The sequence below is a fragment of the Canis lupus genome, chromosome 17 (assembly GCF_003254725.2).
Source record: "Canis lupus dingo isolate Sandy chromosome 17, ASM325472v2, whole genome shotgun sequence".
Taxonomy (NCBI): domain Eukaryota; kingdom Metazoa; phylum Chordata; class Mammalia; order Carnivora; family Canidae; genus Canis; species Canis lupus.
This window is the reverse complement of record NC_064259.1, coordinates 30,419,251-30,553,001: the sequence shown is the minus strand read 5'-3', so window position 1 is coordinate 30,553,001 and position 133,751 is coordinate 30,419,251. Positions and strand designations below refer to the sequence as shown.

The following is a 133,751-nucleotide window of genomic DNA, read 5'->3' as shown; positions in this document are numbered from 1 at the left end:
TATCTCGCCTTCTTGGAGGGTGATCATAAATGTTTTCTAGGCTGATGAGGTGGCAGTGGCATTATCTTCTGACATCTCAGCTCGAACAAAAGAATGGTTGTGGGAAATAGAAGGAGCTTACATTCTGAGCACTTGTACTTGAGGACAGACCCTGAGAATATGAGGCAGGGGAGAAGGGGTGTGGGGCTTGGGGAGGCGTTTTGGGGAGGCATTTGAGGTAAGGTGCAGATCTGACTGTCAAAATAGAACCATGAAACTACCTAGTGGCAGTGAATGCAAGGATTAAATAGGTTATAACAAGGACAATCAATTCTAAGGGCATTGTCAAGGTGGAGTGTGCTGTCTGCTGACAAGCCAGTCAAATTTCGGGAGCTTGGAATTAAGCTTGGATGTGAGATAGAAAAGATTTGGCTGCTTTCCACTTACAAATAAAATATGTTGATTATAATAAAGCCAATATAGATACCGTCCTAATCTAAAAGAAGCTAAAATATGCAATTCCTTCTGAGAGGCCCAGATTTCCCACTGACTTCAAAGGTATTCCTGAAGGCTGGGGAGTTATGGGGAGGATGTTAGGTGTGTCTGGACAGGCTTGGGGAGGGAATCATTGACTCCCCTGTTCTCAGAGGAATTGAAAACACATGGCAGTATTTCCTTCAAGCCAGAAGCACATTTTCTGTATCATGATGGCGACAGCCACCTCCTTCTTATTATCTTTGAAAAAATGTGATAGAATCTGATAATAGTCCCTAAAGAGTTCCTGACAATGTCCTTTTCTTTTGTACACTGATCTTCATTTAAAAAGCAGTCTCTGTCTACTTTTCCAAATATTCTCAGGCAGATCTAGTACACGGATTTGGATTTTTTTGCTCCTACTGCTAAGCTATTTTAGTGACTGCAAGACACCTATGAATTCTATAGATGCTGGTCATTCAAGTAGATGCTTCTGTTGCATTTAGGAGAATGTCTGTCAGAGGGCTCATGTCCACCCTTGTCCTGGACTTTGAGAGGTATCTACCTCCACTCCAGCTACCTGAAACAGTCTCCTGAACAACCAGAAGCTGCTTCTAGCTACTTAATGGTCTGTATAAATGGCTTATGATTATAGAGTTTTCAGTGTCTAGCTTGAAGACTGGCATGTAATCTAGATATACCTGGTTAAGAACACAGGCTCTGGAAGCAAACAGTACTGCATTTAAACCTCAGCTCTTCAATTTACTAGTCACGTGAGCTTGAACAAATTATGTGACCTTTTATTATTTATTTATTTATTTATTTAAAAGATTTTATTTGTTTATTCATGAGAGACACACAGAGAGAAGCCGAGGGAGAATCAGGCTCCCAGAGGGGAACCTGATGCAGCACTAGATCTCAGGACTGCAGGATCATGACCTGAGCCACAGGTAGATGCTCAACCACTGAGCCACCCAGGCACCCTTGTGTGACCTTATTTATTTATTTATTTATTTATTTATTTATTTATTTATTTATTTTATTTGTTAAAGATTTTATTTATTTATTCATGAGAGGCACACACAGAGACAGAGGCAGAGATATAGGCAGAGAAAAGCAATCTCCATCCAGGGAGCCTGACGTGGGACTCAATACTGGAACCCCAGGATCACGCCCTGTGTCACGCCCTGGGCGGAAGGCAGGCACTCAGCCATTGAGCCACCCAGGTGTCCCTTTTATGACCTTTTATTTAAAAATTTTTTTTTAAAAAATATTTTATTTATTTATTCATGACAGACACAGAGAGAGAGAGAGAGAGAGGCAGAGACAGAAGCAGGCTCTGTGCAGAGAACCAGACGTGGGACTCAATCCCAGGTCTCCAGGATCAGGCCCCAGGTGGAAGGTGGCGCTAAGCCGCTAGGCTACTAGGGCTGCCCATTTTATGACATTTTATTTTTTTTTATTTTTTATTTTTTTAATTTTTTATTTATTTATGATAGTCACACAGAGAGAGAGAGAGAGAGGCAGAGACATAGGCAGAGGGAGAAGCAGTCTCCATGCACCGGGAGCCCGACGTGGGATTCGATCCTGGGTCTCCAGGATCGCGCCCTGGGCCAAAGGCAGGCGCCAAACCGCTGCGCCACCCAGGGATCCCCTTTTATGACATTTTAAACCTAGGTTTTGTCTTCTGTAAAAGGCTGATGATGCTGATAATACTTGCTTCATTGAGGTACTTTGTCAATTAAATGAAATTATGAATAGATATTATTATTATTATTATTATTAATTGTGTTTTTGCTTTTTAATCTCTGCTTAGACTCAAAAGAGCTGCTTCCATGGAGAAATAATCATGATGACTATCATTTATTACGATGTGCCTAAATGGGCTAAACATTCCATCTATATTATGTGCAATCCTCATGACAAACATGCTACGAAGAGATCTTTATGTTCTAAGCAGAGGAAACTGAGGGTCAGAGAGGTTAATTAACTTTCTCAAGGTGACAAATAGAAGGTGCAGAGCTGGGGTCTGATCTCCAAAGTCAGTGTTCTTTTCACAAAGCCACACTGATGTTAACATAGCTCAGTTTGTCATTCTCTCTTGGGATCAACATGGGCTGGAGAGGTCATTATTTCCCTCTTGCTCTAGAGAAAAAGTGGACATCTAAGATTAAGCAGCCCAGGTGGAAACTCATCTGCCCACAGTCTTCCATATGGAGTAACTGATTTTTTTTTAAAGATTTTATTTTTTCTTTTTATTTATTCATGAGAGGCACAGAGAGAGACAGAGAGAGAGAGACACAGAGAGAGAGAGAGGCAGAGACACAGGCAGAGGGAGAAGCAGGCTCCATGCAGGGAGCCCGATGTGGGACTCAATTCCGGGTCTCCAGGATCAGGCCCTGGGACTGAAGGCAGCGCTAAACCGCTGGGCTGCTGGGGCTGCCCAGCAACTAACTTTTTAAATGCTGGAGAAAAATGAGTGGGAAATATCAGGGAGGGAGACAGAACATGAGAGACTCCTAACTCTGGGAAACGAACTAGGGGGGGTGGAAGGGGAGGTGGGCGGGGGGTGGGGGTGACTGGGTGACGGGCACTGAGGGGGGCACTTGATGGAATGAGCACTGGGTGTTATTCTATATGTTGGCAAATTGAACACCAATAAAAAAAATTTATAAAAAATAAAAATAAAAAACCCCTGGAATAAATAAATAAATAAATAAATAAATAAATAAATAAACAAATAAATACTGATGATTCTCAATGGGAGACAAACACAGTTATGCTGGAGAAGCATGCACTCCTGTCCAGGCTCCTGCAAGTAATAGCCTCAAGTAACCTTGATGTTTTTGGTTTGATCTTCCTTAGAGAATATAACCAAATGACTCTGGCTCATCAGCTTTAAATATAAGTAAAATCTCCCTGCCAGTCAGTAACCCAGAGTCCCTATTCTGGTCTACATCTACTCTGGTTTCCCTCTTTTCCTGCAAAAAATGTCCTCTCTGCCCTCTCTCTCCCTCAGAATGTTTAATCTCAAAGAAAGCCTCATAGATAGCAAAGCAGTTTGCTAGCCACAGTCACTGCAACTTCGGAATTAACCAGTGGCCATTACCACTGAGCCTGCAGAGTTCACCTAGGGATGCTGGCCATTGGGTCAAGCTTCCTGGTTGCCAGTGCTCCTAACCCTGTCTGACCCCAGGCCGGTTCTCCAGCCTTGTTCTTCTTTTTGTCAACTGGGCCCTGAAGCAACTCTGCCTGTATGCAGAACTCTACATGGCCTCAGGGAAATGGCTCATTCATCTTCTGTCAGTGATTCATGCACAAAAAAGCACGTATCTTCGCATGAGGGAGCGGTAGTTTGTAAGCATGGTGTAGCTTAAACTATACTTCCAGAAAAAACAACACTGAAAACGTAACAAGGTCTCCAGAGATGCAATTTGCCCCTAACGTGGGCAACTTTTTTTATTCTCAGAGAATAAATCATCTCCTTTTAGCCTCAGCCATATCTAATACCTTTTCTATTGTAGTCACTACTTTATGTTTGCTTACCTGTTCTCTTACCCTTACCCTGCCCAGTTCATCTGATGCCCCCTAATCCAAGGGAGGAGTTCCCACTAGTGGATATCCAAATCTCTACTTCATATTGGGAAGAACATTCCTTCTATCTTACACCATCTCCATGGAGATTAAAAAGATCATAGGGTCTGTTCCAGCCATTTCTCATACTCTTGGTACCTTGTGCTTTCCTTCCATGGAAAACTCAGCAAGAATCCATGAAATAGGAGTGGGGAAGGTTTTCTTTAGGAATCACTGCCTTTTCTCTTTGAGAAGGTGTTTTTCTTTCTTCTTCTTCTTTTTTTTTTTAATAAGGATTTGGCCCATTTTGATTCAGGTAGAGTAACTGCAGACTGGGGAGGGGACAACATATACAGAACACCAAAAAGAGAAAAGTATATTAAGGAAAGGAAAGGAAAAAACATGGGAGACCAGACTGACAGTATTGGGGTCTTTAGAACTGAAGTGAGGGAAAACTAATGGCTCTGCTGTGTGATGTGTGAGTCTTCTGAAAGAACACACCTGCGCTAGGCAGTAGATAGTGAAGTGACTTCTCAGGCAAACTTAGAGGTCAGTAAGGACTTCGGTAGCTTTTTGGTTGATTCTATCAACTTCAGTTTAGCAAATGGTCTATGTTGTCCTGCTTATAAAGTGTTTATTTCTAGTGTCTTGGCAATTTTTTAGTGAGCAAATGACAATGTATAAATCTTTGTGGAATAATCCTTTTAGAGCTTTTTTCTTTTCTTTTTTTGTTTTCTTTTTTTTTTTTAAAGATTTTATGCATTTATTTGACAGAGAGAGAGAGAAAGAGAGAGAGAGAGAACAAGCAGGGGGAGTGATAGGCATAGGGGGAGGAAGAAGCAGACTCCCCATGAAGCAGAGAGCCCCATGTGGGGCTGGTTCCCAGAACTCTGGAATCATGATCTGAGCCCAAGGCAGACGCTTAATCGACTGAGCCATCCTGATGCCCCTTTTTGTCTTCTTCTTTTAAATACTATATTCTTCAGGCCAATAATAAAATAGATTATGTCCTTACAAAGCCAACTTTCTAAATTGCCTGTCACTCAGACATAAGGAGGATGCCACCAACAAGTTGATAAAGATCCTGCCATTAATATGAAAGCAGGGGAAAAGGTTATCATTCTTTGGATTGTGGTGGTGGGTCAGGTCCCAGAACTGGAATTAGAACCTTCAGACCACTTCAGTTACTCAAAGAATATTGCCAAGAACACGGAAATGCTTTTCCCCCTAGTTCACCCCCCCCCCCCAGTTTTGTATGACAACTGGGACGAACTCCTGATTCAGGTTAAATATGTATTTATTTATTTTAAAAAAATCATTTATTTATTTATTTATGATAGTCACACAGAGAGAGAGAGAGAGGCAGAGACATAGGCAGAGGGAGAAGCAGAGGGAGAAGCAGGCTCCATGCACCGGGAGCCCGACGTGGGATTCGATCCCAGGTCTCCAGGATCGCGCCCTGGGCCAAAGGCAGGCGCTAAACCGCTGCGCCACCCAGGGATCCCCAGGTTAAATATTTAGATTGAATCTGTAGCTTTTCTGTAAACTAGCTTTATTCTTCCTTTTTGACTTTTCAGAGAAATCAAGCAATTTCCAGAGGTCCTGTGAGAAGAAAGGAAAAGGGAGTAATTATTAAGAGGAGTAGAGGAAATGGGGAAGCAAGTTCTCCAATTCTACAAAGCATGGTGATAACATATTCACAACTAAACATCTGAATGTACGATTTCATACAGAATAGGTGATTATGTATGAAAGCAGAATCAGCTGGAAAATCCAGACTGTATGGTTGGAGAATATGCTGAGAGTTTTCCGTCTCTTCTAGACATATCGAACAAGCTGTGAAGGATATTGTGAGGCTTTTAGCAGTATTCTATATAAAAGGAACAAACTGTATATCAGAGATTTGAGAGACTTTGGGTCATTAGTTACCCTATTTAAAATTTTTCTATTATTGCTGACTTGTGCCAATATTTTCTAAGATTTCTTCCAAGAAGGAAGACATAGACATTAGAATGTCCAAGTTAATTCTTCCCCCCTAAAATCAAGGCCTCTTCTATCCTCTATCATAGGCATTTGTTAGAAGCCCAAATGAACCACTTGCAAAGTAATTTTTAAATATCTTATGGGCAGTGCAGCAGGACAACTGGCAATTTGTAAAATAGAGAACATAATCCCATATCATCCAACCAGTTTTTAACATATTTCCAGTTTTTTCTATGTCCACACATATCTTTACATAGTTGTAATCTACTTTTTCCTGCTTGACATAAAGATATTCTTCTACTAAGTTGTTAGTTGTGATTATTTTTAATAACTGCATAGTGATATATGAAGTGTAAATTTTGATCAATCTTTAATCAAAGAGATGATTTTTTTATCCTTTAAAAGAAACAATTTAAGATTTTTTAAACATTTTTAAAATTATAAAACCCAAACAAATCCATTTTGAAAATAATTTCAAAATTACAGAAAAGTTTCAAGAGCAAGAATAAACATTGATCATCTATATGTTCTGTATCCAGACTATTATTAACATTTTGCCCCATCTGTTTTATGGTTATTTTCTTCCTTTCTGTCTTCTCCTAATATTATCTAAACCATTCTAGAGAAAGTTTGATACATGCTGGCACTTTAAGATACTCCTGTATGTATTTTGTATAAATAACACTATGTTTTTATAAATTTAATACTGTAATATTTCTATCTACCAGCCATATTTTAATTTTGTCAGTTGACTCAAGGGTGTTAGAACATTTTTGCAGTCATTCTTTGTCTTTTGTGACACTGATAAATTAAGATCTCTTCAGAAAGGAACCTTTGATTCTAAATATGGAGAATATGAATGGGTCCATAAGCCCCGGGAAATGGATACAAGTAGAAGAAAATTCCATTTATAAAATACGGAAGGAATAGTATTGAATTGTGCTAAACAGGTCTACTTTGGATGTATGACATGACCCTTTTCAAAATGTCATTTACTGGTTCCATAAACCTTTTCATGTCTGGACCAAGTAACAAGTGCCATGAATTACCATTCACTGTTTATGTAGCACATACAAATAAAAGTCATTTTGGTAAGTTAAAAAAAATTGGAAGAATATTTGAAGAATATCTTTTAAAGAATATATCCCCTCTTCTATTTTTTTTTTCTTTCCTCTTTTAATAGAATGTTTTTTTTTGTTTTAGGCCTATCTTAGGTTCCCTCATGGTTAGGTTCATTCCAGACTGGCATACTGCATAAATGTTTCTCTCAGAGCATGATATCTGGAGGCACATGATGTCCATCTGCGTCCTCACTGGTGATGTTAACTTTTTTTTTAAAGTATGCTCTACACCTAATGTGGGGCTTAAACGACCCTGGATCAAGAGCCACATGCTTTACCAACTGAGCTAGTCAGACACCCCTGGTGATGCTAATTTTAATCACCTAGTCAAAGTATCAACTAATTTCAGTTTCTATTTTTCTCTTGCAATTAATAAGCAAATGTGAAGAGAAACTTTAAGACATGCAAATCTTCGACTCTTCATCAAATCTTTGCCCCTAGTTTTAGCATCCATTAATAATTCTTGTCTGACCTAGGCTTTGCTATCATGGTTGCAACGTGATGACTCATCAATTCTAGCACTGCCTTTACATTTACCAATTGACCCTCAGCATTTTACTGTAAACAAGAGTCCTCCCTTCATCTATCTATCTATCTATCTATCTATCTATCTATCTATCTATCATCTATTTACCTATCCAATCTATCATTGGTATAGACTTATAGATTCTTATTTTCCCTATTTTCTATAATTCATTGTTGTCCTTACTTGTTTTGGTGCTCAAATTGTTTCAAATGTGGCCAGTGGGAGCCTCTTCTGAGACTTTTTGTTTTGTTTTTTGAGTACCTCCTTCTTCTGCTACAAAAATGATGCTCATGGTTCATATTGTTCTCACCCTGCTCAAGTTCTAAAATCAGTGGTTTCTCCATGGACATCTGCTTCCTTTTAGTAGAGAATGGTACTAGAGGCCAAGATTGGGCACTAGGTATGATTGTTGCTACCTGGGTGTCTTTGTTTATAAGCCTTTTCTGTGGCTAAGAAATGGAAATATATGCATGTATATACATATATACATTGTATATACACACATGCACACATATTTACACTTGCAGACACCATATACATATATGCATGTTTTGTAAATCTTCAGTCCATATCAATAACTCCAATTTAGTTCATCCTATAGGATCCACCTTACTTTCCCCCTTTCATTATTTGTATGTCCCTTCTTCCCCACTGAGAACCCTAGCTCTCAGCTAGAACAACACATTTATTTATCTATAATTCATCTAAAATATATTTACTCATATCTAATATATACATGTATATACATGTACATTATATAAATTGATTACATATAATATATATCAATATTATATATAACATATATATATTTACTGATCCATAATACAGCTAAAATAGATTCAGAATTGCTTTGCCCATACCTATACAAGAATAAGCCTACTAGAAAATGTTCAGGATTTGTTTGTTGTTCTCCCCCTATCCCAACCAAGACTGAGAAATATTTATAGTCTGATTCTGTGTTTGTAAATTACTTGGATTTGTTGCCTTTTTTCCCCCTCTTCAGGGTGGCTGTTCATTTAGATATCGTTATAATATATCGTTATTTGGTTTGCTTTCAATTTTAGTAACTCTTTCCTGTCCTTGTTTATTTTTTTGATCATGTAGAACATGTTTTCAAAAGTCAACACTATATAAAACAGTATAATCAGAAGTGTCACTCCATTCTGTTTTTTTTTTTTTTTTTTATGATAGTCACACACAGAGAGAGAGAGAGGGGCAGACACAGGCAGAGGGAGAAGCAGGCTCCATGCGCTGGGAGCCCGACGTGGGAATCGATCCCAGGTCTCCAGGATCGTGCCCTGAGCCAAAGGCAGGTGCCAAACCGCTGCACCACCCAGGGATCCCTTCCATTTTGTATTCTTTCTTATTCCCTCCCCAAAACCCCACCCTCTTAGAGGCAACTATTGTTTTCTGTTTAACCTTTCTGAGTTTCTTTTTGGACAAATAAGTGGATATACGCATGTTTTCTTATTTCTCCCTCTTATTTCTACCCAAAAGGTAGCATACTATATATGCTCTTCTGCAGTTTGATTTTTCCACTTTAGAATATCTCTTGGGAGCTATTCCATACCAGTTCATAGAGATCTTTCTCTTCTCTCTTTATAGATACAAATTGCCCCATCATGAGTATTTATCATAATTTATTTTTCTGATTACCTACAGTTGGATATTTCATTTCCAATATTTTGCAACTGCAAATAATGCAGTGAATAACCTTGCTCAAATGTATTTTTTTGTATTATTGGAGTTGTACCTTCAGAGTTAATGTCCAGAAGTGGGACTGGTAGGTCAAAGTGTAATTGCATTTGAAGTTTGTTGGGCAATGCCAAATTCCTCTCCATAGAGGTTGCACCATTTTGTAGTCTCAGTGAGAAAGTAGTGTGTGAGTGCCTGTTTTCCCCCATGTCCTTGACAACAAAGTGTAATCATAAGCTTTTGAAGTTTTGCCAAACTGATGGGTGAGAAATGGTGTCTCAATGTTATTTTAATTTGTGTTTCTTTTATTATGAGTGAAGCTGAGTATTTTCTCATATGTTTAAGGTCCATCTTTACAACACTTTTTTTTTTTTTTTTGCAAATTGTGGACAACTTTTGCCCATTTGTTCATAGGATTTAAACATTTTACAGTTGTCTATTTGGAAGAAATAATTTTGGATACAATTTACACTAACTGAAGGCAGAATCCCAAAGTCCAAAGTACCTGCTGTGGATAAGCTCTGGTTTCTGTCCTCCAGGAATTCACAGTGTATATATATATTTTTTTTTTAAAATATATTTTTTAAAGATTTTATTTATTCATGAGATACACAGAGCGAGAGAGAGAGAGAGAGAGAGAGAGTGAGAGAGAGGCAGAGACACAGGCAGAGGGAGAAGCAGGCTCCATGCAGGGAGCCTGATGCGGGACTCGCCCCTGGGTCTCCAGGATCACACCCCGGGGCCAAAGGCAGCGCCCAGCTGCTGGGCCACCGGGGCTGCCCAGAACCACAGTTTTTAAAAAGTAATCTCCACACTCAACATGGGGCTTGAACTCAAGACCCCAAGATCAAGATTAACATGCTCTACCACTGAATCACCCAGGTGCCCATGAATAATTTAGATCCTTGAGCCCCTGAAACTCACTTTCTTGTGTTGGAGCGGTCTGTGTGGGCTGTAGAAAGAAACAAAACAAAACAACTAGGTAAACCAATTTTGACTGTCTTGTTCATTATTTGTGGTTTAGCACATACAACAGTGTCAAAATTCATTTGTTAAATTAAAAAAAAATGAAGAATAAGTGACAGAGTAGTGAAAAATGAAGCTCAATACATAGGTAGGGTCCAAATCATGAAAGGCCTTGTCAACTATTCTGAAGAGTTTGGACTTTATCCTGAGCAGAAAAATCACATCAACAGATCTGCATCTAAGAAAACTCAAGCCAGTGGCTGGGTGGAGGACCCATAGAAGGGCCCACAGTGACATTACCTCAGTGCAGTGGGAAATGATGGTGCTGAATCAAGAGGAAGGCTGAGTGGATGGATTGGAGGTGAGCTGGACAGAGATTCAGAAGTCAGAACTGACTCGTATACTTGCTTGGTGGAGAGGGGAAGCGCGAGGAGGGAGAAATCTGAAGTAACACTGAGGTTTCACTGTGATGAGAAACAAGAGGGATAGCTGACTGGTGAAAACGAAGAAAGGACTTTTCTTTTTTTAAGATTTTATTTATTTAATCATGAGAGACAGAGAGAGAGAGAGAGAGAGAGAGAGAGAGAGAGAGAGACAGGCAGAGACATAGGGAGAGGGAGAAGCAGGCTTCATGCAAGGAGCCCGATGCTGGACTCCATCCTGGCCCCCAGGATCAGGCCCTGAGCTGAAGGCAGACACTCAACTGCTGAGCCACCCAGGCGCCCCAAGGACTTTTCAACACACGCAGATTTGAGGTGACTGTGGGACAATGCTCAATCTCTTGACTGTATTTCCATTTGGCTTCTCCACGCTCCTTAAAGTCAGGAGTTGTGGGGACCTGTGCAGGGCACTGTAGTAGCAGTCCAGGATATACTTAGTGTCTAATAGTGGAAAGGAAAGCAGTTAGGCCAATAGACTAGGAGGAGTAGAGCTGTGAATCCTTGGGGGTCCATGATGGGAGGCGCTCAATACTAAGGTAACTGCTAATTCTAACTAAAGTTTATTCTTTGTCTGCAAAAATACTCATCTTTGTATCTTCTCTCATGCCCAAGACCATTTCTTGCATAAAACAGATCGTGGGCAACATTAAATAGTTGCTGCATGGGGAGATTATGAAAGGAAATCCGTCATTAAACCAGGCTTATGGCTGGGATCTTAGGGGCACTGAACCAGGATTCAGGGAGTTAGGAAGCCCAGGAGGAGGTCCAGCTCCCTTTCTATAAAGACAGAAAACAGATGAATAAACAAATAGCCCAATGAAAACCCTGCTAGGATGGCACTGTGCAAGCTCCTAGGACACCAATGCTTTTCTAGAGATCATGCAAGATGAAAGGCTGTGATTTTTAGACTTGTGAGAAGACCTGGACAAGACAGCAATTTGGACACCTGGACACCTGTCTTGACCAAAGAAAAAGAGTTTTGAATGCATTGGTGATGTGGTAAAAATCCAAAAGAAAAGAGACTGTGTTTCACAGAAGCTTCCAGAGGCTGGTCTGTCTGTCTGTCTGTGTTTATTGATTTAGTTGGTATTTATTTTAAAAGGTGACCTGAACTTTCTACAGGATATCACTGGATTCTCACAAGAAGGTTCATCATAGTTAGTAAAAGACCTCCTACAATTCATTTTCTGATGACAGTGCTTTCTGGCTTGTCCCTGCAGGTACTAGGGGCAGGAAAGGTTATGCACAGTCAAGAGGATGGGGGAGGGTCTCATGAGCAGATAGGAACTAATGCAAATAAACCATAGGATGGTCTCAGAGGGGAAGCAACATTAGGGACTTGGGCGAGCACAGATCAAGAGGAGAAGCAGGGCAGGGCAATAGCCTGGGAGGGGGGACAGTGAGAACAGCCGTGGAGGAGAAGGTGGGGGATAAAACAGAGAAAGGAAGGCGTTCGCGAAAGCAACCTCACGTGCAGAGCGCGAGTTAACGATAATCAAGAAGAGCCGCAAGAAGAATTGGGTTACTGAACTGGGAAGGAGGGACCTGGTTCTCTGGAGATCCCTTCTGCGTTCACACAGACCAGCGCGGCGCTAAGGGGGTGTGGTACTGAGCTCGGAGCTGTGCCGGGCGAGGCGAGGCGAGGCGATCGCGGTCACGGCGCCGCCCAATCCCTTCCAGAAGTGGGAGGCCAGGAAAACCCAGCGACCGGCGGGCGGGCGGGGAGGCTGGCAGGGCGGAGGCGGAGCGAGGGCGCCGGTGGGCGGGACGCGAGAGGGCGTGGGGAGGACACGGAGGCGCTGGCTGCTGGCGGCGCTAGGACCTGCGGGCGCCCCGCCGGCTCCCGGGAGGTTGATAAAGCGGCGGCGGCGTTTGACGTCAGTGGGGAGTTAATTTTAAATCGGTACAAGATGGCGGAGGGGGACGAGGCAGCGCGGAGGCAGCAGCCGCACCAGGGGTTGCGGCGCCGGCGCCGGACCAGCGACCCGAGTACCGGGGTTAACCACGTCTCGTCCACGACCTTCCTAGGTAAGCGCCGGCGGGGCGGAGGCGCAGGGCCTCGGTGCGGAGAGGGCGCGGGCCGCTCGGACCCGCGGGCAGCGGCCGCAGGCGGCGGGGTCGTCGTCCGTGGCTGGTTCAGCGCTCCTCCCGCCGCCGCGTCTGACGGCCGCCGGGCCTAGCCCCCGCCGCGCCCCGAGCTGTGGCGGCGCGCGGCCTGAGAGGGCGGCCCTGGGGCCGCGGCTCCCGCAGCTGTCGGGTGAACTGGCGGCGCGCGCGTCTGCGCCCGGCCCGGCCCCCTGCCCGCCCGCCCGCCGCGTGGCTGCCGCCGCGTCCGCCCCGACCTGAGGGGGCGGCCTTGAGCTGGGGCCGCAGACCTGGGGCGCTCGGAGGTCGGTGGCGCCGCGGCCGGGTGCTGGAGAGCTGCGGGCGCGGCAGGGCCATGTGTCTCCCGGCGGGCGCCGTCTGCCCTCTGCCTTTCTCTGGGAGACGGAGGAGACGGCCGGGGCGTTCTGGGCCCCGCGGAGGAGGAGGGCGCGGGGCGCGCGGCGGGCGCCGACCCCTCGCCGCCAGGTCGGGGAGCTCTCCAGACACCCTTCCAGGAGGGAACCGCAGTCCGCAGGCCAGGGCTGCGCCCCGGGGCCCGCCTGCTCGGACGCCTCGGCCCCGGAGCCTGTTCTCGCGGGTTGCGCGGGGCGAGGGTGCGAGTCCGGGGAGTTGCTAAACTAGGGTTGTGAGCCGAGCACGAGTCGCCCAGGCGGCGTAGTAGGGCCCGGGGAGACTGTGGTGCGTGTGGTGTGAGTCACCTGACCCGTCGCTCCCGGCTTTGGCTGAGTGTGAGCTGCTTCGTACGTGTACGAGGAGCGCCGCTGCCCCCTCCACGGCGCGTTCGCTGTGGCCGCGGGCCGTCGTGGGTCCCGCTCACAACACCCCTATTTTTAGGACGTTCGGCCTTTGAGCTTTTCGCTGCGGTGTGACTTGAACGCGTGAGGTCCTGATGGAGAATCTTGGTAGTACTTAAGGCGCAAAGTTTTTTTTTTTCAGAGGTTTATCAACAGTAAAAAGCGTACGGTTAGTTGAGTGCGTCCGTGGCACGCGTTGAGTTTATAAACTACTCCGAATGTGGACTTGGCGTTCTTGAGATTCCGCTTTTCTCCAACCTGATAAAGGTTTCGTGAGATGAAATGTAAAGCATTTTGATAAGATGTTATCCACGAAGGCCAGCTTCAGCAGGAAAGTTTATGTGAAACAGATTTCATCATTTTATAGTGACCTTTGAATGTGTTGAACATACGTCCGAGGTGGTGACAAACTGTCGAGTTTTGATACAGGGAAAAGAGCAGGAAATAAAGCGTATTTCATTATTGCCTGCCAACAAAAGCACTTGACAGAACTGTGTACCTGTAGAAAAGAAAAAACACAACCAAAGAGAGGTTTTGTTTTGCCTTAGTGCCCCCCTTCTGGTTAGAATTCTCAAGTAATTAGTTTGGGAATGCTGATTGATTGATTTAGATCTCTTGGACCCCAGGGGCGTGTCTGTGATGTGTGTATACGCTCTTGCACTTACTCGTATGTATTTTTAAGATAACCGTTTTAGATGTAGTTTCAGAGTGTTTTGTGTACTTGCCTTATTAAGAGAAGCATAACTTTGTGACTTAGTCATGATTATGAACATCGTTTTTATTTTATGGTCCATCGAGAAGAAATGTGCTTCTTAAGAGTTGATAAATAGGGCTCACCATTTATTAAACATGCTGTCTGCTTACAGGTTTTCCCTGCTCTTGGAGGTAGCCCTTCGCTTGATAACCATACCTATCAAATGGCTAAAACCTGCTGATTTGCTCTGTAGTCACTGTATGACATAAAAATCCAAATAAAACTTAAGATTTGTGTTTAAAGCGAGAGCAAACAGGCTGTGAATGAGTAGGGACTCAGCTGTTTTTGACTGTAGAAGAAACTCTTTGTCTCCCTCTGCTTTCTGGATAAGTAAACTTGAAGAATTGAGTTCAGGGGTGACTCAGGTGCCGCTCTACGCTCTAGTAGTTTAGTTTTAGGAAGAGAAATGCATACTCTCTTTAGGAATGCAGGATCTTTGTAAACATTTATGTACTCTTGTATTTTAATGACTTAACAGATGACAGGTTCTGTTCATGTGATTAAATATCTTGGAAATTATTTGGGGAAGAAGGAGATGTCTTATATACAGTAAAGAGGTATTTATTATAGGGAAAATAAACTGTGAGTTAAAATGAGATTCTGGCCTTAATGGGTACACCTATTTTGGGATTCAATTTTACTTTGCCACTCTTTTTAACTTTAGGACAAAGTTTTAAAGTATTCACAGATGAAAGCAACTTTCTTGAAATTATTAGACCATTTCCAAAATTATGCTTTTTCCACCTGTCTGATATTAAGCAGTTGTTAAAGAGTACAGAAGACTGTCACCTCATTCCATGCTGTAGTTCAAGGAATATTTTTATAGTTGGGAGACTTTTAACAAGAAGCATATTAAAAATTTGTTTATGTTCAAATAGGGCTCTCAACATTAAGAGACAAAAGAAATTTAAGGAATGGAAATGGAAGTTAAACTTTTTTTGTACTGGTGATTTACTGCTTTATAGGAGTTTTTTCTGGGTGGAGTGGCTGTAGGGAAATAGCTTTTTTTTTTTTTTTTTTTTTTTAGTGTAGTGCTATTCTGATTGTATTACTGTTTTATAGTTTTAAAATCCAAGTGTGTTACTTTCTTGGGCATTATTTAACTTAAGGAAAATGGATGTGAATATTGAGTCACTGAGCTTGATCCCCAAAGAATTCATTACTCATATAAGTTTCTTCCTATCCTTTACCGTTCCTCACCATCCCTCCTATAAGAATGGTTGAGTGCTTTCTCTATTGCTTTGAAAAAGAATTGCCAAAAACCTCCCACCAGTCTGAAAATATGATGGCAATAGAATAATCCTTGATATTTTATAAAGCGCTTTAAACATTTTGCTTTTTTTTTTATTTCTCCCTTAAAAATCTTCCTTTGAGGGAATCCCATTAGAGGGAGTGATTTTAACTTGTCTACAGTCACAGAAACTACTCAGAGGCACTCTTACTGCTGTGGACTTGGAGGAGAGTAGGGGCCCTTTTTCATTGAAAATTATTGCATACGTAATTAGAAATGTCTCAGTAAAACTGTTGAATGAATGACATCTGAAATCATACTAATGAGTAGTTGGAGCAGTTAATAGATAAGTAAAGATAGATCAAGTCACTAAGTGGAGTGGGAAATTTTGAAGTAGGAAGGGAAAAGGTAGATGTTGTAGAAAGAAGTAGAATTCATGAAATAGAACAATTTTGTTTGTTAAGGACATTGAGAAGTAGGAAGTGTTCAGAATTGCAAAGCCAAGATAACTGTTTTACAAATGATTTTTTCAGGTTATTGGTAACCGTATCTCTGTGTGTTTAGGTGTAACATATATGCTAATCTTAGGTAGATTTTTGTAAAATGTGTATTTAAGTACCCACCTTCACTATCTACCATGGGACGGGTGGCTGCAGATAGTTGGTTTTATGGACAGGATTTAGGGGATTCCTTGGTAATGTACCAGCTTAATGAAATTATTCATACAAATTATATTTCTGTGACTAGTGTCAAAATAACCAGTAACTAATAACTTATTGGTGAACTATGTAATTTATGAAAGATGCGTATCAAGGATCTATAGTACATTTCCTTTTTTTATTGCATGATACTCTGTGGAGGCAGTGTTTTTTTAAGTATAGAGAAGGAAGGTAGTGCAATGGGAAAGAATAAGGAATCAGAAGCTGAGTAACTTCACTTAAACTCAGCCTTGAAGCCCCTTACACACTGCAGTGATAATAATCCCAAAGGAGGGCTGTTGTGGGAAACAAATGAGATGATAGGTACAGGTGTTTTGTAATGGTAAAGCTGTTTATGTGTAGGAGACTGTAATGTTTATGTAGGAATGCACCAATTTGATTACTTACTCTATTGTATATACATGTATATATTTGCAATCAGTCTCTTCTAATTTTTTTTCCTGCAGTTTGGACAAAGGTTTAGTTTGGGCAAAGGTGGTAGGTGAATTTTTTATCTGTAAAATGCTGATAATGTGTTCATGATTAGGGATATTGCAGGTATTAAATGTGATAAAAGTGCTCAACCCAGTGGCAGACATTCTGTTGATGGTAGCTATTAGTATAATGTAGTTATTTTGGACTAAAAGTTAAGTTTCAAAATAGGTGACTTGAAAAACATTTGTTCTTCTAAGATAAAAACTTTGTTTTTATAAGATAAAATATATATTTATACTTCTCTGCTATCTTCAGTTTAATAAACTTGCACTTTAGAGAATCAGTCATATGGCAAAATAGTCTTCTGAATAGGATTCAATATGAAGTAACTTAGTTAAGGTCATGGCAGTTTTCAAGGAGAGTGCATTTACTTTTTAGATAGTAAATGTGCAGAATTTAATTCGGGTCTGTTTTGGACAAAAATGCCTAAAGAATGATTGACTTGGAAGTCCACATTTAGAGTCATGGATAGTGATTAGGACATATTTTAACTAAAGACTTAACTTTTGAATTCTATAAACTTCTTATGATCTCCTGAATGGATTTAGAATGGAGGCTTGGATTTTATCTTATTCTATTTTTTTATTTTTTTAAAGAGTTTATTTATTTATTCATGAGAGACACAGAGAGACAGAGACCTAGGCAGAAGGAGAAGCAGGCTCCCCACGGGGAGCCCATGGGGGACTATCCCAGGACCCCAGGTTCACACCCTGAGCTGAAAGCAGATGCTCAACCACTGAGTCACCCACCCAGGCATCCCGAGGCTTGGATTTTAATACTAGCTTTGTAATAGCATTTTTTCCTTCCTGGTAGGTAATATCTGCCTTAGCAAATTTACAGGTCTTTTTTTTTTTCTTTTTGGATTATTAAATAGATAATCTGTGAAGGCACTTTAGAAACTTTTAAGGCCTTCTCTAACTTTTTTTAAAAGGGGGGTGAAATGGGCATGCTAAATGAACTTCTCATTCCATATTTGAATGAATGGGTTTATGAGATATTAAAAGTTAGATTACGTTTGCTCTTATCAGAATGAGGATAGCTGATTTTTGAGGTAAATGGTAGGGAAACTTTGACACAAACTCACTCTTGTTCTTAGGTTTTTTTGGAACATAGTTATTAATCACATTTCCAGAAATCGCTCTTTTCATCAGCACTTTAATTTTAAAATAGATATGACAATATGATCTGTGGAGGGTTTTAGAGTTGAGAGGCTTTTTATTGCAGGAGAATGGCAGTTGCCTTGGGTATGGTTTCTCAGATTCTGTAGTGTAGGCTAGAAGTTCTCAGAAAGGTTGAACAAGATTGTTGATGCCAAAAGTCTTTTTTTTTTTTTTTCATGCCAAAAGTCTTACAATTAGATACTAAGATAGAAATTTACTGCCTTTAGGGGTGGCTGGGTGCCTCAGTTGGTTGGGTGTCTGCCTTCAGTTCAGGTTCTGATCCTGGAGTCCTAGGATCAAGCCCTACATCGGGCTCCCTGCTCCTGGGGATCCTACTTCTGCCTCTGGGTCTCTCTCTTTCTCTCTTTCTCTGTCTCATTAATAAATAAATACAATCTTAAAAAAAAAAAGGTATCTACTGCCTTTAAATTATAGCTAATCTTGTGATTGATCAGATCTTGTGATCATGGCTTTTAATCTAACATGGGTAATTTTATACCTTGTAAAAGTTTCATTTTTTTTTTAAATTTCAAAAGCAGTAAATCTTTGTAGACACTTGGGAAAATACACATAAAAAAGAAAAAAGTAAAAATCATACCACCTAGTGGTAAGCACTGTTAGCATTCTAGTATACATCTTTTAGTGTATATCCTTTTTTAATGTATAATTTAATTTTTTCTAAATTGGGATCTTTTGTGATTTTGTAATTTACTTTTTCATTTCATACTGTATTTCCCGGTGTGATCAAATAATCTCTATGACATGATTTTTAAAATGGCATAGTAGTACTAAACTAATCCTCCTGGATATGAGGTTATTTTTTGTGCATAATGATGGCTAACCATATTTGTAGATAAATCTTGACCTTTAGGATAAGGTTTTAAAAGTAGATTTCTGGATCAAACTACTTACTATACCTTTCAAGATTGAAGACACATCAGCAAATCCATTCAGAAAGTTTGTTCTGATTTATTCTGTGTTCATTTGGGTTAGGTTTTTTTGTACTTGTTTGCAAATACTTTTGTTCACAAGTGGGTATTATTTAAAAACAAATGCTAACACATAATAGGTAAAAAAGATCTTATTGTTGCATTTGTATTTCTTCAATTACAGTTAATTCTTAAATTTTAATACGGTAACTGAATTTGAATTCTTTTTATTGCATTTTCATATTCTTGGACCATCTCTCAGTGTTTATATTTGCTTTTTAATTTCGTGGGATTTGGGGAGGAATATTGTGTTTTTGAAAAAATATCTAAATGGTTCCATATGAGTGTTTTTCTTAAATAAATTGTCAACTTTTCAACTTCTTGGTGCTAATCTCTTCTGAATTTTTTAGGTATGCTACCAGAAGGGTTTTATTTTTATTTTTATTTTTTGAACTGTTTTGAATTCTTCCTGATACATTGTTTATTCCTGACTCTCTTAATGGCAGAGTATGGGCTTCTGCTTTGGTGCCCAGTAGCATGGTAGATTCGTTTCCTTAACTAAAAAAACATACTTTGGTAGTTTATAAAAGATAATGTCTTAAAAACACTTGGCATGTATTCAGTGTACAAAGAAAGTTACCACCCCTTCAGGGTAAAGAAGTTAGTTTTCTTTGGGAGTAAAGAGGTAGAGGAGGACAGGCCGATAGAAGACCATTTTTAGACAACTAGCTTTTTTTCCTCTTGATGTTATCTGTTGACATATTGAGCACCTACCTTACGAAAGGGCTCTTTGGTTGCTTGTAATGAGTACCTGTGTAGAAAAGTGTAGAACAGATCCCTTGTCTAAGCTTTCATGTAGTTGGGAGATCAGATAGACCTTATGCGTATTTGTGAGTAAAGTTTATCCTTAAGTTTATAATTTCACAGGTAAGAATTACTGTGTGCTGGTGTTACTGAGGAAGACTTCGTGGAGGAGGGTGGGCTTTATCAGGCCTTGAAGAATGAGTGGGTTTTAGGAAGCAGAGTGTAGGATATATCCCTTCTTTGAAGATAAAAAGGCAGTATTTGGTAAGGTTTTTTACAAAATAGTTTAAGCCCTTGTCTTTCCTAAGAATTTTTCCAGAAGGGATGTTTAAAAAGTATGTAAAAGCAATTAGGTAAAGGTAACTAGAGGATCAAATGGTGTTAGAGCATGTGTAATAAAAAGAGAATATGGGCAGTTTTTGTAGTCAAGTTGGGCAAAGAATTGATTTAAATAACTGGATGATTCCTAGAAAAACTGAATAGCCCCAAATGTGACTTCTTAAAAACTGTGAAGATGTGTTCCCGTACACCTGTTTTTGAGCATGTACATTTATCTACCATAAAGAATCCTGACATGTACTCTAAAAAAGTTGCCAAACTAGAGAAAGGGTAAAAGGAGAGTATAGTGAGAACCTCTGACTTTCTTATCCCTTTTGTTTTTTCAAAAAATCACATTTATCTATCTACTTGGAAGGATGTTTGTCTGTTTTGCACTATTTTTACAGCTGTTTTCTTAGTAGGAATTTTGCCTATTTTGAGCTGAGTTTGGGAGAGTATACTTTTTTTTTTTTTTTTCCAGTGCTGCTATAGAGGTATTTGGGTGGCTCAGTTGGTTAGGCATCTGACTTCAGCTCACATCATGATCACAGGGTCCTGGGATCGAGCCCAGCATCAGGCTTTCTGCTCAGTGGAGAGTTTGCTTGTCCCTCTCCCTGCATACACGTTCTCTCTCAGATAAATAAAATTAAAAAAAAAAAAAAGTGCTGCTATAATGAGTCATCCGAGGTAGAGAGTTGTGGCAAAATGGAATGTAGCATCTTATTTCTGGAGTCTTGGTAGATACCTATTTGAGATTTGTCATAAAAACCTTATTCTAAATTTAACCCTCTGTGTGTGTGTGTGTGTGTGTGTGTATTTTAACAACTCCTTTGCTAATTGGTTATCCCAAATTTCAGTAGCTTTTTAATGGATTTAATATTTTTTAACTTACTACTAAGTTAATTTTGGGGCCAAAAAGAGAATGATCCAATGTTTTGCCTGAGTCAAGGAAATCTAATCTGATTATGATGGATTCCCGATCTCTGTGTTAGAAAACCTTAGAGTAACTGTACCAAAATTACTGTTGGGAATGGAAATGTAGTACATTGCTGTTTTATAAAGGCTTATAAGAAAAGGATATGTTCCTTATAAAAATATGGAATAGTTTAGTGTTATCTGTTGCCTACTTCAGAGAAGGATGTTGAACTGGCTAGCTTTTGCATGCATTGCTTTCCCTTTTTGCTATCACCTTCTGTCTTTGGGCTTCTCATCTTATACTCAGGCTCTTCTAGTTACTTAATATCTGATTTCTCTGTTTTTAGATTCTCATTACACTTCTTATTCACTCATCACTTTTGGTTTATCTCTGCAGCTCAGCTTTGATCCTGTCACTCCTCTGCCTCAAAATTTTCCTTATCTTTCAGGATAATGCTTTCCTTGGCTCTCAGTATTCATAGCCTAAACTTTTAAGGTTAGCCTTAATCAGATTTTCAGGCCTCAGAGAGGTACAGCCTTCTCCAGGATGTCTTCATTGATAACATTAGCTAAATAATCTAACATAGCACTTTCTTTATACTGTTCTTTTTTACTTGTTTTTGTTGGCTCCTTGAGAGTAAGAACCATTATCATCAGCAAATTATATTTCTCTAGTATCTAGTATAATGCCTTGCTTTCTAATTACTACTAGTTGGAAATATAATTTTATTGCATCTCATATCTTAAAAGTCTGCACTTTAAAAGTGCTCTTCTAGAAAGCTTATGAAGATAAAAAGATTGTTTCCCCAATGTTGGAGGATGGTATAAGTGATTTGCTGACTGTATAAATGATTAAATTTTGACAAGGAAATGTTTGGAAAGAGGGAAAAATAATCATATGTCAAGATTTGTTATAAAGATGAGAAACCGGGGATCCCTGGGTGGCCCAGCGGTTTGGCGCCTGCCTTTGGCCCAGGGCACGATCCTGGAGACCCGGAATCAAATTCCACGTCGGGCTCCCGGTGCATGGAGCCTGCTTCTCCCTCTGCCTGTGTCTCTGCCTCTCTCTCTCTCTCTCTCTCTCTCTCTGTGTGTGTGTGACTATCATAAATTAAAAAAAAAAAAAAAAAAAAAAAGATGAGAAACCCCTCTTCCTTTTTTTTTTTTTTCCCTAAACAAATTGTGGTTAAGGTAACTTTTTTCAGCCTTTTAGAAATCTTGAGCATGTAAGAATTCAGCAAGTTTATTCAACAAACATGCTCATTTGGCATAGTTGGAAGATGATGGATTTGACAAGGACCTGAGTATGTGTCCAGATTTGAATACTTAGGAAATATATGTCCTTGCAAATTGCTTAATCTGATTCTCATTGTCCTCCTTTATACAGAAACTCATAGCTTACCCAACAAAGTGATTTTGGGGATTAAAGAGATAATTATGTAGTTATTAACTCAGAATAGGCACTGTTTTTCCCTCTTCTGTAGTAGAAGGTATACCTAAAATTATTTCATACATTAAAGTATTTTGAAGAGTGAAAAAGTTAATAATGTTTTCACCTCTCTTCCCAGATATCCACTTCTTTCAATTCTCTGCTCAAATGTTTCCTTATTAGAGAAGTGTTGCCTGATTATTCTTTTATGAAGTAGCAAGCCCCTGTTTCCATTTCCTTTAATCTGCTCTATTTTTCTTTGAAGTTTTAATACTAGTCAATGTCCTATATTTGTTTACTTGTTTTCTATTTCCTCATCTTTAGGATGTAATAAACTCCTAAGGGCAGGATTTTTTTTTTTTTTAATTTTGTTCACTAGTGAATTTTGCAATTCTTAGAATCATGTTGTAGGTGTTCAGTGAATGTTTGTTGAAGGAATAGAAATTTACGTGCTCCCACTTCTAGTCCTTTAACCTCGCTGCATCAGAATGACCTTGGTGGTGGTTAGTGGGGTGCTTGTTACACATGTAGATTCCTGGATCCTATTCCTGATCAGCTGAATCAACTCTGGAGGCGAGGTCCAAGAGTCTGTATTCCAAACAAGCCACCCAGGTGGTTCTTAAACTTTAGTGTACATGGGACTCATTGTTTTATGGTGTGGTTTTGGCTAATTAAATGTTGTCAGCATAACTCAGATCCATGTATAATTAAATTGCAGGTGGTATGACCATGCAATCGCAAAGTTGTGGGGTTTTTTTTTTTTTTTTCCTTTCAAGGAAAACTTATGTGTATCTGTAGTTTTGATTATTTTCGTTACTCTATTTTTTTTCTAGACTGCAGTTTAAATCCAGAGCTTTAAGGATCTAGAAATCTCAAATACTAGATGTTTATTAGTCCACCTCTCCCAACCAAACAAGATCAAACCCTTTAAGCCTACAGATAATCTGTACTTGTCTTTTTTACTCATAAGAATAGATGAACTGGTACCAGGGATCTGTTTTAAGTGATAAACATCCTTTCAAAAATAAGGACTGATTTGAGTCTCTTTTCTATGGCTATACCACTGGGGGAGCAATGATTTTTATAAGAATTACCCTGTAACGTAAAAAGTCTGGTATAAAGGAAGCAGGATGGACTTACTATAGAAAACTTGATGCATATATTTCTTTTTAGCTGTAGAATTTTGTAGAATTTCTTATTAAAAAACTTTGTCTACATTTCTTCTCTCTGAAATGGGGATAATTGCTAAGTTACAGGGCTGTTGAGAGGATTTCTGTCACGATGCCTGTCTTAAAGTCATAGTCACTCAAATAGTTCCTTTTTCTGTGGATGTAAATTCTTGAAGTAACTTAACATGCTTCATTAAAAACAATTGTAACATATTTCAAACTTATAAAAATGATAGAAAAATATTACAGATGTTCAAGTGCCCATTGTTGGATTTAATGCATACTATTTGCCCTAATTGTTTTGAATCATTTTTAAAGAGAAGCAAACACTGTACAAGTTGAAGGGTTCTCCCAACATCTTTTTCTTTTCTTCCCTCCCTCCACAGATACACGCTCATCTTGAAGTTGGTATTCATATTTCCTGTTTTTTTTAATACTCTTATAAAATATATGTTTGTTTGTTTTGAAGTAGGCCCAACACTCTCCCTTAATGTGAGGCTTGAACTCAAAACCCTGAGATCAAGACCTGAGCTGAGATCGAGTTGGATGCTTAACTGAGCCACCCAGTTGCCCCTGTATATGCATTTTAAAAATGCATGATATACAGTATTGTGCTGTATTTAAAAATTTTAAGTAAGCAGCTTAAGCAGCTTGTGGTTTGATTTGTTTTTTTCATTTGGCATTGGTTTTGAATTTTATCCATGTACACACACTTATATCTTATTCATTAATTTTGATTTTCTATTTCATGGTTTATTTATCCATGAATATTTGGATTGTCTTTTTTTTTTTTTTTTTTTTTTGGCGTTTCAAATAGTACTTCAGTGAACAAGGAACCTTGTTTTTCTCTTCCTTTGCGTATGCGTAAGTATTCCTCTAGCATATAAATGACTTTTCTAAAAATTAAATTTTTCAGTATTTTGGACTCTTAGTTCTTTAAAAACTGGGACCACAGAACAAAAATATATCATCTTCCCCTCTTCCTCCTTCCAAAAAAAGTACTTAGGGCAGATGCAAGACTCCTGGGTGACTTGGGTGAGATTTTTCACAAGACTTAACTTTAGAAGACAATCGGGAAAAACCTTAGTAAGGACTTAAACTGTATAGAACTTGAACCTATATAGAATTTTTCTGAATTTCTGTGTTGTAGTCCTCTGAGCCATTATTTTAGCATCTCTTAACTAGCTAACAAAATTGACTTCATAAACTGCATCCTCATTTAAAATATCTAGTTTAAATTAACTTTAGTTGAAAATTTTTTTCTTCTCTCAAATTACACTTGTATTTAAGTGTATGCTTTAAGAACTACTTAGTATTTGGTGATAAGCTTTGGGAAAAATACTTTGTGCTTATATATTTGTAGTCTATTTTACATTTTTCTTAATCTATTAAGGTAAATTCATAAAAACATTTTTATGCCTCAGTATTCTTTAAATGGGAACAGTAAAAATTCCATGACATCAGTGCTGGTTACTATGGAAACAGTAGTTTTCAAGTGGAAAATAATATATGAATCTTCTAAGAAAACAACTTTTGTGTATCTCCTGATTTGACAGTAATGAAGGAAGGAGATGAATTACATTAGATAACTCTTTAAGAGCATTTTTAGCAAAATGATTAACAAAAGTGGCAAAGCTAATTTGGGAAAGTATCTGATATCTGATGGTGTTAATAGGTCTTCTGGAATCTTTGAAGTTTTTATTTTGCAATTTGCATTATGGTTCATGTTTTCTATGAAAGAAGTGTAACCTTGTAGTTCTTAATAATACTATCTTACAGGAGCAAATAAATAAAACCTTTTCTTGAAGTACCTGGTAGGTAACAGCTGCTTCTCTTTTTCAAAAAAAACTATAGGATGGAAGTTCAAGTTTGTATCTGTCAGCATTCTTATTCTGGGCTGCATCTGTCTTGGGGGATGGGGAGGGCGAATGGAGGGAAGTCCAGGACTATTATAAAAGCTCACCCAGGTGGCTGATGATGACTCCAGTCCAATGATTTTCAAATCTGGCTATATATATCATGTCAAATACTAAAACATTTTCTATACTTATATTTTTAAAGTAGGGGTGTCTTGTGTTCACTGCCTTTTTTCACCTTATCCAGAATCCTCAGTGGCTAGCCTGGAGTGATTAGTTATATCAGAGTATTAGCTGTCTCAGGAAGAATGCAGGATTATAGTTTAGCTTGAAAACTTTCTTCCTCCTGTAAAAACCTTAACATCAGTAGAAACTACAAAATAAAATTAGTTTACATACTAAACACCTGTAAAATATGGTGATCCTTGGTACTCCATTAGTGTTGTATCACTTTGGAGTTAGAAATGTGCAGTTTCAGGCTCCACTCCAGATTTACTGAATCAGAATATGCATTTTAACAAGATCCTCAAGTGATTCATATGCATGCTAAAAGTTTGAGAAGCACTGCTGTGGAGGAAAAACACTAAGAAGACCTAGCCCAGTTCTCCCTGCAAATAAAAATCTAGTCCTGTGTTTTCCTTATCTGTAAAATTAGTGAATCTGGCTGCCGAATCTCTAAAGCCCCTGTGAGTGATATATTAGATTTAATTTTAAGTATTGAGGCTAATTTTTAAGCATATATTCTAGAACTTGAATGTCCTCATATGTCTTGAGATATGTATGCTAGGAAGCATATGCATAATCTGTTGATGCTTAAACAGATTATGGAATTTATAGGAATAAAAAAGCCCTCCCTCCTCAATATAAAAAGCTGTCTTGAGTTCTTTAGGAAAATAAGTATTAGTAGCTTCCTAATACCTTTTTATTTTCTAACCAAAATATTTTGGCATGATGTGGTAGTGGATTCACAGGAATTCATTCACAAAGAAGTACATTTGTCACCATTAGAAACACTCAAAATTATGTTTTCCAGTTCCTGAATTCAGGTCAAGAGAAAGCATTTTATATTGAATTTGAGTAGTGTCAGAATTGATTGACAGCTCTAGTTTTTCATGACATTGGAGTATAACCTTCATGGGTAATACTCCTTGAAGGGGACATTTTTGTTCTGGAAAATGATTAATCAATTGTTGTATTGCTTTATCCTCTCATTTAATAAATGAAAGTACTAAAGTTGGGGGGCACCTGGACAGCTCAGTTGGTTAAGCATCTGTCGAGCCCCTGCCTGGGGCTCTCTGCTCAACTGGAAGTCTACTTCTCCCTCTCCCTCTGCCCCTCCCCTCCTACTTGTGATCTCACTCTTGAATGAATTAAAAAAAAGTGCTAAGGGGAATAAGTTGCATTTGATTTTTCCAAAATCTGCCTTACTGAAATAATTTATATAAAAATCATTGATTTTTCAGTATAGTTTGATGAGTTTTCATGAATGCTAGTTTTGTAGCTACCACCACCACCACCACCACCACCACCACCACCACCAGTCATGTTACAGAACATTTCCATCATCTCAAAAAGTTCCCTTGTGCTCCTTTAGAATTGACTTAGCTTGGGCTGCTATAACAAATTACCATAGACTGGTTGGCTTACACACACATTTATTTATCAGTTTTGGAGACTAGGAAAGGATCAAGGTGCCAGCAGATTTGGTTTTAGTCCTCTTTCTAGTTTGCAAATGGCTTCTGCATCTGTCTTCACAGGGTGGAGGAAGAGATCATTTCTCTCAGGTCCCTTTCTAATTCCATACATGAGGGCTCTACCCCCATGACCTTATATTAGCCCCTCACAGGCCCCACCTCCAAATACCATCACATTGAGGATTAGGGCTTCAACATACGAATTTGAGGGACACACAGTTTGTAGCAGTAGTCAATTTCTTCCCTTGCCTTCAGCTCTTGGTGGCCAATTATCTGCTTTATGTTACTATAGTTTTACTTTTTCTAGAATTTCATATATCCTTTCATTTAGTATATATCTTTTTAGATTTATCTGTGTCATTGTGTATTTTAGTAATTCATTTCCAAGTAATAGTCCATTGTACAGATTTAACACGGTTTATGCATTTTCCGGTAAATGGACATTGGGTTGTTTCCAGTTTATGGCCATTATGAGTAGAACTGCTATGAATATTCATTTTCAGTCTTTTGTTGTTATGTTTTAATTTCTTTTAAGTACCTAAGAGTGTGATTATAGATTGTATGGTAAATATATGTTTAACTTGGGCTCCAGTCTGGCTCAGTTGGTAGAGCGTGCAACTCTTGATCTTGGGGTTGTGAGTTCAAGTCCCATGTTGGGCATAGAGATTATTTAAAATATGTTTAACTTTCTAAAAGATATTACCAAAAGTTTTTCAAAGTGGTTGTATCATTTTGTATTCTCAACAGAAATATATGTGTCGTTTGCTCTTTACCAGCGCTTTCATTGGTCTTGTAAATTTTAGTTATTAGAGTATGTAGATGTATCTGATTGTGGTATTGTTTTTAATTTCCCTAACATCTAATGGTGTTGAGTATATTTTCATGTGCTTAATGACCATATATCTTCTTTGGTGATATGAAGATAAAATCTTTTGCCCATTTTAAGATGGAATTGTTATAGGGGTGCCTGGGTGGCTCAGCTGGTTAAGCGTCTGACTTATGCTTGGGCCATGATCTCAGGGCCCTGGGATCGAGCCTCATATTGGGCTCCCTGCTCAGCGGGAAGTTTTCTTGTCCCTTTGCCCCCCCCCCCCCCCTTGTGCATGCATGTTCTCTTTCTCTCAGATTAATAGTCTTTAAAAAATGGAATTGTTCTTAGTGAACAGTTGTAGATTTTTTTTGTATATTCTGAATACTATATACTGAAAAATACTATATTTTTATTAAGGATTTTTATGTTTGTTCATGAGGACTGTTGGTAGTTTTTTTCTTGTAATGTTTTTGTCTGATTTGGTTAGAATAATAATATTGGCTTCATAAAATGAGTTGGGAAATGTTCTTTTCTTTTTTTCTGTAAGATTCTTTGTAGAATTGGTATAATTTCTTCCTTAAATGTTTGGTAGAATTCACCAGTGTAGCCATCTGGTTCTACAATTTTCTTTTTAGGGTGTTTAATAGATTTGATTTTAAGCCTCATTTTTTTTTTTTCTTTTTCTTAGTAATAGAGTGTCTACTTTTAGTTAGCCAACTGATACTGAGTTTCTTAGGGATTTTGCTTTCAGATTTTGGGAAGGATTGATGTGTGTTTAGATGAACTGTTTTCATGGGGAAGTAGGTTGGGGGGAATGGTAGTGTAGATGTAGAATTTTACAATTGCTTGACCTTGTATATTTTGAAAACTTTCTTTTTTCCTTTTTTTTTTTTTTTTTTTTTAAATTTTCCATGGTACTCCTTTGTTTCTCCCAGTCACCAAAGGACTGTAGAAGTAGAAGAAAGGTTGAGAAAGCTGCGTTATACAATCTTTGAGACTTCTCTCTCACTTCTAATAGCACTGACCTGTATCTCTGTCTTTTGTATTTGGATCTGTTTCATCTCCTAATGAAAACTTTAGCCTTGCTATTCTTTTTAAAGATTTATTTATTTGAGACATTGAGTGAGAGAGAGCAGGTGTGAGCGCTCACGAGTTTGGGGAGGGCAGAGGGAGAGGAGAGAATCCTCAGGCATACTCCCCACTGAGCGCAGAGTTCCTGTGCGGCCTCAGCCTCAGTCTCATGACTCTAAGATCATAACCTGAGTCGAAATCAAGAGTTGGACGTTTAAGCAACTGAGCTACCTAGGTGCCCCTAGCTTTTTGACATTTTTTTTTTTTAAGATTTTATTTACTCATGAGAGAGAGAGAGATAGAGAGAGAGAGGCAGACACTAGGCAGAGGGAGAAGCAGGCCCCATACAGGGAGCCGGATGTGAGACTTGATCCGGGGACTCCAGGACCACACCCCGAGCGAAAGCAGATGCTTAACCACTGAGTCACCCAGGTATCCCGCTTCTCTACTTTTTAAAAGAAACTTTCTATTATGGAAATTTTCAAATATGTATGGAAGTGAAGAGAGCAATATAAGGAACCTGTGTATATACATCTCCCAGATTTTTGAGTGATTATTAACATAATGGCCATTTTGTTTTATCTATTCTTCCATAGCCAACCTGTCAGATTATTATGCCTTTGCTCTCTCTGCCTTAGCTTAATGCCTGAAGTGCTCATAAGATCTCTACCATAGCTGGTCCAGAATGCCAAAGTGCCCCAATACTGTTTCATCTCTGGAGTCTATGTTCCTGTTCAACACTGTAGTAGCAGCTTTCTGGTAAGCTTTGCTAGTATTATGTGCCTTTGCACCTTGGCTCCACCTCTGCACAGCTTCTTTTACTCTCTGCCCTGTGTAATGGTTCCAGTTGCTTTAGCAGTCCTCAACTCAGATCTTTGCTTGTGCTTTGGTTTCCCATGCAAGGATTACTGCTTGACTCCTATGACTATTGTCCATCCTTGAAAAAAGATGCCTCATATATTTTGTCTAGTATTATAGTTTGCAACAGAGGGCCAGTAGTTATTCTAATGCCTGGAAGTCCCAAGTGATGTGTGTGTGTGTGTGTGTGTGTGTGTGTGTGTATATATATATTTTTTTTTTCTCCCTAAGTGTACCTGTGTTTTTAAAAGCAAAGCAAAACAAAACTGGAGAGGAGTTATAATAATTTGTGATCTGCCTTATTCCCACATATTTAATACTGATGTCTTAAATGTCCTTAATTTCTTAAATGTGTAGATGTGTTTTTAAGCTGCATAGTATGTCCACATGGTTAAGAGATCTATGGGGCCCATTTCCAATGGAGTTCCACAGTCAACATTAATTTTTACTACTGTAAATAACACTGGTCAGCAAACCTGTACATCTTTGCATCCTTATTTTTTATAAGATTCCTACAAATAGCTTTGCCATGGTATAACCTCTTTATGGCTTTTAAAAATATGTGCTAGAATAAACTTAAAATAATTAGAATAATTAATAATAAAGTAATTGGATACTGTTTCCATTTGGTTATAGAGTATAAATGTTGAGTATAAACATACCAGACACAAAAACATTGCTTTTGTCAAACTGCAAATTTTTGAAAATAGACTAAGTAGACTGAATCCAGGCTACTTTCCATAAGAATTGTTTTAAGTTTTTTTTTTTTTTTTAATTTTTATTTACTTATGATAGTCACAGAGAGAGAGAGAGAGAGAGAGAGGCAGAGACATAGGCAGAGGGAGAAGCAGGCTCCATGCACCGGGAGCCCGATGTGGGACTCGATCCCGGGTCTCCAGGATTGCGCCCTGGGCCAAAGGCAGGCGCTAAACCGCTGCGCCACCCAGGGATCCTTGTTTTAAGTTTTTAGTTGGAATGTGAATAATAACTTAAAATATACTTTCATTGCTTTTGAAAAGTCAATTATTCTTTATTTGGTTCTCTTTCTACAAGTTTAGTTTGGGGTTGAAATAATCTAATGTTAGTAACATTTTATTGTAATACAGATTTGTAGTATCTTTTTATTGCCTTAGCTTATAATTAAGCTTGAATGCAGACGGATCTAGGTCAGTTTTGAAGTGTAAATTTTGCTGTTGGAATATATGCTGAATGTATGAGTTTGGCAGATTTAAGATAAAGTATGTTTAAAGAGCAATCAAAAAGACAAATTTTTTTTTTATAGGTTTCTTTTTTTAGAGCAGTTTTAGGATCATAGCAAAATTCAGTGGAAAGTACAGAGTATGCATATACCCCAGGCCCCACACACATCAACAGCCTCCCTGCTCCAGACCAAAGTGGGTACATTTGTTAGAGTTGATGAATCTTCATTGACTCATCATTATTACTCAAAGCCCACAGTTTACAGTAGGCTTCACTTACAGGGTTGTATATTCTTTGGGTTTTGACAAATGTGTAATGCCGTGTGTGTACCTTTATAGCATTAGAGAGAATAGCTTATTGCCCTAAAAATCCTTGTCTCCTTTCCCCTCAACCCCTGGCAATTACTCATCTTTTTTACTACTGCAGGTGTCTTTTTGTAGGCCTTGTGGCAAATAGGTTAAGTATACTTAGTGTTAAGGCATGGGGAAATACTTGGGGAACAATTGATTTTCTATAAGTATATTTCAGCTTTTATCTTGAAAGATCATTTTGGGAATTGGAGTGGGGAAGAACTGACTTGGAACAGTCAATCAGGAAAATTTATTGGAAATCTGAAGTCACCTTAAGTCATTTTCCGGCATTGAAAAATGGAAATAAAATCACTATTCTCTGCATCGCATTTAACTTTAGTTTAAAATTTTAGAGTGATGCTAAATTTAAAAAGATTTCCAATTGTATGTAATCACTATGTGTTAATGTTTACAAGTAATCTAATGTACATTATTTTTCAGTTGCTTATATCAGTGTTTGATGAATGGAGTTCTTTATCTGTAGTTAGTACAAATTTGGTAGAAAAATCATAATGAGGGCGTAAACTTAAGTGAACCAGGTCACTATAATGTGCTCCATTATACTTTTGAAACATGGTTTGTGCACTTCACTTTGAAGTCTACACACTAGAAATGATGACAGAATCTAGACACCTGCCTATAAATCTGAGGTACCTATCTTTATCCATGTTAATCAAAGAAAACTGGCTACATGGTAACTATAGTCAACTAATCTAGGTAAAATTTCAAGTTAATAAAAATTTCCTGCCAAGTGATTTGTTTTTATTTTTCAAAAACTAATGCTTTCTTTATTGTAAGAACAAGACTATTTGTTGATTTTTTAACAAAATCAATCCAAGTTTGGTCATTGTGATATTTTAACCTTTAATCATTTTGGATTCTTTATAATTAGTGTATTACTTAATAGAACTTAATACTTTTAATTGTAATTTTGTGATAAGTACACTACTCTTGAGTTGCTGGAAGTATTTTCCCAAACTAGGTGATTCTCAAATTTGCTTTTAAAATACATAGGGGCAGGTATAAAACTCCTGAATGAAATGTGTAAGTTTCGTTCAATCAAGAAATATTTATTAAGCACCTGTTAGGTGCCAAGCACTGTTCTGGATGCTGGGAGATGGAGTGGTCATCAGGGTGATTGAGGTACATATATTCTGTGGAGGGAGAGATAATAAGATACACGTGTAAACACATAAAAAAGGGTCATTTTAGATACTGAAAAGGACTGTGGGGAAAGAAACCTGTTTTTTTTAAAGTGATGTGGAGGGGTCTTTAATTTAGACTTGAGTGATCAAGGAAGGCTACACTTAAGAGAATATTTGAGCTGAGACCTGGATGATGGAGAATTAAGCCACACGAGTTTCTAGGGACCGATCATTCCAGATGGGAAAGCAGGACAAAGATTTTTTTTTTTTAAGATTTTATTTATTTATTCATGAGACACAGAGAGAGAGAGAGAGAGAGAGAGAGATAGACAGGCAGAGGGAGAAGCAGGCACCATGCAGGGAGCCTGATGTGGGACTTGATTCCAGATCTCCAGGATCATACCCCGGGCTGCAGGCGGCGCTAAACTGGGGCTGCCCCAGGACAAAGATTTTAAGGTGGGACACAGGGGACACAGGTTTGGCCTGTTCAAGGAAAAGCTAGGGGACTAGATTGAAGGAACCAGATAACACAGGGCTGTGGAGGTTAAGGAACTTCGAGTTCTGTTTTTTTCTTTATATTTTCTGGTTACGGTGGGAAGCTAATTGAGAGTTTTAAACAGAAGATTGATAGTCTAGAAGGGGGGACATATTCTGAGACTTAAGGAATAAGTCTTATTGAATTGATTAGGGCAATGGCATGGAAAAAATATTCCAGACAAAGGAATATCATGAGTGAAATATGAGTCTAGAAAGAGCTGTAATAGCATAAGGATCTGAAAAAAGGCTAGCTTGTCTATTTGTAGTTTACAGAGGCGAGAGTAGCACCAAATGAGGCAGGAGAGATTTGGCAGTGAGTACAGGATTTTATGTAGGATCGCAGTTGTTAATCCTCTGTAACAGTGATTTTTAAGGAGAGTAATTTAATCACACTCACTTATGTATGTTACTTAGTTGCTACTCTGTGGAATTTAGATCAGATTAGAGGAGGGACACCAGCAAGAAGAGACCAGTTAGGTACCACTCTGCATGTGTACCATGAAACTGGAAGTGATAATATCCTCTTTAATTAAATATTGATTGCTTTTACTTTCAAAGATTCTTCTTTGAAATGGCTTGCTCTTTATATTGTTATTGTTTGCAGTGCATTTTGAAATAGTATTGCTGCTTTTGCTACTTACAGTTAAAGGTGCCTTGTAATGTGGAAGTAAAGGCTCTCCTAGCTTTTGCAAATCAAAAGCTAGATTTTTCTTTCTGTAAGGAGAAAAAAAAATCCATTAATGTAGATACTTCATTTTTAAGAATAGTTGTTAGTTGGATAAGATATTCTAGCAGTGTTGGCTAATAATGTGCCACTTCTCATTGGGCTGTCTGCTGGTAGAGAAGGGACAGTCATTGCATTGAACAGAACAGATACTGTACATCTCCATAGATTGGGAAGGAGCTTAGTAGACAGGTTCAAGGGGGAGAGTCTCTTAAAATTGTTGATGTGGAAGAGGATAAGGTCCTCAGGAGTAAGTTGTTGCTACATGGGATAATTGATAGGGAGGAGAGCCAGACAAGGGATATAGACTCTGAAACCAGCTATTAGATGTTTTTGTTTATTTTTTTAAAAGAACAGAAACCTAAACTTTAGAAACTTGTCTCTGCTGTTTCGGGTTTTATAGTTACTCATTTTTTTTTTTTTTTTCTTCTCATTGTTGAGTAAAGTTCTGCAAAGGTTACCTTCTTTTGGTGTGCGGGGTGAATGAAGGAAGAGTTTATATAACTGTTTTGGGGAGATGTGTAATTTTGAAGTGGTGGCTGTGGTCTTTGGTGAAAAAGAGCCCAGAGGCAAATGAAACTATCTTATAGTTAGGCACCTCACTGTTCTTGTGTTTTCCACTAAGATATTAATCCTGTGCTTTGCTTTAATAAGGGAAGCTGTACTCTTAGGTTACTCTTACTAAATTAGGGACTTGTTAGCTTTACCATAAGTGTCCGTTTTAGAAACTTCTTATGACCCTAGCTTAGCCGTTTTAAGTTTCCCAGGGAGCAATGTTTACAACTCATGTTTTAATCTTTGTGGCTTAGAGTAATTTCCAGGTGATGCCCACAGGGAGAATTGGAATCTGAGTTATTCGGTAAAATAGACTCCCCTCCTACTCCCTTTTGCACAGATCAACTTTATGTGTGCATACAGGAATTGTTTATAGAATAATGCAGGCTCAAGAAACAGCTACTGTTCACGTTTAGCTGTTAAGACTTAATAGTAGAGGCTGTACTCAGTATTGCTGCTTATTGTATATATAGTGGGAAATCTTAGCGTATTCTTGGTTCTGTTATAGAGGAGGGAGTGAGAAATCCAGTATGTACTTGAATATTACTTTATATAAGTATTTTCAGATGATCTGCAATAAGGGGGAAATTACTTGAAATTTTGCTTTAGTTGTGATCCTTTAGAAATTTGTCATGCAGGAATTCAAGTAACCTCTTTCTCTTGTTTTAATTCTAGGTGAGAATTATGAAGATGATGACCTAGTAAACTCTGATGAGGTTATGAAGAAACCATGTCCAGTACAGATTGTTCTTGCTCATGAAGATGACCATAACTTTGAGCTCGATGAAGAAGCTTTGGAGCAGATATTGCTACAGGAGCACATACGAGATCTTAACATAGTAGTGGTATCCGTGGCAGGAGCTTTTCGTAAAGGGAAATCATTTCTACTGGACTTCATGCTTAGATATATGTATAACAAGGTGAATAGTGTCTTTTAAATTGAACCCAATTAAAACCAAAACCCAACCTTGTTTAAAAATAATAGACAAAAAACAGTGAGAACTGTGTCTTTAATTTTACCAAAATCCAGTTCTTGCTAAAACTACTCAGTTCTAAGACAGTAATCTAAGTTTGTTTGAGTTTTTGATTCCTCCTCATCTCCGTAATTGCTTTTTGCATGTAGTACATGTTGATGCATGTGAGTGAGAATCTACGTCAGAGTCATTGTAGCTCTAACCCGAGATGTCTGAGTATACGCTAAGGTCTCTGATACACTGTTCATCTCTCCCTTTTTGTTATTTCTTCACACATTCCCCCCCCCCCCCTTTTTTAAAGATTTTATTTATTCATGAAAGACACAGAGAGAGAGAGAGGCAGAGACACAACAGAGAGAGGCAGAGACACAGGCAGAGCAAGAAGCAGGCTCCCTACATGGAGCCTGCTGTGGGACTCCATCCCAGGACTCCAGGACCACGCCCTGGGCCGAAGGCAGGCACTAAACTTTTGAGCCATCCAGGGATCCCACACATTCCCCTTTTTAATCACCTTTCCAACAATGTGTGAAGTGGGCTGATAGAGACTTTTGTAAAAGTATACCTATGCTCTTCAAATAAGTTCGCTTCAGTCACTATTACATTTTGAGCTAAAGTCCAGTTCCTTAGAGTGGCTTCCAAGGCCTTTGATGATGTCTGAGCTTCGTATCTTGCTTCTCTGTGTCAAGCATTCCATCGTATTTGCAGTTCCTCAAGTGTTTCTTGTTATTTCTTCAAATGTTGCTTTATCTTTGGCTAATCTTTGCATAGCAGGCCTTCCCTGATTTTTTTTATTTTTATTTTTTTTAAGTAGGCTCTATGCCCAAAATGGGACTTGAACTCACAACCCTGAGATCAAGAGTCACATGCTTGTGACTGAGCCAGCCAGGTGCCCTGAGGACTCCTCTGATTTTTAAGACTATGTTATATTCTCCTCCCACCTCTGATGTACAAGTCATTTGTTTCATTGATACTGTTTTACTTACTTATTTTTCCTGGTGAGTTTAACCTCTGTCAGGAGTGGGTCTTATCTTGATTACCACATCTCCCTCATCTAACACATTAATTGTCCCGTAGTAAGCACTTCTTGTTTTGACCAGTGAATCTCCCCTTCTCCACAGATTTTCACTTTTTCATAATACCAAGCAATTGTTATTTCCTTCTTTCCCCTGATTTTGGCATTCTCCCCTGAAAAAAAGCAAAAAATAATTTCACTTGAATCAGAATGTTTTTCTAACCATTGAATATTGGGCTGAGGGAGGGAGAATTTGATAGGGACAAAGAAGGAGGACTTGGAAATTTGGAGTGCCGCACTTAGGAGGAAGAACTCTCATTACAGGGGCGTTTGACATTCAGAAGCCACATGAAGATGCTAGAAATAACGCTTTGACAGAATTATGTAATTGTCTAAACACATGTCAGGGTGCTCACCTTTACAAGTTCTATATCAATCTGTAACTGGGTGTGCATCTGCCTTAAGGTAAGTAACAAGGTAAACATTCCTAGCTGATTTTCCAGGAAACTTTTCAGTAGTAAATTCTTTTCATAAGATCTCCTCAGGCATGGTCAGGTATGCCTCAATATCAAGAATGTAGTTCATATTAAACAGCACTATGTTACATGTGTAGCAAACTGAGAAAAATGCATTATTTCATCCATTTAGATTGATTATTCTCAAAATTTTACATCTGAAATAGAGAAATGAATAAATAGTGGCATATTCTTTTTAAAAAAGACTGTACATTTAAAGATGATAATTGAGGTTCTGACTCCTTAAGTAAGCTTATACTATTGTATGTATGTGTGTCTTGAGATGTTGAGTGCAAATGTATTTGATTCCAGGTAGGTCACAGACAGAATGTTCAAAGGGGAAGGAAGTGTAGATCACTTACCTAGCAATGACAGATAAATTTCACCTCAGGTGCCATTTCTACATCAATCTCTGATCAATTGGTAGTGGTGGTTCAGGAGGGGAGTAGCATGTGTCTTGTATTTATCGTCTCTGAAGTAACACAATATCCCTTTTCCTGGGGGAGACACTGAAGCCATAGGAAGGTTATCAGGACCTGAGTGAGGTTATATACCTACTTAGTGGCTTCTAAGCTGAAATAGCTTTACTAATTTTTGATTGATAAGGTTTCCATATAGAATTTCTGATATTAATAATCTTACTCTGTTAATTAAAAATGATGCTAAAAAAAAAAAATAAAAATGATGCTAAACATAGTCTGAATTTTGGGACAGCATGCCTCTACTTACACTGATTTAGTGGTGGGTTATGCTTTTCCTAGGAGAATGAAAGTATAGAAGGAAAGTCACAATGGAATAGTTCTGAATTTATTTCATTAACCATATCTTGCCTGCAAAGGTGTTATGATAGCTGAAGAAGGTAGGAGATGAGCAGTGGCTTGTACTGACTTTGTCTTTTTATTGACGTGAGTCAATTTATGTAAGGATGCAGTTCACTAAAGGAGCGAAATATAAATATTTTACTTTACGATTTAGAAATAGATGACTTCATTTTGAGTAATTAGTAAAGTAATACAAGATTGAATGTAGGCTTGTTTCCGTTGGATAAAAATGAAAACTTCGGTATTCAAATTCTTAAAACTAAGAATATTCTGAGGTTTTTATCAAACATTTCCAAATAATAGGGGAAATTCTGATTTTTAGGTCTTATATTCTTGTGAAGTAAATAGCTTTTTACACAGGGTTTTTGTTTGAGCTACCACTGTGTTTTGAAAAGATTGTTTTAAAAGTATAGGAGGAAAGAAGTTAGTCTTCTTTTGTAAACAAGAGATGAACTAGACATTTTTCTAGAATAAGATTCTGTTGTGTATTGGAATTGATCAATAACTACAGTTCAACTTTTACCATGAAATATAAGATATGAGAGGGTCACTAAAATTGTTGATTCTTGAATTCATAAAGTAGTAGCACATTTTGAACTTAAAAGGATATCACTTACGACATTCACTATGAATGCCACATATGAGGAATACTACAGAAATTCAAATATTGTTGGTGAACCTAGTAATTTGTAAGTAGAATATTTTTTGTAAAAGAGTTTGAGTTTTCTCAAAAACTGAATTCTCAAAAAGCTGTAAATAATTATAAAAATTTATGTGAGAACTATTAGGTCTATTATGTCAGTATTTTAAAAAAATCATTATTTGTACAAGTAGGGAGTTATATAAGAGGAGATGAAAATCTGTAATGAGAAACAGAATAGGTGGTAGTGGTGGGAGAGAGGATGACTTTTCCTTGCGAATTATATATGTATATTCAAGTATTCTATGCCTTTCCCTTTTTTTTTTTTTTTAAATTTATTTATGATAGTCACACACACACACACACACAGAGAGAGAGAGAGGCAGAGACACAGGCAGAGGGAGAAGCAGGCTCCATGCACCGGGAGCCTGACGTGGGATTCGATCCTGGGTCTCCAGGATCGCGCCCTGGGCCAAAGGCAGGCGCTAAACCGCTGCGCCACCCAGGGATCCCTGCCTTTCCCTTTCTAATGCTGATTTGGTTGTTGGGGGGTGTAGTTTAGATAAATGTGTTTTTTCTTTTCTTTTTTTCCTGGAGTATAATTTATATACAGAAAAGTATCCAAATCTTTAACTGTATAGCTTTCTGAAATTTTACACATGTACACACCCATATTACCACTACCCAGATAAAGATACAGAACCTCACCCCCCACCTTATTATATCCCTTCCAGTTAATATCTACCCCCTAGTTAATATCTACTCCAAAAGATAACTGCTATCCTGGATTCTTGTACCACAGACAGTTTTGCCTAGTTTTGAACTGCATGTAAATGAAATCATACTATAAAAGCTTGTGTTTGGCTTATTTCTTTGAGATATCTATGAAATGTGTCCGTGTTTTTGCATGTAGTGAGCATTCATTATTTTTGTTACTTTGTTATCTGCTATATGATTATACCACATTTTATTTATTCATTTAGCTGTCAGTGGATATTTGTTTTGATCTTACCAGTTTTAGTAAGTTGATTTTTGTGAATCCCCTGCTTCCCAAGTAGATTACACCTGTGATAATAGGAAGTATTAGAAGAATGCTGATCAAAAATTATCATGTAAAAGTAATTTGAATTTCAGGAATTGGTTTAGGAAGGTCAAAACTTAATTTAGAATTAAATTATGAATGTAAAACTTAATACTTGGGATATATGGGTGAGAGCTGCTACTGAACTCTTGTAGCTAGTCTTAATTCTGTACAGAGTTGCTTGTACTTTTATATCATTTTCTGTTTTTTAAAAAAATTTTACTGTGAGTTTTTAACACCTATGAAAGTAGATGATAGCATAATGAGTGCTCATGTATTTATAGTTATCAACTCAATCTCATTTCATCTATACTCCAACTCATTCCATACTTTATATGTTGTTTTGAAGTATGTCCAGGTATAGAATTTGTCAATATTATAGTATATATCTCTTTAAAGATAAGGGGTTTTGTGGGCATTACAATAATATCATGCATAAAAACGAGTAATTCGTAAGTTAGGTAATAAAAGGGATAAACTTTGCAGTTGACTCATATGTTTTAATTTAAAAATTTTTTTACAGTTCAAGTCAAGATTGAACCAAATGAGATCCACATTGTGATTGGTGGCCTTTAAAGTGCTTTTAATTCTTTTTAGGCTTCCCTCCGTCTCTTTCTTGGCAGTTTATTTTTTAAATAAATTAGTTGCTGGTCTTACAGTTTCTCCAGTCTGGATTTGCTGCTGTTGTTGTTGTTGTTGTTGTTGTTTTATCTGAATGGTGTAGTTTTACATGTTCCTTTGTCCTGTGAATGTACTATAAATTGTGAGTTAAATCTATGGACTTGATCAGACTCAGGACTTGTTCGACTTTTTGGCAAGAGCATCTCATAGATGATGTATTCTTCCATGAGGAAGTACAGATTATCTCTTAAAATAACAGTTTCTGAATCTTTGTCGAATTCTAGGTATTCTGATTACTGGGCATTTAATAGGTATTATCTCACTCAGTATTCACATTACCCCAATACAGTAATATTAGTATTTCAACTTGATAGGTAAGGAAATGAGGCTAAATTTAAAAGACATGGCAAGGCTGAGACCAGCTAGACCAGACAGTTTGATTCCAAAGTCTTTATTCTTAAAACCACTATGTAAAATGATGTTTGGTCCTTTTCCATACTTTCACTGAACTGTTCTTTTGAAAATGGTCACTTTCAGTGTCTATTTCAGTAGTTGAGATAGACTGACAGGAGTGCATGCCTGTTAACTTGTTTGCTGCCCACTGGTATCTATGCTTAGGTGAGTAAAGAGTTTTGACTACATTTATAACATAATTACTAAAGGCATTTTAAGGGAAACTATATATAGTTTTTATATTTTACTAGAGTTGCTCCCTGAATGGCTTCCAGAGATCAGGAGTAAGAACTATCTTTAAGGATCATATGTGCTGCTACATATAATTTGCCAAAAGTACAAATAACTCCGAATTGGCCATATGGGATGTTGAACTTGATTTCACCCTTTTTTTTCCCTAAGGCTAATAACAATGTCTGAGATGTGAGACTTGTGGGAAATGTGTGGATGCATGAAGGAAGGCTTGTTTCATGTTCTTTTCTAAGAAAGAAATATATTTAGAGTATGAATAATATTTTTAAAAGGTTCTTCCAAGGGTCATTATTTTTTTTTGTGGTATAACTTAAAATAAAGTGCATAAACCTTATTAGTATAGCCAGTGAATTTTTGTGTACCTATACTTTTGTAACCACTGCCACTCAAATCAAGAAAGAGAACATTACTAGCACTCTAGAAGGCTCTCTCATCGTGCTCCCTGCCAGGTATTACTGTCTTCAACACCAAGAGTCCGCCACAATCCTGACTTACATCACCACAGATTAGTTTTGTCTACTCTTGATTGAACTTTACATAAATGTAATCATAAAGTATTCAGTCTTGTGTCTCATTTCGTTCACTCAACATTGAATCTAAGAGATTTATCTGTGTTATCACATGCATTAGTAATTGTTATTGCTGAGTGGTATTTCATTGGATGAAGATAAATCACAATTTATTTACTCCTTTTGACATATGAGTTATTTGTAATATTTGTCTGTTATGAATAAAGCTACCATGAAATTCTTATATAAGTCTTGGTGACATAAGTACTTACTTCTGTCGGTTATATTCCCAAGAGTAGAAATGCTAGGTCCATAATGCCCATTTAACTAGATGGACTGCCAAAATTTTTTCCAAAGTGGCTTTACCAATTTGTACTTCCACGAGCAATGTAAGAGATTTACGTTCGTTATGCATCTTATGAACACTATTGTCTTTTTAATTTTAGCGTTCTGATAGGTATGCATTTTGTAAGTTTTAAGTCATCATCCTACTCTTTACAGGTTCATGTTTATAAAACTGTTGCTACATTTAATGTAGAAATTTAGCTTATTCATCTATTGAACTGAATTAACTTGTGTATTTCACTTACGACAGGTGAAAGGAATACTCTATATAACTTATGTGATAAGCTGCTGAAAATTTAAATTTTACATTGTTCTATTTTTGCCTATGCAGGAAGCCAGCAAAAAATTTTTTTAAGCCAGCAAAATTTGATCAGAATTTTAATAAAGAAAATAAAAATTGTTAGGCTTATTTTTATCCCTGAATATAAGCTAAAGGGTTGAGTTATGTGAACTGTGGATTACCCTTTTTTCATCAGCACACTGGCTTTTTTTTTTCCTCTTAGATTTTGATTTCTGGGCTGAAACTAACCTTCTGTTCTCTCATATGCAGGTTTAAAATTAGTGTGAGTAATTTCAGTTAGAAAAACTTCACCAAATGTTGCCAAAGCTAGAGGAATCAAAAGCAGATGAGATGGAGTAGTCTACAATATATTGTTCAAAGTCCTTATAGCAGTATCTTAAGAGAGGCTTTCTCAGTTGCATTCCTGAGTGTCTATTCCCTGAAAAATGTTGTTGTTTGTAGGCTTTGAAAACATCTCTCCAGCTATAAGCCCCACTTGTATATACTGCCTGTTTTGTAGTATCATCACAATTACAGTACCTGTGTCGTCATATATTTGTACTTGGGAGAACATAAATTGTTCTAACAGAGCTTTTTTCCATTCTGAAATCTGTGTTTCTTTTAAGTTAAAATTTACTATTTCTGGGGCACCTGGGTGGCTCAGTGGTTGAACATCTGCCTTTGTCTCAGGTAGTGATCCTGGGGTCCTGGAATTGAGTCCCATATCTGACTCCCTGTGGAAATCCTTCTTCTCCCTCTGCCTATGTCTCTGCCTCTCTCTCTGTGTCTCTCATGATTAAATAAATAAAATCTTAAAAAAAATAAAATTTACTATTTCTAAAGTACTTGATTTCATTTAGGTCATTTACTGAAGGATATCTTTAAGTAATAGACTGTTAATGTAAGAACTGATCAAACACATTAAGACATTTAGGGTGTTAAACAGTCTTGTATAAATTAAGTGCCTTTTATTATTAACTGTTGTTGAAGAATAGTTTTTTAAAGTTATTAACTCCCTGTCTCTCTCATTCTCCCAGAAAATTTTGCTGTTTAACTGAATGAGTTTTCGTTCAGGAATGTTTGTTCTGTTTGAAACATCATTTTCTTACACATTTTTAAAATCACTAATAGGATGCATTTTCTATAGATACTTTGGATAATGGTTATCATAATCTTACACATTTTTAAAATAACTAATAGGATGCATTTTCTTTAGATACTTTGGATAATGGTTATCATAATCCGTCCATCAAAAAGCAAGTTTAGGGGCACCTGGGTGGCTCAGTTGGTTAAGCAGCTGACTCTTGATTTCTGCTGGGGTTATGGTCACAGGGTCCTGGGATTGAGCCTGGGGCATCTGCTTGAGAATATTCTCTCTTTCTCCCTCTGCCCCTCTCCCCTTGTTCACGTGCACTTAAACGCGTGCGCGCGCTCTCTCACAAATAAAATCTTAAAAAAACCCAAACAAGTTTAGTGGTGCCTGGCTGGTTTAGTCAGTAGAGTATGCGACTCTTGATGTTGAAGTTGTAAGTTTGAGCCCCATGTTGGGTGTAGAGATTACTTAAAAATAAAAACATCTTAAAAAAAAAAAAACTTAAGCCATAGGATTTATGACATGTTACACTAGTACATGGATATATAGCAGAACCTCCAGTGGACTTTCCTTTTCCTCCTAGACTTCTGTAGTAGTATGGGATGGATTTTGTATGACTGGAAGTCTTTGTTAAGCTTGTCTACTAAGTGTATTTGATATTTGGTTTTTCTTTTAACAGCTTTATTGAGATATAATTCATACACCATATAATCCATCCAATTAAACTGCACAGTTTTATGGTTTTTAGTATATTCGCAGAGTTGTACTTGGAAGGGACCTAGAATAGACAGTCACAAAATATGGTGATAGTTGTCACCAAAAATCAAATTTAGAATATTTTTATCACCTAAAAATGAGAAAAATGAAGCCCTGTATCCTTTAACTATCACTTCCCCTTCTCTACCCCCAAAACCTCTGGCCTTAAGGAACTACCAATTTTTTTTGTCTCTATAGATTTGCCTCTTCTGGACATACACATAAATAATATATGTGGTTTTTTTGGTGACTAGCTTCTTTCATTTAGCATAATATTTTATTTTTTTTTAAAGATTTTATTTATTTAAGAGAGAGAATGAGTGGGGGTTTAGAGATAGAGGGAGAAGGAGAAGGAGACTCTCCACTGAGCAGGGAGCCTGACACTGGGCCTGATCCCAGGACCCTGAGATCATGACCTGAGCCAAAGGCAGATACTGAACCAACTGAGCTACTTAGGCACCCCTAGCATAACGTTTTAAAGGTTCATTTATGTTGTAGCATTATCAGTGCTTCATTAATTTTTAAGACAATATCATTTTATTTATAGATATACCACATTTTCTTTATCCAGTTTATCAGTTAATGGACATTTGGGTTGTTTCCACCTTTTGGCTTATGAATAATGTTATAATTATCTGAATACATGTTAATGTAATTCACTAATTATAAAACAGTAGTATATAATAATAATAATGGAATTAGGCAAGGGTCTAGCTTCAATTCTTTTGTATATGTCTATCCATTTGTTCCAGCACCATTTGTTGAAAGGCTGTTCTTTCTCCATTGAATGGTCTTGGTACTTTTTTTTGTCGAGAATTAGTTGGTCATAGACATATGAATTTATTTCTGGACTCTCAGTTTTATTTCATTGGTCTATATGTCTATTCTTAATGCCAGGACCAGACTCTCTTGGTTACCAATTGCTCTTTAGGGAAGTTTTCAAATTAGGAGGTGAGAGTCCTCTTATTTTGTTCTTTTTAAAGATTGTCAATTCTTAAAAAATAAAAAATAATAGTAAAAAAAGATTGTCTGGGGATCCCTGGGGGGCTCAGTGGTTTAGAGCCTGCCTTTGGCCCAGGGCGCGATCCTGGAGTCCTGGGATGGAGTCCCACGTGGGGCTCCTGGCATGGAGCCTGCTTCTCCCTCCTCCTGTGTCTCTGCCTGTCTCTCTGTCTATCATAAATAAATAAATCTCAAAAAAAAAAAAAAGATTGTCTATTCTAGGTTCCTTGCAAGTCCATGCATATGAATTTTAGACCTAGCCTGTCGGTTTTTTTTTTTTTTTTTTGATAGTCACACAGAGAGAGAGAGGCAGAGACATAGGCAGAGGGAGAAGCAGTCTCCATGCACCGGGAGCCCGACGTGGGATTCGATCCCGAGTCTCCAGGATCACGCCCTGGGCCAAAGGCAGGCGCTAAACCTCTACGCCACCCAGGGATCCCTAGCCTGTCAGTTTTATGGGAAGTTAGCTGGAATTCTGTTGGTGATTAGGTTGACTGTGAAAGATCAACTTGAGTATTGCCATATTAATATTAAGTGTCCCACTTCATGAACATGAGATTTTTTTCCATTTATTTGTTTGTTTTAAAGATGTTTTTCTGTTTATTTAGATCTTTAATTTTTTTTCAAAAATGCTTAATTATTTGCAGAGTATGTTCTACTTTTGATAAATGTATTACTTTTTAAATGCTATTAAGTATGGAATTGTGGTTCTTTTTGTTTTTGTTTTTTGAGAGCGAGAAGGAAAGCAAGAGAGATTGGAGAGGGAGAGGGAGAAGCAGAAGCAGACTCACCACCAAGCAGAGAGAGCCCAGTGAGGGCATGATCATGACCTGAGCTGAAGGCAGATGCTTAACCAGATGAGCCATCCAGGCACCCCTGAAATTGTTTTCTTAATTTTATTTTCAGATCGTTCATTGCAAGCTTCCATCAAATATAATCAATTTTTGTATATCGATCTTGTATCCTGTGACCTTGTTCAGTTCCTTCATTAGTTTCAATAGTTCTCTAGTGTGTTCTTTAGAGTTTTCTACATACCAGGTCATGTCATCTGTAAACAGAGATAGTTTTACTTCATCCTTTCCAATCTAAGTACCTCTTAACCTCTTTTTGGCTAACTATCCTGTCTAGAATCTCCAGTACAATGTTGAGTACAAGTGGTAAGGTTGGTATTCTTATTTGTTTTCTTAATCTTTGGGGGAGGAAGTGTTGAAGTTCTCACCATTATCTATGATTTTTAGCTGTAGGAATTTTTGCATTTTTTTTTAAATATATATTTTTTATTTATTTATGATAGTCACAGAGAGAGAGAGAGAGACAGAGACACAGGCAGAGGGAGAAGCAGGCTCCATGCACCGGGAGCCCGATGTGGGATTCGATCCCGGGTCTCCAGGATCGCGCCCTGGGCCAAAGGCAGGCGCCAAACCGCTGCGCCACCCAGGGATCCCTTTGCATTTTTTTTTTTTTTTTCCTTTGCATTTTTTTTAAATCAAGTTCAGAAGTTCCTCTCTGTTACTAGTCTGTTGGGAGGTTTGTTTTGTTTTTTAATCGTGAATAGTTGTTGGATTTTGTCAAGTGCTTTTTCTATGTATCTATCGATATGGTCATGTGATTTTTCTTAGCTTGTTGATATGTTATTAATTTTTTGAGTATTGAGTCAGTTCTTGCATTCCTGGAATAAGTCTCATTTAGCTGTGGTGTATAATTTTTTTTAATATACATTGTTGGATTTAATTTGCTAACATTCTGTTGAATGTTTTTGCATCTGTGTTCCTGTGCTTTATGGGTCTGTAGCTTTCCTTTTAATGTCTGCAGAACTTTTTCACCTTCACAAACTGAAACTCTGTACCCATGACACTCCCATTTTTCCCCTCCCCCTCAGTGCCTGGTAACTACCATTCTCCTCTGTCTCCATGAATTTATTCTAGGTACTTCATATAAATAGAATCATACAATATTTGTTATTTTGTGGCTGGCTTATTTCATTTAGTATAATGTCATCAAAGTCAAGGACATCTTTTAACCAGTTTTTTTTTTTTTTTTAATTCTTCGTTAGTGTGCACCTAAGTTGATAGAGTTGTCCTTTGTCTGCGCTTGTGACTTGGATAAGTCATAATGTTATCTGTCTAGCCCCCAAAGAGAGGAGTTGGGCATGGGGTTAGGTAAGATGTTAGATAGTTTAAAACTGTTTTAAGACTCTAATGTTTCTTAATTTGTTCTAGGATTTGCAGAGGATTCTTATGTATTTAAATAAAAAGACTAACTGATGCTTTGTGGTCAGAATATGTATATTACTCTATCCACAATTTGGATGTTGATTGTTAATAACCTATCTCCTTAATTAGGTAGATTTACAAGATTAAAATTTTCATCTGTGGTGCTTTTGTGGGGGAATGTCTCTCAACTAGGAAGGGTCTCCTCTTTTATTGTAGTGTTACTTGAAACTTTAATTTCATCTCTTTTGTCAGTTTTTCCTCCTAGCTATGATAAGTTACTATGGTCTTTATTTTTCCAATCTGCCCATTGAAGGGTGTAGGCCTTCAAACAGGAAGTTGTGTGTGTTCTGACATTGACCTGGCTGGACCACCAACTCTGTTTAAAGTTTACCTAGCTTGTTTCACTTCATTGCTAGGGAGTGTTATCTTGCCTATGGTGAAATAAGAATTTATTTCTTATTGGGCAGCCCAGGTGGCTCAGTGGTTTAGTGCTGCCTTCGGCCCAGGGCATGATTCTGGAGACCTGGGATCGAGTTCTATGTCGGGCTCCCTGCATGGAGCCTGCTTCTCCTGCCTATGTCTCTGCCTCTCTCTCTCTCTCATGAATAAGTAAATAAAAATCTTAAAAAAAAAAAAAAGAATTTGTTTCTTATTATTTAGAGTAGGTAGGGTTTCTTTATTATTGATAATTATATTACATTGGTAAGTCTTTTTGGCAAGGCTTATGTTTATTCTCTATAGAATTTGATTATATTTAAAGTTCAGGTGTTTTTAGATTACTTTTTACCATTGAGATTCATTCTAAAAGATCTCTTTTTTTTACTGAAGGACTAAGATTATTTTTGGAATTCTGAGTTTTAAGGCTTTTTTTCATCTCCCCAGTAGTAAATGGCACCAGTTTACTGTATTTCAGTTCTTAGATTTATTTTTAGTAACTTATGACAAATATCTTTTTACAGTGAGACTGCTTTTAGAATTCCCTAGAATGCTTCTGAAGGGCAGGAAAGTTTGTTCTTGTGTACTGTTGTAGCCCTAGAACCTAGAACGGTAGCTGATACGTGGTAGGGGTTCAGTGAATACTTGCTGAGTGAATGTATGAATATGTTTCATGGAGCTTATCAGTATTCAGTATGATATAGTGATAGACTTCTTCAAGTTTTACCTTTCTTCTCTCTCTTTAAAAAAAGATTTAGAGAGAGAATATGAGTGTATGAGTGGGGGGAGGGCAAAAGGAGAGAATCTCAAGCAGGTTCCCTGCTGATTGTGGATCCTGACTCTGGGCTCCATCTCACCACCCATGACATCATGACCAAGACCAAGAGTCTGACGTCCAACCAACTGAGCTACCCAGGTGCTCCTCTTTCATACTTTTGTTGACTAGTAAATTTAGTGGTTTTTAAACATTTCCGTAACAGGGTGAACTAGGAAACCATGATACATAGTAGATTTTTTTTATGAGACTTTTTTTTTTTTTTGAGACATCAATTCTTTTTAAGTTTTGGAGAAGGTAAGATTAGCAAATATGTTGGCCTGTGATTTCAGTCATGTCTGCTTTTTAAAATTTGTTTTTACTTTCTTGTCTGTGTAATTGATTTTAGGAATAATAAAAGGGATCGTATTTCTTCCATATATCTTACCCATGCTCAAAAGGAAACACATTGAAGCTTAGTAAAATTTTTTGTGTTCATTTATTGAACAAATATTTTGAGTGCCTACTGCAGGTCAGGCGTTATTCTATGTCCTGGGAATACTGATCTGTGTTTTTTCTATGTCCTGGGAATACTGATCTATGTTTTGAGACAAAAAAAAAAAAAAAAAAAGACAAAACTTCCTTCTTCATGGAACATACATTCAGGTGACATCATGGAACTTACAGTCTCATACATTCTCATAGATACATAAGACAAGTAAAATATAGAATAAAAATTGATTAACAGGGTGGATTCTTTTAAGTTGTTCCTATAGGTTGGACCTTTTAAAAATAATTTATCAAGTACCACTTTGGCATTGTTAGGGGAATGAGAAGCCACATGTGAGAGCCTAAAATGGGGTAAGACACTTTGGTAGGAACAATTTGGTAAACAGGTGGAATTTATACCGTGTGCTCTGAAGACTCACGCAAGAAGTGCAGTCCAAAGCCATGTAAAGATAACCACCTGTAGTGTCAGCAGTATTCTTAGGAATTCATAAAAGTTAGAGTTTCTTGATTGCTGGCTCAGTCCACGCAGAGAACAGGTGGAACAAAGGTATAGATCTGCTAAACAACATACATATTTAGAATAGTGATCTTTTTGGTATGGCAGAAAAAGTGTGTGTGTGTGTGTGTGTGTGTGTGTGTGTGTGTGTGTGTGTGTGTGTTAGGGGGATCGTAGGGACTATTGGGAGCAGAGATAGGAAAAGTAAATTAAAAAAATTAAAAGTGGGTTGTATACAACAGAACTCCAGAGTTCTATAGATAAATGGGGAACTGCAGATGACTTTTTTAAAAAAGATTTTATTTATTTACTTATTTGGGCATGGGACAGAGGGAGAGAATCTCAAGCAGAGCCCAACTTGGAGCTCCATCTTACCACCCATGAGATCATGACCTGAGCTGAAACCAAGAGTCATGCTTAACCAACTGAACCACCCAGGCACCTCTGCAGATAACATTTTAGGACAGTAGCATGATTCCATTTCTTGTTGAGAAAATTAAGTGACTATGGAAGGATGGGTTGGAGAATATAGCATGGAGGTATAAGAAGACCTATGTGGAGCATCCAAAATATAGTCCAAGGGGCAAGACCACCATTGGGCTTGTTTAGGGGATATCATAATCTCTCTAATCCTTGGAAGGGCCCCTCCTGAAGTGCAAGTCCTTAGTATATAATGTAAATAGAGTTATGCCATGAGGTAGCTTTGTCACCAACAGGGATGAAGGGGCCTTAAGTTGAAGACACTGAAAAGTGAAGAAGACTGCAAGAGAATTTTGTGATTGATAAGATTGGTAACCTATTGGGGATGGGAGTTTTGTGGGATAATAATAACTATAGGATGGCTTGAAGTTTAAGGCTGATTTTTACATTAGATGATGGTCTAGACAACACTTTTTTTTTTCCCCACCTTAAATCTGTTTTTCATAAATTGTTTCATTCCTCATTGAGCCTACTTTAAACATCTTTACTCTTAATGTGACCTTTGCTATCTGTTTTGGACTATGTATCTAAGCTTGTTAAAAGTATTTCTGAAACAAATGAATTTTTCCTGTGGGTTACTTTTGAGTAAAGGGTATGTGGGCTAAAGTATAGGGATCTTGATATCTGTCAAACTTATTCATTTATTGTGTCCCAGAATTAATTTTCCAGATAAATTATCTTATTATGTATTAATTTTTATGTTATTTCACGATATTTAATTATAACCGTCTAGCCCTGTGGTTTAGGTAGAACATTTTATTTGGAAAATTTTAAACATAACCAAAGATAGGATAGTATAATGAACTCCAATGTATGTATCAACATTTTGTTGGTCTTGTTTCATCCGTATACCTCCCTGCACTTTTATTTTTTTGCTGGAATATTTTAAAGCAAATGCCGGGCATATTTTTTTACCATAAGTACTTGAGTATTTAACAGATAAGAACTCTGTTATTGTTAGTATTACCCACAGTACCGTTATCACACCAAACAGTCATTTTTACTGTGAGTTAGCACTGCCTAGTAAAATATCCTGTCTGGGTTCAGATGTCCCTTTTGGTTTTAAAAAAGGCTTTTTTTTTTCTCTTTTAAACCAAAAAAACAATTGGACTGTTTGAATCTGATTCTAAATAAGTGTTTTGGTTATTTTTAAAGTTGGTATTTTTTAAAGAGAAAATTAAGGCAGCGTGAAAACATTTTAGTATAAGCTATTTTAAGAGAGGAGTGCTTTTTTGACAGCCATTCTTTCTGGAACTTAGTTTTGCTTATTGTACAAGATGTCACAATAGCTAGTATCTATTTTTTGTGATTTTTAAACATAGGAAATCTTCAAAATGGGGAGAAAGTGGGTATGATCTCACTTATCTAGAAGCCTAGGGAATGAAAATGTGAGATTTGAGATGTTTAGTTTGTAGGAGACTGTCTCTAAGACCAAAGCACCTCAGATAGGACTTGGAATTGCTTTTGTAACTACTTGTGTAATGTTAAAGTGTATTTTATCTTGCTGGGCTTACCTGCCTCATTTGTAAAATAAAGAATGGGTGATTTCTTACACTTCTCATTAATTAGTTCTTAACTTTTTGTGTTTTATTTTACATTTATGCTTGACTTTAACAGGATTCCCAAAGTTGGATTGGTGGAAACAATGAACCATTGACTGGCTTTACGTGGCGAGGTGGTTGTGAAAGAGAAACAACAGGCATACAAGTCTGGAATGAAGTATTTGTGATCGACAGACCTAATGGAACAAAAGTAAATGTTTATACTTTCTTTCTGTTTTTTTTCCTCCCATATTCTTTTTTTGATCTCTTTCCTGGTATTAAAGATCAAAACACAGAACTGTTAATGCGATGTTAACTTTAACATAACATATATGGATTATCATGTCAAAACGTGTGAGATACTTAGAGTACTTTCCTTGACTTTATTACTGATTTTGACATTTATCATTTTAAATTTGGTTTTAATAGTCACTGTTGGTAAAAAAAAAAAAAAAAATTGGTCACTGTTGGTGAATATTTTACTTAGTATTTTAAACTTTTAAATTCCTAGGTGGCTGTGCTGCTAATGGATACCCAGGGTGCCTTTGATAGCCAGTCAACTATCAAAGACTGCGCAACGGTGTTCGCTCTGAGCACCATGACTAGCTCTGTCCAGGTGAGACACGAAATGGCATGGTATAATCAGTTCAGATAATCCTAATACCTTTGCTCTTTCTTCAAATGCTTTTTGAAAACAAAACAGATGAGCATAGGGGAAGTGGATGGGAGAGAGGGAAGCAAACCTGAACTGGTAAAGGACTCCACTATAGAGAACAACTGAGGGTTGCTGGAGAGGAGGTGGGTGGGGGATGGGCTAAATGGGTGATCTGGATTAAGGAGGGCACTTGTTTTGTTGAGTACTGGGTGTTATATGTAAGTGATGAATCACTAAATTCTCCTGAAATCAATATTACATTATATGTTAACTAACTAGAATTTAAATAAAAATTTGAAAAAGAAAAAAAATGATCCACATTGAAAAACAAATGTCTTTTGATTGAAGAAAGAAGGATTAAAATTAGAGTTATTTACATTTCCATGCTTTTCTGGTTCACAGTGTGGAATTTCATACTTTGAGTGGTTAGCTAGGAAGTAATAAACCAATAACCAATCCCTTTGTTTTTTCATCATAGCATCTATACTTTTTTTTAAGATTTATTTATTTGAGAGAAAAGACAAGTGAGAAAGTGAGAGTGTGTGCGCAAACCTGTGGGAGCGAAGAGAGACAGAGGTAGAAACAGAATCTCGAGCAGACTGCGCTGAGCACAGAGCCCTACATGGGGCTTGATCTCAACAACCCTGAGATCATGACCAGAGCCAAAACCAAGAGTTGGAGGCTTAATCCACTGAGCTACTCAGGCACCCCTATGCTTGCTTGATTTTTCTCTCTTTTCTTTTCTTTTCTTTTCTTTTCTTTTCTTTTCTTTTCTTTTCTTTTCTTTCTTTTCTTTTCTATTCTATTTTCGTTTTCTTTCTTTTCTTTTTTCCTTTCTTCTTTCTTTTTAAAGATACCGCATGTTATCTTTTTTCTTTTCTTTTCTTTTTTTTTTAAGATTTTATTTATTTATTCACAACAGACACAGAGAAAGAGAGAGGCAGAGACACAGGCAGAGGGAGAAGCAGGCTTCATGCAGGGAGCCTGATGTGGGACTTGATCCTGGGTCTCCAGGATCACACCCCGGGCCAAAGGCGGCGCTAAACCGCTGGGCCACCGGGGTTGCCCCGCATGTTATCTTTAATTGAATTCAGTCATATGGTTCCCAGCTATATTATAGAGTATGTCTTTTATGTTTTGGCTAAACCAATAAAGAAAAGATCCCAAGTAATTAAACTTAGTTTTCTACTTGATATGTATGACAACTAGTACTTGATTATTTGGTGGTAGTAGAGGCAGAAGAATTAATTCATATTAAACTTACAAAATGTTATGTGATGGTCCTATAATACTCTAAGGACTTATAGGAACCATTTGATTTAGTAAAATCCCTTCTGTTTTTCACTTACTCTGTACTTGAATTGTGTTTTTTATTATATCAAGTTCTGGTCTCTTCAAGCTAGTCCATCTCTTTTCTGTATAATTTAGGCTGATGGACTGATTTAAACTACCACATGTCATTTTGTATCTCTTTACTTTTTTTCCCCTGAGATCATCTGTGGTTGATGCTCCTCTGGCTGAAGAGTGAATTATTGAGTATGGTGGTTAGCCCTAGCTGGTGGTGATGTACGCAGAAGTATATGTGCAAACAGTAGAAGTATATGCTCCTCAGATGATGTTTCTTATTGATGGTAGATCATAGGTGGTACTGTCATAGCATCTTGGAATTTTGCTAATGGTTTCTGGTAATATCTGGAACATATGTCCAGTCTCTTATAAGTTCCCATTTCCTTCCTTCCTCATTTTGAAATACCTAGCTGTCAGAATGAAAAGAAATTTTGGATATTATTATGAGATAAAACAGGAATGCTTTTCAGAGTGGCTTCTGTTTTTTTTAGGGCCGGTGAGCTCTGGTACTGCCAATTAAATAATGCTTTTGGGAACCCTTACAATATCTTTTCTCCATTTTGTTCTACCTTTTTTTTCTCTGATCTTGCAGGGTGGCACTACTGCCATTCCCTTGAGGCAAGCAGAAGCCAGTCTTTGTGCACTTCAGATTAGCTGGCTCTGTAGCTTGCCTTAAGTTATAATGAAGGAATTCTCTGTCCTGAAATTTGTACCTTGGTGTTCTTTTGTCAATTTATTTAACTTCACGATAGTAGGTGGCCTGGTTTTAGACAATCACTTAAAGCCATTCCACCACTTTCTTATCTGTAAAATGAGGATTTTACCCATCTTGCATGTGATTGTTGTGTGGAGGCAGAAATAAGATCTAAATGAGATAATATAGAAGAAGATACTTTGCAAACTATGAACAATGAAGGTGAAAATTATTTTCATTTTTTTCTTCATCTTTGAGGTTACATTTTTCTTTCATAAATTATCTGGTTGGTCGATCAATGACAAATCCATTTGTCATTTATTCTTTCAACAAGTGATTGTTAAGCATCTATTAAGTAAAATACAATATACTAAGTACTAATGATCTAAGATAAACAAGTCTCTCTTTGTGATTTGCAACCTGGCCCAGACAATGAAAATATCTTGACCTGTTTTCTAAAACCTAAGATCCCTATGGGTAGGAATAGGTTGGTCATGCTTTCAGATTTTACATTTAGCTCTAGTATAATCACCTCAGTCATTAACTACTTTTTAAGTTCCATGTTTGGAGTTAGTCTGTTGAGAATGTCATTTTAGGTTTGCTGGCCTGTTTTGGCTATTTATATTTTTGACATCCAAGTGATTCAGCTAGATTATCACTTATTTGCCATTAGAACAAATTGTTCTATTTTTGGAGTAACCCTATTTTCTTAGACCTGAGTTATTTTTCTGCAGGGGTGACATCTGTGGATACTCACTTTTCTCCCTCGGCAGACTGTCACTTTTTAGCCTGACTTGGAAGGATTGGACCTCTTTTGCAATTCCAGTCTTTTCTCCAGTTTTCCTTCCTTGACAGCACGCAAATCTTCAGCTCTGGGCTCTGTGCCCTGTAAAGCCTCATAAAAGATTCTAGAAAGGGCAAGAGTGCCACCTACTGTTATATTTTTCAGCTATCATAGGCTGGTAAAATGTTCATTTTAAGTTATTTAGACCAATGATTTACTTGAAGTAAAAAAAAGCCATGTAAAGTTGATGATAGTCAAGGCACACACTAAATAACTATAAACTATATCTGTCTATCCATCCATCTGTCCAAACACATCTGTTTATCTATCCATCCACCCACCCAAACACACACTCTTAAGATTATACTAGGGAGGAGTATATTTTTGCAGAATTATGTCCATTGACTTAGGAAAATAATTGTGGAAACAGTCTTCACTGTTAAAAAAAATGATCATGTCACAACATTAAAGAAACTTTGGGAAGGAGGAAAAAAAATCCTTATTACATAATATACCTTTAAAAAAATATCTGCCACTTTCTAGACCCCTTATGTATGTTTTCATGATTTTTGCGTAATTTACCGCCACTACTTCCCCCCTTAATGTTTTATCCTGTTAGGAAAAAAGAAAATTCTTTTCATGTGCCACTGGTTAAGCTAATGGCTAGGTGATTCTTTTGTGCTGATGTATAAAATACCCTTAATTTCAACAAGTAAAGTTGTACACAGCTAGGTATTAAAAAAAATGGATAAAAACTACAATTTTGTTTTAACAGGTATATAATTTGTCTCAGAATATTCAAGAAGATGATCTTCAACACTTGCAAGTATGTATTTCTCAAAGAATGTGTGCCAAAGAATTGAAAATATAATTCTTACTTGTGACTTTCCATCTAGAAACCTATTATAGTGTAAGAAGATTCAGTATTACATGGTTTTAAACTGAAATATAACTTCTTAGCTAGAAGAAATTTTAATGTATAACTAGTCTGTTAGAAAATTAAATGCTTGACTTTCAAATGATTTTAAAGGCTCTGACATCTATATGGTCTTACATAGAACGGCTTTATAGATAAATGTCTTCTTTCAATCTATTTGGGGGCATTATTTTAAATAACTTGCTTTAATAGTTATTTACAGAGTACGGCAGACTTGCAATGGAAGAAATCTACCAGAAACCATTTCAGGTAAATAAGTATTTTATCATTTTTAAAAACTTACATATAAAAAGCTGTCAAGCCACTTTATCTTTTAAGTCTGAAGATAAGAGGATATTATAACAAACTCATTTTTATTTTTATTTATTTTTATTTTTATTTTATTTTATTTTTTTTCAAACTCATTTTTAGTAACAGATTCAGTGTAGTTGAAACTAATGTAATTACCACCTGTAGTGGGCTAACAAGAGTAGGAAATAGAACAAATGAATATAGTTAGATTGTTAATGCTATGCTTAGATTAAGAGGTTAATGTTTCTCTTAATTAGATGTAATTTAATTCCTAAACTTGAGACAGTCATGTAAGTTTCTTTATACATGGAAAACTATTACAAAATATTGTAGGTTTTTTGTAGTTATTCTTAATTTTGGTTTCATATAGAAAATTTCACAATTTATTATATCTCTCCCTTCCTTCCATTCCCTCAATCCCCATATTTTTTACTCCTGTTAAATGCCAGGTACAGAATATTAAGTCAGAAATAAACCTAGGTGGAGTTATTTGAGAAGTATATGCTCTGTTTGCTTCTGTAGAGTCCTGTTGTGACAGAGATTTAAATTAATAAAAGCAAAGCTAATTTCAGGTGGTTTCTTTTTTCAAGTAAGTGTAATTTGTAAGTTGACATTAGTACTGTTTAGTCAGATGTGTTATAATAGGTGAGAATGACTCCACCCTGTTTGCTCATCAGTATGTGAAGTACTTACTGTGTGACAGCTGATGATCTTTAGTGTTGGTGGGTTTATATTGATTCTGCCTCAGTCTTATGTGACTCAGGTGATCACTTTTATGAAATATCGGGGCAGGCTATGGCTTTATTTTCTGTCTAGGGATGAAATATACTGTATTTGGCCCAAATCAGTTTTTCCTAATTGGGATAATTCTGTCACCCAGGGGACATTTGCCAATGTCTGGAGACATTTTTGGTTGTTACAGTTTTGGAGGGAGGTTAATGCTGCTGGCCTAGTGCATAGAGGCCAGAAATACTTCTCACCAACCAGCCACATGCAGAATTGTCTGGTTCAAATTATTAGTAAGGCTGCGATTGAGAAACCAAAGCATATATGAATAAGAAATTCAGTGAAAAGAATCAGTTGGTCTAGAATTAGATTAATTGCTGTTAGTTATACAACCTTGACTTAAAATTATGATCTGTATGCCCTAATAATGCCTTTTGTTGATTTTTTTAAGATCCCGTATTATTGCCTCTGGTGACTCTTCAAATACCATGAAGTTCTCAAATGGAAGCAATTGCTTGGTATAGGGGCTAGGAGTGTGTGTTGTAGGCTTAGGTAGGACCTTGCTAGAACTATGAGCAGTATTAACCATTTGGTTACTATAACTTTTCATAGGGATTGTTTAGGGGAGTGGTTGTTAAATTGTTTAGTGATTTTTTTTTTTTTTTTTTTGTAAAATTTTGTAAGAAATGATTTCTACTTTTTTCTGTCTGTAGACACTAATGTTTTTGATTCGAGACTGGAGTTATCCTTATGAACATTCATATGGTTTGGAAGGTGGAAAACAATTCCTTGAAAAGAGATTGCAGGTAAGCCCCCATTTCCTAGTGAGGAGAGCATAATAAGCATGAAGCCAGATGAAGGAGTCTGCTGTCTGGACTGTTGCTTAGACTTCCTGTCTCTTAAGTGTTGCCACTATAAATTGCATATCCCAAATTAGCCTATATAGAATTGATGAAAAGTAGATTGGTTGTACTCCTGTACAATATTCAAAGGATAAAATTTTGAAGGAGACTAACTTTTTTGATCTACTTGCATGTGTCTCTTTTTGGCATAGCTGAGCTTTCCAAACAATTGGAACAGACTAGGTATAGGTAATATGATATACATACATTGAACACAGATGATGTGTTCTGTCCAAAGAATACTGTCTCTTAGAGTGACAGCATATAGAGCTAGAAGAAGGATCTTAACCAAATCTAATTCAGCTTCCTTTTTTAAATATATAATGTAACTGAACCCAGAAAAGTGACTTGCCTTTGGTCTCTTAACTAATTGTTGATAACTGGAACTAGGACCCTAATGTCCAGACTCCTGATCCATGCAACATGCTACATTAAAGCATTCCTAGAAAATAACCTCACAACATGATCCTTTGTTCCTGAGGTGTACCCTCCTATCGAAGTACTTGGGGGAAATTATCAGGTCAGATGTATCCATCTACTCACATACACAAAAGTTACATGAAAATCTCTTAATTTGTAAGTGGTAGGGTCCTCACTTTTGGGTAATAAAGTTTTATTGCCTGTAGGATGATGTATTTAGTTTCTCAACTACATTAAAAAACTCGGGGCATAATATAATTTTCTTATTAAAAAAATAAGAGGGAAACCAATTCCTCGTTCTTGGCTATTGGAAAGGCATTTCCAGACCCTATTGTCAGAGATAATTTCAATCATCAGAGTTTTCTCTGGTTTATTCAGAAGAAATGAATACAGAGCATATCAGACATACTAACTAAACTCAGAATTTTTTTGAACTTCAAAGACCACGTTTTGTTTTTGTTTTTATCTTATTGAAATGATACAGGAAAGTGCTCAAGTTGTAAGCGCAGCTTGATAAATTTATACAAATGAATGTAGCCATCTTCGGTACTCACCAGAAGTACCCACCTTCATCTATTACCCCCCAGCCCTCTACTTGTATCCTGACCTCTGACGAGCTTTGTGTGTACTTTTTAGGAAAGGAATCATATACATCATGTATTCTTTTGTGTCTAGCTTCGTTTGCTAGTATTATGTTTCTTAGATATTGTTACATGTAGTTAGTTCATTCAGTCTCATTGTTATGCAGTATTCTATTGTATGACTGGACAACAATTTCTTCATTCTACTCTTGATGGAGATTTAGGTAGTTTCAAGGTTTTGTTGATTATAAATAGTGCATCGTTTTTTAAAATGGTGTTTGAGAAGAGTCATTGAGAGAGTATGTGAATTATACTGAGATGAGTAGTTATTAAACGAAATCTAAATTTAAGATTTTCTTCTAGAAAACACATAGCAATCTCTCTTCCCAAAACACTGATAACTAGCATAAATCATAAATAGTCATTTGGGGTAAGTAGTGAAATCCCAACAAGTTTCAAATATTTTTTAGACTGCATTGGAGCTTTTTCATTTTTAGCTGTTATTTTGCTCGGGGGTTGACCTTTTTATTTGTAGGCAAATTAGTACTTTGTTTTTCTCTTTGCTGTTACAAGTACTTTAAAGGCAAATTCTTTTTTTTTTTTTTAAAGATTTTATTTATTTATTCATGATAGAGAGAGAGAGAGAGAGAGAGAGAGGCAGAGACACAGGCAAAGGGAGAAGCAGGCTCCATGCAGGGAGCCCGACGTGGGACTCGATCCCGGGTCTCCAGGATCGCGCCCTGAGCCAAAGGCAGGCGCCAAACCGCTGCGCCACCCAGGGATCCCTAAAGGCAAATTCTTAATTTATCTACTGGTTTGTAAACCACAACCACTACTTGTTAGTCTGGTGTTAGATAGTATGATTAATTATTATTTGTATTTTTTCATCCGTTCGCAGCAAACATGGGGGAAAACATCTTTTCTAGTTTTCAGATAAAGTGGGGTCTTACCAAAGTGGTCAGAAATGGGTCTTTAGTAAAATTTTATGTTGTCAAAAAACACCCATCTGGAAGTAGCATTGGAGTTAAGTGTGCACACTTGTGAGTATGCATGTGTATTTTCTTTAAAACAACTTCTTCTTCTTCTTTTCCAACTCCTCCCCCTCCTCCTCCTCCTCCTCTTCCTTCTTCTTCTTTTTTTTTTTTTTTTTTTATTGTTTGCATCTTCACCCTGTTTCTTTCTCCCCTCAGGTAAAACAGAATCAACATGAAGAGCTACAGAATGTAAGGAAGCACATTCACAATTGTTTCTCAAATCTTGGTTGCTTCCTTTTGCCACATCCTGGTCTTAAAGTTGCAACTAATCCTAGTTTTGATGGGAGATTGAAAGGTGGGAATTCCCATTCTTGCTAAAATCAGAACTTTAATTTTTTAGAGGCTGAGAGTTTAAAAGAAAAATACATGGTTCCTTAATGTTTTGTTTTGTACTGGAAGATAGTTTAATGAGGTGATTTTAATGCTGTGTGGTCTGTCTAGCTTTCCATTGGGTTTGTCACAGACACCTAGTGTATGGATTAGCATATTTTATAATGTGATCTGTTGCTTAGCACTAGTGTCCTAAAAATTCCAAAGGCTGAGAACATTTCAGTATTTCATCTGTTTGCAGTCTGTAAAATGTTTTACTAATATATTGTATTCATGTAATCAGATTTAAGACTGTTTTAGGGATGATGCAAATTTTTAGGTATGTTTTAGGATTAAATGTGATGGCTAAAGGCTGGAGGAATAATGAAAGTTTTACAATATAGCTGGAAATACAAAATCTAGTATTAAAATTTAGTATAATTTCAGGAATTGTTTGTCTTTTGAAAAAGACTTGGAATTTATTTTGGTAGATCGCAGTTTATTATTTGAGCTGAAAAAATTATTGGAGGATGAGGGAAATGGAATAGCAGAATAAGAGGAGTATTTTTTCCTAGGAGATAGGTGTTTGGATGAAATTTTTTTTTAAAATAAATCTACTCAAGTAATAAATACTGTATGTATATTGTCGTTTTCATGAAACAAGATTTTATGAATCTTTACCAGAGGGGACTGCTTTTAATCTTTCTTTCTTTTCTTGACTAACATGCTGGCTTTTATCTCATCTCCTCCAGATATTGATGAAGATTTTAAAAGAGAGCTTCGAAATCTAGTTCCATTGCTGCTTGCCCCTGAAAATTTGGTAGAAAAAGAGATAAGTGGATCTAAAGTCACTTGTAGAGATCTTGTAGAATACTTTAAGGTAAAACTACATTAAATGACTTTGTCTCAGTTAGAAGTATAGCTGACTTAAAATTGATATGTATGTATACTTTAAAGCAAAAAAGTGAGGTTTATATATAGTTTCTTTTTCTACTTTGAATCGGCTATATCAGTTTTTAAGGATAGTTAAAATTACAGCAGACAACTTGTATCTCTTAGACAGTGATTTTATTTGTTTATGGAATTATCCTGCTTTTTCTTCAGCTCTGATATGAAGAGAAGACCATTCACCATATAATTGTCATACCATTCTATCATTTGTGAATGATGATAAATAATTGGGAATGTAATTCTGCATCTTGAGTTCTCATAAAAGCCTTCTCTCTGAGTTCTTGAAAACTTGATAAGAGCAACTGAAAGTACAAAACTGGTTTCTGAGTTTAAGTAAATTACTCATAGATTTTTTTTTTTTTTTTCTCTCTCTCTCTCTCTCTCTCTGCTCTTTTCTAGTCCTCATAGCTTGCTTGCCAGAACAAAACCATTGTCAGGGTTCTTTCTGTTCATAGTAGTTAGAGATGGAAGGGAAATTCCAGTTGAAAGTATATTTTGGGTCATTTATTGGACAGTTGATGTTCACTTTCATACTATTTTTGTTATGAATTAATTTAGAGGTAGTAAGGAGTTAAGATGAGCAATTCCTATATGAACTTACCAAAAACTTTCATTTTTCCTTCTTATCCTTAAAGCATAAATTAGGTAATTTTTTTCTTGAACTGGAATATAATTTAACTTGGTCAAAGTGAAATATTGAGTAAAAATATTTTCTAACATTTAAAACAATGGCAGGAGGGAAGAATTATGAATGTCTTTTCATAAAGTAGATGGCGTTGTATAAATAATTTTTATATATGAGATAACTTATGCAAGTTGGAATTATATTTAGAAACAATCTCTAGGATATTATTTAGCAACTTTTTTGCAACATGTATTTTTAATAATGTTGAGAATAGGGTTAACTTTGGAAATGAGAGTCTATGATTTTTAAGATTTTAATTTCCTTTTTTTTATTTTTTTATTTAGAATTTTTTCCTAGACTTCCCTTTTACAAGCATGAATTATTTTTATATTAAATGGTTTTTCTTCCTTCATGATGTAGAGCCAAGTTGTTTAACCTGCCAATATAATGTCTTTTGTATTTGTAGGCTTATATTAAAATTTATCAAGGAGAGGAACTTCCACATCCAAAGTCCATGCTTCAGGTAGTGTGTGTGTTGTACATATATTTATGAAGGAAAAAAGTCTTTGGTTTAGAAATAAGTGCTGGAGATGGAGTTGTGCTTCTTTCAAGCAAATAATTTCTTTTGCAGGAGATGGCTTGATATGGGCCTCTCTGAACCAAATTTCTTCTGTTCTCTGAGCTTTGACCATAAACGTTGGAAATAAAGTTTATTTATCCCTTTGATATTAATGATTTAGAGCTGCCTCTAGTGCATATAGTTTTTTTCTTTTTTTCCCTCTCCTTTTTTAAAAGCTGTTCTTTTAGAGGTGCTTGGGTGGCTTAGTCAGTTAAGTGTCTGCCTCCAGCTCAGATCGTGATCCCAGTATCCTGGGATGGAACTCTAAGCTAGCTCCATGCTTAGTGGGGAGTCTGCTGCTCCCTCTGGTTTGTTCTCTCTCTCTGTCAAATAAGTAAATAAAATCTTTTTTATAAAAAGTGTTCTTGGGATGCCTGGGTAGCTCAGTGGTTGAGTGTCTGCCTTTGTCTCAGGGCGTGATCCTGGAGTCCTGGAATTGAGTCCCACATTGGGCTCCCTGCATGAGGCCTGCTTCTCTCTCTGCCTGTGTCTCTGCCTCTCTCTGTCTCTGTCTCATTTTCTTGAGTAAATAAATAAAATCTTAAAAAAAAAAAAAGTGTTCTTTTGGGACAATGTTATTTTAACCTAGTTTTTTTTTTTTTTTTTTAACCTAGTTCATTTTTTAAGAGAAGATGAGACAGCTTAATTTAAGAGATCAAGAATAATTGTTATTTTAATGTCCATCTGTTCTTGTAACTTTTAAATATTTTTTATTTTTTTTAATTTTTTTTTTTAATTTTTTAATTTATTTATGATAGTCACAGAGAGAGAAAGAGAGAGAGGCAGAGACATAGGCAGAGGGAGAAGCAGACTCCATGCACCGGGAGCCCGATGTGGGATTCGATCCTGGGTCTCCAGGATCGCGTCCTGGGCCAAAGGCAGGAGCCAAACCGCTGCGCCACCCAGGGATCCCTGTTCTTGTAACTTTTATATCACTGTGTTCATACTGTTAATTTTTCACTTAAATTTATGTTTAATTTTTTTCAGATGCATTTCTAGGTGATATTTTTGGGCAATTTCTCAGTTTTATAGTAGATTAAACAGTATTTATTTCTACAGCTCCTGCAATAAGCTGTTTTGTCAATTTGAAAGTCTCTTGTATAATACTTATAGGAGAGAGAGCAAGCATTGGTTCTGTACATTTGGGGGCTTGACACATTTTATGATCATGTCTGATTCTTTGATTTCTTGAGCACATACGGATTTTTTTTACAATCCTTTTTTTCTTTTTTTTTTTTTTTTAAGATTATTCGAGAGAGAGAGAACACAAGCAGAAGGGGCAGAGAGAAATCTCAAGCAGACTGCTGAGCACAGAGCCCAATTCAGGACTCAGTCTTATGACTCTTACTGAGCCAAAACCAAAAGTCGGATGCTAAGCCGACGAGCCACCCAGACACCTTAGCATACCCATTTTAATAAACCTAAGCAAAACAAAATTAGGCAGTCCTGTTAGAAGCAATTATTAGATATTTTATACTGGTCTTCCCTTCCATTGGAAAGGAAAACTGGAAGTCGATAATGTTTTCTCTGGTTCATTTTCAGGCATGTTCATTGTATATAATTTATTGTGTTAATCAGAATTTATAGAGCCATTGAATATCTTTTGCATAAAATTGACACATTTTGTTTTATTTTTTTAGGCAACAGCTGAAGCTAATAATCTTGCTGCAGTAGCAGGAGCAAGAGAGATCTATTGCAAAAGTATGGAGCAGGTTTGTAACCAACATTTAAATTTGACACTAGAGTAAGAGGATTTTTACATTTAAAATAATTGAACTAATTTGTGCTCCGCATGGATTATCACGTTATATCAGTTACTGATTCCCCTTTACCATCTCTACTGCAAATAAACTAAGAATATAATTCACATGGTTGGAGTGCAGGATACAGGTGGCAAGTTATTATATAAATTGTACTAAAATAGTTTTGACACATGATTCAGAGTGCTCTTATTAGTATCTTATGATGTAATATCAGTTTAAGGCCAATAACAACTTCTGTGCTAATCTTGCTAACTCAAACATTAAAATACCTTTTTTCTCTTTTTTACCCACTCTGTGCCAGCAGTCTTTTTGTATTCTAATGGTGTGTTGGTGGGCCAATGAAGTCAGGTATAGATTGCAGTATAATTGTTTCTGTCTTTACTGGGATTATTTATTTTGCCCAAGTCAGTTAAACATATAAGAAGTAATTTATGTGTAGGGTATTATGAACAAGTTTAAAACTCAACCATGTAGGTGGCTTGACTTTGAGACTAAAAACTGTGAGCAGGGAACTTCTTCCCAAATATAAATTACTTCTAGCCTGTAATGTGTCCTCCTGTAATTCTGTCTGTACAGGTATGTGGTGGGGACAAGCCTTACATTGCACCTTCAGATCTGGAGCGAAAACACCTGGATCTCAAGGAAGTGGCGATTAAACAGTTCCGTTCAGTAAAAAAAATGGGTGGAGATGAATTCTGCCATCGTTATCAGGACCAGCTTGAAGCTGAAATCGAAGAAACCTATGCAAATTTTATAAAGCACAATGATGGCAAAAATATCTTCTATGCTGCTCGTACCCCTGCCACACTGTTTGCAGTCATGTTTGCTATGTATATAATCTCAGGACTGACTGGCTTCATTGGCCTAAACTCTATAGCCGTCTTGTGTAACCTTATCATGGGGTTAGCACTGACATCTCTTTGTACTTGGGCATATGTAAAGTACTCTGGGGAGTTCAGAGAAATTGGAACAATGATTGATCAGATTGCTGAAACACTGTGGGAACAGGTTGGTATCTATCTTTTGGTTTTTCAGTGACTAATCTCATCCCTGTGACACTTCCCCACCCTTCTGCAGTATTTGCACACCTGCTTTTCTTTTGTATGAGGAATGTCAAGAGGATGTTTTCTGTTTTGTTTGGTTGTATAATATGAATATAAAAATGAACCGGAGAAATTTTTTCTTAAAGTCATAAATAATTATAGTGTGCTTTGATTAGCTTAAATCTGTAATATCCTTTGGATAGATTCTTAGTCATGGGCCTGATTATGCCACATGATGGGCAGGGCCAGAGTCTCTAAGGATTTTTTTCTTAGAGGAAAGAAAATAGAATCGGTATAAGGAAAAGAAATTTGGAAGTGCAATGCTTTAAGAAAGCAAAAGAAGTCTCTTAATAATACTGGCAAGAAGCAATGCATGCTTATTTGAGGAAAAATAGTGGATGGCATTCAGGTCTTTGTTGCCATCCATGAAGATAGTGGTGATTTGCTGATGTACTACAAGGAACAATCTTGTAGAGATTTCTTTTACCAAAGGAATTTTGTTTGACTTCTGTACTTTGGAAACACTACACTCTGAACAAAGCAAAGCACTACAAAGAGAACCAGCTTCTCTTAATCGTAATCTTTTACCTCAGCCAGAATTCAAATCATAATATTTTACCTCAAACCAGAATTCAGAGTCGGGCCTGACAAGAATCTACTAAGGAAAGCCATGTTGTATATTGGCCAACTGTGTGCTGGAATTGCCTGTGTTGAGAAAATTCCATTCAAGGATGTTATTAAAATGATCATCATGAAATACTTGAGCATCATGTCAAGGATCAGAAGGAAAGCTGCAGTTATTATTGACGGACAGTATAATAATGGCATTTTCAAATATCATTTCTGGGCCGATGAAGTAATTGAGCTTATTTTGAAGATCTAGGATATGCAGGTTCATGTTGGTTTTGGCATTAAGTTTAAAGACTGACGAAGTAAATAATTTTTTGAAGGTTGATTGGGTATTGATTTTTCTTGTAATAATGTCATTATTTTATAAAGTGACCCACTATATTAATTTGGATTTTGTATTTATTCTTCAGAGAAATGCTCGATTTATTTGGATCTGATTTGGAAGCTTGTGTTTGGATATTTGTTAAATTTAACCTTTTATCTAAAAAAATCTCACTCTTCATATTCCTTTGATATCTTCTAATAGAGGATGGATTAAAAGCTATCAACAATCTCACTTTAAAAAAAATTACCTACTTTAAAATTTTGGACCATTACTAATTTTCTGCAGCATGAATTTTAATCATTGTACAGTGTTTTCTTTTGAAAGCCAGTCATTCTCCTGTATAGCATTGATTCTAGGACTTTAGAGGTGCCATTATTACAAAATAATTAAATGGAAGAATCTAAAGTGTGTAAAATTATTTTCAGTGTAGTGAAGGTAAGTTGATCACTAGTCAGAGATCTGTGCTGTGTCAACAAACCTTGCCTAAATTTTCTTGCATTTCTCTTTTCTTTTGCTTCAGAGGAGTCCCAGGAAGGTGAGAAACCCACAAAGTCTCCGATTCTTGTAGTCTTAAACTCTTTAACTTCAAGGCACTCTGAGTCATTGTCCTAACGAATCACTCCATGTTTTAGGTGTTTTCCAAACTGTTTGAAGTTACTAGACGTCGAATGGTCCATCGTGCTCTTTCATCAGCACAGCGACAGAGACTGTCATCCAACAATAACAAGAAGAAAAATTAGACAGTATTTTTAACTTTTTTCTCTATCTGAAGTGTTCCCACTAATACATGTAGGACAATAAGCAGGACCGTCTGGGCCGGTCTGCATAAATGCTGTATACTTACCAGATTTGATGCTGCATATAGGGTATGGAATTGCACATCCGTCTCCTAGGAATTGTAAATGGTTTGAATAGGAGGAAACTAGTTTTTGTTGCATTATCAGATGTCTAACTGCATTATTTGTAGCATCATAGCTTTTTTTGGGAGAAGCATCTTTTTATTTCCCACATTTCTGGTTATTTTCTTCATTGCTTTGAATTGAATTTTTATATCTATTTTTATATGTAACTCTTTTTTTACCTCATGTTTTTATTTGTTTTGCACATTTCTCATACCACAGGTATTGAAGCCCCTGGGTGATAATTTGATGGAGGAAAACATAAGGCAGTCTGTAACAAACTCTATCAAAGCAGGCCTGACTGACCAGGTGTCTCATCATGCCAGATTAAAGACAGACTGACAATTCATCTCCTCATGGACTCCACTCTCCCTTTTTTCATGCTTGCTGTACAATGAGAACTCAAATAAAAATAAACCAAAGTTTACAATCAACTGTAGAAGTAGTTTAGTATAACTGGCTTCACAGATGGCTGCCACAGAGTGTGAAAATTGTTTGTTGGTTTTAAGCATTCTGTTCTTGGCTCCTAAGACATGGAGATTGGCTGAGGAGCATTAGTTTATCATGCACATTTGTGCCATGTTTCTTTTACTTTCTTTTCCTTTTAATCTAATGTTAGTGAAATTTGTCTTATGTAAAAGGATATTTCAGGGAAATATTTTAAAAAATCTATTTAGAGTCTCTTTAACACCAGTGTCCCATTGAAATTTTAATTTTTAGTGAAGTTACAAATCACTGTATCAAGAATCAGAATGACAATGAAGCCTTTATTGAGCCACTACATTAAAAGTATATATTGCTTTACTGCCTTCAATACCAGTATTACATAAGTGCATGTATCAGAAATTTCACAGAAATTACATGACAACTCTTGTAGCTAAGAAAGTGATTCTGAGGTGTACATTTGTCTTGCCTTTTTAAATTTATAAACCTGCCCTAAAAGGAGATGCATATCTGGGAAACTGAACTGTCTTTATGCAGTTTAGCCTTCATGTACATAAAATATGCCATTAATTTTATTGGGGGAGAAATTCCATCCAAAAATGTTGCCTACAGCTATGAGTTAAGAGTGTCTGTACAGTGTGTAGCTTTTATTTTCTAAAATCACAGATAGGGCATGTATATGAATTATAAATATATAAATACGATTTTGTATTAAAAGTTTTGTAGTTTATGGCAAAATCTGGTTCTGTGGTAGGCTAAGTACAGTCCCTGTGAAGGAATGTTTGTGGCTCATGTCAGTGTGTGAATGCATAGACAATTTGAAGTTTTTGATATATTTGTGATATTTATCTTCTTGAGCACTGCAATCTCACCTCCCCCCCCCCCAAGGGAATTCAATGGGAATGTTTATTGTGACTTTGTCCTCTGTTGCATTTTAAAGTTATTTCCTGTAATTTATTTTCAGTACATAATTAAAAATTTGTTGTATATATAAAATGAAACTTGTGATTCTTTTTTAAGGAATCCTTCAAGTATGTATTCCATTACATAAACCATGTTTGTTTAAACTGAAAAGAGCATGAGCAGGAAACACCCAAGTGAGAGCTCTAAGGTATTGTACCCAAAGCTGAGCTTGTAAAAATTATTTTTCTTTGTCTGTCTCTGTTAGGGAAAACTTGTTGTGATTAGCCTAGGTGTAGCTGGGGATTTGTTAATTTCTTTTCTCCCTCTTTCTCTCCTTTTTTTTTTTTTTTGATGGTATATGTAAGGCTAATATTTAATATTTTTGCAATATTTTTGTAGCCTTCTTTATAAACACTTATTATTAAAGCACCTAGTTTGGTTTTTAAGTAAAGAAAATTCAGATGTTGAGTTGCATGCCTGAAAGCTCTAAATTTACTTCGGTTGATATATCTCCTCCCCTCCTTCTTTCAAATCCTGTTTTTATATGGATTGTATTTGTTTCCATCTGTATTAAATTGCTACCGACTCATCTGTTCTTAAAACATAAAGAATCTACTTGAAAAGTCTTTTTATTTCTTCTAACACCCTGTTTTATGAATGCTGTGGACTGTTTTTATGAATGAAAAAATAAAAAGTTTGTTGTATAATAGCAATTCTTCTGAAATTAAAGACAGAGCTTACCTTTTTTTTTTTTTTTTAAACAACAACAACAACAACAAATCATAAGAGTTGTGAAATCTAGACCATGGATTTGTTAATATTTCTTATTGGAGAATGTGTTTCCACGAAGAAGATAAAATTCTATAAAGAATTCCAAGAAAAAACACTTTGGTTTCAGCTGGAAGACTGAAAATAATTGTTAAGTAAGAAGCAATAAAAGGGATTAAAGGCATATTCAAAACTGTTGACTGCACTAACTTTGGTGTTAGTATATTTTCTGTGGTACAATTTTGTAGTAGCCCATATAATATGACAGTTTTTTTTTTTTTAAAGGAATGCTTAATGACAAATGATTTATTTTCCTAATTAAGACACAAATAATTTACTTTTATGGGAGGGACAGTCCTTCACAACCCTGCTACTGTCGTGTGTGTGTGTGTGTGTGTATGTGTGTGTGTGTGTGTGTGTGTATATATATATATATATATATATATATATATATATATATATATAAATTTTTGTTTTGAAAGAGAGTGAGCAAGTGTATGAGCAGGGATGAAGAGAGAGGGGAAAGGAGGTGTGAGGGTTGAGGAGGTGAGAATCCCAAGCAGGCTTTTCATGCCCAGTGAGACCAATGTGAAGCTTCATCTCATGACCTGAGCTGAAATTAAGAGTTGGATGTTTAATGGACGGAGCCACCCAGGCACCTCTGACATACACATTTCTCATGAAGATAGCTAGTCCTCCTCATTTTACTGAACTTCCTCTGTAGAATTGAATAGCAGTATTTCACTTGTGAGGGTTATATTTTCAGAAAACTCTGACTTGGACTTGGGCTTTAGTTATTTCCAGAATTGGATGGGACTAGGGGCTTTATCCTTGTTGAAGGCATGGGTACTGTTGGTGTTAGTTACGTTGTTTCATTATTATGGGATTAAAGGAAGCTTGGTCTTAACTTGGTTAAGAACCTGTTAAAATTTCAGTAAACGCTGTGGTGGTGCTATTAGTGGTGCACTAGATAAATATTCAAAGTGGCCTTTCACAGTCTTCATAAGTGCATGCTTAGCCTTTTAACCAGGGAATCAGCTTTTTGATAAGCTGCTTATCTGCTAGGGGAGGTTACTTGGGTAGGTTCTCCAACTGTTAGACTTTATTCATGGTCGAATTCCTAAACTTTGATCAGAATCAATCTGTGCGTCTATTTTCCCATTCCTGTCATAGTTGTGGGATGATGAGAAAAATCAGCCTTGAGAGCAGTTGACTGTGCTGCTGGCAGCCACCTTCTCATGCCAGCGTTTACTAATCTCACAAGGTTTGCTAACCAAGTGACTGTCTGTCTTGGATTCAGTTTGAAGCCTCTGTATTGGAACTTTGGGGAATCTGCCAGTAGGCCTCCTGGGCAAACAAAGTGGAATTGGGACTTTTCAAAGGAGGACAGAATTGCTGCTTTCTCTACTGAAGTCTTAGATCCTAGGGATTTCTCCTCCAGATTTGGGGTTTGCTGGAGTTAAGGTTAAGGAATTAACCACTCTTGACATCCTTCAGTGCAATACAACTTTGTTATGTTCTTTTAGATTTGTGACTTTCTGGGCTCTTTGGAGCCAAAGCTAGCAGTTGACCAGTTCAAAATTGCCTAAAGATATGTACAAAAAGGTTGAGAAGAGGGGATCACAGCTTTTGTATAGCCCAGCGAAGCACTTTCACTTCATACAGTGGTCCTGTGAGGTTGGTAGGAAAGCACGTTATCAAAAAAAGTATCTGGGGAACTCAGGCTTGCAAACCAGGATGTTACTACACACCTTCAGGGGTTTCAGACACAGACAAATCAAGTTCCTCATGATGAAAGCTGTCTTGGTGGCATTCTGTAAAGCACCAAAAGGTGGAGGAAACACAATTTTATTAATACTGAAACAAGGTGAAAATCACCCACAATATTCCTTTATATGAAGCAAGAAGTGAAATTTTCCTGTTCTTTGTGTACCTCAGAGGTAACCATTATCTGGTATGCTGTAGAAATAACTCCTGTGCTTATTGATATGTCTGTTTATGCATAAGACATACTCTTGATTTTTATCTTGCACAAAAACAGAATTACCCTGTATGTGATTTTTTTTTTTCAAATAACAGACATTTACCTAGGCCAAGAAGATCCTTTATGCTCATGTAGATTGCTTTGATTTTTCTGAGGGTAGATGGGGTTTTAAGGAGAGACCATTAGACCTTGGATTGCTAATAGTTGTCTTATTTTTTGAGTTTCCCCCACCACAGGATTGGTAAGAGAGTCAAGTAATAAAATGTGAAAGGTGTTTGGGAAGCAGGGATAGAAATTTTGCACTCAATTTTTCTTGTTTTAATGCTCCATGTAGTCTGATAACTTCCTGAAGCTTGTCAGGAACTTTTTTGGGTTGTGGGGTGGGGATCATTTGTGCATTAGCTTAGACTTCCCCAGTCACAAAATATGAAGATTACTTAAAAACTTGGAGGCATACTTAAATTTCAATTCCAGGAAAAGGAGATAGACCTTGGAGTTAAAACCGAGCTTTGGTCCCAGCTCCACCTTATCATGCTTTGTGAACTTGTGTAAATCCTACATGACAGCTTGGCCTCTGCTGTTTCATCTGCAAAATGGAGAGAATACCTCTCTCAGGGTTGTTACGAGGACGGGATGAGAACATGGATCGAAATCCTGGTAGACATTCTTTTGAATCCTTTTTTATGGAGAGAATGTTTGTGAAAAATGCAACTATCTTCCAAATCATACCTACTTTTGATTTTATACCCTTTGCTTCCTGAAGAGAAAAAACATGACCATCTTGGAGGTTAATGGTCATTGCTATTTTGTCTGAAAAAATGTGGTATCAGTAAGTTTCTCATCTAGATTTAGCTCCTTGGAAAGATGAAATCTATATGCATTTTGTAATCATTCACATTATCCAATATTCTTGTGCATGGTGAATATGCAGAATAACATGGGCTGGACTGGTAACTTCATCCCTTTCATCCTCCTCTCATACTTAACACATGTACCGTGTGCTCTAGATGAGCCGGCTTGTCATTTGGCAATCAATGTGTTTTCTCAAACCCTCTGCCTCAAAATGCTAGGAAACATTTTTTAAAAAATTATTTATTCATGAGAGAGACACAGAGAGGCAGGGTCCCCACAAGGAGCCCGATAAGGGGACTGACTTGATCCTGGATCCCGGGATCGCGCCCTGAGCCAAAGGCAGGCGCTCAACTGTTGAGCCACCCAGGCATTCCAAGGAAACAGGATTATTAACTAAAAATGTCTGGCAAAATAATTGTGAGGTGAGAGCAGTCTACCCTTACGGACCTGGATTATCTTTAGGACTTTAGTATACTGATTTGATCTGATGCAGCTTCAGTATCTGCTCTTAAGTTCTTCCAGAATTGGGTTTATAAGCCTGTCTAAGGAGTTAAAGAGTTGTTCTTATATTCCTTATGTGTCTCTAAGAATGCTGATGTTGCTAGAACGCACTACTGGGAGGATAGAAGCCTTTACAAGAGACCAAAAAAAAAAAAAAAAAAAAACAAACACCCCAAATGAATACACTTCACATCTAAACTAAATACTGCCAGTGCTGGAGCAATAATTTTGGGGTGGCTATTTTTTACCTTCATTTTGATAGAGGAGTCATCCGAGTCTCAGAGAGGTTGCCCATGGGAGTGCGCTCTAGGCTTGGGAGCCAGATCTACTGGTTTTAGAGTCCAGATAGCCATGGACTGCCCACCCTATCACACAACCATGAAGCATAAATTGTCCTTCACAGGCAGAGGAAGGGAATGGGAAAGAGCTCAGCAAGGGGGAATGCAGCTGGGCTCCAGGAGAGTGAGATGGCTGTAGGGCAGAAGTGGATGTGGCTGTGGGACAGAGCTGTAAAGACAGACTGGTCAGATTGCGGAGTTCCTTACAGGCTCTGTGGCGGAACTTGGCAGTTAGATGTTGAGGATACCCGAATGATTCGTAGAAAAATGGAAGAGATCAGTTGAGTGGCAGTTTTAGTAGTCTTAGGATAGTTTTTCAAAGTTTGATTTTATTTATTTTTAATCAGAATCACCTGGAGTGTTTGTTTCAGATGCACACTCCTGCCCTCCCTCACACTGTATATAATGGATTTAAATTTGATTTCTAATAGGCTTCCCAGATAATTCTGATGCCCACTGAAATTTAAGATCCAGTATTAGAGTAGTATTTCCTAATGGGTAGTAGGATTATTCTCCTGCTGTTTTCATACTGACTAGGAAAGCTTTCTGCACAGAGCTGAAATTATGTTCTTGTATTTGGTTGTTTACCTGAGAAGGGTGGTCGAGCCTTGGGGAAGGACATGGTGACAGGTGAAAAGTGTACTCTTTGATATGAAGGTGGATATTGTTTCTGCCAAATTACCCATTCTTTAACCATTCTTTTAAAACTGCTGCTCTGATTCACAACCTTTGGACCAATTCTCCCTTTTAATATTTTTCTTGAGGAACAAACTAGTTTTAGGTACTGCAGTCATTAGGGAAATGTTTAAGAAGGAGGAGACTTTTCATAGTGTTTGTTTTTTCATCCACCTTTGAATGCAAAGAAAGAACATCAGGGCTAAATCATAATATCTAGAAATCAGATTATATCTGTCAAAGTATAATCTTCAAAAAAAACATGACTCCTATAAATATATAATGAATATTTGTCAAATTTATTTGCCTCCTTAATGAAGAAATCATTAAGGCTGCAAAGCTGGTTCAAAGCAGAATTGGAGGAACAGGAGTCACATAGTCCACCCACAGAGGGTTTTGAAATGAGTATGCCGAGTCATCTGCCCTCCTCAGAGTAAATAGCAAAGATCAGTGTGTCTCAGACTTCTGGTCTCAGCACCCCTTTACGGGTTTAAAAACTGAGGACCCCAAATGATCTGTCAATAATTACTTTAGAAATTAAAAGTTTAAACGTATTAATTTAAAAATCAAACCCATAATGTATTAGTATTTTTATAAAAATAGCTTCAGATATACATACATATATATGTATACATGTATATATATATACACACACATATATCTTGAGAAAAAAGTCATTATTTTACATGTTTGCAAATAGAACACTTAACTGGCTTCGAAGACAGCTGGATTCTCATATCAGCTTCCACATTCATATGTTGCAATATGTTGTTTTGGTTGAAGTATATGAAGAAAATCTGGTCTTGCAGTTATGTAGTTGGAAAAGGAGGACCTTCCAGAATCCCAAAAGTGTCTATTGGGGACTCATAGGGATCCTTGGATTACATTTTGAGAACCACTGCCCTACAGTAAAAAATCCCCTTGGCAGGCCTGTTAACACCCCTGTATGAATTTGAAAGGACAGGGTGTACCATCATTTGCTGTATTTCCATATTTGAGGTAATTTTTCTTAATACTTAGAAGCCCATGGCATGTGCCTGTCACCAGAAACAAATTGCACTGACCAAATTCTCCTTGGGAACAGTAGGAATTGGAACTGATACTTTAGGCCCATTTCTTTAAAATAAGCCATCCGCCCCGCCCCAAACAAAAACCTTTTTTTTCCATCAATATAAAATGTGTGCAAGAAATCTTCAAAATGTGCAAAACAATCACCCTTAATACTTGTCAAAGTTCAAAGGGATAAACACTGATTTCCTTTTTTTAAAGGTCTTCCAATCTGTTACTGTGTTAGTGTGTAAAAGTAAGTCTTTTTTGAGTTAATACCATGCTGTACATAATGTTTTTTTTGAAACTGCATTCTCTCTTTGATATATCCCGAATCTTTTTTCACAACAGAAATCACATTCTAAGTCTTTTTAAATGGTTACATTTTATTTTGTTACTCTTTACATTTACACTTATATGCTTCATAACATTGCATATTTGACATTTTCATTTTTGCTGTGTTAATACAGCAATGGAGGACCTTGTAACCAGCATCTGATGCATCTCTGTGTTAATAACCAGAATATTGGAACAAACTCTGGGAAGTAGAATCACTGCCCCCTAGAAGTCTTGTACAAATTACGTCCTCTCTAGCAGTACTTGAGAACACTGTCCCTCTGCCAGTGCTTCTGCGGCCAACCCCATTGTGCCTCACTCCCTATCTCCCCCATTCAACATCAGACAATGAAGTCATTTATCTCCATACTGCTTCACTATCATTTAAGCAAGTGGTTCACAACTCCGTATTAGGATCATGGCACCCCTGGAGATTGTATCCTAAATGGTCCCTACTTGGTTCTATTGTGCAGGTAGGATGGAGAAGCACTACCTACTCTTCCTCCGGGCTTAACCCTTCCCTGCCTTCCTGCCGCTTTCTTGGTGCTCTATAATCCACTGTTATTAGCAAAATTGCCTATAACTTGATCTCTCTCTGTGTGTTTTACAATTTTATTTATTTGAGAGAGATGACGAGTGGGGGGTGGATGTGTGAAGGGAGAAGCAGACTCCCCACTGAGCAGGGAGCTAGATGCTAGGACTCTATCCCAGGACCCTGGGATCATGACCTGAGCCAAAGCCAGACGCTTAGTGGACTGAGCCACCCAGACACCTTCACTGTGTGTTTTCTCTTAATTTCTCTCCTGAACTGAAACCTGGTTTCCAATTCTACTTTCCCAGCTGAATGTCTCCTGCGCAGCCCATTCAGAACACACCCTGTGTTCTTCGGGTACTAAAGGAGGGTTAGATGTCCTTGTCCTCCATTGCTGATATCAAATCTTTTTTCTATTAACAACAAAACAAAACAGCTTCTTCAGAGTTGTAAGAATGTTTCACTCGGCCCCCAGCATACTGTGGGCGTCTACTGATTTCCCTGCCACTGCCCCCTCCTGCACTGATAACTTTAGCACCGTGCTTATAGCCTTTTTACTCCTTTTGTGATCAGTCTTGGCAACCTTCCCTCCTATAAGTGCCCCATCCCACGCTATGATTTTTTTTCAGCTCTAAGGATATCTCCTTCCATTCCATCTCCACCCATTCGTAAGACAGCCTCCTGCTGTAGAACTCTCTGCCTCCCCAAGTTAGATTTTTGACAGCAGTCACTCACCTTTTCAGCTCATTTACTCCTATATTCCCTTTCAAGACATTCTCTAATTCTTTCAGATCTATCCCTCCTTTGGCCCCACTGCTTTTTCGTGCATGTCACCCCATCTCACTTCCCTTCCCACTTTTCTTAGGTGCAGTGTTCCAGCACTGTACTCATTCCTTTACACACATCCTTGGTCCCTTCATGGTATTTGTACCTCTTCTCTAGCGGTTCAATATAGCTGGAGAAAATAACAGAAGCCAGCCGGCAAAAGTTCCTTAAATTGCATGTCCGCAAATCTGAAATGGGTACTCAGCCCTGCCAAACAACCTGACCACACTTCTCTGGTAAATTGAAGGGCTGTTTTTTACCTTCTTGCTCCTCAGATTGTTAAAATCCTTTCTCTGCCCTACTTCTGCACTGATGACTTCACCTTCTAGCTCATAAAGAAAATGCATGCAAGAAGGCAATTATTTTTATCTTGCCACAATTGATCTATGAGTGTGACTCTAAATGTGCCCACATGATTCTGTATTTCTTTCTGTTACATAATGGATGGTGTCCCTGTTCATATCTAAGGTCTGCTCTTCTATATGTGCTCTGGAATCCATTTTCATGAGAACTTTGATTCTGTAGATAGCCTTTTTCTTTGCATTTCTCTGCATCCTCAAATTCTAGGCTACTGTATCATTTCTTTTGGCTTTCAGACCTTCCTTAATTTCACCCAACTTCAAAAAAACAAAACAAAAAACCACCCTTCCCTTAGCCTGTCCTTGTTCCTTCTAGCTATAGTTCTCTGTTTTCACTTTTCACAGCAAAATTTTCTGAAAGATTTATATACACACACTGTCTCTGATTTCCGACCTGAATGGACTCCAAGCTGGCTCGCCTCCTCCAGTTTATAGAAATAGTTAGGATTAAGGTTATAAGACATCTTCAAAGCTAATGGTTAATTTAATAGCACAGTCTCTTAGCATTTGACAGAGTTGACCACACGTTCGTTCAAATGCGTTTGTGATTATTTCACTTCACTGGTCTCCTACTCATTGTCCTTTGCTGGATCCCATAACCACCATCTTTACACTGGTGACTATTAAATCTCTATCGCCCACACAGACTCTGTATTGAACTGATCCATATCTCCCTTTGTATGTCCATTTCAGTTTCTGCCAAGAACAGGTCTACTGATTGTCTCTCAGCCCCAACTGAGAATGCTCAAAAGCAATTTGTCTCAGTCAACAGTCTAAGAGCTCTCTTCCATTCTACTCTTTCTCTCATAGCCACATTCAACCCACCCTGGGCTCATCGGTTCTGTTCTAGAACATATCCTGAATTTGATTTCTTCTCTCCAGCTCCCCTGCTACAGCTGTGGTCATACACGGTCATCTGTCATCAGCCCAAAGTGGTCTGCTCACCCTCTTTTAGTCTGTTCTCCCCAAAGTAGCCAGAACCACTCTTTCTCTAATAAGTGAGTCAGATCATACTTTGCTGTTTCATTCTCCAATGATTTCCCCTTACTGGAAAAATTAAGCTCTGGCTCCTTACCTTGGCTGAGAAGCTCATCTTCTCTTTTTCTCACTCACTGTGTTCCAACCACACTGACTCTGCCCTTAAGCATATGAAGACTATCTCGGGACTTCGATGCTTGTTGTTTATTCCACTAGGAACATTCTTTTTGCCAGATCTCCCTTCTCATCATTCAGATCTTAATCCAAATGTTAGTTACCTCCTTAGAGATGTCTCCTAACCAGTTATTCCAGTAGCTCTATTGCCTTAGTCTATTTTAGCATTTTCTTCGCAGTACCTGATAACATATTTTTTGCATATTATGTCTTTCTATATTAGTATGTTGGCTTCTAAAGGATAAGGGTTCTCTGTTCAACTGTCACATTTCTAGCTTTTAGAAGTGTGCCTGGTAGAGTTAAAATACAGTATTATTAACTACTTGAATTGTCAGAACTGTAAACACGTTAAGTATACAGTTAGGCAGTTTAACAGAGCTATTGGATGAAACAATTGCAGGTCTCTGCCACAGCAAATGGTCCTGTAAACACACTCATATCACAAATTTGGAGGGGTCTTGAGAAGTAAATGGATAAACTTAATATTGAAAAGAATAGTCTTATATCATTTATATTTAACTAAAAGTATTTGGCAGATAATTTCAATGCTTAAAAAGATCCTATACATACATTAAGCAAAACTCTCGTAAATCTTTCAAGGACAATGTGGGTAGAATAGTGGAGAAGAAGCTCCACAGAGGAGAAAGAAATTAAGGAGGCAAGTTTCAGGTAAGCTTCACAGTGGTTTGCCTTGAGTAATATTTCCCATGGAAGTTGACTCCTTGGGTGTCGGCAAACAGCTGTTGTTGAGTAAATGTCAGGATATTATTTCTGGGCTGTTTGTGGTGTCAGTGCATATACCTACAGACTATGTTTTTCTTGACTAAGGAGGTGTGGTGCCAGGGGGAAGAGATCAAATGAGGAGTTAATGTAAAAGTCCATAAAGAGATGCTTAAGGATATTATTATGAAGATTTTCAGACATAAAGTGGAACGGTATAATGAACTGCTATGTACCCATCACCCAGCTTAAATAGTTACCAGCATGTAGCCAGTCTGATTTCATCTATGTACTCCCATTCCCCATCCCCAGACTCAGTTAATTTGAACCTCAGGTATATTATTTCAATCATAAATACCTCAGTATATACCTCTAAAACATTAGGACTTTCATTGTTAGCAAGCAATACTATTTTTTTCCAAAAAGAATAACATACTACTCAAAATCAAATATCTAGTTAGCATTCAATTCTTCCCAGTTATCTTATAAATATCTCCATATAGCCAAAGCCCCTGACCATCCACTACAAGAATTTGAACTAACTTTTCATGGACATTACCCTGGTTGTGTGGCATAAGCTCTAGATCTTAAAGATTCCTCAAAAATTAAGGATGATCCATTTACCTTACCTCTTAATTTTTAAGAATTGTGCTTCTAGGCTGAGTCACTGGGTTTCATTGATTAGGGCATTTTAAATATGAACAAATGAAAGAATCCCCCTATACCTTCTCTTCCTCCCACCCCCCCAAACAAAATTACATTTGAAAATTAATAGCTTTTTATTCTTGATAAGGAAAAGTTATGCTGTTGGCTTAGTAACTTCCTGCTCTGAATCTCACTTCTTGCCCAGGCAGAATTTTGCAAGGTGAATACAATGAACTTGGAAGGGCCAGGAAAGAGGGCTGTAGTAGTAGTAGTAGTAGTAGTAGTAGTAGTAGTAGTAGCAGCAGCAGAAGAGTTGTAGAAGCAATAGTCACTCATTCATTTGATAACTCATTTACTCATTTGATAATTCAATTTATTCATTCCACAAATCTTTATTGGGTACCATATTTCAGACCCAGGTGTAGGCCTGAGGGAAACCTCAATGAACAAAAGAGACTAAAACATCAAGCCTTTGTAGGGAAGTCAGACAACAACAAGTATAGTAAAATGAATTATAAGGTTTGTTAGAAGGTGGTAACTGTTAGGGAAAAAATGAGTCTCCACTCTACTTCACACTAGGCTACTATCTCTTTTACAAAGTATGCTACTCATTCCTCAAAAGAGGAAGCCCTAAATTTTAATTTATTGCATTCAATTCTAAATTAAGGATTTGGGTTTGATGTTCATTCTTCTAATTTAAACACAATCTCATCTTAATACCCTATCATCTGTAAAATATGAAACGAATCAACAGAGACTATTAGTAGGGTTGGGGAGAAAAAGAAGAAAGAATTAGCATACATGCTTATGCACACAACTCATCAAGGATGGAGAAAAATGTCCGTAGTTGATATTTGTCCAATCCATGTTTCTTTTGCCCTCAGCTACTATTATTTCATCTGGCTTTACCTAGTAGAGCAACACAAACCTTTATTCCTGAGAGATCTGAGCCGTTGGTGGCCCTCTACCTCTCTAGCATTGCTCTAGGCCTCTGTTAACTTTCATCCCTAAACAAGGCAGGACAAGGAGGATCCCCTAGTTTCCAAACATTCCTTCCTGTCTCATGTAGTATTAATCCTATTTCCACTTCGTAACCAGGATCAATTACCTCAGCTAAAGTAGTAAACACTCACTCCACCCTCCATCTAGCCTCCATTTTATTTGCTTGTTTAGGCATATGGTCTAAAGAACCTGAACTGTATAAGTGTCTGTTTCAACTGGTAGAAATACTCCTTGGTGGAAACATTTGCCCCTTGGACATTTTGTATATCACAACTGGCACTTAATTATATTCCCTGTAGAACTGTTCTGCATATACTTATTTGTTGACTTCTCAGTGAAACCTAAGCTTCTTCAGGGTAGGTACATAGGTATATCAAATGTCAAAATCTTAGCCCTAACATGACTTCTTTCATATTCAATAAACCTACCTCCAACTAAAGATGATGCCTATCTGTCCCAACCTTGCTTTGCTACTCCTGGAGAGATACATGGGTAATCATTGGAGGGTTGGTAGAAACAGGGGTCTCTGGAGAAAAGGATGAAAGATAACACAGAGAACTTTATGATCTCTCAACTTGTTCTGCCATCTTGGAGAAAATTATATGGTGTTTTGTTTTGTTTTGTTTTGTTTACCTCATGGCTTTTAGATCCTAAGCTCTCAAAGACTTATTTCTTGACAGTAACATTTAGAAAAATCTACCTTTATCCTTAAAGTCTGACTATTCCAATTTTATTATTTTGTTTAGCCCAGGGGAATTATTAGAGAATGCTAGGCATGCTGATTGCTACCAATTTATTTCAAACACTTATGAAGAAAGAATCACAAGATGTTTGGACTATTTTTTTCCTTGGGCCAGTATGCTTTTGCTATTATGCCTATGTGGAGTACATAAGCCCATTTCCCTCACCTGTATGTTTACTCATTCGGCACATTATCTATAGAGGGCTTGCTATATTCCAATTCTGCCTCATTTCAGGAGCACAGTGCCGAATGACAGGCACAGGCCCTTTGACCACAGCCTTTATATTCTACAAGGAATGTCCGTACCTACCTACCCTGGCCCCATCTCCTGCTGTTAGGAAGTCCTGTCATTTACCTAGAGTACGGCAGGGGGCAGAGGAAGTCCATCTTTCAAAATCATTTGGCAAGGCCTAGCATTTCAGGCGTTGCAGAGTAGAAATGTTATTTAGTTCAGCTTTTGAAGGAATCTGGAACCGGGTTTTGCATTCTGCTCATTGTTTATCTGACTTGGGGTACATCTGGCATCAAATTTGGGAAAAAGACAAACATTTTGCCTTTCAGAGTAAATATTTTTCTGGAAGAGCTGTGAGAGAAGCTTGCTAAGTGAAGGAATTCTATTCTGAATGCTTTCAAAAATAAAGACAATTCAGTGGGTTTAATATTAATTTAATATTTTCAATGAATTTTCATTTAGGTGTTTGCTCAAATTGAACGGTAGTTGCGTTTTTATTGTTACTGAGAGAGGGTAAAGAAACCATGATTCCCATTGGCTAAAATCTTATTCTTATTCCAGCCACAGTAGGTCTCAAATTTTGAGAGTGAATAAGAGGAAATTTTAGAAATATAGAGAAAGCAAACGTGTGTGTGAGTGTATGTAAGTGTGTGTGCATCTGTGTTTTATATACTGTTATGGCCACAAGAATGGTATCAGAGAGGCAGAAACAAAGGAAGGATCAGGGATGTGGGGTATTAAATTTTGGGCAAAAACCTCAAGAGATCATTTTAATTTTGGACTATTTATTTATTTATTTATTTATTTATTAAAAAGATTTTATTTATTTATTCATGAAAGACACAGAGAGAGGGAGAAAGTGAGAGAGAGGCAGAGACACAGGCAGAGGGAGAAGTAGGCTCCACGCAGGGAGCTTGACACGGGACTTGATCCTGGGTCTCCAGGATCAGGCCCTGGGCCGAAGGCGGCACTAAACCACTGAGCCACCCAGGCTGCCCAATTTTGGACTTTTTAATGCTATGTTAGATTTGCTTTAAAACAATTAGTATTCATTTGAGCTATGAAGATAGATATTAGGTTTCCTTTGAAAAGGAAAATCTGAGTCAGAGAGAGCAGAATCACCTAAGCAGACAGCATTTTTTCATCCAGTATCTTATTGGACCTTGCATTATTAACCTTTGGTTTTCCTGGTCCCCCTATTCTGTTACTCCCTGTGGGACATACACAGGAAAATTGCACCATCTCTCTCTAGCTATGGATCCCTTGAGAGCTAGTGGGTGAGTAGATGTGGAGGAGGAGGGGGGTAAATCAATTTCTAGTGAATTTGAGAGCCAATTACATCTCATATTCTGTGGAATTATTTATCTTCCCCCTCAAGATAGTAAGTTCTGTGGGACAGGGTCATGTTTATCTTCCTCACCATTGACTTTCCTGTGCCCATGACATTTCTCATATGCCAATGCTCTAGGAGCATAAATAACAGTCCTCCCACTGACCTCATTAAAGAAAGACTAAAGAGATTAAGAAACATGGATAATCCTAGCCACAAGTTCTTTCGAAATTGTGTATGTGTGTACATGTGTGTGTGATTTCCAATCATTTGTCTCTGGCGCGCCTATGAATATGATGGGAAATGCAGATGTAATAAGTAGAAGTAGCTAAGTCAACTCTGACATGCCTTCAGACTTGGCCATCTAATATTCCAGATTCTTTGAATTAGAAGGGACCTACCCTGCCCTACCCATACAATTTAGGATTCCAGTGTCCCTACGGGGAAGTTACTCATATTTTTTTGGAATATTCACCATATTTTGAGGCAGCTATTTCATTACTAGACAGTTCTTGATTCTTTTTTTTTTTTTTTTTTGGAGGGTGGGAGCAGATGTTTATAGAAATATAGAAAAAAGACAAGAAATAATTTAATGCCATTCATATGCCCGCTAAAAATTAACAAGCACTAATGTGTTGTCTGTTTTGCCTCAGTTTTTCATCATTGGGAAATAACTTTCCATGGATCTCTCACCTTTTTGAATATTTATGAGTGAACTACTGACTGCTCCTTGTTCTGGATTATCTTTTCAAAGATGTTTGTATTGCAAACAACTATGAAAGATATAATGATTCTCTTCTGAATAAAGGGTGGGTTTTTTACAACCTCGGAAGACAGAGAGTGTGTCTCACTCTGGAGCAGAGAGTGGATATGCTTAATGCTCATTATAAAACAATCAGATCAGGTTCCTTAAACTCAGGATTCTGCTCCTGTAATCCAACCACTGCATATGCAGGTGTCATCTGGTCCTCTTCACATCGCCCTGTGGGGATCAGGGTTTAAGAGATTGGCACAAATACACTGTTCTCTCACAACTGCTATTGCAGTAATAAACTGTCTCTTGTCTCTGATCCAGGAGTTTTGTGTCAGCATCTATGAAACTGTGGTGAGTTTTTTTTTAAACTATCCTAGGTTTAGAAATAGTTCCCAAGCAATATTAATATTAAAACTTGAAATAGTAAAGCCATTTTAAAATCAGGAATAAATAACACTGAGAGCTTTTATCACTACTTGGTATTATTTTGGAAGTTTTAAGGAATGCAAAAGAGCAATAAAATATGTAAAGTATTGGAGGAAAGCCAAATAAATTATCTTTTTTTTCAGAAATATATATTTAGAATTTAGTGATGTTAATAACCTACTAGTCTGAAGATGAGAATTTGGTAAGGTGGTTGGATATGATAAACATATAAAAAGGTCAGTAGCAGAGATCCCTAGGTGGCTCAGTGGTTTAGCACCTGCCTTTGGCCCAGGGTGTGATCTTGGAGTCCCAGTATCGAGTCCCACATCAGGCTCCCTGCATGAGGCCTACTTGTCCCTCTCTCTGTGTCTCTGTTTCTCTCTGTGTGTCTCTCATGAATAAATAAATAACATGTTTAAAAATCATGTCAATTAACATAGAGTAAGATTGAAAAATGGAGATACACACCAATATAAGATTTTTTTTTTTTAATTTTTATTTATTTATGATAGTTACAGAGAGAGAGAGAGGCAGAGACACAGGCAGAGGGAGAAGCAGGCTCCATGCACCGGGAGCCTGACGTGGGATTCGATCCCGGGTCTCCAGGATCGCGCCCTGGGCCAAAGGCAGGCACCAAACCGCTGCGCCACCCAGGGATCCCCCAATATAAGATTTAATTTGCAACATCAATCTTTATTAATAAGCCATATTACTATACACATATAATTCAAAATTAAAGGAATAAAACTCGTTATTTTGTGTAGGTGGAGGTATTAATGTTCCTATGGAAGAATAAATACCTGAGAGGAATTTAAGAAGGATGGCTTGCTTTACCAGGTAGTACAACTTGAAAAAAAACTACAAAATTTAGACAGCTGAGAAATGGTACTGGAATAGATCAGTGGAAAGAAAAGAGTGAGGAGTAGAACCTGTGAATATAGAAGCATAATGAATGCTAAAGGTGGCAATTTCAATTCAGTGGGAAAAAGAAGCTTAAAAAAATCAATTGTACCAGGTGTACACAGGTGTCTGTTAAGACAAAATGAAGCTGTACCTCTAATTCACACCTTACTCAAAAATAAGTTCCAGATGGATTCACAATACAAGTCTTAAAAACTACATTAGAAAAAAGATGATACTAGTCACAGTTTGGGGTTTCAATATTTTTCTACATTCTTGGCCCAAGATTGTCATAAAAACTAGATCTCTTCACAGTACTTAGTTTATTAAGGACCTGGGGAGGCCAGTCACAGAGAGGCAGTCTGTGCCATGGAAAGATGAGGAAGCTGAGACAAATAGACATGGATCAGAATCTCAGTTTGGCTCCATATTGTAAGTGGAACTTTGGGCAAGCCATTTAGTTTCTTTATTTTTCAGTTTTCTCTTCAGTGAAATGAGTATAATAACTTTTGGAAGTCCTGCAAGATAAATTTTGCTGCTTGACTCATAAAAGGGCCTAACTCAGTGCCTGACACATGCTCAGTATTCAATAAATGCTCATTTCCTTCTATCATTTTTGGCTTCCGAGTATTTGAAAAAGCGTAAGATTTTAGATGAAGTCTTTCTGAAAATCTGAAGATTTTTGTGAAGTCTGTCATTATAGTACTCTCTGTGAATAAGGATAAAACCAATATGGAGACCCTGATTTCAATTCTTTTGTTCTAACTTCTTTTGGAAACCTGAGAACTAACTTTCTCTTCTATATTTCTTTCTTTCTTTCTTTCTTTCTTTCTTTCTTTCTTTCTTTCTTTCTTTCTTTCTTTCTTTCTTTCTTTCTTCTTCTTTCTTTCTTTCTTTCTTCTTCTTTCTTTCTTTCTTTCTTTCTTTCTTTCTTTCTTTCTCTCTCTCTCTCTCTCTCTCTCTCTCTTTCTTTCTTTCGAAAAGATTTTATTTATTTATTCACAAGAGACACACAGAGAGAGGCAGAGATATAGGCAGAAGGAGAAGCAGGCTCCCTGCGGGGAGCTTGATGTGGACCTCGATCCCAGGACCCTGGGATCATGCCCTGAGCCAGAGGCAGATGCTCAACCACTGAGCCACCCAGGCGCCCTGGAAACCTGAGAATTTTCAATATAGGCAAACCAAATTGATGATTCTGCCTCTTACAGAAGAAAATCAATAAACATTAGCTCTTCTGAGGCAGACAAATGACAGGAAACAGAAGTTCCACAGTGTTTCATAATCTTATGACAAACACCATCTGAGTTACTTATGTTTCCTGGATGAGAAATCTTTTCTTACCAGGATCCACCAGCCAGAGCTAAATCCGGCTATGTCTCCTCCTGGTTTTGACGCTTTGCTCATCTGGTTCTTTAGCACTTTTGCCTCTTGTGAGCTTAGCCATCTCCTGATTTGGTGGAATCCCAGCCTTTCAGAGCCAGCCAGTCTCCACAGAGGGTCCCAAAAGGCTTCCTGGTCTGGCTACTAACCATTAGCCATCAGCTCCAGCAATAACATGCCAACCTGATGCTTAATTCTTTGGAATATTTTTTCTGGCTGCCTTATGGCTTAGCCTCCTCAGTATCTCTGAGGTTTCTCAGGGAGGTACCACTCTCATTATCAACTTTGGGATTCAGGGTCTGTTCTGGGCCACAGGCCCTATCTGAAGTAAGTGCTTTAGGTAAGTCCTTGTGTCTTAGCTCTCAGGATGTCCTCTTCCTTCTCCCTATGGATAAATTTGTACCTGTTAGTAGGAGGCTGTGTGTTGTTTGCTCAATGTCTAAATGAAAGATTATTTGGGTATAAAGAATAGATATTCCAACTTCCACTCCACCCCTAGTTTAAGCAAAGAGGGATTTATTTATTATACAATGTCAATGGAAAATCTCTTAGACATCGCAGCACAAGACACAAAGTGCAGTCAGACTAGAAATGCAACTGGAATGTTGGGAACAGAAATTGCCCTCTGCAGTTGCAAGGCTTAGATAATCTTTCTCACATCTATTTCTCCATCTACTGTACTGGCTTCTTGGACCAATATAGCTGCCCTAGGCATGGCTCTACATAACACTTTCTGTTCAATCACCTACTTTCTTTTTCTTTTTTTTAATCTTTTTTTTTTTTATTGGAGTTCGATATGCCAACATATAGCATAACACCCAGTGCTCATCCCATCAAATGTCCCCCTCAGGGCCCATCACCCAGTCACCCCATCTTCCCCCCCCCCCCCCCCCCCCCCCCCCCCCGCCACCTCCCCTTCCACTACCCCTTGCTCATTTCCCAGAGTTAGAGGAGTCTCTCATGTTTTGTCACCCTCTCTGATGTTTTCCACTCATTTTCTCTCCTTTCCCCTATAATCCCTTTCACTATTTTTATATTCCCCGTATGAGTGAAACCATATAATGATTGTCCTCCGATTGACTTACTTCACTCAGCATAATACCCTCTAGTTCCATCCACGTGGAAGCAAATGGTGGGTATTTGTCATTACTAATGGCTGAGTAATATTCCATTGTATATATAGACCACATCTTCTTTATCCATTCATTTTTTGATGGACACTGAGGCTCCTTCCACAGTCTGGCTATTGAATCACCTACTTTCATTTTATGATTTTAAAGATCTCTGTAACTGTTCCAATACTGGAAGTGTTTCATTGGCAGCTCATCAGCCAATAGACTGCTAGATTGGTCAGCCAATGGATTGGTCCAATCAGCTTTGAGCAGAAGGCAGGGTCAAGGACTAACCATTGGCTGTGGGGCAGAAAAGGTTGTCTGAGAAGGGGGCTTGGTAGATCCGATCAGCTACCCCAGAACTGGACTCGTAGCATCCTAGGCCTTCACATTTAGACAAGACCCAATAGTTTACAAAGTACTTTTACATACACTACATTAATTTTATTGCTTGCTTGCTTAATTTATTCATTCAATATTTATTGATACGGCCTATACCAAGAACAGGAATAGATACCACAGTGCGAGTTCCCATGTTCCAATATGAGTATGTTGTCCTCAAGGCAGTCCTGTTAGGAGTGAGGGTGCAGGGTAAACAGATAAACAAGGAATGTGATGGAAGTGCACTGATGGAGAAGGTGTGGCTCTTGTGGACAGTAGAGGATATAATTTGTGCTTAGTAGTAAAGGGAGCAAGCTAGGAAGCTAATTCTGTGGCTTGATCATCTTTCCACATCACAGTAATCAAGAGGTTAACAGGGCAGGTAAAAATATCACCAGCTATTAAGATAGCTAGATATCTAGGGCTCAGAGACATCAGGTGATTTGCCTGATACCACACAGCACTGCAATCCAGACCAGATCCAGATCCTCTGACTCCTGGTTCACTTCTTTCAATGGAGTTCTCCCACTCCAGGTTTGCTCTGGCAAGGCACTGGGTAGAACTCATCCCATTGGTAGGGGGGCTTGAGACTTGGATATTGGCTTGGTCAATACCTCAGTGCCTGGTGTGGTCACGTTCTATAGATCCTGCAGCTTTCAAAGGCAGGGGGTATGGGGGATAGAAATGGAAAAGGGGAGAGGGATCATGAGGAGGAGTTGAGAAACCTGTGGTCACTTTGCTTGGGGTGGGGGAGGTGGGAATTCTAGCTTTGCGGCAAGGGATGTCTGACATGCAGATGGCAGGGTTGGGCAATAGAGGAGAAATCAGGCCGACTTTGACACTGCCTTTAGCAAGTCCTACGTTAGGAAGGATACAAAAGACATGGCAGACCCTCTCCCTGCTCACAGGTCCTGGGGTGGTTTTGGCAGTACTGGAAACCCCTGTTCAGGGTAGGCCTGGATGTGTAGACCCTACTGGATGTCTGTGTTTAGGTAGGTGACAGGGCCATCCTTGGGTAATAATATGAACATTGTCTGTGGAAGGGTCTTGGGAGGAAGTCAGGGCAGATGGAAGTTTCAATATCCTTTCTCCTAACCCATCTACTTTTCTTATAATTGGCTTCCCTCTTGACCCACCCCCTCCTTTCTGCTGTCAAATAAGTGGTGAGGTTGATGTCAGGTGGACAATAGTCACCAAAAATCACATGTAGTTTTCAGAGTGTGCATTCATGCCCTTTTCTATTATTAGGAAAAATGTAGTTTCTTTGAGATTCCCCTAACCACATTTCTTGCTTTTGCTTTCTTTCTCTTGAAGTGTGGAGCCATCTAGGTCCACTTCTATTGTGATGGAAATATAGAAGGCACCTTTTTACTGTAAGAAGATCAAAATCATTGATATGAGGATCAATGGCAGCTGCTGCTGGACTGTAGAGCTGGGGAGGCCATGGCTTCTCAGCGCCCACCTCTGACTGCAATAGAAGCCCTCAGTCATCAGCTCTTTCTAGTTTTTAAGAGAAGCTAGAAATCTGAATTGAAAAAATTCAGCACAAAATTGGCTGCAAACAAACTATGACTTGATTTGACAGCAGATCAGTTTGTAACTTCTGAGTTACCTGGCCTTTAAAAAAATCCCTCCTGAGCATTTCATATCTGAGTATCTTCATCAAAACCCTTAACCTTAGTCTACTCATGAGATAACATCAGAAAACCCAAATAGAGAATTCTATGAAATATCTGACCAATACTCCTCAAAATTGTTAAGGTCTTGATAAACAAGGAAAAGAAGACTGAAAAACTGTCACAGATCAGGGCAGGCTAGGGACACATGATGACTAAATGCAATGTGAGATCCTGGAATACTAATGGAAAAATTAGTGAAGAGCTGAATAATGTCTGGAGATTAGTTGATGGTATGTTAATTTCTTGATTTTGAGAAATGCAGCATAACGAAAGATGTTAACATTATTGGAAAGTGGGTGAAAGGTATGTGGCGACTCTCTGTACTATATCTGTAACTTTTCTGTAAATCTAAAATTATTCCAAAATCAAAAGTTTATTCAAAAGAAAAAGTCCCTTCCAAGCTCGAGATAACCTTTGGTTGTTATGGTTCTGCAAACGAAGCCGGGTTTCCAATGTCAAAACAAATGCTGTCCCACTGGTATTCCCTCTTTTGACCTGTGAAGGGTGCTTAGCACAGTGTTGAGCTTTAGTGTCATTTTCTTTTCTTTTCTTTTTTTAAAATATTTTTTATTTATTCATGAGAGAGAGAGAGAGAGAGGCAGAGACACAGGCAGAGGGAGAAGCAGGCTCCATGCCGGGAGCCCGACGTGGGACTCGATCCCGGGACTTCAGGATCACGCCCCGGGGCCAAAGGCAGGCGCTGAACCGCTGAGCCACCCAGGGATCCCCTACTGTCATTTTCTTTGAGAACACCAAGACTCCCAAAACGGGCCTGTGGTTAGCCCAGAAGCATGCAGGTGGTCATGCAACTTTGCTCTACAAAATGGCGTCTCTCTTCCTATTAGTAAGAGGTCTACTTTGCAGCCACACACACTGCTGCCCCCTCACTCTAACTGCCCTGCAGCAGCTGGAGTCAGTTTGGAATTCATAGGCTAAGGTGCACTGTGAGGACTGACATTTTGCCTACAGATATGGAGGTTTGACCTGTTAGCCAGGCCGGGCAGCTGGATCATTTTCTAAATGGCTTCTGGCTGGGTGTAGTAGAATCCAAGAAGACTCCTTCCTTTTTAAGAAAACATTCCCAGAGTCAGGAAAATTGCAGAGGCAGAGAGGGCTGAAGTGAACTGTCCCAGTGAGGAAGGGGCCAGCATAGGGGTGAGAAATCTTTACAAACGTTTTCATCTTCCTGAGGGGAGTTGAGTTTCTCTCCATCTGTGGTCCCTCTGACTGCACAGGAATTGTATCTTTCTGCGGCGTTCCCAGGCAATTATTCCTCCTCACAAGGCTGAGCCTCTGCTTTCAGGACCCAATCAAGTGGCCACAAATCAAAGATAGCTTGGACTCATTCCACTAATAGCATGGAAAGCCATTAGCTGAAGTTGTTTGAAAAGGGAAGTGGCTCAGATATCTCTCGTCTCACAAGAAAAGCTTCTGTAATGTCAGATTATGGTTACCAAATGGCTTAGCGGACTGAGGCATCACATTTCTCATAATGAGAGGTTATTTATTGCACCACTGAACCAACACACTCTCCCTTGCTCACTTGCACAAGATAAGATGAAGAGCCCTTTCAAGTTGAATTAAGTTTAAAAGGAAAAGCAACACACATGCTCCCAGCTAATGCTTGGGTTTAGCTCTGGTGGAGTAGGCACCGGGCGAACGTGGCTCCCTCTGTGGGTGGTCCCGGGGGCTCTGCGAGGCTCTCCTCGCCCCCATCTCCAATGCTTGAGGTTGAACTCATTCGGACCATTTCTTTTGGTGAAGACACGGATTCCAAGAAAGCCTCGTCAAAATGTTAAGAACCCATGCTGTCCACCATCCTTAACCTAACGGGAGCCCCTCTTTCCAGGGCGAACTTCTTCCCTGGGCTCCCCCTGCGGTTCGCAGCGGCTGTCAATCCCAGCGCTCCCTGCCCTGGGCCACGGAGTAGGCGGGCATCTCTCCCTCGGGCTACGGTGATTGGTTCAGGGGTGGGCACGTGACAGATTGGGCCAATCAGAGGCCTTTCCTGGGATCGTTCTGAGAAGACGTCAGGGTGACTGCATCTGAACTCAGGAGGTTGCAGGGAAGGGGCGGGAGGTTAGGGTTCCAGAGGCTGTATTTTTGTTTTTTGTTTTTTTTTTTTTTAGATTTTATTTACTTATTCATGAGACACACACACACACACACACACACACACACACACACACACACACACACAGAGGCAGAGACACAGGCAGAGGGAGAAGCAGGCTCCATGCAGGCAGCCTAACGTGGGACTTGATCCCGGGTCTCCAGGATCACGCCTTGGGCTGAAGGCGGCGCTAAACCGCTGAGCCACGGGCTGCCCAGAGGCTGTATTTTCAGACACACCGAGGAAACCCACGTCCACTGGAGAGGATAAAAGCCATGTGGAGGTAAGGAGAGAGGAGAGACAGAGAGGGATCCTCGTGACTCTGAGGCCCAATCCTAGCACCCAGAACCCAGATGTGTGTGCAGGTGCTCGGGGGTCCTTCCAGTAAAGGCCCTTTTAATTAAACTTGTTTGAACTGATCTTCCACCACTCGCAGGAAGGAACATTCTAATGCACTCATCCATGTGCCTGTCTTCTGTGGCTTTCCATAAACACCATTCCTGCCCGACAGGTGCAGGCTGCCTGCCGGCCTGGTCCCTGGCGCTGGGCTCCGTGGTGCCAGGTGCCTCTGCTGGTCAGGAGTGGAAGGGAGCAGAGGAAGGAGAGTAAAATGCAGACACCTTGGAAACCACAATGGAGAAATGTGGGCTGTTCTTTCTGGGTTTCTGGTAAGGGTCTTTGGAAGAAAGGGCTCTGCAGCTCAGGTAGTTGAGGTGGGTGGCCTTCGAGGCCAGGGAGTTCAGGCCAAGTGCTGGGGACAGGGAAACCAGAACTCCCCCACCCCCAGGACAGGCTCTCCCCAGGGCTCTCCTAGCGGCTGCCAACCCTGCCCCAACCCTGCAGCGGCCCTCCCAACCCCCCGAGATAAGTCTGGAGGAAGCCAGTCCAGCCGTTCTGCCTCAGCTGGCCCTTCTACTCTGGGACGCTCCACCTCTGTCGGCAGGGTCCAGTGGTGCTGGGTGGTCTCAGATGCTTGAGCGCCCCCCCCCACTACCCACCCACCCCCGCCCGGAGGGAGCTGCTGCCAGCACAGGTGCTCCGAGGCCAGCGGGCGGCCGGCTGTGAGCGTGGCAGGGGGCCCAGGGCCAGGGCCAAGGGCCGGGAGATGCATGCGAGGGCGGAGGATAATAAACTCCTTCGTGGCTCTGCAGGCGCTTGCAGTCTGACATTCAATTATAAATAATCCCGGATTTGTTCAAAGCTCCCCAACAGCCTCTGGTGCTCTGCAGCTGGGCAGAGCGGCCCACGTAGCTTTTTAGATCTCACAGGGGTGTGACAACCTCGCTGGGCCTTTACGGTGATGGAGGAGGGGCGCTGGGAACACACTGGGAGACAGGCATCGAGCTGAAATCAGAGTTACCAGCACACGTGTTTACTGGGCATGTGTGCAGGTATGTTGACAGCGCTGTGCTGGCGGTGGGAGCTTTCCCTGACACCGCCGGTCTCTGCCGAGCTCCTAGGGGACCTATACGCCAGTCCTGCCCGGGAGGCATTTGGGGCGCAGGGGAGGCATAGAGAAATAAGTTATCATCCCTGAGTTCCAATCAGCGGGTGAAGCAATCCCGAGAGGAAGATAATGTGCTAGAATACAGGCCTTTCTCAAATGTCTAGGGGAGGTGTGGAGGGCCAGCTGCGTGGAACTGGTTCTTGCAGGACAGTCAGACAACCAGACAGGAGGACTGAGTTCCCAGCCCAGGCAGGAAAGCTCAGGAAGCAATGAGAATCTGAAGTTCAACACTCAGGAGTCAATGGCAAGACAATGTGTCCAAAGCAGAGGGTCTTTAGACAGTGTGGGACCCCCGAAGGGCCAGAGGGTCCGGAAGTGGAGCGGGAAGCTGCCCCATAGCACTGAAACAGAGGGTGTGGTCTTCTGTTGTAAAATCTCTGGTTGGTGGCAGGAGAAAGACCATTCCTTGAGAAAGCACGAAGGGCCCAAGAGCTGGCAGGAGTGTTGGTCTTGGGGTGGGAGGCCCTGCTCTTGTGCTGTGCAACCAGGGTCCCAATCTGCTTCCACACCCAGAGCTGGCCATGGCCTGGGCTGAAAGGTTTTGGTTAGAAAGAAACACTTTTCAGGCAACACGAGGAAGTCCCAGGAAATATAACATTCGAAGAAAATATCCTTCTAGGGTTTTGATGTAGGTGGACGGAAGGCAGAGTGGAGTTCAAAATCATGTTTACACCCAAAGCAATGATAGGGTACATGGTGTCCTTTCAGACATTGCTCTGGGAATGTGTTTTGGGAATGCGTTGGCTGTAGGGCTATAGGAGAGGGTAAAATGATCTCACTGTAATTTGAGAAGAAGTGCCTATTTTCTTATTCCTTGAAGAAGTGAAAATAAAGTGTGAGTGTGTGTGTGTGTGTGTGTGTGTGTGTGTGGTGGAGGTACTGGCTGGACTATCAGAAGACAGGCCATCTGAGAAAAAAGACTTGTTATATGAGCTATTCAGTCAGTTGCCTTCGGAAGAAATTGTTAAGTCTTTTGAAGTCAACATTTTTGAGCCTCACAGCAAGAGTGTCCTGAGGCCAGTAGAAAAATACAACACATCTTTCCCAGTTCTGTTCTCCTAGTGCTCTCCTTTTCTCCCCTTCATGTTGTCTTCGTAGGAAGGAAGAACTTGATGTAAGGCAGGAAAGTTCAGGACACTGCATCAGAACTCTCCGTGCTCCCCCCCTAAACTCCACCTCTAATAGTTTATTTCCCAAACTTAAAAGGGTTTGTGGACTTACTAGAAGCCAGATGTTCCTGAGGATAGAAAACATGTCCATCGAAAGTCCCCAGGTGCTCAGAGCTGGCAGGACACAGTTGGTAGCAAAAGACCTTGTCTGGCTGTTGAATGTATGCAAGTGATGCCTAAGGGGATCCCAGGATGGTGGGGATGTGGCTGGAATATGAAGCAACCACACAGAATGTGGGAATTTGGCTTTACTGTCCTCCGACCCTGGAGACAAGGCTGGCTCTGGAAACACCAAGGTCATCATGAGAGGGATTGGGTGCTAGAGAACCTAGACTGTGATAGAGCAGAGAGGGTCAGGTCTCTGGGAATTAGGACGTTTCAGCGAAGCCCCAGTTCACTCCTCAAGCTCTAAGGATGGACGATGTTCCTCTCATTCTATCCTTCCCTTTTAATTGATTTCCTAAGCAAGATAGATGTTACTTCACCTCTCTGGGCCTTATCTTCCTTGTCTGATGAAGAGATTGAGCTAGATAATCTCTAAGGTCTTTTTTAGCACTAACCTCCTGGGTAGGGCTGGCTACATAATTTTTTGGGCTCACTGCAAAATGAAAATGCGAGGCCTTTGTTCAAAAATCGGGAAAAGTACTTTTTATTTTTTTATTTTTATTATTATTATTTTTTTAAAATTTATTTATGATAATCATACAGAGAGAGAGGCAGAGACACAGGCAGAGGGAGAAGCAGGCTCCATGCACCGGGAGCCTGACGTGGGATTCGATCCCGGGTCTCCAGGATCGCGCCCTGGGCCAAAGGCAGGCGCCAAACCGCTGCGCCACCCAGGGATCCCGGGAAAAGTACTTTTTAAGATCCTAAGATATAAATTGTTCCTTTTTCCTGTGTTCCCTCGACCAGTCATAATGTTTTCCATTTACTATTTAATGTTCTAAGTAAATAAAAATTAAAATGTTAGCATGAATTTTACCATTTATCTTTATATTGTGCAATGTCAGTTATAAGTTATTAATGGTAAAATCATTGAAATCAAAGGCACAATCACTGAAATTACACAATTCACATTTTGTAGCTTGCACATACACATATGTTATTTTGTTTTAGCCAGAGCAGTAGAAGCACTGCACACAACTAACTCAGCTGTTTGCACTTTACTTCGTGATATGTACACATTCTACCTATGCTCTCTACTTTTGGTTTTCTGATGAGTAAGGAGGGTCTGGGAAGAAGAGGAACACCAGGGAGCTCATTTTTCCCTTTTACATTGTCATTAAGTGGTTGACTTAGGCAGGGAAGTAACGTGAATAGGAAAGCAAAAAGCTGATACAGGAAAATATCTCCTGTTTCTGTAAGAAGTAGTAAAAAAAAAAAGGATGTAATATACAAAGATGTTACAAGAAAAAAAAGGAAAGGAGAAGTAAAAACAAAATATCAAGCAGAACACACACTCTAGAAAAACTTTTGCAGTCTCACTGATAAAAATGATGACAATAAAACAACACTGCACTTATTAGAATGGCCAAAATCCAGAACACTGACAACACCCAATATTGGAGGGGTTGTGGAGCAACAAGAACTCTCATTTATTGCTGGTGGGAATGCAAAATGGTACAGCCACCTTGGAAGACAGTTTGGTGGTTTCTTAGAAAGCTAAACATACTCTTACCATATGATTCAGCAATCCCACTCTCTGGTATTCACCCAAATGAGTTGAAAACTTATGTCCACACAAAAACCTGGACACAGATGTTTATAGAAGCTTTATTCATAATTGCCAAAACTTGGAAAGAACCAAGATGGCCGTCAGTAGGTGAATGGATAAATAAACTGTGGTGTATCCTGACAATGGAATATTACTCAGTGCTAAAAAGAAATGGACCATAAGCCATTAAAAGGCTTGGAGGAACCCAAGATGCGTATTGATTATATTTGGTAATCTGAAAAGGCATATATATATATATATGTGTATATATATATGTATACAATCATTTTGCCTTTTCCAGAATGTAATATAGTTGGAATTATACAGTGTATATATATATATATAATACAGTATATATATACTGTATACTTATATATATAGTATAGTATAATATATATACCGTATATATATACACATACTGTATATATACATATACATATATACATATATACACAGTATATATATATATATATATATATATATAATTCCAACTATATCACATTCTGGAAAAGGCAAAATGATGGTCAGTAAAAAGATCAGTGGTTGCCAGGGTAGGAGGGATGAACAGGTGGAGCACAGAGGAGCTTTAGGACAATGAAACTATTCTATATATCATAATGGTGGGTACATGGCATCATTCCTTTGTCAAAATTTGTAGTATGTACCATGCCAAGAGTAAACTCTAAACTATGGACTTTGGGTGATAATGATGTGTCAATGTAGCTTCATCAGTTGTAACATATGTACTACTTCTGGTGTGGGATGTTGATGGTGGGGGAGGCTATGCATGCCAGGGGCAGGATGTATGTGGGAACTCTCTGTATTTGGTTTTGCTATGGACTTAAAAACTTCCTTAAAAAATAAAGTTTGTTTTAAAATTATGACAAAATACTTTGGAATTAATTTCAAATGTAATCAAGAGGGCACCTGGGTGTCTGGGTCAGTTAAGTGTCTGCCTTGAGCTCCGGTCATGTTCTCAGGGTCCTTAGATTGAGCCCTGTGTCGGGCTCCCAGCTCATTGGGGAGTCTGTTTCTCTGTCTCCCTCTACCCCTCCCCCTGCTCATGCTCGCTCTCCCACTCTCTCTCCAATAAATGAATAAAAAAAAAAAAAGAATTTGTTTGAACTGTATCTTGCAGGAAGTGGTGGTAAAAAAAGTAATCAAATTAAGAGCCTAAAGCAGAGATACAAAAGATCAGGGAAATAGATTGCAATAACAAAAGTTGCTGAAATGTAAACAGGTATAATATAAATTACCAAATAAGATTTAAGGGTAGATAGAATATCTATATAGACCAATTACATTAAAAGAAATAGAGAAAACTGCCAAACATCTATCTTCCTCAAGAAGCACAGAGCCCAGAATTAAAAAAAAAAAAAAAAAAAAAGGCCAAAAAACCCTGTGATCAAAATTAAAGCTATATTGGAAGGAACATGAAGGAAAACAGACACTGCTGAATATGGAGTAGAGGATATAAATGAAAAATCTGAGCAAATTGAAAAGAAAGTAAAGGGCTTTAAAGATTAAGAGGCACTACCAGCCTGAGTAATCTGGAATAGACTCCTCCCTTTTACCTTCTGTAAAATGAGTTTTGTCTTTCTATGAATTGACTGATGGATCTTAAAAAATAGATCAAGTGGACAATAATAAATAAGGATATGGAAGATCTAAATGACCTAATTAGTAAGGCTGACCTAAATGATATATGTAATGAGATCATACTAAAAATAATGTTCTGCAATCTGTTTTTTTCACTTAATATTCCCTAGAGATCTTTCCATATTATTATAATTCTATCTCAAAAATGAATTGCCTGAAAAAATTACAGTGTGAAGTATCCTTTTGAAAGGTTACAGGTGATAGAGTTTGCAAATCTAGACAATCTAATGGCTTTATATTCCTTTTGACAAGTCACTTCCTACTCGGGATTTTTTTTTTTTTTAAGGTTTTATTTATTTATTCATCAGAGACACACACAGAGACAGAGACATAGGCAGAGGGAGGAGCAGGCTCACTGCAGGGAGCCTGATGCAGGACTGAATCCCAGGATCCCAGGATCACGATGCTGAGTGGAAGGCATATACTCAACCACAGCCACACAGTGCCCTTTGTTTCTTGTTTTTAGAGCATGTTGAGTTTCCTTTTGGGGGTTATATTTTGTGCACTAGTGGAGGCAATTGCTGTTCCCTCTGCCTTGTCTGATTCCCAGGGTGAGGTGGGATTGAGTGACTATCAGCACAGAGGCAGGAGAATAGCTCTGACCCCTGGGACTAGCCTGAACAGAGCAGAATGAATGCCATGGGCAACAGTTGAGTCAAGAATGCAGCTATGGAGTAAAACATGGAAGGCAGAGAGGAACCTTACAGCTATTCCCCTTTCTGAGATTCCAGGCCTGTGTCCCCTCCTTCCTAAGGACATGGAGACATGTGTGCTTAGCTTAGAATACCTTTGAATCTTTGATATGACATCATTTCAGTTAAATGAGACTATTGGTAGAGTTATAGTTAACTGGAAAGTTAATTCTTTGTGGGGATCTTGGGTTGCAAGATTCTTCTGCTTTCCTTTGATTTCTTGTCTGCAAACACTCACTGTACATAGACCACCCATATCTGTCCCTAAAACAGGGGTGCAAAGCAAACAACCCATGCCCTCACCTTAAAGGACATGCGTTAACTCTAGACTTGGCACCTCCTGTCCACACTGTCTCTCTGCCCTCGGCCCCCTCCCCTCTTATCAGAATTCAGCCTCTCACCTTCCAGCCCCAACTGCCTCCACATTTCCTATTGCCTGTCAAGCTGTCTTTTAGACTATGAAAAAAGAGCTTTTGGGGTCAGGGCCTGCATTACTTCTGCTCACTATCAATGCTGCTAAAATCCAGTTGCGTAGTTGTCTAATCCAGCCAGGGCTTTGGGGCTATGTGCAGAGAAGGTTTACCCAAAGTGAAAATGCTCCACTGTGTAAATTCTTTCTGTGTCAGTTCAGTGAGGCAGAGAATCCTTTCCCTGGGAGGGTGGGACCCTCAGGCTGAGCGCCTAGTTGATCTGAACATTTTGTCTAAACACATCCCTTATGCCAGCTTTCTAATGCCCACCACCCCCTGAGGCCCTCAGGTGCAGAGGGATATACTGGAGAAAGTGAGTTAGGAAAGCTTGCCACTCTGGACAGTGATGCTCAGTGGGGAGGATTTTGAGAATTTTAGGAGTATTTTTTTCTTCCAAGATGATTGGGGGCTACTCGCTTTTAGTGGGTGGGGTTAGGGGTGCTGGTCACCCTACCATGCACAGCACATTCCTGCACATCATATACACTATTGCACATCCCATACGACTTTCTAATCTCACTGCATATTCACGTAAAAAACTCAATTGCAATTGCTTGAACCTAGATGTGAACTCCATTTTAGATAGAAATACAAATACTTTTTTACATTGTAATAAAATAGTTTGAGTTTTCCAGGAACGCAAGTGCCCTGTAAATCAATGGACTATTTTATCTTCAAGTAATAGTATCCCGACTTTTGGCTGATTTGATGTAGGTGTAATTTGAGAACTACACAGTTTTACTTTTCATTTAAAGTTTTCCTTTCTCACCACAGATCCATGAGGAAAAAGTCTGTGTAGTAGAAATAATTAATATACAACACATGCTGAATGGTATCCTGAACATATATTTGTAAGGCAAGATTTATGAAAGACCAATGATTGGTTAATAGACCACATGCTTCAAAATGTTGGCTGCTTATACCCGAATTTCTCAAACAGGAGAGTTATAGATTGACCCCAGATTCTCTAGAAAATGCTGATGTTTTGTGTTTCTGTTATGTTAGTCTAAAAAAGGATAAGCAAGCATGTTCTGGATTACTCAGATACCCACCTTCTGATAATTTCTGCCACCAATTTAGTACATGTGTTTTTGGTTTTGTTTATGATCAGCTTGGGAACAATAGCACAAATTTAATTATTGGCCAATGAGACAATACTTGAGAACTTAAGCTTCAGATATCAGAAGAATTTGTCTGAAATGCTCATTTCTTTAAAAAAACACATAGACAAGATCTTACTCTAGGTCTCAATCTACTTGCTTACTGTGTTCTACATGGAAGATGTAAAATGGTGGATGTTAGCTGGGTACCAATGGTTTAGATCTTCCCTCCTTAGAGTAACCCTATTCCAGAATAACCTGGAATAGCACTTACTGAAGCCTAAGAGCAAACAGTTTCTTGGCGGAATTGTCTCAGATACACATGTTCCTCACCTTTCCATGTATTTCCTCTTTCCTTTCTACAGTCTGAAAGCAAAACTCTCTCAGTAAAGCCAGTATAACCTTCTGCTATGTGACCCAGGCAAACATGTATTCTGACCTCAAGCTCTAGCTAACATAATTTGAAATGCAGTTGATAGAAAGGCTCATCATTAATACATTAATGCTCTTTAAGAAAGATAAACCATGCCACTAGGTCACTGTGTGGATACAGATGTTTCAAGTTAAAAAAAAAAAAAAAGAGGCTTCCGATTGTCTATGAATTACTTCCAAATATTTAGCTTGGAATCAGGACCCTATAAAGGTGGGTTCTGTATTAATTAGGGTGTGGACAGCAGAAATTTGTGGTTCTGGAGGTTGCACAAGAAGCAGAAGTACCCTGACATAAATAAGATAGAAATTTATTCCTTTGTCATGGGTCTAGAGGTGAGTGTCCAGCTATGGTGGGTAGCTTTGCCATCCTTCACTTATGGATTCCATATCTGAGTTCAAGTCTGTACTTGTTGCCATTTGCATCCAGGAGGAAGAGGAACAAGGGAAGTCTCAGGAAGGGGGGCTCGGTCTTTAGGACATTAGCATGGTGCTTTAGTAGCATGTCATGTCAGTTCATGCACCACTGGCTCAGACCTAGTTACATGACCATACCTAGCTTCAAGAGAGGCTGGAAATTGTATGTAGTCTCTAGCTGGGTAGCCATGTGCCAGGATAAAATTGGGGTTTTCTTAACAAAAAGAAGAACAAATGGATACTAGGACATAATTATCAGTCCCTACTTTTTTTTTTTAAGATTTTATTTATTTATTCATGAGAGACACAGAGACAGAGAGAGAGGCAGAGACATAGGCAGAGGGAGAAGCAGGCTCCATCCAGGCAGCCTGATGTGGGACTTGATCCCGGGTTTCCAGGATCACGCCCCAGGCTGAAGGCGGCACTAAACCACTGGGCCACCTGGGCTGCCCTCAGTCCCTACTTTTAATTACGTCTTCCTTTACTTTGTCTACATTCCAGCTGCACAAAATATACTACCCAGATATGTGCTTTGTCTCCTGGCTCTGAGCCTCTTTGCCCATGTCTCCCTCTGTCTAGGACACTTTTCCCTCCTCCACTTATAAACAAAGAGCCAGAGGGAGATAGGGAGAACTGAGAATTTGGGTAGACTTCATGGAAAAAGTAGCATGTTATCTGTGCCTTGAAGTATGAGTATTTTGACAAGTAAAGGAGGCAAAATATGCCCCAGACAAAGGCAGTTGTGAGCACAAAGACCCAGAGTCAGGAAATAAAGCACATATTGGGGTAATCATTGGGTATTACCCATGGTTTACCTCCTCTTTCTTTATTTGTTAATTTGTGAATTTGATAGATGTTTTTTTTTGGTGATTATGTCTTATTTGCAAATATGTTTTACTTTTCATGATAGTTTGAAAGCTTCTTGAAACAAGCAAGGCTCAAGACTTGACATTCTGTGTTTGAATCCCAGCCCTGCCACTTAGAAGCCTTGTGATCTTGGCAAAGTTACTAAAACTTGCTACACATGGTTTTTTCCTTTAGTAAAAATGGTAAATAATATTATCAGCCAAAGGTTAGAGTTATTTCACATGAAGGGTTTAGCAAAGTGCCTGGCATATAGTATGTGTCCAGGGAATATAAACCAGTGTTATTATTGTTTTTGTTGTTGTCATTTTCTAGTGTTACCAGCATTTCCTATATTCTGTCTACATATAAGCACTAACTAAATAACTGTTATCTTGAAATAAGATATTTATAGTACATTTATTGTTATTCTTAGGGTAAAAGTATAATATCCAGCATTTGTACAACTCTTGGCAAAGTCATCTGTGCCTTACCATAGTCTTATAAGGTGGGTATTCATGTTCCCATTTTCAGATGGGATGAAGCATAGGGAGGTCAAATGACTTGCTCACTCAGGGGAGGCCATTTCTACAGCTTTGCTTTAAGAGCCTTTGCTAAGCATTCTTCTAGACAGGAGCTAGGGAAGGAGGCTGACTGCAAATTTCCCACAAACAAGGACTCTGGCTCTGTTTTCTGGTGATAGGGAAGGTGTAGAAAAAACAAAAGAGGAAGACTAATGATACTTGGAATTTTCACCACACAGAATCAGGAACTAGAGAACGCTGAGATTCAGAGATGTCATCAGTGCAGTAACTTGGAAACCACTTGCCTTGCTAGGAACTTAGTAACCTGGCATGGGATCAGCCAGTCTATTAAACAGTTATAATGGAAGAGAAAGTGCTTCACTGCTCATTCCACAGCCAAACCGCAGACCCTGGCAACTCCTTGCCTCAAAGGCAACAAAGACACATTCTTAGGGTTTGGCTCCTTTCTCCTGAATTCTACACCTTAAGCTAAAGAAGTTAGTCACGCGAGGCTGGGCTGCTGGGAAGTACATCCATGACTACTGCAGAGATCTCTGCCCTCCCTTCCCTCAGATATCGCCTCCCAGGTTCTCCCACACATGTGTTCTGGGAATGCTTGTTAATCACATCACTGATCATTTCTTCTGTTTTGCTTCCAGGAATCTTGGTTTGAAGACATTGACCCAGGAGAGAGAAGTCCTTGGTATCGCTTTTGGAGACACCTTGTGGACAATCTGTCAAGAATTCTATGATACATAGCTAAATACATTGAGGGCCCATAAATTGTCAGACCTTGTGCCCATCTCAGAAAAGCAAAGATAAAGAAGATTGGAATTTTCTTTTCTTTTTATTATCCAACAGATGGTAGAGTATAGCATAGGGATTTGGTTCAAGGCAGGAAGTGTCAGAAGACCTGGATTTGGCTCCTGCCTTTGTTAGGTAAGCATGGAGCAGTGGCCTGTGTTCTCTGAGCCTCAGTTTCTTCTGTAGAAATAGTGACGGGCCTGGATGACCTCGCTGCCCTGTCTTCCTCTAACATTGGATGCTGATGAGTCTGTGAGCACAGGCAGAAACATGAGATACTGGAAGGATCTTGTTTCTGTGTTCTTAGAAAAGCCTGGTCGCTAGATTTCCCTTTTAATAGCTGGTATGTGCAAAAGAATGTGAATATCACACAGGTAAGTGGTAGATATAACAACAATAGGAGTACCTGTGAGCTTTACTTTGAGGAGAACATGGCTAATATTCTCTCACTGGGGGCTCCTTTCCTGTATCATGCCCTGCATATCCCTAGAGGTCACCAACATTCTGAATCACCAACATTCTGAATTTGATTTCTTTTTTCTTTTCTTTTCTATTCTTTTCTTTTCTTTTCTTTTCTTTTCTTTTCTTCTTTTCTTTTCTTTTCTTTTCTTTCTTTTCTTTTCTTTTCTTTTTTTTTTTTAAGATTTTGTTTATTTATTCATGAGAGACAGAGAGAGAGAGAGAGAGAGGCAGAGACACAGGCCCCATGCAGGGAGCCCGATGTGGGACTCGATCCTGGGTCTCCAGGATCACACCCTGGGCTGAAGGCGGCGCTAAACTGCTGAGCCATCTGGGGCTGCCCTGAATTTGATTTCAATGAACACTTGGTTTAAAAAAATAAGTTAGCACATATACATGCAATATCAAATAGTATATTATTTAATTTTGCTTGGTTAATTAAAATGGTATTATACTATACCCAGTCTTTTTTTCACTTGCTGTTTTCACATTTTATTGTGTAGAATAAATAATTGTTTATTCATTCTCTAGTCACTTTGGACAAGGGTTGTTTCCAGTTGTTATTACAATGCTGCTAAGAATGTTCCTACACGTAAGGGATCCCTGGGTGGCGCAGCGGTTTAGCGCCTGCCTTTGGCCCAGGGCACGATCCTGGAGACCCAGGATCGAATCCCACGTCGGGCTCCCGGTGCATGGAGCCTGCTTCTCCCTCTGCCTGTGTCTCTGCCTCTCTCTCTCTCTCTCACTCTCTCTCTGTGTGACTGTCATAAATAAATAAAAAAAATTTAAAAAAAAAAAAAAAAAAATGCTGTGCAAGAGCTTCTCTAGGATTTATACATAGAAGTAGAAGCACGTGAATCTGAGGCATGGGTGCAAGAATTTCTTTAGGGTAGAACTTCTAGGCTATAAAGTATGTGATTGTTCAACTTATTTTTCCCAAAGTGGTTGTACCAATTGACTCCTGCCAACAATGTATAAAAATTCCAGTTGAGGGATCCCTGGGTGGCTCAGCGGTTTGGCCCCTGCCTTTGGCCCAGGGCGCGATCCTGGAGACCCAGGATCGAATCCCACATCGGGCTCCCGGTGCATGGAGCCTGCTTCTCCCTCTGCCTGTGTCTCTGCCCCTCTCTCTCTCTCTCTCTCTCTCTCTCTATCATAAATAAATAAAAATTAAAAAAAAATTCCAGTTGATTCATACCCTCACCAAGACTTTGACAGTGTTAGACTTCTTCTTTTCTGCTCAACCATTGGGTGAAAAGTAATGGTGTCTTAGTGTCTCCTTTATTACTAATGAGGCTGAGTGTTCTCTCATGTGTTTGTGGGCCTGTCATGTTTCCTGCTCTATGAACCTGCTCATTTTTCTACTGGGATTTATTCATTTATTTACTGGACTTTAAAGATAAAAAGAATATATTGTCTTCTTGTATGTTTTATTGGTTATACATGTTGCAAATTATCTTCTGGTTTGTGGGGTTTCTGATCACTTTCATCATGGGATCTATTGTTAAAACAGATGTTCTTAATTTGCAGCAGAATTTATTTATTTTTTGTAGTTTGTACTTTAAAAAGTATTTATTTATTTGAGAGGGAGAGAGAGAGAGAGAGATAGAGCATGAGTGGGAGGGGCAGAGAGAGAGGGAGAGAGAATGTCAAGCAGACTTGATCTCACAATCATGAATGAGATCATGACCTGAGCTGAGTCAGGAGTTGGACATTCAACCACCTGAGCCACCCAGGTGCCCCCATAATTTGTACTTTTTAAAGTAATCATCACAACTCCTAGATTCTGGAGATGTTCTCCTGAATCATCTTCAAAAATTTAAAGAGTTTTGCCTCTTATATCTAAGTTTTAAATCCACTAGGATTTGACATTTCTGCATGGTGTGAAGCAGGATCTGATTACAGGTTTTCTTTTTCATATAGAAAGCCAATTGGCCTTGTATCATTTGTTGATGAATCTCTTGCTCCCTTAGTGATTTGCAGTACCTGCTCTGTTGTACCCCAAGGACCCACTCCTCTCTCCTCTCTTTGTATTTCTGGGCTCTTTCTGTATTCCATTGGGCAATTTGTTGATAACTGTGCCACTACCACACTGTCTTTATTACTACAGTTTTGTAATGTATCTTGATCCTTCCCTTCAGGAGTGCCTTCTTTATTCTTAGGTCTTTGCTCCTCCATATACATTTGAGAATTATTGGTCAAATTCTTCCACAATTCTATTTGGGTTTTATTGGAATTGCATCCAATCTTTAGATCAGTTTGGGAAGAAGTGACATATGTATGATATTTCCAAAAGATTATATTATGGCCCTTGAGTAGCTGATGGTCTAGTGGGGGAAGACAGTTTTAGACACATGATTATAATACCATGTGGTAAATATTACATAAAAATGAAATACCAGGGAGGAGTTAGGGAAAATGTTACAGAGAAGGTAACATGTGTAAAGATTCTCAGTAAGCAAAGATTCTATATTCTGGCTTCATATGTACGAAGTCTGTCTATTCCATTTTGTCAGATTCCCTCAGGAGATAACCACCAAGGCTACCCTTATTAAAATCCAGGGTTTGGGCTAGAATTGCTGGGATGGTTGCACAGCTGGATCAGCTTTCCCTGGGCCTACATCCAAACCAGTGTGCCACATCCGTTCTTTCTCTGTATCCAAACTTGGACATCAGCACATGGCATACCTTCTTGTATTCTTTACTCCCAACTCTAAGTGTTTTGGTTACTTTAGTAGGTCTGACTTGTCTTTCCCAGATAGAAAGACATAGAAAGTCATAGAAAGACAATTCACAGTCTTTATGAAGCCAATTTATACCAGTTTTACAAGTTCAACTTGCAGTAGCTTTGCCTCCAGGATTTTATTTGATTCTGGACCACTTTTTCCTGGTGATACTTCAACAATCAATTAGTACAACCGTGGAGTGCCTGTTATGGAGCTAGACACTTTTAGGAGATATAGAGTCAAGGGATTTGGAATCAGGTAGACTGAGGTTCAAGTCTCTAACTCATTAGCTGGTTGACATTGAGCCAACCACTTAACTTTTCTGATTACTTAGTTATTCATGTATAACATGGAATAATAATTCTGGGTTACAGATAATACATATAAAAGGTCTTGCACACTTACTCTTTTATTTTTTTATTTTTTATTTTTTTTTACACTTACTCTTTTAATCAAAGGAGGAACAAAAAATGTTGGTTTCAAAAATTAGAACATCAAAGATAACTAGATACAAGAAGACAATCAGAACAAGAAGATAACTTGCTTCTGAGATAACTTTTTACTCAACAAAGTATATAAAGTGGTGGGAGTTCAGCCATGCATGGAGGATGTGCTGAGAGAATAGCACATGCTAATATAGTCCACAGAGTCACATAGACACTCCATTTTCGTCCAGAGAATATGGAAGATATCATGTAAAAATAGATAATCTAGAACAAGGTAACACATTAGAAAGGGTGAAACAGTAAAGGAAAGTCAAGAGTGGGGACATATAGTGTACAGTGAAGGAAAGAAGGAGGAAGGGTAGAAAATACACACTAGGGAGTCCATTCTACAAACTTGCTTTAAGGGGACCACAGATGTGATGTGATGGTGGCCTCCACCAATAGTCATGATGATAAGTATAGAAAACTACAAGGAATAACAAATATAGGAGAATGATGAGCCTGGAGAGGAGCTGGAAAGGGGAGACTCCTTGAACATGACGATGTTTGAGCCAGGTTTTGAAGGATGTTAGAGCCATCCTTCAGATAGAGGTAGCCACCCAAGCAAATACATAAGAGGAGAGGAGAGAGGTTGTCCTGGGGCATGGGACTCCCTTTGGATAGCCTCAAGGTAGTGTAGGCCAATGACTGAGCTCTTCAATACCAGTCTTTAGATTTCACACAAAAGGGAGCCCCAGCTGTCCCTGAGGAGAAAATACCCTGATGAGAGTGGTATTTGAAAGAAATGATCCTGGAACCACACAACTGCAATTTTCCCCTTTGCAAATTATAATTCATCACAAGCATTTAGGAAAACACTGTCACGCATGTCTCTCCTGATGTGGTTCACATCTGGCTCTGCCACTGGCAATACAGAATATTTAGAAAATCTGTGCAGCATTAGTGTCTAATAACCTTTGCTTTAAACACAGTGAAGCAAACCACAAACTTAGAAATGGCACATATTCCCCTACAGTAATTTAGTCCAGGTTTCCTATGTGACTTAGGAAATCCCTCATTTTAGTGGCATCTAGTAGTCTGGACAATGGCAGGAGTGCTGAAAACTAGGGAGGTTGAAATTAATCTTAGAAATAAAAGTAAACAGGGACTTTCACTTTCAGTTTGCTTTCCTTGCATATATAAAGTTTTGAGAGTTTATTTTTTTTAATTTTTATTTTATTTATGATAGGCACACAGTAAGAGAGAGAGAGGCAGAGACACAGGCAGAGGGAGAAGCAGGCTCCATGCACCGGGAACCCAACGTGGGACTCAATCCCAGGTCTCCAGGATCACACCCTGGGCCAAAGGCAGGCGCTAAACCGCTGCGCCACCCAGGGATTCGAAGTTTTGAGAGTTTAAAATGGCTCTAGACTTAAAAGGCATTCTTCTTAAAATATGGTACAATCAGCAGGGTTTTTAAGTAAAGTTATAATTTTGTAGCATGTGGACATCAGTGTAAGTTCAAATATTTAGATTTCAAATATAGGCTTGAACTTTTGGCCAGAGTTTTCCTTTGTTGTATTTTGAGGGGCTAACGAGCTCCTTCAGTGTCTTAAAAAATGAGTCTAATAGTTCCTTGGTTGTTAGCATGTCAGGAGCCTGTAGAAGATAGGAACATCAAGTACCACAGGCACTGAGCATTTGGAGGCAGGAAAAGATTTGAGGGAATATGTGCTTTGTCAGCCCCAGAGGCACCCCTTTTTATAAGACTGTGGCTGACCTTTTCTTGACTCCAGTTGGTTCTAATCCATTGCAAGCCATCCTCCAGCCCAGCTGTTACCAGGCTACATGGGGAAAGCATGTCCCCACTAACCTCTTGATGGAGAAGAGGAAAAGGAAAAGACAAGGCTTTATTGCTTTGATGGTCATGCAGTCACCTCATATAACCTAAGTGGCTGTTTTCTTTGGGGGGCTTTCCCAATTGACTCTTGAGAAGCAAGCTGAATTTGTTAAAGTGGATGGTAAAATGAACCACAGACCCATCTGTGTTGGTTTGTCCCTAACCTCAGGTGGGGAGGGAATTTCATTCACAAATGACAGAACCCTTGGGAGAGAGAGTCCTGGTGAGATTAGATTTTGACTTCTTCAGTGCCTACATGGATTGTCCAGATTTGGGTGGTTCATTGTGATCCTGGGTGATTTCTTTTCTTGGTAGGAAAGTAAAAGCACAACCCAGGAAAAATACAATAAGTGTAGAGCTTTGTGGTAAGTCAGTTTTTCTTTTCCTTTTCTTTTTTCAATTTTTATTTTTTAAAGTAAGTTCTATGCCCAATGTGGGACTTGAACTAATGACCTTGAGATCAGGCGTTGCATGCTCTGCCAACAGCCCGCCAGGCACCTCAAGTCAGTTTTTCTCAGTGAAATTCATTTATTCATTTATTTAACAAATTATTATGCAAAGTCTTCAATGTGCTAGCTTCTGGAGATATGACAAAGAAGGTAAATCATGGCCCATGAACCAATGATATGACATATGACAGAGTAACAGTTCTCAAAATGTATATGAAATGATGATACCAAGTCCATGATTCTCTTGCCTTCACCAAAACAAATGAATAAAGTGAGGGGGTGGGGGTCATGGTGTTGGTGGTGGATTTTTTTCTCAAACAAATTTGGGAAACACTGTATACTTTGTTTTGGAGACACACATTGTACCATAGAGTAATGAAGGCTTTGATATGTTCTGCTATAAATAATTGTGCTATTCATTATTATTCATTATTATTCATTTTATTTATAAATACTGGGTTGCCAGTATTTATCAAAAGTTAATAATTTAGTGACCATCCTCTCAGAGTTCTCTATCCACTACCCCATACACAAGTGCTTATCAAAAATGAAGTCATTTGGCATTTTTCACTTAGAGTGTATTGTGACAGGGCTGTCTTGTTTTCATTGTCCTTGTAGTGCTTCACACAGAGAGTGATTCTCTGTAAGTGGTCAATAAATTGGATGAACAAATGACCAATTCTAAGGTCTTTTCTGGGTTTAAGCTTATTTGATCTTTATTATTCTTTTTTTTTTTTATTCTTTTACTCTGTGAATGTTCCATGTGGCTTCAATTTACCTTGTATTGATTTTCAAAAAATAATAGACCTAATTTTTTAGACCAGCTTTAGACTTACAGAAAAATTGAGCAAGTAGTACAGAGAGGTCTCATAAATGATTCTTCCCCACCAACCCAGTTTCCTTATTATTAACATCTTGCATTTGTGTGGAACATTTGGTACTGTCAGGTTTTTCCCTCTATGTTTTAATCATTTAATAGGCGTGCAGTGGTGTCTTACTGTTGTTTTAATTTGCAATTCCCTAGTGACATATAATGTCATCTTTTTCATATGCTTATTTAAGGTTTTGTATGTCTTATTTAGTGAAGTGTCTGTTCAGATCTTTTGCCTATTTTTTAACCAGGTTGTTCTTTTCTTATTGCTGAATTTTGACAGTTCTTTGTAGATCCAGTGACAATTCCACTGAGTACAGAATTCTAGGTTGATGGTTTTTCCTTCATCACTAAATATTTCACTTCACTTTCTTCTTGCTCACATAGTTTCTGAAGTCTAGTGTAATTCTTATCTTTGTTCCTCTATAGGTCAAGGGTTCTTTTCTTCTTTCAAAATTTTTCCTTGGTCTTTGATTTACTAAAGTTTGATATGTCTGGGTATAGATTTTTGTGTATTTATCCTCCTTGGTGTTCTCTGGGCTCTCTGGCTCTATGGTTTGGTGTCTGTCATTAGTTTTGAGAATTTCTCAGCCATTATTACTTCAAATAAATCTTCTGTTCCTTTCTTTGTTCTCCTTCTAATATTCCCATTTCCTAAGCACTCTGTGAAAGGTGGATTAAACAGTGTTCTATTTATTCTCACAACTCTGAGCAAGATATTGATAATTTTACAAGTGAGGAAACAAGAGTGATGGAGTATTTGTAACATCAGAGCTGGTGCATTGTGGGAGATGTTTGATGAAGACTCCTTAGGTAGCAGAATGAGCTCTTGCTCCTAACTGCTGTTCAGAGCTGCCTTTAGTAACTAGTTGTGACTGAGAGCTTTATGTAGATGTTGGGGATGACCATTGCTCTAGGCAAGTCTGTGAAATCAACATTTAGATGGACAGAACAGATCGAGATGGTCACTGTCACCCTGTTCTTCACCTGACTTGGCTACTTTGCAGATGCCCTTTAGGTCAGTGCAAATCACTCCCATGACTGGCTAAACAAAAACTCCTGAAAACACTTTCCATTAATAGTGTGGTTAGGGGTGGGTGAGGGAAAGGAGAGAGCTCTAGAGGGCTCCAGGCACAGGTAGATGATGATATGAATCACATCTTCCAGGGTTGGTTGGAGTGCTAGCTTGGTGAAATTCAAATGACCTGGTATGCTAGGATTTATTGAAAAAGTGAGTTATTGGCTAGGTTTTGGAGCTCATCTGTTTTTCAGAGAATTTTGTAGGAAAAGCTTTGTTGCAACAGTTTGGCCCAATTTAAAGCATAGTAATGTAGTAAGGGGAATATGGGGACACACAGATCGTTGTCATAATTTAAGTAAAAATATTTCTAGTCTTCAAATAAGAAGTACACTTGACAGACACAGAGAACAATTGACACCTGCAGAGTTCTGTCTATCCAGACATCTTCCACCATTAGATTGTCTGTCATTATCTTGGGAAGTGCATAGGGTGGTATTTTGGTCAAAGGAAACAGTAAATGGAAAGACCCATTATGAACACATGAAAAGATACCCAACATCCTGAGCTATCAGGGAAAATCAAGTTAAAATCACAATGAGATACTACTTTATCTCATCTTTATAGGCTGGCTGTAATCAGAAAGACAAATACTAACAGGTGTTGGCAAAGATGTGGAGAGACTAGACCCATCCCATGCTGCTGGTGGGAATGTGAAGTGGTGCAGCTATTTTGGAAGACAGTTTGGCAGCTCATCAAATGGTTAAATATAGAGTTACCATGTGACCCTCATGGTGTGCTCCTAGGTATATAGCCAAGGAAATGAAAATACATGTCCACAAGAAAAAAATAAAACCTTGTTTGTGTTTTTAATGTTCATAGCAGCATTATTCATAATAGCTCAAACATGGAAATAATTCAAACGTTCTTCAGTGAAACAAACTGTGTACATTAACACAATGGATGGTTCTGAAAAAAAAAATGATGTGAAGTAGTGATGAACCTTGAAAATGCACTAAATGATAAAAGACAAAAGACAAAAGACCATATATTGTCTGATTCCATTTTTATAAAATGTCCAGAATTGGCAAATCCATGTAGACAGAAAGTAGATTGGTGGTTGCTTAAGGCAGCATATAGAGAAAGGAGTAGGGAGAAATAGAGAGTGACCACCAGTGAGTACAGGGTTTCTTTCTGGAGTGATGAAACCATTCTGTTAGTGACTGTGGTGATAGTTATAGAATATACTGAAGCCACTTCCAATGGGTGAGTTATAAAATATGTGAATCATGTCTCAATCAAGTTATTTTATACAACTGTTATGAATAATAACCCCCACACCTCAGGAGTGGGATGCCATCGGCTTATCAGCACATTGTCCTTGATTTTCAACACTGATTACAGCCCCATTGGGCAGAGGGAATAAGGAAGTCACATTTACTAGATGAGAAAGCTAGCCACAATGAGACCATGGAGCTTTCCCCAGCTTATGAAGCTTGAAGATCCTTTAGGCATGCAGGTCTTCTGACAACTAGTTCCAGGCACAGTTGACAGATGTGTGGCTGTTAAGCTGTGTTCTAAGAGCCTCTTCAGGGGATGCTTGTGTGTGAGGGCAGTGGATTTGGGGTGGGCATGGGAAGTAGGGTTGCAGGTCAGGCGAGCTCTTGTCTCCTACCTGGTTTAAATCAAAGCACTTCTGGGTTTAAATTGACATATTGGGTTTGTGCATATTCTTTCTCTGGATAAAGGTCTCTCTGCCAGAATTTATTGTCCCTACACCCGTAGTTCTCAGATTGCAAAGACAGTGAACAGAATACTTCCCTCAACCTCAGCACCCAAAGCCCTGAGGGAGCTTTAGAAAAAGTCCACATTTCAAACAAAAAGTGAAAACTCGAGCTGCCAAGATCTTGTTGCTTTGGTGTTGATTCTTTTCTAAGGAATGCACCCACAAGGTATCTGTTTGCAACACTAATTGTCAATGAACAAGTGATAAATTGTGCCCTTGGCCAAAGTATATTCTGTTGCTAGAAAACAATGCAGCCAAGTGTTTATGAAATTATCAGAACACAGTCACTTATTAATAATATCGTACAAGATGTCCTTGTCCCCAGAAATGCTCCTATCCTCATCCAAGACTGTCTTAGAAGCAAATGTTGTTTCCCAACAAAATCAAGGTTTGTTCTCTATTTGTCTTAATAAGGAATGACATAAGTTTACCAAGACAAAGGAGTTCCATTTTTTGGTTCCTTGTGTTTAATCTGTACAGACAGAAGGCTGTAAATATCATAAGTGGTTATTGCTGGCTGGCCTTGTAGGGGCCCAGTTCGTTAAGGACCATGGTTCGCTGGTTTCTTGTATGCCTTCCAAGGGCCAGGAGGGTGCTTCCCCATCATCACTATGAAGCCTGGTGAACAAAAGCTGGGGCCCAGGAGCCTGTGTTGAAGGATGATGTGACCTTTGACCTCCACTAGCGGGGCCTAGAGGGAAGGAGGCAAAGTCAGGCTCCAGTAACGTTTAATGACAGATCTTGTTAGGGTTAAAAAAACAGCTCTGGCATCCAGCTGGGACTTCACTGGGGGAGGTGCTCAGAAGGCTTCAGCCACTGACAGCCCCCCCTCCCCTCCCCTTGCACAGTTGCATCAGGTGCCAGCCGAGAGCGGTCTTTTTGATCTTACTCTCACCAAGGACCCCCACCTCGTCAGTCTGCCTCCATAGGAAGACTCATTCTTTTACTTTCCCTCTTGCCTCCAGAGTGTCTCAGCCCTCCAGATGCTACAGTGCTGTTCTGTCAGTTGGCCAGGCACCAATCCTGTTTTTTCTTTTATAAAAATGATCACCAAGCAAGTGACACAAAATGAATATCCTTATAAAGGAGACCTGAGTGAGTGCCCCAGTCCCTTCTACCACTTGGAGTTACTGGGAGAGAGCGGTCGTCTATATAAGCCAGGAAGTGGGCCCTCACCAGCACCCCAACCATGCTTGGCACTTCAGTATCTAGAATTGTGAGAAATATATTTCTGTTGTCTATGTCTGGTGTTTTTTGTTTTTTTTTTCAGCAGCCTGAGCTAAGACAACACTGTAGGTGAACGTAAGGAGCTTTTAGTGAGGTGTGATTAGTGTTTAACTTATAAGTCAAATGGAGTCAGATAAAGATTGTGGCTGTTTCTCCCAAAGGTAACATTTTGAACACCATAAAGCAGTCCTACAACCAGGATATTGACATCGATACAGCTAAGATACAGAACATTCCATCACCATAAGGATCTCTCCTGTTGCCTTATAGGGCCATGCTCATTTCTCCCTGACCTCCATCCCCTCTTTAATTCCTGGCAACCATTCATTTACTCTCCAGTTCTGTAATTTTATCATTTTGGAATGGCATATAAATGGAATCCTACAGTATGTGACCTTTTGAGATTTGCTCTTCCCACTCAGCATAAACCTCCAGAGATTCATCCAGGTTATTGTGTGTACCAATAGTTTGTTTCTTTTTATTGCTGAGTGATATTCCTTGATATGAGTTTACCATAGGTGGTTTAAAAAATTTTTTTTAAACCAGTTATCCATTGAAGGACATGAGAGGTTTTCCTGGTTTTTGGCTATTATGAGTGAAGCTGCTATAAACATTGTATATGGGCTTTTGTGTGAACATCCTTCTTCATTTCTCTGGGATAAATGCCCAAGGGTACAATTGCTAAATTTTGTGATAGTTAAGTTTTAAAAGAAAACTGCTTAATTTTATGATAAAACTAAATGCTTAGTTTCTTTGGAATCTGTCAAATTGTTTCAAGAGTGGCTGTGCCATTTTACATTCCCACCAGTAATGGGTGAGTGACTCAGTTTCTCCACATGCTTGTCAGCATTTGGCATCATTGCTATTTTTTTTTATTTTAGCCATTCTGGTAGGTGTTTAGTGACACTTTACATGCAGTTTACTTTTAACTTGCTTATATTATGTTTGAAGTGAGTTTCTTGTTTACAGAATATAGTTGGGTCATGTTTTATTTTTTATTTTTTTATTTTTTGGGGTCATGTTTTAGAATCTACTCTGCTAATCTCTGCCTTTTAATTGGTGTAGTTAGACCATATACATTTCATGTAATCATTGATTTATTAGGGCTTAAGTCTGCCATTTTATTTTTTGCTTTCTGTTTGTCCTGTTTTTCATTTTTTTCTGCCCTCACATGGGTTACTTGAACATTTTAAAGAATTCTATAACGGTTTATCTATAGTGTTTGAAAGTGTATCTTGTATAACTTTTAGTGGCTGCTCTGGAGATTACATGTGGCTGCTTTCAAATCTTTGTCAGATGATTTTAGTCAATTTCTCATCCTAATGGCAACATGTCTTTTTTCATTGAGTTAGAGATATTTCTGGTACTTGGTAGGATGAGTGATTTTTTTTTATTAAAACCTGGACATTTTCTAATTATGAGACCCTGGATTTAATTTAAATGATTAGTTTTAGCTGGCTTTCTCTGACATCACTCTGGCAGAGGGAAGCGGTGGGGAGAGTGCTGCCTTGTTGGTTCCAAAGGAGGTAGAAGTCCAGAGTCCCCAATTGGGGACTTGGCAGAATGGCTCCTCATAGCTGCTGGGCATGGGAAGGAGATCTAGCTTTCCAGATGGTCTACAGTAAGGGTGGCCTCATTACCCCTAGATGATAATTAAAGTCTTGACTGTCCACCTGACTCTGATACCACCCTGTAGAGAAGGGAGAGGGGTCATGTTACTGCCAGGTGAGAGTGGAAAGCCAGGCTTCCCACAAGGGGGAAAGGGAATGTTTGCTATCAGCCAGCAAAGATGAAAGTACTGGTTTCCTAAAGTTCTGGTCTCTAACACCACCCTAGCTGGAGTTCTGGGAGCCTGGATACAACCTGGCAAGAGTGGAAGACTTGGCTCTCACTTAGCCTTTGCATGTGTGGGTGAGGGTGGGCCCACAGTTTTTTTCTGTGGTGTTTGGCTGGAGTAGAACAATAATTATCTAAATTGTCTAAAAGTTTTCTGTCTTTCTAGGCCACCCTTTTCCCAGTCCTTTGGCTTAAGATAGCAATCTTCTCTTGTTTTTGTTTTATTTTGTTTTTGTTTGTTTTGTTTCTCTGCTCCTGTTGGTGTTTCTGGGCTGCCAGCTTCTTTGGATTTAAGTCTGGTCTATATGAAGAAGAAAAGAAAACCTATGGAACTCACCACCATGTTGTTCCATGGGTCTTAACATCCCTGGCTGGCTGCCTTCTTCTTCCTACCTTTCAGAGCTTTCTCATGTTTGCTTTATATATAATGTGCAGGGTTTTTAGTTGTACTTAGTGGGAAGAATGGAAAAGTACATCTCTTCTATCTTCCTGGAAGCTGAAGTCTTTTTTTTTTTTTAAAGATTTTATTTATTTATTTATTCGAGAGAGAGTGAGAGAGAAACAGAGATACAGGCAGAGAGAGAATCAGGCTCCATCCAGGGAGCCCGATGCGGGACTCGATCCCGGGACTCCAGGATCACACTCTGAGCCAAAGGCAGGCGCTAAACCACTGAGCCACCCAGGGATCCCTGGAAGCTGAAGTCTTGACACATTTTTGAGAAAAGAAAAAAAATCCATTCATAATCTCATCTTTTTTTTTTGAATTCTTTTTTTTTTTTTTTTTCATTTATGATAGTCACACAGAGAGAGAGAGAGAGAGAGAGGCAGAGACATAGGCAGAGGGAGAAGCAGGCTCCATGCACCGGGAGCCCGATGTGGGATTCGATCCCGGGTCTCCAGGATCACGCCCTGGGCCGAAGGCAGGCGCTAAACCGCTGCGCCACCCAGGGATCCCTATAATCTCATCTTTTCATTTTTACATATTCCTTTCCATTTCTTGCCAATATTCATGTAATTTTTTACAGGTTAGTAATAAGTGTATGTACGTTTTTATGTCCTTTTTTAAACTTATTATATTTTTAAAATATGGAAAATATTTCCCTGTGTGTTTGGACTTCATAATTACTGTTTAAAAAATCACTAACTCTTACTCTGTTAACATCCTATTTTACAAAACTTTGTACCATTGGTTGTTTGTTACTCCCACTTTTTTTTTCCTATTAGAAATAACACTGCCAAATTATCTTATCATATATAGTTTTCTGTTTGGCGTCTCTTGAACTTCTTCCTTAAGTTCTTAGGAAGGAGTTTTTTAGGCAAAGGATATTTTAAAATAAGTTTTGTGAATTGTGGTTCTGGTATTCTCTGGAAAAAAACAGGAATTTATGCTTGGTGTTCAGAGTAGCAGTTTCTTCATAACATCATATCTTCTGGTTTCGACTTTAGTTTTCTATGGTCCAGTCTTATTCTTACTTGAAACCCTGGAGAACTAACTTGTCCAAAATCCTGGGTATAACCTATCCACCCTAGCTCTTGCAACAGCAAGATTTCTAAAAACACAAATGATGCCTTTCAGGAAAGGCAAATTTCTATTATCCGATCTGTTTTTGTTTCTTTGGATCCATTTGTCAGCATATAGGATGGAGGTGCTATTCTGACTTTCATATATTTTTTTCTGATAGTATCAGCATTGGAACAAAACCTCCTGAATTATATAGGAATTTCAGTGAATCTAAGAAATTGTAAGGAATTTGATGCCATAAAAAAGACATTTTTGATGGCTCACAGAGAACATAGAAGCACCCGAGGAATTCAGTGAATCTTGTTCAAGGATCCATTTTTAAAAGAAGTGATATAAGTGGCTGAGATGCCCCTTGGAAATAATGGGAAAGCTAGGACAGGAGCAATACTTTATTACATCAATACTTACATCAATACATCCATATGTTAATACTTAGTTACAGCAAAACTTAGTTTCACCATGTGGGCTGCCAATCAATGGCATCACTGGAAAAGAAACTTCAGAAAGAACAGGTAAGTTGGCCTTTATGTACAATTGTCTAGGACTTCTCCCCTCTCCTTCCTACGATGGGTTTTTAATGGGGGAGGCTTCTTAATCTAAGAAACAAGAACAACACCCCAGCATTATTTCTAGAGGATAGGTATGGCTGCATTCAAACTTCTCAGCCAACGGAGAAAACCACTGTTTTTTTCCTGGGCCACATGCCTGGAGGTTTCTATCTAATGGGAACCCTGGCCAAACCATAGCCTCACTCTCATGTCTGGAGCACCAGAGAAAGTACTCTGGTGGGAACTGGAGAGGTTGACCAGACTCTTGGTGTCATGTTAGAAAGCTGCAAGATCCATCTGTGGTCTTAGGGACACTGGTTGTTCATCACTATTTCACTCTTGGTGAGAAAGACCATACTTCCTCCCCTTTCTCCCATTGTTCTCCTAAAATAGCTCCATTTCAAGTCCTAACTACTAAATTCAGCGGCCTTTCCCACACTTCTTGGGACTCTTTATATAAGTGGGTGCTAGCACTGCTCAGATGAACTCACCCAATGTGTTAGTGTCCATTCATCTGAGCAGTGCTAGCATTTGGCATTTGGCAGATGAGGAAATGGAAGATTTGAACCCAGAAACCCTGGCTCCAAAGTCCATACCCTTAATCACTGGGCCACATTTGCTGCTGCTCTGAGCTGCTCTTCTCCTCTTGGAAGCACTGTTCTGCTTTGCCTTATGTGCATGCATTTCTTAACCCTTTCTGACCTCTTTGTTTTTCTCTATTTTTCTTCTTCCAACACCTATGTTGGTAGACATTCCCCAAAATTCTTTCTTTAGCTTCCTCCCTCTTCCCTTTTGTCATTATCTACGACTGTTGTGATGAATGACACACATATATTTATCTCCAGTAACATCTTGTCAACTACTAACATAGAGCCACATTTCCTGCTTGTTGAACATCTGTATTTCTACAGAAATCATCATTTCTAATTCTAACTGTATCACCTAACCCTCAAACTTGCTTTTTCAGGGATACATTTTTTATTAATATATAACAGAAATGCAGAAAAATGTGCCAAATAATAAGCATAGAGTTCAAGGAATTTTTACAAAGGGAACACACACTTGTAACCAGCACCAAGACCAAGGAACAGAACATTACCAGCATCCCAGATATCCCCTCTCTTGCTTTTTTCTAAGTCCTTGTCCCCTCACCCCAAAAATAACCTCAATCCTGATTTTTAACAGAATAGATTAGTTTTTCTTATTTTTGAACTTCATATAAATGGAATCATATTTATGTGTTTTATGACTTTTTCCATGCAACATCATATTTATAATATCATTTTAAGTTCTTACATGTAGAGAGAGTTTATTCATTCTCATTACTGTATAATATTCCATTATGTGAACATACCACAATTCTTAAAATCCATTATATTGTTGATGGACATTTAAGTAGTTTCCAGTTTCAGGCTGTTATTAATAATGCTACTTTGAACACTCTTTTAAAGTTTTGGGTTTTTTGGATACATGTGCATTTACCTTGGGTTTGTGCCTAGGAGTGGTATTGCTGGCTTTGTGATGTGCACATATTTAGTTTCAGCAGATATCGCCAAACAGTTTCCCAATGTGCCTATGCTGATTTACATTTCCACCAGCAATGTATGAAAATTCCATTTAGGGATCCCTGGGTGGCGCAGCGGTTTGGCGCCTGCCTTTGGCCCAGGGCGCGATCCTGGAGATCCGGGATCGAGTCCCACGTCGGGCTCCCGGTGCATGGAGCCTGCTTCTCCCTCTGCCTGTGTCTCTGCCTCTCTCTCTCTCACTGTGTGCCTATCATGAATAAATAAAAAAATTAAAAAAAAAAAGAAAAGAAAATTCCATTTAGTCTATATTTTTGACAATATGTGGTATTTCCTATTTTTTTTATTTGAGTTATTTTGGTGAGTGTGCCATGTAATCTTGTTAGGGCTTTACTTTGCATGTCCTCAATGACTAATCAGGTTGAGCAACTTAGCATTTTTGCCCATTTGCATATCATCCTGTGAAGTGCTTTTTGAGGCTTTTTGTCCATTTTTCTGTTGGGCTGTCTGTTTTTCTCATACCAATTTATACTAGTTCTTTATATATTCTAAAAATGAATCCTTTGTTAGATATTTCCCACCACTCTGTGGTTTGCTTTTCGTTCTCTTAGGGGGTGTTGTATTTTGCTTTGTGAACAAAAATGTTAATTTTAATGTAATTCAAGATTTATTTATTTTTTTTTACTTTATTGTTAGCACTTCTTGTATCCTGCTCAAATATTCTTTTATTTTGGAGTTCTGAACATCTAATAATGGACTTCCCATTCCTTCCAGTCAAGAAAGCTTGCCACTTTGGAATCCCTTTGACTTCCTTCTCTACTCTGGTCCACGTTATTCACTATACCAATTTGATGTTACTTTAGAATTAATTCTTACATAGTTTTCATTTATTCAGCCATTGCCTCTGTTCAGGCTCCACTGAGCTGTTCACAGAAACTTATTAGTAGCTCTTCTCACCTCTCATCTCTCCTTTGGCCATATCCCTGGCATAGTAATCCTGCTAAAATACACCACAATCTCATCAAGAGTCAGATTGTCACTCAAACTTCCTACTATTACCTACTATTCAGACCTTCCAAGATCTGACCCTCATTGCTCACATTTGTTTTCACACAACTTGTGCTCCACTAATACCGTCCTATTTGCTGTTGTTCCCAATGCTCCTACATTCTCTCTTCATACTATTATATCCAGAGTTTCTTTATACTCAGCAGCTTTCCCTGGTGAGGTGCCCAGCTTAAGCACTAGTTTCTCTATGAAAATTTCCATGATCCTTGCTCACAGCACCATATTTGCTTCTTTTTAATGCTACCTTGTGTTACAGTTACCTGTGAATATGTTTGATTCCAATCATAGATTGTTAGATTCTGGAGGATAGGGACTCAGACTTATTATCTTTGTATCTCTCCATATGGCCTTAGACATAATTGGGTTTCAACATATATCTATTTATTATTAACAAGAAATAAGAAAGTAAAATAATAACTGCAATTTGTTGGGTCCTATGGTAAGTGTTAAACATGCATTATCTCAAATATTGTGGAGTTGTGAGGATTCAGTGTGATATTGCAAGGAAAGACTTTGAAAGATAGTAAGCAGTTAGTAAGTGGTAGCTATTATTAGTAGTATTAATCATTATCATTATTACTATTCCCATTAGTAGGTGAGAGAACTAAGGCAGGTAAAGTAAGACACTGCTCAATGTTGCATAGCAAGATGGAGTTGGAACTTGAGCCCAAGCATCTGCCTTTTTTTTTTAACCTGGTTTCTTTCATTTAGCATAATGATTTGGAGATTCAGTCATGTTGTTGTATATCTCAGTAGATCATCCCTTTAATCAATGAATAGTATTCCTTGTATGATACACTACAATTTATTAATCCATTTACCTATTGATGGACAATTGGATTATTTTTATATTTTAGTATTACAAAATAAAGCTGCTAAGAAAATTCACGTATAATCTTTGTGTGGGCATACATTTTTTTTTCATTGGTTAAATATCTAGGAGTGGGGTGCCTGAGTGGCTCAGTTGGTTAAGTATCTGCCTTTGGCTCAGGTCATGATTCCAGGTTCAAAGGTAGAACCCGCATCGGGGTTTCTACTTGGCTGGGATCCTGCTTCTCCCTCTCCTCCCTACTCATGCTCTCTGTTGTTATCTCTTTCTCTCAAATAAATAAATAAAATCTTAGAAATAAATAAATAAATAAATACATACATACATACATACATACATACATACATACATACATACCTAGCAGTTGAAATGATTGTGTTGCATGGTAGGTGTTTATTTTAAGAAACTGCCAAATTGTTTTGGGAGTGGGTGTGCCATTTTATATTCCTATCATCAGTGTGTAAGAGTTTTCAGTTTCTTCACATAATTGCAAAGACTTAGTGCTCAGTCTTTTTAATCTTAGCCAAAGTATGTGTAGTGGAACCTCATTGTGGTATTTGCATTGCTATATGTTTGCCACAACGAGGAATAATGATGTTGGACATTTCTTCATGTATTTATTGGCCACTTATATCTCTTCTTTAGTGAAGAGTGTTATAGAATTTTGAATTATAAGAGTTCTCTGTATATTTTAAATGGAAGTTCTTTACCAGATTGATGTGTTGTGAATGTTTTCTGCCAGTAGTTTGTTTTTTTGTTTTCTTATTGGTGTCAGAGCAAAGAGCAAAAGTTTTAGATTTTGATACAGTTTAGTTTTCAATATGCTTTCTTTTAGATAATGATTTTGGTGTCATATTTAAGAAATCTTTGTCTGCCCTAAGGTCTAAAGTATTTTTTCCTGTGTTTTCTGGAAGTTTTGTAGTTTCAGGCTTCACATTAAGCTACTGGATACCTTTTTAGTTGATTTTTGTGTATTGTAGTCATTAAGGATTGATACTTATTTTAAAAATATGAATACTTAGTTCATTGAACATTTATTGGAAAAACCTTGATTTTCCTATTAAATTGCTTTGGTATTTTTGTCAAAAGTCACTTTGTCTTTGTCTATTTTTTGACTCTATTCTTTTCCATTGATCTATATATCTATTCCTAGACAGTACCCTACAGTCTGAATCAGTATAGCTTTATTTTAAGTATTAAAATCAAGTAGAAGAGGTTCTTCAGCTTTGTTCCTTATTAAAATTGCTTTGGCTCTTCTAGATTCTTTGAAGTTCCATATAAATATTAGAATTAGTTTGTCAGTTTCTACAAAAATGCCAGTAGGAATTTTGATGAGGATTGTGTTGAATCTTGGGGAGAATTTGGGCAATGTTGCTATTTTAATAATAGAATTTTCTAATCTCTGGACATGGTCTGTCTCTCCATTTATTTAGATCAGAATAGTTGGGATGGGAGACAAAAAGAAAAGAGGTTTAAGAAAGTTGTTGTTCTTAGGGATCCCTGGGTGGCTCAGCGGTTTGGCACCTGCCTTTGGCCCAGGGCGCGATCCTGGAGTCCCGGGGTCGAGTCCCACGTCGGGCTCCCGGCATGGAGCCTCCTTCTCCCTCTGCCTGTGTCTCTGCCTCTCTCTCTCTCTATGTCTATCATTAATAAATAAATAAAATCTAAAAAAAAAAAAAGAAAGTTGTTGTTCTTAGAAAATAGGAATTTAATATAAATTAGAGGACAGACTATCTAATTTTGTGATAAACCTGAACTAGGTGAACAAGTCTATAATATTCTATAAAGAAACAAGAAAAGTTCATTATTAAACTTGTTCATTAAGTACTTTTTTTGTTCATTAAGTACTTAAATAAGAATTTCTTTTATGAGATAAATTTTGATATATTTTATAAATATATATATATATATATATATATATAAAGCTGATTTATAAAATATATCAAAAAAATATATATGGTATAAACCTTGGTCATTTCCTTACTCACAGGGACTCCTCACAGGTTTATCAAGTCCAGTTCCCTGAAAAGGGTGTCTCTGCCTAAAATGGATTATCCAATTTTGATTTTTCTCACCACATTCCTTTTGAATTCTCTGTACTTGGCACATTGATGAATGATTATAAACCATCCATGGATATGCACTTAAAAAGGGAGACTATGAAATTTTCTAGATGCTTTAGGTAAAAAAACATCCTGCTCTTGAGGTCAAAAGAGTTGTTTTAAAAAGAACCTTTGTTTTTAAAAAATCTATCAAGCTTAACTTATCTTGAATAAGCTCTTAATTTGTCTCTTTACTTTGGCCTTGCAGGCACAGAATATAGGTATACTTAAAAGACTTTTTTTTTCGTTGAATGGAGCATATTTTCTTCAGAAATTTTACCATGGACTTTTGTTTTTTGGTTTTGTCTCTGTAGAATTCTGGGTGACTAGGTTAACAATCATATTCCTTTTTTTTTTTTTTTTTTTTACCAGTCTGATATATTTTTAATATTTTAAAAAGTCATGTGGTATTCATTCTCCAAGATGGCTCCCAAAGATTCTTGCCTCCTGGTATTCATACCCATGGGTAGTCCCCTCTCCCATCAAATAGTTTGAAGTGTAACCACTAGGATATTGTGGATATGATGAGGCATGATTTCTGAGGCTAAGTCACTAAAGAAGTTATGGCTTCTATCTTTCTCTCTTTGGGATTATCACTCTGGGGAAAGCTAGTGGCCATGTAGTAAGAACACTCAAGTAGCTCTATAGTAAGGATGTGGCAGGAGCTGGCTAGTGCCTCCATAATACAATCAGCACTAATTTGTCAGACATGTGAGTGAGCTACCTTGGAAGCAAATCCTCCACCCCCTGACAAGGCTTTACATGATATCTCAGCTCTGGTCAACATCTTACTGCAACCTATGTGGTTGCTCACAGAAACTATATGAGATAATAAAAGTTTATTGCTGTTTAAGTCACTATGTTTTGTGATAATTTGTTATAAAGCAATTTGTAACTAGTACAACCAGTTAGAAATGCTTGAACAAAATATTCCTGAATCTCATTATAAAAATCCTTATCTAACTTTATTTAATTCAATGATAAGCTCTTTTTCTGAGATCTGACTATTTTTGTAAGATATGAGTGATTCTTGCAATTTTAAGTGAGGTGGTAAACAGGCCGGCATTACTTATGGCTTTTCTAGAGAAAGAGTTAAGACAAACAGTACAATATACACCCTCATCCTTATCTGTAGTATGAGAAAGGGACAGGGCATCCATAATGGTGATCTCTTTTCAGAGTCTCAGGCTCTAAATGAAGGTCAAGAGAACTCCAGGGTGGCTTTTTTGAACATCTCTGTCTCAGAAAACGTCCAGCAAAGCAAACAAAAATCTGGTTTCATTTCCCTATTGTTCCGTGGATGTATTTTGATGTGGCCAAATCCGTTCTTTGTGCCACATATCAGCATTGAATGATTGAGGTGTAGACTCTTGTGAAACTTTCATTTAATTACACATGAAGCTCCATAGAATTTCACCCAGAGAACAGTAGAGTTGTTTTGTCAAGTGTTCAAGACCTAAATTTGCTGTTGGCTCCCCCCCAGCGCAGTCATGCGATTAGTCACGCAAGGAGTCACAGACCCCCTTTGCCATAAAGGAATCATAGCTCACAGTCCCACCAGTGCTCTTTTCCCAAAGCATGTCTCTGAAAACTCAACTCAAACATGCATGTCAGTTTAGACTTATTTTTCATGTTTGTTTTGCCCAAAGCATGGACCATGTCAGGGAAGATGGAGACACCTTCACGGCCGGTTAGTCACATCTCACCAAAGCTTCTCAATGGGCTGTCAGACAAGAAAGGAGCCTCATGTAGCCACCTTAATCAGCATCCCCCATCTGTGAGGTCATCGGGATGTTTCAAACAATTTCCAGCTCTCATTAGTTGAGCGTGTTCCACAGGCAAGTCCTTATCTTTTGTAACTTTTGCTGCCACATCCTGAGAAAGCCTCTCTGCAGAATGACACTTTCCCCATGGGTCAACCCGCGGTAATGAGCCACCAATTGACGTGCCCTTTGCACTCACTGGCAGTATATGTTGATATTAACCTTTCGTGTTGTGAGATGTCGCTTTTACCCTTGGCTTCTGCCATGGAAGTCTCATTATTTCTAATAGGCTGTGGCAATTAGGGTCTTGGGGCTGTTGATCGCAGCCATTCGGAGCAGGGAAGGGGCACTCAGGGAGAACGGCCGCTTTTTCTTTACATGAACAATGTAGTGCATAGCTCAGCCCAAATCTGCAAATAGCGAGGCAGTGGTGGACCTCCAGCCACTGATGGGAAACTCCTCACCGAGTCCTTTCACATGTGCTCTCCTTACATTAGCTGCTGGCTATTTTCAGACTCCTTTTGTGCAGAGTGCCGTGCTCGGCACATACTTCAGCGCATTGGATTTGGCCTAATAAGGAATTCATTAAACAGGATTTTTGGGAAAGAAATGGGTGCAAAGAGATCTTTTCTTTTTCTTTCTTTCAAAGATAGTTGGCTGGAAAAGGAAACAGATGACGCAGACAACCAGCCATCTTGGGTGGCCCATGGACCCTCTGAGGAGGCAGCATTGAGCCTGATGGCCCCGGGAAGGCCCCTCAGGCTTGTGATTGGGAAATGTTGACTCCTGATGGAATTTTGTGGTTGTTGAACTCTGGTAGGCCTCTCATGGCTGTAACTAAGTAAAGAAGCTGTTGCTTTAAAGCTAGAACAATACTTTGGTTTAATCCTAAGGGCCCCAGGGGTAGGGGGGGTGCGGGTAAAGGGATGAAGGGGGGGGGGAAAGTCCACACTACAGTAAGTACCTAGGAAACCACAAATAATGAAACATGTAGGGTCAGCATTTATATTCTCTCAGTTCTTTGACCTGAAGTGCTTTCTATATTAGAAGGACAACAAACCAAAATTAAGCATACTTGTTGCTTCAGCTGGGATGAGATCGAAGGCCAAGGGACAACTGAGAGGAAAGGTTGTAGCTTATTTGTAAGCAGTGGAGTTTGAATGTTCTACATCAGGATAAAATGTCTCCAAACAAATGCAAGAAAAATCCCCTATATTAATCTGGTGGTTTATGAAAATAACAGTTGGGAAAGCCCCTCTAATGAATGTCTCACATATTAAGGACATGCAGTGTCCGAGACCCTGGTGTGCTGCTGCTGAAATCATCACTCTCGGTAAGATAGTGGCATGGTCTGTTTCTGAGAGCCCCTTGGTGATGTATGCTTTACTCTGCAAAATGACACATTTAAAATGTAAGTCCATTTCAGTTGGGTTGGTCCATAGTATAAATATATGGCAGTGGTGAGGTGGAGAGTTCAAAATGTGTGACCAATAATCATTGAAATTCTTCCTTGAATTAGTAAGAAGTCTTCAGAAGCAAGCCATAAGTTTCCATCCTCTCTCCCCTCCTTCCTTCCACAAACATTGAACCAACTTGCATGTGAGTAGGGGTTGGGCTGGGAGGTACCAAAAGCCCACAAATGAGTGAAGCATAGCCTTGTTCCCAGAGGACTTTAGAGGGAAAGACGTGCAGAGGATGTCAACGTCAGACAACACAAAAAGAACAATTCAGAGAAGGGACAGTTGGAATCCAGAAGAGAGGTAAGACAATTAATTCTTGCCAGGCTCTGAGTACCACACTTTATTCTCACATTCCTTACCAGGGCCAGGCTCATCTAGTGGGATGAGCTCCTAGGACAGCGCTTAGCATCGAGATGCATTGAATAATTGTTCATGGAAAAACATAGACATCTTGGTAATGAAACCTCTTGGTAATGGCCTCTTATACTTCAGTGCTTTTTCCAGGTCACTCTCTCTGTTTTCCACCCCACCCTCAGAGCTCCATGATTGGGAAAAAGGAGTGTGATCCATGTCAAAAGGGAGGATACTACTGGGGAGATTTTAGGAGAGTTTAAAGGCATTTACATACTAATGCCATTGACTCTGACTTTTCTTTCTTGGATCATTTTCTTCACATTTGGAATCTTGCTCCTAGGCTTCTGGAGGAGCACAAAGTGCTTGGGGCTGCATTATGTGTGGGAGCATCCTGTTCTGGGAAGGCCAGGCAGGAACAGGGTAGAGCCCAGGGAAGGATGACTCAGGCCAACTGCTCTTAACCCCAGGGAGGAGAGCTCTCATTCCTTTTGTTCTTTGGGTTCATTATTCCTGACTTTTTCAAGTTGCTAGACCTTAGGCTACCAGGTGTAAGTGTAAGCCTCAGAGAAGAGGCCAAGTTAGCTCCTTTATTACTTTTGGTCTGGGCTGCCAAGGCTTCTGGGCAACAGAAGTCCTTTCTTTGTACCTGTGCAGCCTGGATCAGCAGATCAGCCCAGCTCGGCTAAGGCTCAGGCCCAAGGTCCAGTTCGCAATAAAGAGTTGACATGACTCTGGAGTCTCCTGTTACAATAATTTTCTCATGACCTTGTGGAAAGAGTTGGTGGCTTGAAAAAGTGGGGATGTGGGGTTCTCAGATGACTATCTTTTTATATTTGGAAATTGCAGAAGACTCTTTGTAATACATAGCACATCTACACAGAAATTGTTGGCTCTGCCAGGATAGTATTACAAAAAGGGATGCTTCTTATTGGATTTGCTGACTTTAAACACCAGAATCTTACTAACAATAGGTCTCTCTGCTCCAGATTATCATCTGTTTCTGTATCTATGTATCTATCTATCCATCCATCCAACTACCTATACTAGTTCTCTAAGGCTACCATAACAAAGTACCATAGACTGAGTGGTTTAAACAACAGAAATTTATTTTTCTCATGGTTCTGGAAGCTATGAGTCTGAGATCAAGGTGTCAACAGGGTTGTTTTTGTTTTGTTTTGTTTTGTTTTGAGGACTCTCTCCTTGGCTTAGGAATGGCCATCTTTTCTTTGTGTGTATCTGTCCTAATTTCCTTTTCTTAAAAGGACACTAGTCCTAATAGATCAGGGGCCACCCATATGACTTCATTGTATCTTAATTTTTAAGATAATTTTAATTATCCTTTAATCTTTAATTAAAGATTTAATTTAATTAATTAATCTTTAATTAACCTTTAATCTTAATCTTAAAGGTCTCCTTTAAAGACCCTATCTACAAATACAGCCACAATCTGAGTTACTGGGGGTTAAGACATCAAGAAATGAATTTTAAGGAGACATAGTTCAGCCTATAACATATCTATCCATCTGCCCACTCATCCATCATTTTTCTAACCATCTGTCTGTCCATCCATCCATCCATCCATCCAACCATCCCCCCTCACAATACCTAAAGGGGACTTTAGAAAATAATAAAAATTATTGCAAATGACCAAGCCCATTGAACAACTGACAGATGAAAAAAACTGAAGCTCAGAGAGGGCAAGCAGCTTTCCCAGGTCAGCACATCTAGTGTCTGGTGGAAGTTGCACTCAGTGCTAAGTTTTTAGTCTTAAAATCCACCCTTTGTTTTACAATGTCATGAGTCCTGGAATAGCTATTAAACTTCTTCTTTCTTACATTCCCAGTTAGGATCCCATAAGTGACCCTTATTAAGAAAAGTCTTCTAAATGTAATAATAGAGGCCGCATGGGAGAGGGTGAATTATGAAACTGGATCTGGGAAGAATTCCATGGCGTGACTGGGCTGTCCCTGCTATTGTCAGCTCTAATCCGAAAAGAGCTCTTACAGAGGACTTTCTTAATGTAGGGGACAGAGAATTTCAAGTTTCTTCTCCCTCCCCCGCCCCCCGAGTACTATGTCCATAAATGGCCAGAGGATGTGGGATCCTTTTCTTTTGTAGGTTTATAGTTAGCTTGTGCCAATATACAAGGTTGAGGTACTTCTTTCAGAAAATATAGTTAAGTATGCTATGGTAACCTAGTGTTCAGAAGTAAACTTGGTGGTGAATGGACACTTCCAGGCCACAAGGGGACCACATAGGGCAGCGAGATGGGCCCTCTGACCTTGGAGGGAAGAACTCTAAGGAAGAGTGCACATACCTTACACAAGGTCATCATTTTCTCCATAGCTCTTTCCGTATTGGATTACAAATCACGGTGGCTGTTCCTGAGACCATAGGTATTTTTTGGTTTAATTTCAAACTACCTCTCAGAATTGAGAGAATTTCACAACTTTACAACCTGATCAGTGGTTTGGCCTTTCAATTATTTGATGCATGGAAAATTTCATGATGAAGTATTTTATTTTATTTTATTTATTTATTTATTTATTTATTTATTTATTTTTATGATGATGTATTTTAGATAGAAGGTTCACATTCATTTGTATTTCAACTGGATGGTTGCACAGCAAAAACCAGTGCTGTGGCATCTTACAATGAACAGATCCAGTTTGACAGTGGGTAAAATAACATCCCTTGGGTTTCAAGTTTTTGAGTTTCAAATGGAAAAATAAGCCTTGTATTGAACTGGTTGATTATGAAATCCAAATGACCTGTGATCATTCAAAGGTGAGAGGCAGGAGGGTGTTTTGGGTAAGGAGGGAGGGTGTTTGTGGGTAAAGAAAACTCCTACGGGCTTTACTCTCTGTACCTCTCCCTCTTGGGGAATATGCTATCCAGGATTAGTTTTTCAGACCTACCTTCTGTAGGGCCCTCTGAGATAGGGAAGGAAAACCAGGTTTTGCAGCTGGAAGACCAGGGCTTTTTGAATGAGAAAATTGTTCACAGCTGTGTGTTTTCTAGGTTAAACAGCTCAGCCTCTTCCAGCTTTGCATGTAATTATCTTGGCTGTATGAGCTGGAGAATTTGTCTGCACTGCAGTATGACTCTTAAATTCACATGAATGATTGCCTTACATGTAAATCTCAAGCATATTTGTATTCCATCTTCCAGTATTCCATCAAGCAGAGTGTAGAAGTGATGAATTGCTTTAGCTATCCTGCTATTAGGTCACTGGCGATGGAATGACCACTTCATCCCAGTTGGCCTGGGGACTGTTTGGTTTGAAAATGGAAAATCCTGCATCCTAGAAACCCTCTCGGTCCTGAGAACCCTAGAGTGGAGCACTGAGGCTGCTTGGAGGCAAAGAAAGACAGTGAGGGAGTAGAGCAGCAGGCAAGGTGCAGACGAAGTATTAGTCCTAATAGAAATGCAGCTTTGGGGTCATCTGGGTGGTGCAGTTGGTTAAGGGTCTGACTCTTGGTTTTCACTTAGGTTGTGATCTCTGGGTCATGGGATCGAGCCCCGTGTTTAGCTCCATGCTCTGCATTGCATCTGCTTGAGATTCTCTCTCCCTCTCTCTCTCTGCCCCTTCCGCTCATGCTCTCTCTCTCTCTCACTCACTTTCTCTAAAATGAGTAAATAAATCTGTTTTAAAAAAGGAAGCAGCTCAGGGAAATAATCAGTGGGCCAGGCAGTGCCATTGAGGAAGCTTGAGCCCTGTTGTTCTCTCTTGAGGACCCAGGCAAGGTTGTGTGATGCTATCTTGGGGAGGACGTGCCTCTGAGGGCTTCTGCCTCACTGTTTGGCTGGGAAACTGCCTACCTTTAGACTTTCTAGGAATAGTCACTCTATTTTTCTTATGAGACCCTGGCTGACAGAAATCTTATAGCAACGTAGTATGCTACATAAGGAAAATCAGCATGAATTTCTACCCTATGAAAACATCATTCCTGGCTCTGTCACAAAATAGGCCCCAAGCAACAGTGGCTAAAGGCCTGGCACTTCTCTGTAACACACAGGCAAGAAGCTTGAACTGTCATTTCTAACATTATTCCTTTCTCAAAGCAATCAGAATTTCTTGGAAGTCAGTTGAATCCAGTTGTGGGACAGGAAAAAAAAAGGCATATGAACATCAAATAATGAATATGAATATAATGATGGTAAATTGGTACAGGATGAGTCTGTGAAAGGCCATGCATTCATCATAATACTCTTAAGCAATATGTGTATAAAAATGTAGTTCTGATACAAAAGAAAGGTGAATGCAGTTTATTAGTATACATAAGCATTCTCAAAAAAATATTAAGTATATATCTGTTTTAAAGTATTGATTTGTATTGGTTCCACGAGAGAAGAAATATAGGGACTTGTCAGTCAGCCAAGCTGTCCCTGAAGAAGTAATGTCTATTCCAAGAACAGAAGGAACTCATGGGCATCATCGGTCATATTTATTGGTCAGGTAGGAAGGGGAATACTGAATACAAGGAAGGCTCCACAACGAGTTTCCCACTGATGAATTATCCAATATTCTCAAGAGGGGAAGTAATCTTTCACTTCTTAAGAGATGGAGCCTCAACACAGCCCCACCAGTGAGAACCAAGGGCTGCTAAAGAAACCATTATTTTGAGTGTGGGGGGAAGGCAGAGCTTTTGTATTGGGCTGCGGGGGCTGTGGGCTACAGGTGGGGGTTGGTGGGGTGTCAGTGGTAGGGGTAATGGGACTGGATGTTGGCTGCATCTTGGCCTCCTCCTAGGCCCAGTTGAGCTACTTCTCCTTGTTTTACAGCAGCTCCTCATGCGTCTCTGTGGAGAACTCAAGTTGAGGCCCTCAACTATGCCGCCACAGGGTAGGCCTCCCAGTAGATGCTGCAGTAGATGCACTTGGCCTTGTGGATGTCCTAGCTGTTGGTCCTGCGGGTGACGTGGGCCCCGGGGCTCAGCCTCGCTGGTGATGGCCCGGACAGGGTGCACAGCCTGGAAGAGCTTGCGCATGGTGCAGTGCCCCTCTCCGGATGGAAGCACAGGCTCAGTGGGTCCTTGGGTAGTTGATGGTGGCCGGCTCCCAGAACAGGACATTCAGGACCCTGCTCAGTCCTTGGAAGAGCTCAGTCCACAGCAGGGTCTGAGCCACCCTGTCAGTCACTGACTTTGTGTCCATCAAGGGCTCCAGATTGAATGTTTAGGAGCCTGTAGGTGGGATGCCCTGCACGTGCAGCCTGGGCCAGGGCACAGAGCAGCACAGCTGTAGTTAGGCCGTGCATCTGGAAGCCCTGCCACTCCTTCCCTTGTCCTATGGCTTCAGGCATTCATTTTTTAAAACACAGCTAATGGAGCAGTCCAATACAATTTTGATGACAATTTTTATTTCTGGGAAACAAGTCATATAAAAATGAAAATCTATCTAAAGTCAGGGACATAACTGTGCTATGTTGTGATATGAGGAGTGTACTAGATATCTATTGCTATGTAACAAATAGTCCCCAAAGCTTTGTGGAAAGCAGAGAAAGAGAGAAGGAAGAGGAAGAAAACCAAATGTCTGGTTTGGTGGCGGGGCTGACACCTAGGAATATTGATGCCTAAATTCAAAAGAAGTGGTGAGGGAGGTTGGCCACTTGGGATATTTAAGGGTAGGAGGGGATGATGGCTCCCCACACAAGTGCTTTTTAAAGCTCCCAGGTAGCTATATTATGCTCCCAAGGTTGAGAACTGCTGGTCCAGAGTGTGATCTGACAATCTGAATTGACTTTAGTCACACCATGTGGCTATGGTGGTGGGAAGGTTGCTATTAACATATGTTGAGTACCCGTTATGAATCAGGTTCAATGCTAGGAATTTCACATAGATTTTCTTACTCCTGGGGAGTTAGTAAGACAGTATTATCACTATTTTATAGAGGAAGATATAGAGACTAGAAAAATTTATTAAATCTGTCTTAAATGAAGCTTGTCTCTTATACCATATGAAATGGTATGAACTAAAGCCTCAAAGAGAAAAGACTATGGAAGATAATGCAGATAAGAGAGCTAGTTTGGTAGATTTCTTTTTCTTTTCTTTTCTTTTCTTTTTAAAGATTTTATTGATTTAAGAGAGAGAGAGGGAGAGAGAGAGAGAAAGTAGGGAGGAGGGACAGAGGGAGAGGGAGAAGCAGGCCCCCCACTGAGCAGGAAGTGGGGCTCCATCCCAGGACCCTGAGATCATGACCCAAGCCAAAGGCAGACCCCTTAATGGACTGAACCACTCAGGTGCCCCTGGTTTGGTAGATTTCAGCATGATCTCTAAATAGATTGAAAAAGATGAAGCGCTACTGGTGATATTACTAAACTGCACACAATCTGCTGTGAAATTTGGTCACAAAGAGAAACAGCATGTACTGGGCTACAGACAGAGGGTGTGGGGAATGGGTTCAACCAGGGGCAGCAGGGACTGGTGTGGGACAAAGGAGGAGGGCTGATCTGACCAAAGCTAGGGATGTGAATTATGAAGCTCTCTCCCCTCTGTGCCCCAGGGTGGCAGTGCAGAGGAACCCAGCCGCACAAAGTGAATCGCAAGATGGGAGCCGTGGGAACATGGTTCCTTGGCTCTAGTTAGCTCCTACTGGGTATTGAGTAACTTTGCGTGACAGGAGCAGGGAAGCTCAGGGAGACAGATGAGGCCAGGGAGGAAGGGTCAGGATCTGCAGATTTCAGAAACTGGGGAGGCCAGGAATGATTCTATGGAGCATCACAGCTGCTGCTCTGGGAAGCAAACAGTCCATTTCAAGATGAGAACTGGGTGTCTGGTGGCTTAGGGTTGCTGCTGTCAGCAGTTACTAGAAAATGTTTTGAAGCAAATGTGCTCATGCAAACACACCCATGTGCACTCATTCATTCCTAAATGCAAACTGAATTTTTTTTCTGCAAAGGCAAAATGCCTACAAAAGCATTTCAGCATTTTATTTACTTGGAGAGTAACATGTTAGGATTCCCTTCCTACAAGAGCTGTGTGTTCCCTTTGGAATGCAGAGCAGGTGCTCATGCTAGACCTGTGCTAGCTTTTCCTTTTTCTGAATGTTTGGTATCATCAAGCTTTATTTACAATCATGTGACGGTGTCTCTCATCATGTGGTTTCAAGATGATGTCCCTCGGGGGCATTTTTTAACTCTGGTAATTCACAAGGTGGCTTGTGCTGCCCTGGGAAATGATGATGTGAGAAGGACTTCAAAAACTCCTAGTGGCTGAAGAACGGTCAAGGTCAGGAGCCAAAACGAATGGAAAGATGGCCATGGTGCCAGGTACCAAATGAACATAAATGAAAGAAAACCAGTCACCAGATCAACCTCCCACATCCTACATGGTGCTTCATAGGCCATGGAATAGTGACTCTGCCTTCCCCAAACAGAAACCCAATTGTCAAGTAAGAGCTGCCTGTGTCAGAGGCTGCAAGGTACTCTTTTCCAATCACAAAACAAGAGAATGTGAGGTCACTGTCAGAAGTCTGAGCCTGCAGAGAGTCAGCTATCTCTCTGATACTGAGCTTGAGAGTTAAGCTTGCTCCAACTCCTGGGGAGCCCCCCCTTGGCCACGTCTTGATACCTCCCATCACTGAAGCTGTTCCCAGGCACCATAGGCTGTTTTGGGTGGTTGTAGAACCTAGCTCTGCAGTTAAGCTGGGGACATTCTAGAAGTCAAAGATGAGGAGAAAGAGGAGGCTATACATTAAAGAGACAAAAAAGGGGTTTTGGTTTTGGTGCTGGTATCTGAAGCAGTAT

General features: G+C 38.8%; 1 protein-coding gene, 1 long non-coding RNA gene and 1 pseudogene across 6 annotated transcripts; 2 read left to right on the top strand and 1 right to left on the bottom strand.

The window, feature by feature from the left end:
• The first annotated feature begins 12,624 nt into the window (after positions 1-12,624).
• Positions 12,625-68,738, top strand: ATL2 (atlastin GTPase 2). Of its 4 annotated transcripts, XM_025454142.3 has the most exons (14): positions 12,625-12,785; positions 35,036-35,280; positions 51,220-51,354; positions 51,655-51,759; positions 55,399-55,449; positions 55,753-55,809; positions 57,291-57,383; positions 59,671-59,809; positions 60,576-60,703; positions 61,866-61,922; positions 63,659-63,730; positions 64,358-64,789; positions 66,300-66,314; positions 66,412-66,894. In XM_025454142.3, the coding sequence occupies exons 1-14, from the start codon at positions 12,668-12,670 to the stop codon at positions 66,517-66,519; spliced, it is 1,755 nt and encodes a 584-aa protein (XP_025309927.1). In that variant the 5' UTR covers positions 12,625-12,667; the 3' UTR covers positions 66,520-66,894. The 4 variants fall into 4 exon arrangements, with proteins under 4 accessions (XP_025309927.1, XP_025309928.1, XP_025309930.1 ...); XM_025454143.3 differs by lacking the exons at positions 66,300-66,314; positions 66,412-66,894 and adding an exon at positions 66,901-68,738 and having other exon boundaries at positions 12,627-12,785; XM_025454145.3 differs by lacking the exon at positions 35,036-35,280 and having other exon boundaries at positions 12,638-12,785.
• A 22,012-nt stretch (positions 68,739-90,750) lies between these two features.
• Positions 90,751-124,620, top strand: LOC118351202 (uncharacterized). 2 transcript variants are annotated; one of them, XR_004806256.2, is made up of 3 exons: positions 90,751-91,093; positions 101,994-102,273; positions 124,077-124,612. It is a non-coding gene; the product is annotated as an uncharacterized LOC118351202 (long non-coding RNA). The 2 variants fall into 2 exon arrangements; XR_007402877.1 differs by lacking the exon at positions 90,751-91,093 and adding an exon at positions 101,639-101,831 and having other exon boundaries at positions 124,077-124,620.
• Positions 124,621-130,753: 6,133 nt separating this feature from the next.
• LOC112664998 (NADH dehydrogenase [ubiquinone] iron-sulfur protein 8, mitochondrial-like) overlaps positions 130,754-133,751 on the bottom strand; it is a 4,293-nt pseudogene continuing 1,295 nt past the window's right edge.

Excerpts from the sequence above, each read along its gene's own strand:
- ATL2 (XM_025454142.3), top strand. The coding sequence starts at position 12,668 with ATGGCGGAGGGGGACGAGGCAGCGCGGAGGCAGCAGCCGCACCAGGGG. Across the intron at positions 12,786-35,035 it reads CTCGTCCACGACCTTCCTAG|GTGAGAATTATGAAGATGAT; the intron begins GTAAGCGCCGGC and ends TTTTAATTCTAG. Across the intron at positions 59,810-60,575 it reads TTTTGATGGGAGATTGAAAG|ATATTGATGAAGATTTTAAA; the intron begins GTGGGAATTCCC and ends CATCTCCTCCAG.